Source organism: Gossypium raimondii, chromosome 10 (assembly GCF_025698545.1).
Source record: "Gossypium raimondii isolate GPD5lz chromosome 10, ASM2569854v1, whole genome shotgun sequence".
NCBI classification, from domain to species: domain Eukaryota; kingdom Viridiplantae; phylum Streptophyta; class Magnoliopsida; order Malvales; family Malvaceae; genus Gossypium; species Gossypium raimondii.
In genome coordinates, this window is record NC_068574.1 from 7,549,330 (window position 1) to 7,657,076 (window position 107,747).

Below are 107,747 nucleotides of genomic sequence, written 5' to 3' on the forward strand. Positions count from 1 at the left end.
TCTCGGTCTTCCACCCATTGCAAGTTGACAAAAGCGTGGCGAATTGATCATACTTGACTCGGATCAAACACTCACGGGCAACATCATTAGGGAGATTCGGGATCAGCTCCATGGTCATGGAGGAATATGCAGAAATGAAGTTTAGTGTCAAGAAAGAGAAGAAAGAATAGAAAATGGGAAGTGAAAAACAGGCAGGGAAGAGAAAGTCCCTTTTATAGGGAGGGAATCAAGTGAGCTAAATTTTCTAGAAAGGGTGGTCATGGTTTCTTACAACATAAAAAGACCATTGGGAAACCATGGAATAGCTGAACGGCCTGACGCTTATTTTCATTTGTTCTCATTTGACTTTTTTAAGTTTTATTATTATTTAAGATTGGGTTGAGGCACTCAGTCATCGTGTCTGCAAAATTATTTTTACTTGGATTTTTGAAAAGTTAGCGGCCGACCGGTTTGCCTTTATTCAAATACTGTGAACGCTTTTTTCTTCCTTTTCCCGAGGGCGGGGGATAAGAGCCAGGGGTCTCTACTCTCTACCTTCTATTTTAAGGGTCCCTTTGAATTTCATCACAGTAGTATGACGGAATATAAAAATTGGGAAAATAAGGAGGGAATTAGGTTGGATTTCACTTGCATGTCTCTGTTCTTCACTTCTTTTTTAATATATTTATTATTGTTATTTATATGCCATAAATAAGTAAATATCTGAATAATGAAAAATAAATTTAAATTTAATTAATAAAATTTTATTTTTTATTATTTAACATAAATAAAATATACCATCTTCTTTTATCATTTAATATGAAATATAATTTTCAAGTGTTTATTTTACATACATAATTTATTATCTTTAATAGTCATTTTTATTCTCACATCACAATTATAATTATATTTGGATTTAAATACATATTTCAAAATCGAGTTTAATCTCACAATTATAACACTTAATTTCATCACTACAATAATTAATCTCATTGAAAATATCTTACAACCAAATTGAGGAATGAATTTGGTATAAATCTCCTTTTATTTTTATTCTTTTGAAAAGGATGAACGTGCATGATGCAGCACAACAATTGTGATAAATTGCTTCATTCTACTTTGTTCATTTTCGAAATTTACTGTTTTACCTAGGATAATATTCTATGCATCTTCTTTGTATATTTCAAATATATTAATATATAAATCATAACTATGTGAATATATTTTATACTTATACTAAAAACTTATATATATCTAATTTAAGTTTATGAATAAACTATAAATATGTAATATTATAATATTAAAACGAAAAATAAATAATAAAGGGTGTTCTAGTTAATTTGAAAGTTTCTCTAAATTTATGTTTATATATTAAGCTTCACAATAAATTTAGTCTTATTCACCACAATGATAAATTTAGTTTTCAACGTTTACATTTTTTGTCAATTTGACCATTACTTTTTAAGTTAAATTTAATCATTAACCTTTCAAAAGATTTAAATCATTTTTAATGAAAATGCTAACTAAAAACATTCATGTGACATGACACTATTTGTCTTAATGCCTCAACAAGTCTTTTAAAATTTATAAAAAATCAAAATTAATAAAAATTTAACGTTTTAATCAAGATTTTCGTTAAAAAATAATACTATGATTTTTTTAAAAGGTTGATGGTCAAATTTAACTCTTTTCGAAGACCATCAAATTGATAAAAGATATAACGTTGAGAGCTAAATTTATTATTATGTCTATATATTATTATAAGAATTTTTTAATCATAAAAAATAGAAAGATGAAATTTAATTAAAAGAAATGTGATACAAAGGTGAACCGACCAAGTGAAGTAGTACAAAAGATCACATAAAGTTAGAGATATCAAAATATAGTAGAGAAAAATCATCACCATTCCAAGCATTAGACCAAATGTTATCAATTCTAGCTAAAGTGTCAACACATCAATCGCCCTCCCCAAAAAGGTACAAGAGCTCACTACATGGGAAGCTCGTCAACATAGTCCTGCAATCATGATTGAGAGAATCATTCTCACGTCCACGTGGTCTTGATTCAAGAATAATATAAGGAATGATTATGCTTTGAGGAAGCAGATATAAGAATAATTTAGATGAACAATGGCTATTTGGTGGATACATGAAGGAATTAGTATTGCATATATGGATCCTATTATTAATGATTTCTATTAAAATGAAAGTATTAAGTTTTTAATGTAATTTTAAGAAAACGATAACCATCGATAGTTGTCTATAATTCTAACCCGTATAGAATGCATACACCGGTTCTAATTTCAGTTTTCTTTATTTTGGTAATTATTACCTTCTCATTAATCATTTTAGTATGGTTATTCTGAGTTAATTGTTTATTTTATATTAAATTTTAAGCCTACAATATACTTAAAGTTCTTGTACTCTTCATATATTTAGAATTTAATCCATTTACTTTCCAAATTTTAAAATTTAAGTCCATTTGTTAACACCGTTAAATCCCTATGTTAAATTTTCTAGTGTGACATTTTGAAATAAATAAAAACACTCCATTGGTATCCATGTAACAAAAATAGCATTATAATGGACTTGAATTTAATAGAGAATTTTAATGGTGTTAACAATTCTTAAAAATTCACCATAACGTTTTAATCGAATAAAATATTTAGGCTAAATAATGACACTATAAAAGTTGAGGCACCAACTTATGTCAAAATTAAAGTATAAAGATTAAATCTCAATTTGAGCAAAATATAGGAATCAAAATTGAAATTAAACCATTTTAATACAATCCTAAAAATGTAGAGGATTGAATTGAAAGTTAACCATTATTTTTCATACCAAAAGAAAAGAAAAAATAATGATAAATAAAATAAATATAGGAATTAAAATTAAAATTTAATCATTCTTATACCATCATAAAAATGTAGAAAGATTAAAACTAAAATTTAACCATAATTTTTTATGTAAAAATAAATAAACAAATATCTTTTAAGGAAGGGCTTAAGACGTTCTTTTTATATATAATAGTATGGATATCATAAAAAAAAAGCAATAAAAATATGAGTATCCATTCATTTCTTTGATTATCAGAAAATAAAAAGGATAGTAATATATTTAATTAGATAAAAGAATATCTTTAATTTAATTATGAAAATTAATTGTTAATAACATATAACTTAGGTTAATAATATATAATTGTTAATTAAAAATAATTAGGAGAATTCGTATCTTTTTATAGATAGGCATAATGACTTATTTGACCATTCAAATTTATAAAAAATCATTTTAACTCTTTATTTAATTTTATTTAATAATACAAGGTCGGGATGGTTGAGATCAAGGTTATTTTCTAATATTAAAAACCATAGTTGTAATGGAATTTATAGGCCAAAGTAGGATGCCGAGCTCATTTAGTTATAATCTCAACTGAGTTGATTCTTCATGTAATACCCCCTACCCGTTTCCGTCGCCGGAATAGGATACGAGGCATTACTAGATTTTACTAAATTAATGTTTCTGTTATTACGAGTTTAATTACTATTCATTTATCGAATCATGTCATGACATCCCTTGGATGGGCCTCCGAAGCCCAAAAAATACATCGGGATTAAACTGATATTAAATCAAAGTCATAAGAAATTTTTCGCAAAATCTCAAAGTTATACTTACTCTAGCCATACCAACAGCTAAGTTACAAACATTCATTTCTATGTAAGATTGGCATTTAGTCTATACATGCCATTCTTTCAAAATAAGTTATTTTCAAATACCAAAAGATATGGGTTGATAGTGTGATAAAGCTTCGACTAATCTCCAACCTTCGAGCTCTCGAGCACTACAAAATAGGGAAAAAGAGAACGGGGTAAGCACATTGTGCTTAGTAAGTTCATGCAACAAGAATTATACTTACCATATTATACACCTATCATTTAATAACACAAGCACACATCCAATTCACATAAACATATACCTATCACACACAAACTCAACTTTTGCATTAGTTAAGTAAACATCATATAAATTCATTACAAAGACAAATGATTGATGAGCTCATCAATTTCATATTTTTCATTCCCTTATTATTTTATTTTTCATATTTATCTCGTTGAATTTCCCGAAATTTCGATGGATTTTCAGAGGTACACTTTAGTGTACAAATCCGGGTCCGTCAATTCATATTCATGTGCGCACATTTCCATTTCAGAGAGCACACTCCATGAACCTCATCCTTACAATGGGATTACCAATCGAGCTAAATCCTCAGTAATATAAACTCATAGAGTATTGTCGGGATTACCAGTCAAAGCTAAATCACAACGACAATTACTCTAATGAGCTTGGATCCAATTACCACCAAAGCTAAATTCAGACCCTAATTCGGATTACCCGTCCGGATAAATCCATTTTCCACATATTCTTCGGGAGGGCTATATCAGGATAGGATCACCCGTCCGGGCTAGATCCTTTTTACCGTCAATTCCTTTTCAGAAATCCATCAAATTTTCCTTCCATTCAACCGGGATTTATTTTCTCTTTTCATCAAGAATATCAATACTTCATCAATTATCATACAATAAACATCCAACTCATTTTCACATCAATAACAAACATTTCAAGCATTTAAGAATATAATTCAAGTTACACGAACTTACCTCGACACTTGTTCGTAACCAAAAATCTACTAATCCCGAACTTTTTCTTTTCCTCGATCTTGCTTCGTATTTGATTTTTCCGGATCTAAATAAATAAATTTAATCATTAACCTAATATTTTTCATGTTCGTATGTAACATTCTCTATATTTCCATTATTATTTACAGTGCATTCAAAGTTGTCTCACTGAGTCACAGTCGCTAAATTATTTATATCTTTAGCTACGGAGCTCCAAATTAAGATCCACTAATTTTCCCCAAAACTAAATTCACATATCTTCTTACCATAAAATTTTCATAATTTTTGGTTTAGCCAATAAGTACAAATTATTCTTTAAAGTTTCCCCTGTTTCACTGTTTGACAGTTCCGACCTCTCTTCACTAAAACTTAATTATCTCATTGTACAGAATTCGGATGATGTTTCCATTTGTTTCTTATGAAAATAGACTCATTAAGGATTCTAACCATATAAATTATAACTCATAATAATTTTTTTACAATTTTTAATGATTTTCCAAAGTCAGAAAAGGGGAACCTGAATTCATTCTAACCTTGTCTCACAAAACCTATTATATCTCATGATTTACAATTCCGTTGATTGCACCGTTTCTTCTATGAGAAACTAGACACAATAAGATTTAATTCCATATTTTATTCATCCTCTAATTCGATCTCTAAAATTTTTTGTGATTTTTTAAAGTTAACCTACTGCAACTGTCCAAACTGTTTTAATGCATAAGGTTAATTATCATTTTTCCCTAAGCTTTCAATAAATGATAATTTCACCCTTGCTCAATTAACCTCTCAATTGACCTGATTTTTCTCAATTAACTCATTATCTCATCACTTTAAACTACTTTATAACCTTTGGAAATCATAATTTTAGCATTAGACTTTAATTCCAAACTTTTTCACAATTAGGTCCTACAAATCAATTTCTATTGAAATTACCTAATAAAATCATCTCATAAACAAATTAAAGCTTCAATTTCATCCTATTTCATCATAAAATTCCAGCACATATTCATAGGAACTTTCGAATTCATTCATAAAATCAAAAGCTAATGAATTTAGTAATAAGACCTAGTTGTAAAAGTCTTAGAAACATAAAAATTACAAGAAAAAGGCAAGGATTAACTCACTTGGTGCAAAATTATAAAAAACCAGCTTGAAGAAACCCTTAGGACGTTTTTGGCTGATGGGAATGCAGAAAAATAAAGAGGAATCTAGATAATTCCACTTTAGTCCTAACTTTTAAATCAAATTTTGCAATATTCCAATTTTACCCTTAATTCTTCAATTCTCCTGATTTTTCTAAGCGTATGCCGCCCAAAATATCTCTTTTTGGGGTTATTTTCAATTTATGTCCCTCTTCATTTAACAATTGAGCTATTTAACCTTTCTAGTAACTTTTACACCTTTTTCAATTTAGTCCTTTTCACTTAATTGACTACCCAAACATTAAAATTTTCTAACGAAATTTTAATACCATATTACTAACACTTCATAAATATTTATAAAAATATTTTTTGACTCGGTTTTACGAGATTGAATTCTCGATACCTTATTTTTACCCAATTTCTTCAATAATTTCTTTTTCTAACTAACCACTAAATTTGTAAAATTTTTCTAGTGATATTTTCATACGATTTTCCTATCATACCAATATTCAAGCAAAAATATTAAAATAAATTTCTCTTTAAATCGGATTTGTGGTTACGAAACCACTATTCCGATAACCTTGAATTTGGGCCATTACACTTCCTTAAAAGTCTCATCTTTTTCTACATCTATAAACCAACCAAGAGCCGTAAATTAATATAACTAATTAAACCCACCCAAAAATCAACTAGACAATCCCATAAGCTATCTAGACCTTGACTCAAATCCAATTTCAACTTCGATTCCGACAGTTGTTGGCTCGACTCCTTTGATCAGATTTAAAGATGAGTTTTTGGGTTTTTAATTATTTTTATTTTGGTTAATAATAAGTATTGGATAAATTATATTTTAGTCCTTTAAAGTAGTATGCTACACTTATGACGTGGTAAATTATGTCACGTGGTATCTAATGATTGGTCCATGTGTCAAAAAATACAATGTCAGATTTTTGTTAGAGTTTTTAACAGGGGCGACCAAAATGAACAAACTATGTAAGTGAGTGTCTAAATTGTAAATTTTTTTGTTTTTGGTGCCTAAAATGAGAAATTTTTTGATAGTCGGGTGACTATATGTAGTTTACCCAAAACTTTATTCAAATCATGATAATGTTACAAAATATATCATACCCAATTGATTTACCCATGAAACCGACTCATAAAAAACTCAACCATCTCCAAAAAAAATTATGTATATTTCAATTATCATGTGGCTAAGAAATCATGTATTTTTTTTAACCACGTGATAGTTTAAAAGTACAGATAAAGGTCCTGCTAAATCTATTAAGAGTAATTCTCGAAAAATTTTATCATAATAAATTTTAATAATAATTAAAATAGTAATCATATAAAAATAAAGAAACATGTAAAGCGAATTTAATTTTATTTCGATGTAAGTGAATTTCTAATATACATTAAAATCATTAATAGAGTAAAAATTTGTTGATGTTATATCTTTCCCTCCTTTTTAGTACCAAAGGGAAATCTTGATGGGGCACTTGGCAAGTAATTGACAACTCTCTTGAGTAGTTGCCTTTATTTATAATCTTTAAATTATTGCTGTTCATTGACCTTAGCTGATGCCTCAACTCTTTTATTTATTTAAATTTTTAATGCTTTTTTGTGCAATTAAAATATTATTATTTAATTAATTTTTAGTAAATAATAAATTAAAAACTACGTAGACAAGACATTTGCATAAATTAAGCAGAATTTCGTGCCAACTGCCAACTGGTGTCTCATGAAGTGACTTGGGGAGCTTTTCTTCATAGAGAATCAAACTACACATTTTGACTCTTTGATAAAAATAGAACAAAAATAAGATACCACCACTATTAATTCATTATAATTTAACATTTATTATAATATTGTCCACCATCAATAAAATGAATAAATTTAAATTAATCAAACCAATTTTTTTTTAAAAAATTTACATAAACTTTTAATAACTATATTTTTACCATAATTTAGTTAATATTGAAGTTTGGTCCGCAATCAGCAGGATCTAATTTATAAAAGCTTTGGTTTCATGGAGTGAAAATAATAAAAGAAGAAAAGAAAGAAATCTAAATCTAAAATATAGAGTAGAAAACGAAGAAAGAATTAAAATTGGGAATTTTAATTATTGGAAATGGTCACTGTACAAAGCCCAATTTAGCTCGGGCCCAACAAACCTAATGACCCAAACCTCAGCCTAATAACCCACGGCCCAATGGTCTAATACCCTAAAGCTTTCAGAAAACCCTAATCCCCCCTAACCCTTGATGCGCCGCTCCCTAAGGCCTGTCACCATCGCTTGCGCCGTACACCAGCCTTCTGACCTCTGCTGGCCGCCGTTCATCACGTCCCATCCGCGTCTGCTCCACCTACAATGAGAATAAAACACGCAACAAAAAGGGAGACGATAGCAAAATAGAAGGGGGAATCGGCTATAAAGGCCGATTTTTATTTGTATTTCAAAGGGGGGATTTTTGTAAATAAAAAAAACATTAGTAGAAAGAAATAAAAGCAAAGAACAGATTCAAGGTGATTTTTTTTATATATCAGATTCACATTTCTTTTTTTTCTTTTTTATTTTGTATAGTAAATAGAAAATAAAAAAAGGGAAGGGAGACTCACCGGAAGTGGCCGTGGTTGCACCGTCGGAGGGTCTCTCCTCCATCGCCCGAATCGGATCCAAGGGGCCGAGAGCCTCCCTTTTGTTTCACTCCTCGCGGGTTAAGAGAGCCTGGCTCTCAAGGACGCCACAAAGGGGGTTAGATGGCCTTCATTTCTGGTGCCGACCGCCGGCTCCGAGGTGGCGCGACGGAGGCCTAAGAAGGCCGTCGGCCGGATATGAGGAATGGGGGTTGAGAGGGAGTTAGGGAGACTCTCAGTTTTTTGAAAAAATAAGGGGTAAAATTTTTTTTTCTTGTTGATTTTTCAATATTTTTAAGGCATAAAAACGGCGTCGTTTTGGGCCTTGGCTTCAATAGCCAAAACGGCATCGTTCAGCATAAAACCCAAGGGCCGACCCGAGTCCGACCTGAATCGCCTAGGATCCGCGTGTTTTCGTTGGAAGGACTAATTGCACCTTTAGCCCTTCCGCTTTTTAATGTTTTCTAATTAGGTATTTTTAATTTTTTTATTTTTACCCTGTTATTTTATTGCGATTTCAATTCGGTCCATCCTGGAACGACGTCGTTTTAGGGAAAAGGGATAATTCCCATTCTGGTCTCTCCATGTTGTGCACTCGTTCAGGAAGATCCTCATTTTATTTTATTTTCAGATTTGCCCCAAAGTTCTGTTTTTAATTCGAATCAGTCCTTATTTTGTTATTTTATTAATTGATTCAGCTTTTTTTTATATTCCTCATTATTATGCTATTATCTTTGTATTATTTTTTTATATTTTGTTTGTTTATCTAGTTTAAATATTATTATTATTATTATTATTTATTCATTTATACCTTTAATATTTTAGATAAATATATATATAGATACTTTTTTATATACATATATACATTTTCATAATATATATCAATATACACGTATATATTTTTACAACTTATTCATATATACATACATACTGTATATATATATTAATTTATATACATATATATCTTTTATACTTTATAATTTTGAAATACATATATATATATACTTTTAATTGTATATGTACATTTTATGCGTTTCATATATTTATATGTTTTACATATTTTATAACTTCAAAATACTTTTATATACATGCATACGTTTTCTAATATACATATATATGTACATATACACACTTGCACATTTTTGTATTTCGTAATTTTAAATACATATATACATATGTTCTTCGTATTTTATAACTTTATGTATATATACATACTTACATATATTTTTATGTTTTATAATTTTAAAATATATACACATACAAGTATGTCTTTTTACCTTTTCATTCTCTTCTTTTATTTATTTATTTATTTACATATCCACTATTATCATCATTATATTTTTTAATGCTTCAGCTTTTTATTTGTTTATTTACGATATTGTGTGTACATGATTGATTTGTTTTGTATCTTTTATTATTTTTCTTATTTATTACTTTTGCTCGTGTTATTTATATTTACATTATCATAATAGTTATTCCATTATATAACTTTTACTCAAATTCATAAAAGAGAAAATTTTGAAAATAAAGGCAATATTCAATATTTGGGATCTTCGAGAAGATTGGGCCCTAACGTATTTTGTTTTAATTTTCTTCGTTGAATTTAAAATAATCGAGAATGCTCTTTAATCAAAATACATAAATAAAAGCTCGTTATCGAAAATTTAATACGTTGTGTCCTAACGCATTAGATATGACACGTTGTTTTCTCGATATGAGGATTTTTCTAAAAAATAATGAAGGCAATATTCAATGTTTAGAATTTTGAGAAATTGTGCCCTAACGTATTGGGTTGCGATTTCTTCATCTGACTTATACAATTGAATATCCTTTTAAACTTTATTGCAGGAGTTTTTTGGACAAGCTCATTTTTGAGGAGGTGAAATATTATGCCCTAACTCATTGGGCGTGACATTTTCTCTCTCTGAAATGAGAAGGTCTTAACGGGTGATTTGATTTATACAAGTTTTAAAATAAAGGATCGTATTTTAACTCTTCAAAGTTTTCAATCTTTGACATTAAGACATTAAATAATCGACTAGGCATCAATTTTGGGCGTTACAAGGGTGCTAATCCTTCATCGTACGTAACCGACTCCCGAACATGTTTTTTCTGAATTTCGTGGACCAAAATCGTTGTTTTAATAAAATTGAATCGTTTATTAAAAATGACCATTTTTCGAGGTGATCCGATCACACCTTATCAAAAAGGATTGGTGGCGACTCCCGTTTTCATTTTCATCTTCAAAATCCAAGTCGATCCCGTTTTATCCAAAAAATGGTGTCAATAACTTGGCGACTCCGCTGGGGATGAGATTAAGAGAGTCAAGTCATGTGTTGATTACTTTTTATCTTTTTGTCGAAGATTGAAAACTTGACATGATCCTTTTGTGCATTTCATTTGTCCTTATTTCTGTCTTTATCATTTTGTTTCTAATTACTGCGTTATTTTGAGTTTAGATATTTATTTCAGCATATTGCATTGCATGACCGTTGGTCACACCCTTTTAAGTGGGAGTGAGAAACTACGCCTTCGTGAGGTTTTCACCTCCGCATGGGATAGTGAATCGCTTCCAGTATACATCTGTACCAATGTCTTCGTGAGATTTTCATCTCCGCATGGCCATAGGGAAATGTATTCCCCTGAACTGAACTCAGTCTGTATGAGCCTATAATGGGTGAGGATTGAGGAATCTGCTGGTTCAGGTACCCTCACTTTAGAACCGAACCGCATATAATGAGCCTTAAGAACCTACCCTACGTAGAACAACATCGAATGCCTAGAGGTCACCCAAACGATCATCATTCTTTTGTCTGTTTTGTTACGATTATCATTCTTTCAATTTTTAATTGCTCTATTGGTTTAAATTTTGATGTATTTCTGCATATTGCATTACATAACCGCTCAATTATACCTTCTTAAATGGGAGTGAGAAGCTATTTCCTTCATGAGGTCTTCACCCCCGTGCAGGATAGCGGATCGCTTTCGGGATACATTCGTACCTATGTCTTCATGAGATTTTCATCTCCGTGCAGCCATAGGGAAATGTATTCCCCTGAACTGAACTCAGTCCGTATGAGTCTATAATAGGTGAGGATAGAGGAATCTTTCGGTTCGAGTACCCTTGCTTTAGAGCCAAACTGCATATAGTGAGCCTTAATTGCCCACCTTAGGAATAATTACACCAAAGCCTAGTGATCTCCCGAGTAAGTGCTCTTTTTGTTTCTTTCTTGCTTACTTTTGCTTTATACTAACCTGTTTTGTTTTGTTTTGTTTTGTTTTGTTTATAATTGCTTTACATTTTCATCATAGAAAAGAGGTGTTGATTCAAATTTGATTGCTAAATAGAAAAGCTTGTCATGGAAAATGAGTTTCTTGATAAAGTGAAAAATAATACGGCTGCCCGAATATGTTCCGAAAAAACACAACAAGAGAAGGGTGATAGTTTAATGGTGGACTACACGACTATGCTTCGCTACCTAAGGATTCAAATCGACAAAGATCATTCGAGAGCTGCCACAAAACTAAAGACTATCGCGGGGGAGCAATGGGTCGTGGCTCAGATCGAACAAAAAGGAGATAGTAAAGACAAATTTTGAAAAATTCATAAGATTTGATCCTAGCATCCGTATATAAAGAAAAAGATTGATGTCTTCGCTTGGAATATGAGGGCAAAGCCGCATATGTAATCTGTTTTATGTAAAGAAATTTGTCTTCGAGAAAATTTATTCTAATGGAGTTGAATTCAGAATCAATGCCTCTCTTTCTTTTTGCATTCATTCCATGCATTTGCATTACATTGCATCATATGTATCAGATTTTCACAAAAGGACCCTAATTAGGTAAAATTATTTCAGTTAACCTGGAAACCAACAAGAGTCAACCAACCGAACATTGCTATGGTATCCGCCGCAAAACTAGAACAATAGAACAAAGATTAGAAAGGTTGGAACAATCGTAAAAAGATATGCAAGATCAGATGCAGAAAAAACTAGCTAAAATGCAGCAAGACATGCAAGAATCCCAAAGGAGCTTGATGAGCTAGTTAGCACAGCTATTGGCTAAAGATAAAAAGAAAAACCTTGTAGTCAATTCTAGGGATGAATATGAAGACCCTACCTACTCCCCAGGTTTCACCCTAATAAGCGTTTAGGCCCAACTCGACCCGCATCTACAAGGGGCTCCCACTACTAACAGACTCCAACGATATCAGGCCGGTACCTTGGCGCCAATGAACTACCCGATAGGCTCAGGTTCCAATCCAATGAATGATCCAACCAATCCTGCAGTTCCTGATTTAGATGAAATGGCAGAAATAGAAAAAGTAAGGTTAGAACTGCCAAAGCAAGTTGAAGATCGATATAGGTGGTTGGAAGAAAAACACAAAGCAATGGAGAATGTTGATTACCCTTGCGGGGTTGACACCAAGGATCTAAGTTTGGTCCCAGATCTAGTACTCCCGCCGAAATTCAAGGCTCCAGAATTCGAAAAATATAATGGAACGAGTTGTCTTGAAGCTCACATCATGATGTTCTGTCGAAGAATGATAGGATACATTGATAATGATCAACTGTTAATTCATTGCTTCCAAGATAGTCTGATCGGGTCGGCTGCCAAATGGTACAACCAGTTGAGCCGTGTCAATATCCGCTCATGAAAAAACTTAGAACAGGCTTTCATGAAGCAATTTGGCCACATAACAGACATGGCACCTGATAGAATTACACTGCAGAACATGGAAAAGAAGCAAAGTGAGAGCTTTAGGCAATATGCCCAAAGATAGAGAGAGATAGCGACACAAGTCCAGCCACCTCTTCTGGAGAAAGAAACTACGATGCTTTTCATCAACACTCTGAAAGTGCCATTCATTAACCACATGTTAGAAAGCTCTACCATGAGCTTCTCAGATATGGTAATGTCTGGCGAGATGATCGAAAACGCCATAAGAAGTGGGAAGATAGACACGGGAGAAAGCGTCAAAGGAACAACCCCAAAGAATAAAGAAAATGAAGTAAGCAACCTGAGCATGTATAATGAAGGATATCCCAAATCGGTCACTGTGGGCCAACCGAGGGTCATAATCGTCGGCTATCAAAACATTAACATCGTATCCAAAAAGGGGAGAGAACACACTTGGAAGTGTTTTGAATAGTGGGACTGCGAAAGAGATCCCTGTATTTTTTAGAGCTAATTTGGAGTAATGTCCAAAACACGCTTATTGCTCTAAGACTAGGGGCAATAAGAATCCTTTTGTGAGATAGGCTTATGTCCAACATCTTTATTTTAATAAAATACATCTTTTTTTTCTCACTTCGAGCAAATATTCTTTTATTGTTTCCATTTCATTCATAATCTATACAGATAAATATTCTTAGATTCTTTTATTCTTTAGATCTACTTTCGTCCTATAACAGGTCTCCAGATATCAATGATATGAGCGATACTGTTATTGACTCAGAACCTCCTTTTGAGTAGGATACGTGTCTAGATTAAACCTCAAGACTTTGGAGATAACTAAGACTGTAGCTTATCTCCTAATTTGTTAAAGACGGGAGAACAAGATTCTACCTTACACAGAATCAATGGAAGTCATGGCATTTCTCTCTATGGGGCACAGATGTCATAGGGTCGATCTCACCTAAGGTTTTTGACAGTTATCTTTATGGCCATCAATTACCTCACTAAGTAGGCAGAAGCTGGTTCATATGCCAATGTCACAAATTCAACAGTCTGCGAATTCTTGAAAAATCATATGTCAGTATGAAATGCCAAAAAGAAGCATATCTGACAATGCACTAAATTTGAACAACGGCACAATGTCAGAAGTTTGCAGTCTGTTCAAGGTTAACACATTTTGCCCCAAAATGCACGGTGCAGTGGGAGCAAAAATAAAACAAAAAAGAAAACTTCTATCAGGGCAATGCCTTGCCTTATCACGGTTTTGCTCATTGAGGTCAAGATTCCTTCTCTCCAAGTGTTGGATCAGATCTCGATTGAAGAGAAATGTTCAAAGTTATCTGTCTTGGTCAAATGCACAAAAAAATAAAAGACTTGAGCTCATCAAAGAAGGTCCGCTCTATAAAGTTCCATGAAGGGGACCTAACATCGAAGAAAATCCTCCCCTTACAAAAGACTTTAGAAGAAAGTGGATATCAAACTGGAAAGGACCTTAGGTAGAAGGCGTTATCTGAAAAAGCGTCGATATTGACCAAGATGGATGGCAAGAACTGCCTAATCTTGAGAATTCTGATTCAAGCAAAATACTTCACTTGAAAAAAGAAATGAAAAGAAAAAAGAAAAGAAAAGAAGAACGAAAAAAAGAAAAAGGAGAGCCCAAGGTGAAAACCCACAAAGGGCGCCTTGAGGCCAAAGGGGTTTTGAATTGAAAACCCAGGAATGGGCAATTCAAATTTTGATCAAAGGTGGGGCATGCGGTAGCCTTGTCCTCTCTGAATTAGCAAGAAGGTGAGACGCTACATATTGGGGCATCAACAAAGTCTTCTAGGACTTCTAAACATATATCAAGTTCAAAAGGGTCCTCAAGAAGCTTATGTAGAGAAGCTCATGTTGCGATATCTGGGGCACCTGTTTTCATCTTATTCATTTCGTATCTTAGCAAAATTTGCTATCTTAATTAATTTATTCATTTCGAGCTTTGCTCTCAACAAAATTTCATCTTATCCATTGTGATAATCTTATTCATTTTGTATCTTAGCAAAATTTGCTATCTTAATTAATTTTGAGCTTTGTTCTCAATAAAATTCCATCTTATCCATTGTGATAATCCTTTTCATCTTATTCATTTTGAATCTTAACAAAATTTGCTATCCTGATTAATTTATTTGTTTAGAGCTTTGCTCTTAATAAAATTTTATATTGTCCATTGTGATAATCTTTTTCAAGCATTTTTCCATTGAAATAAAGATTAAGGGGTCGTTAATATTCAAGCAAAAGGAGTTATGTATATTACTCTGAAAGTTTCTAAATAATATAGGAACCTGAAACATGACTATTGTTTAGAACACACCAAGTTTAAAGGGTGAAATGTCTAAGAAGGAAAAGTCTAAATTAAAACTATCCTTTTGACTTTTGGTTGTCCAAGCATGGATTGAACAAAACAACAAAATGTAGTGTTGGTGACAAAGCTTCAATGAACAAACGAACAATGATCACCGAGTGATAAAAAGAGGTTTCTTGGAAGAGAAAGTTCAACAATTGTGCATAAATATTTGGTACGACACCCTGGGAATGGTGTAGGAGACCAAAGAGATTCAAATCTTGTATCCCTGAATTGAAGTGGGAGAGGATTGAGAAAAAGCCTGATCTTATACTCAATAGGAGGAAGATGGTTCGAATTTTATGTCCCAAAATTACAGTAGACTTAACCTTGAAGATTACAGTGGATTGAACTTTGAAGATTACAGTGGGGGCAATCCGGTTAAGTAAGAGATGAGTGTTACCAACCGAGCAAGATAGCATTCTAACGTGTTGGCAATAAAGCCTTATTGAGCAATGAGCAATAACAACTCGAACATTGAGGGATCATGTCTCATGACATTTCACTTTTATCTTACATTCATTCATACACACCTAGTTAAAAGATTTAATTCATTCTGATCATGACATCCTAATCACTAGGCATAAATAGGTCTATGAAATGGATTCTACAGGTCATGTTCCCCAAAGAACAGATCAATGAAGTTATCCATACCCCTAAAGTTGCGGTGGGATAGATTGAAGTCATCATATCAAGTCTTATCTCCCTGAAATTGTAGCGGAGTAGACTAAAAATAGTAGATCTTGTTTTCCTGTACCGGCAGCGAAGTAGATCGAAAGCACCAGCCTTATCTCCCTAAGCAGTAGTGGAGTAGGTTGAAGATTACAGATCGTATCTCCCTAAGCAGTAGTGGAGCAGATCGAAGACGGCGAATCTTATCTTCCTAAGGTAGTAGGAAGTAGATTTAAGCTACCAATCCTATCTCCCTAAGCAGTAGTGGAGTAGGTTGAAGATTGCAGATCTTATCTCCCTAAGCAGTAGTAAAGCAGATCGAAGACGGCGAATCTTATCTTCCTGAGATAGTAGAAAGCAGATTTAAGCCACCAATCTTATCTCCCTGAAGTTGTAGTGGAGTGGATTAAAATCACAGATATTATCTCTCTGAAGTTTCAGTAGAGTAGATTGCATCCAGTCTTATCTCCCTAAGCAGTAGTGGAGCAGACAGAAGAAATCAATCCTATCTCCCTAAAGTTGCAATGGAGCGGATTAAAACGATGAATCATATACCTCTGAAGTTGCAGTAGGTCGAATTATATTTTATCATATCAAGTCTTATCTCCCTGAGGTTGCAGTGGAGCAGACTAAAACCACAAATCTCATCCCTCTAAAGTTGCACCAGAGTGGATTGAAGCTACAAGTCGTATCTCTCTGAAATGCAGTAGAATGGATCGAAGCATATGACACAGTAGGCTGGAATGAAGTTACTCGAAGAAGAGAAGCACTCAAAGAAGTCAAAATTCGGCAAGACCGGGCAAAATTGGTCTTTCTTAGTCTTTGCTCTGTTCTCGTTACACGACAACAAGCAAAGAGGGGCAGCTGTACAAAGCCCAATTTAGGCCGGAGCCCAACAAACCCAACCTAATGACCCAAACCTCAGCCCAAGAACCCACGGCCCAATGGCCCAATAACCTAAAGCTATCAAAAAACCCTAATCCCCCTAACCCTTGATGCGCCGCTCCCTAAGGTCTGTCACCATCGCTTACGCCGTACACCAGCCTTCTGACCTCTGCTGGCCGCCGTTCATCACGTCCCATCCACGTCTGCTCCACCTACAATGAGAAGAAAACACGCAACAAAAAGGGAGACGATAGCAAAATAGAAGGGGGAATCGGCTATAAAGGCCGATTTTTATTTTTATTTCAAAGGGGGATTTTTGTATAAAAAAAACATTAGTAGAAAGAAATAAAAGCAAAGAACAAATTCAAGGTGATTTTTTTTATATATCAGTTTCGCATTTCTTTTTTTTCCTTTTTCTTTTTTATTTTGTATAGTAAATAGAAAATAAAAAAAAGGAAGGGGGACTCACTGGAAGTGGCCGTGGTTGCGCCGTCGGAGGGTCTCTCTTCCGTCGCCCGAATTGGGTCCAAGGGGCCGAGAACCTCCCTTTTGTTTCACTCCTCGCAGTTTGAGAGAGCCTGGCTCTCAAGGACGCCACAAAGGGGGTTAGATGGCCTTCATTTTCGACGCCGACCGCTGGTTACGAGGTGGCGCGACGGAGGCCTAAGAGGGTCGTCAGCCGGATATGAGGAATGGGGGTTGAGAGAGAGTTAGGGAGACTCTTAGTTTTTTGAAAAAATAAGGGGTAAAATGTTTTTTTTCTTGTTGATTTTTCAATATTTTTAAGGCATAAAACGACGTCGTTTTGGGCCTTGGCTTCAGTAGCCAAAACGGCGCCGTTCAGCATAAAACCCGAGGGCCAACCCAAGTCTGACTTGAACCGCCTAGGATCCGCGTGTTTTCGTTGGAAGGGCTAATTGCACCTTTAGCCCTTCCGCTTTTTAATGTTTTCTAATTAGGTATTTCTAAATTTTTTATTTTTACCCCGTTATTTTATTGTGATTTCAATTCGGTCCATCCTGGAACGATGTCATTTTGGGGAAAAAGGATAATTCCCATTCTGGTCCCTCCATGCTGTGCACGCATTCAAGAAGATCCTCCTTTTATTTTATTTGCAGATTTGCCCCAAAGTTCTGTTTTTAATTCGAATCAGTCCTTATTTTGTTATTTTATTAATTGATTCAGTTTTTTTTTATATTCCTCATTATTATGCTATTATCTTTGTATTATTATTGTTTTTATATTTTGTTTATTATCTAGTTTAAATATTATTAATATTATTATTATTTATTCAGTTATACCTTTAATATTTTAGATAAATATATATAGATACTTTTTTATATACATATATACATTTTCATAATATATATCAATATACACGTATATTTTTTTACAACTTATTCATATATACATACATACTGTATATATATATTAATTTATATACATATATATCTTTTATACTTTATAATTTTGAAATACATATATATATACTTTTAATATACATACATGCATACATTTTATGTTTCATATATTTATATGTTTTACATATTTTATAACTTCAAAATACTTTTATATACATGCATACGTTTTTCTAATATACATATATATATGTACATATACACACTTGCACATTTTGTATTTCGTAATTTTAAATACATATATACATATGTTCTTCGTATTTAATAACTTTATGTATATATACATACTTACATATATTTTATGTTTTATAATTTTAAAATATATACACATACAAGTATGTCTTTTACCTTTTCATTCTCTTCTTATATTTATTTATTTATTTACATATCCACTATTATCATCATTATATTTTTTTAATGCTTCAGTCTTTATTTGTTTATTTACCCGATATTGTGTGTACATGATTGATTTGTTTTTGTATCTTTTATTATTTTTCTTATTTATTACTTTTGCTCGTGCTATTTATATTTACATTATCATAATAGTTATTCCATTATATAATTTTACTCAAATTCATAAAAGAGAAAATTTTGAAAATAAAGGCAATATTCAATATTTGGGATCTTCGAGAAGATTGGGCCCTGACGTATTGGGTTCTAATTTTCTTCGTTGAATCTAAATAATCGAGAATACTCTTTAATAAAAATACATAAATAAAAGCTCGTTATCGGAAATTCAATATGTTGTGTCCTAACGCATTGGATATGACACGTTGTTTTCTCGAGATGAGGATTTTTCTAAAAAATAATGAAGGTAATATTCAATGTTTAGAATTTTGAGAAATTGTGCCCTAACGTATTGGGTTGCGATTTCTTCGTCTGACTTAAACAATTGAATATCCTTTTAAACTTTATTGCACGAGTTTTTTGGACAAACTCATTTTTAAAGAGGTGAAATATTATGCCCTAACTCATTGGGCGTGACATTTTCTCTCTCCGAAATGAGAAGGTCTTAACGGGTGATTTGATTTATACAAGTTTTAAAATAAAGGATCGTATTTTAACTCTTCAAAGTTTTCAATCTTTGACATTAACAAATTAAATAATCGACTAGGTACCAATTTTGGGCGTTACGAGGGTGCTAATCCTTCCTCGTATGTAACCGACTCCCGAACTTGTTTTTTTGAATTTCGTGGATCAAAATTGTTGTTTTAATAAAATCGAATCGTTTATTAAAAATAACCATTTTTCAAGGTGATCCGTTCACACCTTATCAAAAAGGATTGGTGGCGACTCCCGTTTTCATTTTCATCTTCAAAATTCAAGTCAACCCCGTTTTATCCAAAAAATGGTGTCAACAGTCACCGACAGTTTTAAAATGGAAATGGATTTATTTGGATGTTTTAGGCAGTGTTCTGATGTGATCCCAATCACATCATGTTATGGCACCACTCGTTGCCATCGAGATTGGCCTAAACAGGAGGGCCTCAAGTGCAAGATGAAGTTCAATTTCAGCTTAACAAGCTCAATCTTAGTTTTCCCGGCTCAGTTTAGCTCACATGAGCTTAATTCAGCTTGTTTGAGCTCGGTTTAATTTCTTTCAGCTCATTTTAGTTTATATTTATTTTGCTGGAAGTTGAATTTTATTCAGCTAGCTAATTCGATTGCTGGAATTTTCGGTCTTTATATTTGCATTTATTTAGGCATTACTACAGCTCATAAGTGTGTCCTAAACTATTACAAGTATTTAATATGTTTTGTCTTAGCTGAAATAAATGTGTCCAGATTTAATTAAGTTTGCCTTAATACATGTTTTAATTTTGTCCAGCCGAATTAATGTGTCTTGTTTAGTTATAATTTAATTTGTTCCAATGTTAATTAGTATGTTCACATTATGTTTTAAATTGGTTCAGCTGAATTTGTTTAATTTAATTAAGTTCATGTGTGTTGTTTAGGTGCAGCCGAATTTGAAGATACATTTGGCAAATTCATGCATGGGGAGATGCATTTGCAGCTGGTACATTTCATGCATTGAAGATGAATTAATTTGGGATTATTCAAGACAACAATTCGGCCAAGAGTGTTCAATCTATTCATCCATTTAAGGCTTGGTCGATTCTATTCTCAAGGAAGCATAAAAGCTGTTCACACCATGGCTGTTCGGTTCAGCCATGTTCACTCCATGGGGACTCTTCAAAACCGTCCATTCACACCTGAAAAGGCTGCTCAAGTTCTTCTTTAATGTTGGTCACTTTTCAGCAAGAGTTGCCTAATGAATGAGTCCATTAAACTCATTAGCTGAATTTAACTGCTGCTTGAATCTCCAAAATTCATTTAGAAGCTGCCTATTAGTCACCATTCAGCCGAACCTACATTGGCCATCATTCATGAATTAAAGCTGGAATTTAGTTCAATGTTTGCTTAGAAATTAAGCCTAGAATTTGTCCATTTGGCTACTATATATTAAGCTATAAATAGTTGTTGTTTTTCATTGTAAAAGGAACTTTTTGCCAGTTTGATAATATATTGAATATTTGTGAGATTTTCTTCTCTCAATTTCATCCAAAGACTCCGTTGGCTTATCTACTAGTTAGTGGCGTCAACCTGCTCTTTGCAAAACCGAACTTATCACTTTCAACCAAAGTGTGGCGTTCAACTTATACCAAGGTTCCTATCTTTAATAGATAGTGGGTCGAGGTCCTTTATCTTCGTCCATTTTTCATCTTAAGAACATATAAGATTCGGGTCAACACTTACCCATTGTGCTGGTTCTTTCTTATTTTTAAGCCAATCCATCCATTTCCCATTAAACTGAAGTTCCATACCTTTCCATCGTATTACTTCTTTTCTTAGCTGAAACAAATTACATAAACCAATTCCCTTTAACCTTAATTGAACCATAAACAACTTCATCGAACGATTATATCTCTTTGACTCAAGACGAACGAAACTTCTTCGTTAGACGATCGGGCAACGAAAGCGACTCAACTCATTCAACCGAGGCTGGTTCGCATCATGTTCCTAATTAGATTTGAGAGTAAATGCATGTAATTATTGTAATTACTTTTTTTTTGATATTTGGCATTACCCTTATGAACTAGAGATAAATTTGTTGTTCTAAAGGATATTTCCCATATTAACAACATTACCTTAGTATAGCATAATAAACAAGGTTGGATCGTATTAGCATGTTGTATACTTCATAATTTCAATTACAAGTGGAATTGAATGATTCATATTTCGAAGAGTACATGGAATAAGAGATCTTGATAATCTTAATAATGCGGATTTAAATTTAAATTCAAATGTTGATAAGGAGCATATGTTAAATATTAAAAAGGGAATAGTCTAGCAAATATTCACTAAAATAATTAGATAAAATTGTATATGATGTTTATTTTTCTTACTATTTTTATTAGTAATCATATTATCAACCAGAGGCAGATACAGGGGGGCTGGCAGAGGCCTTGGCCCCCCTAACATGGAAAATTTCTATTTAGTCCCTTGATTTTTTTAAAATTTTAAATTAGTAAAGGTAAAATTGTACTTTGCCCCCCTAAAATTATAAAAATTCAATTTAATCCTTTAAAAATTATAAAGATATAGACTATAGAAAATTAAAATTTCATTTGGCCCCTCCTAAAAATTTGTTCTGGCTTCGCCCCTGATATCAACTATTTTTTACACTAACATAATACATGTAATAATTTGATTTTAATTTTTGTTACTTGCTTAGAAATTATTTTATCATACTAATAATTTTTATAGTATTTAATGTTTTAAAATATAAATTATGTAACGATAATTATAATTTATACTACCGAATATAATAAAAAGAATTACGATGTAATTATACCATGTCACCAAACATATCTAGAGATTTACAAATTTTTGTAATTATAAAAAGTGTAATTATTATTATAATAATTACACTTTTATTTAATTACTATGTAAACATACTTTATTAAATTTTAAAAGCTTTTACTTTATTGATTTTTTTTATATATTTTGTTCTAAAGGAAAGCAGACTTTGATTTAGTTTGTGAGTTAATTGAGTCAAGGGAATTCATGAGTTAGAGCTTCTTTTAGATTTAGGTTTAGGTTATAAAATTTAGAGTTTGGAATTTAGAGGATAGTGTTTTAGGATATAAGATGTAAGATTTTAATGTTGGATAAATTATAAGGGTAGATGATTTATTTAGCTTTCAAATTTTATAAAAAAATTATTTTAGTCGTTCATTTAAATTTTTATTTTATTTTTAACTCTTGAATTTGCTTTTTTATCAAATCACTCAAAATGGATTGAAAAATTAAAGTTTGCTAACTTTGCTAATGTGGACATACACATGGATGCTACATCAACAATTAAATAATTTTAATATTTTAAATTTTTTATTGTATATATTTTATTTTTACAAAAAATTTAATAAATTTAATAACTTTCTATTTTTGGAAATTTTAAAATTTTAATTAATTGTTGATGTGTCATTCACATATCAATCCGTGTATATCCACATTAACAAAGTTAAAGTTTATTAACTTTTGATCTATTTTAACATGATTTGACAAAAAAAAATAAAGGGCTAAAATGACTTTTTTATAAAGTTGGAGAGCTAAATAAGTCATAATGTCAACTACAAAAATAGTCACCCAACTATTAGCATGTTTCTATTCGAACACCCAAGCTTAAAATTTTCTACTTTAGTCATTAATGTTACTGAAATTTAAAATTTTGGTAACTCCTTCGTTAAATCACTAATGACAAACTTTTTTTATTGGCATGATAACAAATTTAGCCCTCCAATGTTTATAAATACTATTAATTTAGTCCTAAGTCTAAAATTTTAACAAATATAGCCATTAACTTTGCACATTTTGTCAATTTAGTTTTCTTTCTTAAAATTTAAAATTCAAAATTAAAACAAAAATACATTAATAGTTAAGTGACTATTTTTATAATTTACCATGGGTGACTAAAATAAAAAAAAATTAAACCTCAGCGACCAAAATAAAAATACATGAATAGTTGAGTGACTTTTTTTATAATTTACCCTTTAATATTTAGAGTTTATTATTGATTGTGTGTGGGCTTTTTTCTAGAAGTATCCAAATAAATTAATTATTTACGAAAATGACTCACTTGCAAAATCATGTACGAAAATGATCCGTTTTGAACAGTGAACCTCGGTGCTGCTATTGCCATTGGCGTCGCCACCTTTCATAATAGAGCAATCATTGGCTGGTTTTAAAAAAAAATAATTTTTTTGGTGCCGCCAGCATTTAATTACTTCATCAGGTCCCTGAATATTTTATATAATCACACTTCAGTCTGGTGCTGTCAATGACAATGACGGCATCTAAACTTTTTTTTCAAAACCAGCCAATGGTTAGCCCATTATGAAGGGTGGTGCCGCCAATGACAACAACGATACCGATGTTTACTGTATAAAATGGGACATTTTTGCACATAATTTTGTAAGTGGATTGTTTTCGTAAATAATTAATTTATTTGGATTATATCTATAAAAAGCCTTGTGTGTGATACTCATAGGACCGAAGGAAAAGAAAAAGAAAAGTCTCATCCATAAGAAGAAAAGAAGTGACTTCAAAGGAATAATATTTTTGTGGTTAATATTTGTCCGTGACTCCCTCAACGTTTCACGGATCCTCAGCTAAGCAAGGTCCTAATTATAACATGAAAACTTTTATATTACACAACTACTAACCAATAGTTTTTCTTAAAATAATTTATCACCTACTTTGAGGGCGAAGTCAGATATATTTTTAAGGCTATCCCTACTAAAAATAAAAAAATTATTTTAACCTATAAAAATAAATTATTAATATTAAAAAAATTTAAAGGTCTGGCTATAAAGATGAGTATTCGATCGAGTCAAAAAAATTTTGAGTTAGTCGAGTTGACGAATCCTATTTTAGCAACCGAATTCAATTTGAAATTTTTTCAAATCGAATCGAATCAAGTCAAAAAATTTTGCGTCAAGTCAAGTCGAGTTAACAAATCCTATTATTTATACTCAATGTTGTGTTTTCATGGACCAATTATTTAACTAGTAGACAAAGTACAAGATTATTTAACTACATAAACAATATAATAGTTTTACTTTTTTAACTTAATGGATAAACATTAATCAAAATAACGTAGTTTTGCATTTTAACTTAATAATTTTGACTTTTAACTTTAGAAAAGGTAAACATTTATCAAAATGACGTAATTTTGCCTTTTCTTTTTCTGATTTTCGAATAACTCGATTTGTGTAATTCATATTCGAGTTAAATCGAAAATTTTAATTTTTTATTCAAGTTGATCCAAATAACACGAACCATTTAATTCAAAATTTAAATTTTTTATCGAGTTTATCGAATCGAATCGAATCGAATCAGATTTTACTCATCCCTACCTAACTATTTGGGGGTGGAAAGTTAAAATATACAATTGATACAAAAAATATATATATTTCTTTTATTGTTATACAATAATTTTTATAACAACAAAATCATAAAAATGTTTAATTTTTATTTACTTTAGTTACTATTGAATTGATTTTTAATTTATATTCTAATTTAAATACATACTAAATATTTAAAACTTATTATTTCAAATTTAATTATATAGTTAATTTTGAGAAAAATATGTTAATTTTACTTAAAATAAATAGGGTAATATATTAATATTGTTTAAAAATAGATACAATTATTTGTTTGTTAATAATAAATATCATTGAAAAAGCTAAAATTAATCATTTTTATTTCATTTGATGAAGATAATTTTAAATATTATTATATTGTTTTAGCAAAGTATTTAGTGAACCAAATATATTAATATAATTTCTTAAGATTTTAATAATTACTAAACATTGTAATATTAGTTTCCTAACAACTATATTCCTAAAAACATTCCTTTAAAATCTTAATATAAGAATATAAGGGAAAATTATTGAAGATTAAAAATATTAATTTTAATTTACATTATTTTAATTTTAAAACATATATGCAATTTTAATTAATTTATAATATCAAATTCAATACACTCCTTTTTAAAACACCATGGATTCTCTTAAATTTGGGGTTTCTGTTTAGCCCTTGCCCTTTTTATAGAACCTCATACCTTTTTTTATAACTCACACGTTGATGCGAGCAAATCAGTACCAACACATACACTACAACAAACAATTCTTTTATACTCGAATCTTAATATTAAGCATAGTAAAACTCGAATGGTTGGATAAATTTTAAATCAATGTATTTCGTTTAGAGCGGCTTAAAAAGAAAAAAGGTGGATGTGGGATGGGACGGGATGGATTTTTTTTTTGAAAAGCGAGTATAGAGTGATTAAGGTAATTGTTAGTCCCACCCATGCCCGCTCCACCTTATCAAATTACCTTTTATCCTTGTACATATAACTATTAAAAGGGTAAAAATGTAATAATGAAAAAATCATATATTTTATATTTAATTTTATGAATAATTATGTTTAAATATTTACTTAAGTTTAAAAGTTTAAAAAAAATAAAAATCAAGGTGAGGTGAAACGAGGATGAATGCATCAGACATTGACATTCGCGGGATGAATGTGGGATTCCTTACATTGCACCGACAAATTTAAATAATTAATTATTGATGCCAACAGAAACAATGGTATGAACTTGTGTGGTGGGTCCCTAATCAAAGTTTAAACTAGATTTATGATATTGAGATTTTAGGTTTTAGTTTGGTAATGCGGAAATATTATTTGAAGGCTGTGATTGTAGAGCATGTCTAAATATATTTTGATTTATAATTGATTGTGTTTTGTATTAATTTTATTTTAGTATTATTCATGATTTCTGGTTGTATTTGTCTTTTAAGTTAGGTACCATAAGAAAATAATTAAAATACAATGTGAAAAGAGCATGGACAGGATATATAATGAAATTTAATATATTATGTCCCTAATAAAATAATATTATTCGGAATGAGTTCATACTCAAATTACTCTCTTTTTTGGATTATATAAAATCATCATATCTCTATATTATAATCAAATTTGAGATTTAATATTTATACCTCAAGTTTTTACATAATTTGGTCCCACTTAGTCTAAATATTTCTTCCGATTAAAATATTGGCTATACTTAAAGAATTGTCGTCATCCTTAAATTTAAATCCATTACAATATCTTTTTCACATGATTATCAAGTGAGTAAATTTTAAAATTTTAGAATGTCACACCAAGAAATGTAATGAAGAATTTTAACCAAATTAACAAATGGACTTGGATTTTAAATTCAAAAATGTGAGTTTAAATTTCAAACCTACAAAAGATACATAAACTTGAAGCATATTATAACCTTTAGATTTTAACTATTTAATCTAAAAATAATTAACTCAACACGAAGTGTAGGTAAAAAACAATACTAGTCAATCTAAAAACTATGACAATGCTGATGTGAGGCATTAGTAATTTGTGCATTTATATTGTATTTGTTATTAATACCTCGCTAGAGTCTGGGTTGTTACATTCATCTTGTCCAACCAAAATTTTGTTCAATAGAATTTTGCTTGTAGGTAACACTTCATCGGTTATAAATCTTGTAAACATGTGCATTAATCACACATGAAGTTTTGTCCAGTTCATTTCAATCCCATCTTCAATTATTTAGACGGCAAACCGAGATTTGATCTGCGTTAAGCATATATCAAGGCTTAATAGTAGAGATGGTCAACCTCATCTATAAATAACCTTTGATCTCAGGAGGGCTTCTTCAATTTCTTGGACTCCTATACTTCATACTCTCTTTCCTTTTTTTTTTTTTTCTAAACAACTCTTTACACCTCACCTTGCCTATAAATACCCATCATTGGCCTCAAGAGAGCTTCTTCAATGTTTTGGACTCCCGTAGTTCATACTCATTTCTTTTTCTAAGCGACTTTGTACATCTCACCACTGTGTGAACCATCATCATTTACCTTATACCTCTTTTAATCTCGACAGTTTTCATAGTATTTTATGTATAAAATATTAGATATTTATATAAATTTCTGTGTTAATATTTTATAATATATAATTCTTGATATATCTAAATCATATTCATATTTTTTATATGTATTATTTTTATTGTTATTTTTGTACGATGTCTTCTTTTATGGTAAAAAAAAAGTATCGATACAAAGGAAAGCGATAAAGATGGGCTTAAATAAGAGATTTCAAAACATCCCAGCATTCAAAGTAGACAACATAATCATCACATAAGTTCCTAGCATTTAGATTGCGGGTATTATTAATATTGCTGCTCATTTTAGCAAGTACATTGGCATTGTGGTTCCCCTCTTAGAAGCTATGATAAACTCTTCTAGAACTAAAACTGCGAAGGATAGTCCTACAATCACAAATGATCCATCACGGTTAAGCTTAAACCATCCTAAATGAGGAGCAAGAGTAAGAGAAGGCAGAGGAATACTTCTAGTTTTTGCTACAAATAGAAAAGCAAAGAGACAAAGATCTATTAAAAACATGTTTTCTATCAAATGAATTCTCAAAGACGATGGAATTCCGAGCAAGCCAAATGCTTCTAAGGAAACATGAAAAAACGATGAAGCAGGAGGATTCGATGGGCAATAAGTATGGCCTTGGAATTTAGATTTGTCTTAAGCCAATCAGTAAAAGGAAGGCTAAAAGGGGTGACCAAGTTGGTTGGGATAGTAAGTTCGTTCCATTGGTTCTTGACAAAAAGACATTCTCTAAGAATGTGTTGGCAAAAAAAGGATAGCAAGGACCATGTGTATTTTTGTACGGTGTCAAAAAATTGAATATATTAGTCATGTACGGGCCAAATTATTTTACTTTTTTTTTCCCTCTATTCTCGCACCGGGTTTTTCGGCTGGTTTGAACTCGCGATGTTTTACGGGATACCTTTCTCGTCTTTGGTTTCTTATTTCATGTCGTGTTGTGTTGAGAATAAGCTTTTAGAAATATGCTTGTGGATCACAAGTTTAGCAATAAAAAATAAAAAAGGAAGATCGAATTCAAAATAACGATCAAATAGAATAAGGTTTCTAGAAGATAGTATAACGTAAACAAATTTATCAATATTTATGCTCTTTATTTATTTTATTGTGCAATTATGTATCTGTCAGCTGTCGAATCTAAAATGGAGGAATATAAAGCATTTAATTGTTCTTAGAAGGTGACAAACGGGACTACAAAATAATGATTTAACTATATTATAGATCCTATACTATAACGTTAGTAGCTAACCAGTTCATGTAGAAGATAGTTTTATATATTTAATTTTGAAGAAAATAAGTAATTTTTCAAAATATTAATTTTATTATAAGATATTATCACATCTACTCTTTTTAATATAATGACTAAAAAATTTATAATCCCTCCTAAACCCTTAAATAAAAAATAATAATCTTAAACCCACGCCTTCTTGCAAACAATAATATCAACAAATAATTAATTTTTTTTAAAAATATAAAGTTTTGAATATTAATCTCAAGCTTTAAGAGTGGTTTTATCTTTATGGAGCTTTAAAATGTGAGTGATTTAATTTTTTTATTTATTTTATGATACAGGATTAATATTATAGTAAAACTTTTACAATAATGATAATTTCTATGTTTAAATTAGTGCAACCGTTAAAATTTAAAATGATATTCAAATAAGATAATTTAATAATAATTTTAAATTTTAAATTCAATGCAAATATTTTGAAAAAAATCTGCTTAACTTCCCTAATTATCTATTGATCACTTTGAAACATTACAAATTCGCATTTTTAAATGTTGAAGATGAATGCCATTTAAAATTTTATTTATTAGCTTCAAAATTAAGCGAATATGATTCTTTTGGTATAATGCTAAACTCTTTGATCTAAGGGCTAAAAGATCAAACCCCAACAACTTTATTATCATAAATAAATATATAAAGATTAAATTATTCACTTATGAACCCCATTAATTTAATTAATAATAAAAGCACTATATGAAATTATATTTGCATTGAAATGAAATGAATAAATGGGAAAAAGCCAAAATCGTAGATCACGTTGAATATGTGCTGTCTTCTTCACGTTCTCTTTCTTAGTAGTCGAATATTCCAAAATATCAAAGAAAAAGAAAGAACATGTCAGCATTGAGACAAGAAGCAAAATTATTTGAGTTTATCTCTTCAAAGATCTTTTTAATATTCGAGGCTTAAAGCTCGATAAAAGCTTCTAGAAGCTTTGACAACCATTTTCTTAATTAAACTAGATTTGTTTAGGAGTGAAGTTTCTGTCTAATCCGATAAGATTGAAATAAGTTCTAATAAGTAAAACTATGTCCTTTGGAAGCAAATGCCTCAGTTTATTTACCTCAGTGCTGAGATTAGAGTACTTAATGATAATCATAAAAATTCACAACAGATATCCCTACTGCTAGTTCACAAGCAATACACAACATACATAAATGGAATAGTGAGTTCATTAAAGGATATGCGAGAACTCACTTGGCAATACAGAGAATTGTATCAAAACCTGGCAGCCAGTTCAATCAGCTCTTTGTACTCATCGCTTACAAATGACTTCACTTTGAGAGTAGGGTTTCCACCATCACCCTTCTCTGGGGACTCGTACTTTATCCCAATTACTGTTGCCAAACCTGTACAATCACAACGTCTCTCATTTATTCTACATCTATTTCGAAAGCAGCCATGTTTTGCTATGTGTTCCAGCCCAGAAACTAGCATTTAAGGTCTGCACTAACCTAAATTGGGTCTAAGGCAGCACCAAAAACAATAATGATAACTTAGAAGGCACGATATATTTGGCTTTCAAACATCTTCAAGGCGGCACAAAGCATTAATGCAAATGAAGGAATTTTAGAATCTGCAAAACCTATTTACTTACAGAGTCATTATTATTATTGCAATAAACTCTCAAATTAGGCATAAGGTGTGCTACAAAGTGATAGAACTCTGAAAATAAATATGATGAAATGACTTCAGGGTTAAGGGATACCCAAAATCAGATTGCCTCAAGCTGTACAAAAAGCTTCTATCTGCATAACTTTCATAAACTATGGTGCCAGACTTCGGGCTAATATAATTTAGGCACTGATCTAAAATAATTTTGAGATTAAGGGTTGATACAACCAAGTCCAGTACAAATTATAAGAATGAACTTAAATTAATAATATTTATCATGAATAAATTATAATTTATAATACACTAATGACTCATTTGGTTACTAATGTAATAACATGAGGAAAAACTTGATTATTACATATATATTGCAATAGTTAGACATAAAATAAAGAATATTAGCCCAAGTTTAAACTTCAAATTAGAAAGATGAATAAAAACTCTTGTAAAAAATAAGACCTCTTCAAAATAAGCAAATAATTTTCCTTCTCTTTGCTTGGAATAAGTGATGAAAATGGCTAAATATTACCAATTGAATTAGTTTATCGCTAACTCATACTAAAACATGTGTAAAAAATAACACTTCAAACGTAGCATAAATGAAAGAAAGCTCATTTAGTACATATCAGCTTTTAAAGAATGGTTTCAGTTAAATTTTAAAAGTTCTTCAGAAAGCAAAGCAGTTAATATTTTAATTTATAATGGCACACTAAACTCCTTGCATGGTAAAAAAACCAGAAATGAAGGTACTCACTTGAATGTACACGTCCATATAAGAATCTTTCACCTTTCCAGAATTCCAAAGGTCTTGACCTGATCCTTGTGCTTCGTCTCCTCCCTTCAGGATCAAATGTTGTACCAGAACCTAGAAAGATAGAAGTCAGCTTGTCATTCCAACAGAATTACTAAAGAGTTTTAGAGATGCAAGTTGAACTCTTGGTATTAGTAACACCTGCAAGGCTTTGTCTTCGAGAATGTTTTTTCCCCTTATGTTTATTGCATGGCTGACGTTTTATTTTGCCCTTCATATTCTGTTGCTCAATATAAAAAGTAGAAAAGAAAAAACATAACTTGAGAAATTTTCAAAAAATGAAATAAACCATAAACAGGCAACGTTTTACTTTTTTCTCAGTGAATAGAAGAAATGATTCCATTCATAGGTCTATAGGCATAGGCATAGGCTAATAAAATATGAAGGGATTCCAGACGGTGAACTGAAGCATGCTAAGTAAATACAAACATCTAACAGAAACTGCCACTGACCCACAACCTTGTAACATTCTTTTATTCAAAATGACAATCAGCCATTGCCAGGTAAGGTAATACCCGAAAATGCGTTCTAAATTTTCACCAAAACCCCAGATGCCCTTGGACTCCAAAAGAATACACATGCATCATGTTCGGTACATAAAGCTTCCTACCAAGACTTCTAAATCAAGTTTCTGGCTTTACCTTTTTAATTAAAAGTAAAAGCAAAGCCATTTCCTCCATGGTGGTTTTAAATCAATCAAAACCTTAGCGAGTTAAGCACCAAACCTAAGTTAGATTCACCATGATTTGATAATGATTATTCTTAGAAACTATAATAGAACAAGCTGCTTCTTATCCCATAGAACAACATTGTCTTTGTTAAGTGTCAATTGTAATTATCATCATGAACTAATAACAGCCAACAGAACACAATGTTTCCGAAATATGTGGTAAAGTTGCAGTGGAAAAAAAGGCAACAAACAATAATCCTACAATAGTTGAGGAGGAAATGCATCCGATTTCATTGCCATAAAATCAAATTTTGAGGTGCAAATTTTTAAAGGTTGGTAAATTATAGAAAACATTTTGAGTTGACATCAATATGTTATATAGCTCTTGCAGCACTGAAAGAGAGAGAGAAAGTCGACCAGAGAATGCAAGACTGATAAAATTAAGCAAAATCAGAGAAAAAAATCAACATTTCAAAGATATAAAGGTAATAGTATAGAAGCCCAAAAAAGCAGTATAGAACTCCCTACTCATGGAAATTGACTGCTATATGAAATGGAAAAATAAGTAAGATCAATAATCTCGTGAGAGTACAAACCTCAAGCAGCTGCTCACCACTTTCTGCAGCTTTCAAAGATCCATCCATAGAGCGGTCCTCATCAATAGCAGGACTAGATTCATCTGTTAGGGGAATGGAATTAGCACAAAGGAAACTAATAAATGGAAAACCATTAAATGCAATTCAATGACTAAGATAAATCTGATTCAATATGTACCAAGTCCAAGACAACTAAAAGAAGAAAAATAATATTTACTGTGTAGGAATGACACAGTTCAAATCCAATAATATTAAATTTAGGAAAGATATTTCAATGATAATTTACTCAAAGCAAAACACCCGGTAAAATTTACTGATATTTTGGTTCTACTTCAAAAGTAGAAAATTGCTGCCTGAATTTGTCTTAGGACTCTATAAGATCACATTTCTTTTCAAATTTATAATAGAACCAACAATGTGATGCATATGTTGAACTGATTGGTTAAATGGGTATATCAAATATGATTTATATCTTCAATGCAATTCGAGTATTCAACGGTACAAGGAAATTAGTTTTCACTAGCTATACAAGCCCAAGCATGAAAGTAAGAGAGCCCATTGACAAGAATGTGCAAGGCTTCCAGGGAGCTGCCAAAAGGTCAGCATGAGAAGTATGGAAGGCATTGACCTGAAGATCTCTTTGGAAGAAACCCTCCATGACAATAACAGGTAAGACCAACCAAAAGCACTAGACCATTAATGCATTAGCAATAAGCATAAGCTGCACACCTTTCTGTGGACTGTCAACTGAAATTCAGTTTTATTTCCCTTCCTCATAATCAGGTGCTAAGATAAGCATCATCAATTCATCATAATTATGCAGGAAGAAGTCTCAAGACTATTCTAAAGGATCATAAGCTAATAGGCATTTGAATAAGTAGAGACTTAGTATGCCTTCAATTATCTGTGGTGTATTTTGGCATTGCATCTAGCCTAAAACTCACTGACAAGAAAAGCAGAGTGACAACCTAAAAGTAAAGCAAATGAAAACCGTGATATAGGTTACAACACCACTTAGCATCTCCCTCAGGTGTAGCCAAACAGAACATCTAGGACATATCAGCTCATCTTGTCTAGTACAAATCCCCATGTTCAATTGAGATGGAATATGACCCTTCTGAACATATGCTAAAGACATGGAAACCAAGAAAAATGAATATTTGACTTCTTTCAGAGGATATGAAAGATCCCAAAGTACTCGTGAAAATTCTGGAAGCTACTCTAGTCGCAATTAACTAAGAAAATCCAGATGAATTTCTTTCTTTTATGTAATTTTTGTGGTTTTGTTCCTCTATTCCAGTAGACATAAGTGATAAAAGGAAAAGACTAATAAGCAAGAAACTTTCTTTCTAGTTTGGAAAAATCATAATAAAACAACTTTAAAAGACAATAAGTATTCTATTATTCAACCGATAAATGGGAAAAAATAAAAATAAATGAAGTTATAACTCAGGCATTTTAGCATCAGTCCTTTGCATGCCTGACTCTTTCTGAATGGCACCTGAATTATCAATGGTTAAGCCTTCCACATTAACTTGGGTCTGGGTAGAAACAACTGCTTCCGGTGGTATATCTTCCACCTGTTTTTTGTCACAACAATAGCTCATAGCAAAAATCAGTATGACAATTAGAAACAAAGATTTCCACTAAGCCGCAAATGACTCTCTCTTGAAAACCCAGTAAAAAAACTCACCCTTCCACCAAATTCGTTTGGTTTGATTGTATGGCTATCTGATGCAACTTCGGGCCTTCTTAAACTGTTATTCTCTAAGTTGGCCTGAGATCCACTAGAGACAACATTAATACCAGAATCAAAACTTCTTGCATTATCATTTACAAATTTGTCAAAGAGGCCAGCAAAATCTCTCCCATCTAACTCAGAACTTGCATTAGCAGTTGCAGTTTGATTTGCTTCTAATAATGGAGACCTTAGCAAGTGAGAGTTGTTCTGTTCCTTTTTATGAACCTGACTAGATTGTTTATTGACACTTTCAATAGGAGATGCATTTCTCTTAGGTGGTTGATCGATACTATCAGTTGAAAAAGGTTCACTTTCTGGATCTGACAGCATCATCTGTTTATGTAGCAATGATATTGAAGCCAATGGGTCTCTTGGAGGAGTAGGAGAAGCTAAATGATGAGCTGAACTTTTGGGCTGCTGTTGTGGTGTTCGTCTATCGTTGTTGTGAGACACACTTAGTTCCTTTTCAGTATCAACCTGAACAGATTCTCTATTGTTACTTTCAGTACCAGATGCATTTCTCACCGGTGATCGTCTAACATCATCAGCGGAAAACGGATCACTTAGTACATCAGACTGCAATTTTTGTTTCTTCAGCAATGATATCGAAGCCAATGGACTTCTCGGTGGAGTGGGAGAAGCTAAAAGATGAACTGAACTTTCAGCCTTTCGCTTTGGTGTCCTTTTACTGATCCCTTTGAACAAATTTTCTATGTCCGATAGTGAATTTCTAGGCTTGGCTAAGTTTTCTCTAGAAGCCTTCAAATCAATCCTTCGAATATCCTGCAAGTCAGGAAGGCATATTTTCTCCAGATCAATAGGTTTGATCTGCAACTGCTCTTGAAGAAGACTGATTGCCTCATCCCCATCACAAGTACTGGTAAGCAAATGATCCAGAAGTTCATTAACCTTGTTCTCTGCGTTAGTCACTAAGACAGAAAGCAGCAAGCAGATAGCATTATATTATCGCATACACATAACATGGGAACTTTGCAACATCATGGAAACAAACCCAACTGAAAACCAAGTTATATGGCAGGTTAGTTTTAGTCTTTTAAAGAAAACATCGAGAACGGGAGAGCAAGGACAGAAGAACATAACACCTTGGGACAAATCAACCTTCGTGACTTACCACTCAACTCCTCTTGTAATTCAACATTCTGGTCTGATTTTTCTGGTTGCGAATTGCAAACTGGACTGGGAATTTCCTCTTCGAAGCTTTCTACTGGGGAGATAGGAGTAGAATAGCGATGTTTATATTTAACCGACCTCCTGAACATAAAAGGCTATGTTGTATACATATACGTGTAGAACAATTTTATATAACAGAAAACCAGTAACAGGAAACATTGATCGAACCGCAATATTCCAGGGCGACGAGGCCGTGCAGCCATGGACTGAATATTCTGATCCAAATCCATTAGAACACCACCTGTCTGCTTCTCTATTTCTCTTTTGGCATCTATATAACAATGCATACGTACATCAAAAAGCTAAGTTCATAGAAATTTTAGCAGATTAAATTTCCCAACAAAAAATTAAAACGAAATGGAGCAGAAAACTTACTTTCAGCCTTTTCAAAAGCAACAAAGAATTCTTCTGGATCCTTGAATTTGTCAATGTCTATACTCGGTTCCAAACTCACAGTAGGCAGACTATCAAAATTTGAAGAAGTACAATCAAATTCAACTAACATTACCACAAAAAAGAAGAGGGGGGGGGAAGAAGGATTAAGTAAAATAAGCAATTTAAAACAATCATAACCTAGAGTTAGGTTTCAAAGAAAAACGAGGTCGTTTACGGCCTAAAGCCGGTCTTCGTTCTCGAGGATTTTCCAAAACTTCAGCATCGGAGCCTGACATATCCAAGTTAAAGAGCTCAGAACTATTATCTACTATTGCTTTGGCTTGCTCCATAAGCTTATCAGGACATTGCAATGGCTGAAAATATTGAAAAAAGGAAATCAAAACAAAATTAGTACATTTATAACAGTGCAGAATAGCAGTAAGGTAATGTTAGGGCGGAGGAAACAGATAGAAACCATGGATTTGAGAAAATGGTGAAGGTGTTGAAGATCGTGGGGGTCGTAAGGTGGAGGAGGGTTTGGAAAGGAAGCGAAGGTTCGAGGAAAGAGGGAGAGGCCGGAATAAGCCTCTAGCGGATCCGAAGGGAGAGGCATTTCTTTGTTTTATTATGGATTGATTGTTGCCTCTGTCGAATGGATCTGAGTTCTGAGACGGAGACTGCAACTTTCCAAAGGGGAGTTTTGAGTTTGTAATTCGAAAAATAAAACTGAGCGGGAATGGATTTGGTTCAGCCATAAAACAACTTTCGGTATTTGTATGTTGGGGTTTTTTTTTTTTTTATATATAAAAGGTAATTGAATGGAATAGATAAGGTAATAGTATAAGTAAAAATTAAAATAACTAAAGTATTCTTAGCAAAAATTTTGTAAATTATATTTTGAAATTAAATATTTTATATTAAATTATATAAAAGTATTTCAAATATTTTATTTTTATTTTAAAGGATTAATCTGAAAATTAATTTTGTCTTGTTATTCAATGTTGCATGTAATAGCCATTCTTTAATGATACTAAAGAATAGTTATTACGGAAAATAAGTAATAAAAAATAACATCATTCCATTAAATGAGTATTACATTCAACTAAACAAAAAATGATTTATCATTCAATGAATAAGAGGAAATGCTATTCCACTCCCTTAACCAAATATGGTGTAATGGAATAGATTATTATAGAATTGAATAGGTATAACAATTATTTGATTGGATGGAATGGAATAAGGACCAATTTTCATTGCTTAAAAAATATTTTGACTCTTTTTATATTCTTAATAAAATATAATAATATTAACTAATTTAAATATTATTTAAATATATATTTGCTACTTGATAATAATATGTCTAAAATGGATATTTTATTTCTCAAAAGTATTTTTTGACAGCAATGTTAAACACTCAAATTTTAAACCAAATTTTTCAAAAGCACTTCTCAAAATCACTTCTCAAAAGTACTTTTCCACAACACTTTTCAAAAACAATTAAGAATTGCCATAAGTATTGTAATAATATTCATGCGTTTTGTTGATAGAATAGATATGCAATAGCAAAAAATAAAAATTCAAATGTCGAATATGCCCTCTAATAAATTAAATTATATTTTTATTTTGTAAAAATATTAAAAACCAAAAGTGTTAAATGCTTAAATGACAATTATGCCTCTAACTTTTTTTATAAAATGTAAAATCATAAAAAATTCAAATGACTAATATACTGTTAAAATTTTTTATTAAAATGTAAAAAAAGTGAAACCAATGTCATTTTTATATTTACACATAACCTTATATTTTATAAATTAAAGATCCAATTATATCATTTAAATATATTTACCAAATATCCAACATTATATTCCATTATATTTCATTTGTGCTCGAAAAGATTAAAATTTGTTTTCTTTTATCATGCTTTTTGAAGGGTAATAGAGGTAAAACAAACTCCCCTATTTGGTGAGGAGTTTGAATAAGTCATTCGGACCTCCCACCACTGAATTGCTATTACGTTGAACCAAACTACTTGTTAGTATCTTCAAAATGTCGAGTATGAGGTTTTTAAAAGTTGAATATATTTATCAATTGAGTTTTAGTTCGATTGGTATTGGTATTGTTGTTAGTGCAAAATAATGTAAATTCGAGTGCGTTAAAATGTATTATCCTTCTATTTGATTATTGAAAATGAGCTATAGTTAATTCTAAACATTGTATCAAAAGAAAAATACAATACAAGTCCAATACACTTACATTTATTAATAAAAGAAAATTTCATATTACTACTAAAAAATTTTTTAGCTCGTTCCACTCTTGGAGTAGTGACTAATTCCTTTAACATATTACATTACCAAATTTTTCAAGCTCAATACTACTAAAATAGAAAATCAAATTTGACTTGAACATCTATAAGCGTCGAGCATTATGAAAATTAAATATGTGTACCTATATTTTATTTTGATCTATGAATATTTTCATCCTAATTAATATAAGTTGAACTTAACACCTATAAGTTTTTCATTAATTCAATTTTCACCATTTGAAAATCTAGGTTAATTTCTCGAGCCTTAAACTTTCCCAAATTCATATTTTTAAACTATAATAAGGCTCTATTTAAGGAACCCGATCACCTTGCTTTACATGTCACGAATAGGATAATTTCTTTTAACTTGTAATTAATTTTAGTACTTATTTATTGTTATTATTAAATTTTAAGTATTAATATTTTTATAATGTAATACATCATTATTGCTTTTTTTATGTTTCCATTTATTTACTAGCACATGGAAAGAACTTTTATGATTCAACAAAACCTATGTATTATTATATAGCAAAGATTATTATTAAGGACTTGTTTAGTATTGCTTGAAAATATTTTTTTATTTGAAAAATATTTTAAATGAAAATTTGTGCTAAATAAATTATTTTAGCTTTTCAAAAGCACTTTAGAGAAAGAGAAACTAAAATTTGTAACTTTTTCTTTACCAAAAGTACTTTTGTGCTTAATTATTTTTTATCCCTTCAACAACATGATACTTTCATTTTTTTCTTGGTGATTAATTACAAATGTGTTAAAACTATTAATTAAAAATAAAAAGTATTTTTAAAATAATATAAATGTGTTAATATCTAATTACAAATATTTAAAATATAGTTTATATATTATAATTAAATTTAATAAATAATTAATATCTATTGCTTAAAATATTTAAAATTTATATTTCATATTGTTAGAGTTGTGTGGCCCAAAGTAAGTCAAGTTAAACAAAATATATATTCTTTCTAGAAGATTTAGCATTTACGAGTACAATATTTTTAGCATTTATTAGCATAATATATTTGACTTTGATTAGAATTAGGTTTTTTCAATCTATAAATAGATGTAATCGAAACTCCTCTTGTAATAATTTGAATTCGACATAGTGAATTTTCTTCTCCTCTACCCGTGACTCGAAAGGGTTTCCACGTAAAAATCGGTGTGTTCTTTATTTTTATTTCTCTTTTCTTTGCGATATATTGTCATTATCGATGTTTCTATTTTCACAAATTGGTATCAGAGCTTCCGGGTTATTCATTTCGATCATGGTAATGGTGTCTTTAAAGTATGAAATTCAACTGTTGGATCGCAACACCAAATTTACGTTGTGGTAGATTAAGATGCAAGCAATTGTTACGCAGATGGATCTGGAGGATGCCCTGCTTGGGATAGATAATATGCCTTCGACATTAACAGATGAAGATAAGAAGCGTAAGGATCAAAAGGTGTTAACATAATTACATCTGCATTTTTCTAACGAAATTTTACAGGATGTGATGAAGGAGAAGACCGCCGCTGCATTATGGAAGAGGCTGAAACAAATATGCATGTCAAAAACTCTAACCAGCAAGTTGCATATGAAGCAACGCCTTTATGCTCATCGTTTGGAGGAATGTGCATCTGTGCACGAACACTTAATAATGTTTAAAGAAATTATCTCAAACTTGGAGGCCATGGAGGTTCAGTATGATAAATAAGATCTAGGGTTGATTCTACTTTGTTCGTTGCCCCCTTCTTATTCAACCTTTAGAGACATGATTTTATATAGTCGCGAGTCTCTCACAATTGATGAGGTTGATGATGATCATGGAAGGACACATGAACAGAATCCTCGCGGTAAATCTAAAGGTAGATCGAAGTCTTAAAACAAATGTAAAACTTGTAACTTCTACAAGAAGAAAGAGCACAATAAATCTGAGTGCTATAAGTTACAGAACAAGATCAAAAGAGAGGCTGCGAATCAAAAGAGAAAACAACCAGAAAATTCTGATGAAGCTGATACAGCGATTGTGAACTTCTAGTCGCTTTTGTTAATAATTCTAAAGTGAGCAATGAGTGGATTATTGATTCAGGTTGCACATTCCATAAGAGTCTCAATCAGGATTGGTTTACAACTTACGAAACAATGTCTGAAGGTGTTGTTTTGATGGGAAATAATGCTTCGTGTAAAATTACAGGTGTTGGAATGATTAAAGTTAATATGATTGACGGAGTTGTCAGAACACTTAGTGACGTGCGACAAGTTCCAAAATTAAAGAGAATTTTAATTTTGTTGAGTACTCTTCATTCAAAATGGTACAGATACACAGCTGAAAGTGGGATTTTGAATACTTTCAAAAGTTCCCTCGTTGTGATGAAAGGGCAGAGAAAGACTGCCAAGTTATATGTTTTACAAGGTTCTACTGTTACTGGTAATGCAACTGTCGCTTCCTCTTCATTCTCAGATGATGATATTACTAAACTTCGGCATACGCGCTTAGGCATATGAGTGAGAATGGTATGACAGAATTGAGAAAAAAAGGACTTCTTAATGGGCAAGGAATTTGCAAACTAAAATTCTATGAGCACTGCGTTTTTAGGAAGCAAAAGAGAGTTCGATTCACTAGAGGAATCCATAACACGAAGGAAACATTGGAGTACATTCATTCTGACCTGTGGGGGCCATCCAGAGTGTCTTCGAGAGGTGGAGCTAATTATATACTAACTTTTATTGATGATTTTTCTAGAAAATTTTGGACGTTATTCCTAAAGCAAAAAAGCGATGTGTTTTCCACATTTAAGTCTTGAAAAACTATGATTGAAAAACAGACGAGAAAACAAATAAAATACCTCCGCACAGACAATGGCTTAGAGTTTTGTTCTGATGAGTTTAATAAACTGTGCAAGTCAGAATGGATTGTGAGACACTTGACAGTTCATCATACTCCACAGCAAAATGGCTTTGTAGAATGAATAAACAGAACGATCATGGAGAAGGCTTAATGTATGTTGTCAAATGCCAACTTACCAATGTCATTTTGGGCTGAAACAGCCTCTACTGCATGTTTTTTGATCAACTGATCTTCATCCGTTGCCATTGAGAAAAAGACACTGCAAGAGGTATGGTCTGGTAATCCTGCTAACTATTCCGATTTAAAGATCTTTGGGTGTCCTGCGTATGCTCATGTTGATAATGGAAAATTGGAACCGAGATCCATTAAATGTGTTTTTCTTGGTTATAAAGCTGGTGTAAAAGGGTATAAGTTATGGGGTCCTAAAAATAGAAAAGTTGTGATTAGCAGAGACATTGTTTTTTTTATGGAACTGCTATGCTACCTAAATTATCTCTTAAAGACTCATCCAACAAAGAAAATTAAAAGTAGGTGGAGCATCAAATTCCACCGGTTTCTATTAAAGAGAGTTTTGTTCTCCCACTAAAAGTAAAGAAAAAAATTAGCTATGTTTGATTCAAATCTGTTCGAGCCCATACTCGAAACAGTTCGTGGTACAAGAATAGCACAGAAGGTCATTTATTTGAAAGCCGAAAATGACAAGGATCCATCTAACAAAAAACACATGTGCGATTTCAGTAAAGGGTTTATTGCTATAAATATCACAAACCGACTCAGTTTTTAAAATTTTAATTTTTCGTTGTGCAAGAAAACCGTTTTCAAACCGTATTTTTTCCAATAGAAAACGTCTCACTAGTTTAAATACCCTATGGGTAATAGCGTATTTTGGTGTGGTTGGTGGGTCGATGCATTTATGCCCGATTAGCACTTTGGTGCATATTGGTGTGCTATTGGATGGATCTGTGTATTTGTTCTCAAATCCTAGTCAGTTAATAGGGGTTATATGAATAAAAAAATACAAGTTATAATTGTTAATTGATTATGTTAAAAGGTATTGATATGAAGATTGATTCATATTATATGAAATGAGGCGCTAATACCCTGAGGGTGCATTGATATTATTGATATCCGATTGTGTAAAACGAATACCCTAAGGGTGATTTAATATATGTATAATATGGAATGTTATAAGAATTGTGATATTGATATAAAACTTGTTAACATGTGATATAATGATTTTCAGGTTTGCTATTTAATTTGATTTCATGTTATTTATATACTAATTTCTAAGTATGTTAGCAACGCTAAGTATTCAATACTCAACGTATGATTGTGTTTGTTTTCGTGTGCAGGTTTCTAGCAGGTTTTTAGTGGATGGAAGTTGTAAAGCATCCCAGGTTAATAACTCAGCTCAGCTCGAGTCAAATTTGTATTATTTTGTCTAACAATAGTTAACAACATGTACCTAGGTTGTTTTTTGTGGTTAAATATTGCTTTGGTTAGCTATTGACTTATAAGATTTATTTTTTTGAGTTTTAATGCTTGGGCAATGAATGGGTATGCATGGTTATAATTAATAAGCCATTTATTTAACTATGTTAGTTTGAGATGACTTGATTGCTAAGTTGTTCGTATATTTGGTCATATATATTTGTTTGTTAGGTTGTTGTATATGAAATTGGTTTAAAGTTTAATTAAGTTAGGCAGAAATTGGTTGATATTTGAGTGCATTTAAATGTTCATTTTAGGCCATATTAGATTAGTGTTTCGAGATATAATGACCATGTGTCAAGACCCCAAGAACAAAAATGACGAAATCGTACATTTCTGGATATAGGTATTGAGACTTACCAAGCAAGTCTCGAGACATCATGATCCATGTCTCGAGACATGGTGACTGAGCTGCCACAAATTGATGTGTCAAATTAGGCTTTTCCGACGCACTTAATGAGCTTTTTCTCTAGCAAAGTAACATCTTTAACGTAGTTTTTCATTATTTTCATATTTTTGATTAATAAGTGGAAATGTTTCATTTTTGCCCATTTTGTGGGCCAAATTGGCTGATAACGCCATTAGGAGGTCTAGTGTATGTTTGAGTGATGTAGGGACGTGTTAGAGGTTAAAAACGAGCAAGAACGACACCAAGGCATAAGGTATCGCGATGTCCATTCTTTGGGATCACGATACCTCCAACAACATACGAGAGTGAAGACTCTCTTCATTGGTATCACGATATCCTCTTCGAGGTATCGCGATACCATATTCGTCAAGAGGACAAAATTGGACAAAAAGGGTAGTGTTTGTCTACCCGATCCACTAATCACACAAGGCCCGTGTATGGACATTTTTTGCAACGAAAAGTCACCATAATACACTTCAAAACAACCAAAAATTGTCGAGGATGTGAGGCACACATTAGCTTAGTTTTAGGTTTAGTTTCTCTAGGTTTTCTCTAGTTTTTCTTTATACTTTTCTAGAGTTTTTATTTTTCTCTTCTTCTACCTTAGTTTATGTTTTATTTTTCTACTTTTACTTATTGTTCTTATTGTTCTTATTGTTCTTAGTGTTAGCTAAGTTAGTTATTATTGTAGCTAAGGCTTATTTACATTTCCAGTCTATGTACCTTGCTTTCAAGACTCTTTAAGCTTTAGTTTAATGTATTTCAGTTTATTTTACTTTAGATCTGTTAAAGCTTATTCCTTTTATATTTTTTGCTTTTCTTGTTGAATGCTTTTTTTTTTGCTCTTTAAGTTTTCTTGCATAAAAATCTCAACTTTTATATTTTTCTTAAGCTTTACTTTCATGGCTGCTTTGTTTTCCACTTTCATGTTTATTTTCTTCACTTTGAGCATGAGTAGCTAAACCTTGAAGGAGGTTGGTTGATGGAGATGTGGGTAAACTAAAATCTTTGGATGAATGACTAAATCGTAATAAATTGGACTAAATCGAATTGAAATAAGAACTTAGGTAGTGACGCCCCTAGGAATATCAAGATAAAGTGAGTTTGGAAGGTAATCTTGCCGCACACCCGTTCATTAGTCTTGGATTAATCGGTGAGATCGGATAATAAATCAAACCTAATTCGTCTAAGTCGGTAAAATTGAGATCGGAAGATAAAATGGAGCCACTTGGTAATTTACGCGATTTAAGTCCCTTGTCCAAGGTTCGACAATCCACATCAGAGTCAACCAATCCCATTAGTTATTTATTGGACAACCCTTAGTTTTGTATTTCTTGCAATTTAGTCCTTAGAATAAAATATTTATTTTTTTGTGAATTCTTCTTGTTATGGATTGTCGTACTATATAATCGTGTTAGTAGCCACTTAGACTTTATTGTGTATGCTAGTTATTGCTCAATCACCTATTCCTTTGGGTTCTACCCCTTAGAATACTTCGTGTTCCATCAAAATTAAAGATTTTCATTATGTTAGCTAGTCTCAGAAACTTTATATAATTGAGAGACTTGTATAGGTTGATGCACTTTTTATTTGAAAGAAATTAATTTGTTCAAGTGAGGAACATTATTCGTGTAGGTGCATTTGATTGTAAAACCTTTGTGTTGCGATTTTACAAGCTAATTTCTCAAGGAAATAATTTAGTGGTAAAAGTTCTAATATTCAAAGATACAATAGTAATGAAATTGTCACTGGGGAGTGATGGATTTACATTCACTAGTTGTAAGTGTTTAAAAATAGCGAGTACTTTTCATTAAGCCAGGCTTTGCAAATATAGGGAAATTGAGTTGCATAAACAAACTTGGTTGTCCCCTGGTGTCTTTGCGCTTTTGTAGTGCTTAAAGAAGTGCTAAGAGGTATGTGTTACTCAACTTAAAGGGTTTGAGGATCTTGCTAATCCAAATTATGTATACAAACTTAACAAATCACTACATGGATTGAAAGAAGTTTCTCGAGCTTGGTACGAGAGGTTGTCATAGTACTTGATTTGTCAATATTTTCAAAGAGGAATTATGGACAAGACATAATTTATTTGAAGGTAAAGAGGAACAACAACCATGACACAAATTTATGTTTATGACATAATATTTGGTGCCACATCAATTGTTGCTAAAGAATCTTTTGTAAATATGATCCAAAGTGAGTTCGACATGAGCATGGTAGGCGAGCTGTCTTATTTCCTTGTATTTCAAATCAAGCAATTGGAGGATGGAACATTCTTATCACAAGAAAAATATGTTGGGAAATGTGCTTATATTATAGTAAACATGTAATTATTTTCTATTTATTTGAATGATGAATAAATAAATAAAGTTAATTTCACATTTCACTGTTATGCCTTTTTATTTTGCATGCATAGCGAAATTGTGACAAGAAAATATTAGTTCATTGATTGTCTAAAATTCAAACTGAAGATAAGTGGCATTGTAAATAATGTTTACATTGCGAGAAAGACAACTTACTTCAGTAGATAATCTAAATGAGTCCGTAATTCTGTAAAAGAATCAAAGTGAACATTTGATTCAAATATTAATAATGATTATTATGTCATCTACAATTCCAATTGAGGAGATGACTAGTCTTGGCTATCAGAGCAGTTGACTCCATGAGTAGAGACATAGATGTATTCATTGTTAGAATGATACATTGGACTGGACCCAAGATGAATTAATTCTAAATCCGTTTGTGAATTAATTCACTTGTGACGTTCATGGTGTTATTTACCTAAATCCTGAGTTAGACACTGACCATGCATATGCAACTCATGTGCTTCAATATAAGTGGAAGCTTATGCTCTAAAAATGATCGAGCCCATGTTAGGTATATGACTTGTGTATGGCATGACTTTACTAGAAACACTGGAATTCATAACTTAATTAAGAGTTAATGATATCCTCTCATTGGCATTGTGTGGATTGATAAATATGAAACGTGACCACGGGTTGCTGGTTCTCGAACGAGCAATTTATCACAGTCATTTCTTGACAGTGATCATATTAATCATTAAGAAGACACAATGATGACAATGAGATAAAATAGGATTATATTGAGTGAACGGATTTAACTCAAATGAATCAATGATATCATATGAGGGTAACACATACATGACAATGTCATTGGACAAATCAGTTGGATGAAATGATTTCGTAAAGAGTATACAATAAGGAGTTTTCAATCATGGTACTTCTTATGGACTGACTCCATGATTAAGTAATTGCAAATTATCGGAACTATGCTTCTGGACATAATTGCCATCAGTAAGTCCTAATTGTGTATGTCCGATTGGTCCATCCGCGAGCTCAATAAAAGCTCAATCGAATTGCATTTGAATTAGAAGAAAATTCTACGACTTTGGGAATCATTTAATTGAGTTGATTTATTTGATGTGGAATTAAATTAGGTGGTCGTAAGAATTATTCAACTAGAGAATTTGATTAAAAAATTTTCTTGAAAAATTAATTTGGAAAATCTAATTGATTTTTGCAAAATTTGATTTTGATAAAGTAAAATTAAATTAATTAAATCAATTAAAATTAATATGATATTTTTTGAAGTTAATTTTCAAGTCTGACAATGACCCAATGGGTATTTGAACTTGAAAATTAGACCTGAGATTGTAAATTGGGCCTGGGAGCCGAATAGCAAGACCAAGACTCAAAAATTGGTTGAACCAGGCTTGGTATGTGAAACCAGGCTGACAGTCCAACCGGTGGCTAGACCGGACCGGTCAGGTCATCATTGACCCGGACTAAATTGGCAGCAGCTGAACTGGCTCGGGGTGTCGTAAGGGTGTCGCACTTGCATCACCGGACACGGCGGTGTCGGTGGTTCCGACAGCAACGTCTCAGTGGCCGACGGTGGTTGGTCTTCGGTGGTTGAGCAGTGGAAGAGTTACACTTTTACTAGAATTCTACTAGAGAATTTGATTTCAGATTAATTATTCAAAAAATAATATTTTTAATAGTTTTAATATTAAATGAAATTTAATACTTATCTTAATAGTATTTTATTAATTTAATATAAAATGATTATCTTAATATTAAATTAAATTTAATGTTTATCTTGTAGATAAATATTCTATCATTTTAATAAGATTTAATATTAAATTAATTTAATATTAAAGTGATTAAGTTTAATCGTAGTTGAACTCTCTAAACTCTCCCTATATAAATAGAGTATTGGGTCATTATTTACACACACTTGAATTCAAGATAAAGTTGTAAAGAGAAAATTCTTTGAAGAGATTATTTCGAAAATTTCTAGAGATATTTTTCTTATTTAAGACTTGACCTAAAAGTTTAGAGAATTGCAAAATTACCTCATTGGTAATTTTTGTGAAAAACTTTCTAATTTGAAGTGAGCACACACTCGATAGACGTGAGTTTGAGGATAGCAGAGAAAACTATTCAGTCGAAGTGCTCATCCTAAACGAATCGAAAATGTATAATTTTGATTAAGTATTTATTGCATTAGATATCACAACCAATATATTGTTTTGGAAAAAAAATTAAAATTTTAGTTTTTTTCTTAATTTTATTTTTCACTGCATTTTTCAAACCCATTTTTTCCAACAAAATATGCAAAAAATCTAGTGAATAAACTCAAGCTTTAGAACCCTAAGCCAACTAGGACACCCATGTTTGTCAATGAGAATTTGTGCGCTGATGTTGAGGGAGTGCCCACTTCCCCAACCACATATAGAAGTATGATTGATAGTCTTCTTTATCTCACAACCAACTGTCTTGATTTGTGCTTTAATGTTGGAGTGTGTGCAAGATACTAGACCAATCTAAGGGAATCTCATGTCAGGGCAATCAAATGAATCATTAGGTGGTACGTTCATGGTACATTTGATCTTGACATTTAGTTTACTAATGATAGTGCAATATGATTACTAGGGTACAATAATTCTGATTGGGATGATAATATGGATTACCGTAAAAGCACATTAGGAGGAAGCTTTTACTTGGGAAGCAACCTAGTCTCACGCTATAGCAAGAAACAAGGTTCAATCTCTTTCTCAACAACAAAAGCAAAATACATTGCTACTAGTAGCTATTGTGCTTAGTTCCTATGAACGAGGTAGATGATAGAGGACTTTGGATATGCATTACCTATTGCCACGACCTACAGTGTCATCAATAATGCCATAAACATTTCAAACTAACTAGTTTCTTTCCCAATCTCTGGATCTTGAATTTTGAAACTTCAATACAATAAATAATGTTAGAAGAAGATTCATAAAAGAGAAATCAAGATTGAAAAATATTAGCTAGTGATGGAAAAAAAATAGACATAAAGATGAATGAAATACGATGTTCGATGGAACCCTTTGAAGAAAGACCTCAACAAACTCCACCAAAGGCTCTAACCGACCCTTTGATAAAGGTTTCTTGGCAAACCGGAGTGTGAAGAACAACCACCACGATTCTTGAAAAGAAATTAAGTTGAAAGCACTTGTAAGAAATTACAAGAAAATAATATTGAAAAGAGAGAAAACTCTAAGAGTTTTTATTCATAAAAGAATAAATGATGTACATAGGAGGGGTGTGTATTGCCTTTTATTGGTTGGTCAAATTTTTGATTTAGTCACTAATATTTTAGATAATTTCTATTCCAATCACTCACGTTTTAGATTGTTTCTATTTTGGTCACTCTCCTTTAAATGGTTAACGAAAGTGATGATACGACCTTTTTCTAACGGTATATAAACAATATTATATTTTGTACTTTTCATAATATATGATTATGTTTAACTATATTTGTTTGAGGATCAAATTGATAGAATTTGTAAATATGGAAGGTTAACTTTATTAGATTATTTAGAATTAGGATCAAATTGATAAAATATGTAAGTATTGAGGACTAAATGTGTTATTATACAAATTAGAAAAAGGTCACATCATCACTTTCTTTAATCATTTAATGAAGAGTGACCAAAATAGAAACAATATAAAACATGAGTGACCAAAATATAAGCGATCTAAATTATTAGCAACTAAATTGAAAATTTTCATAGTTAAGTGACCAAATCAGAAACATACCAATAGTTGGATGACTAATTCTAGAGTTTACCCATAATTTAATCATAGCGCTTAAAAATATTTTTATTTAGACAAATTATAATCAAGTAATTATGCACCACTAGTATTAACAGTTTTACTTTTCTTTTTCTTCTTTTGTATTTTCTAAGTCGCAAGCTGAAATATATATATATATATATATAGATATATATATATTGCAAAATTACAGAAAGGGCATCTAAAAAAAAATTGAAAAGGACAAAAATGATTCCTGGCTTTTTTTTTTTTTGTGTGTGTGTGTGTAATTTTTTTATTCAACAGTAGTTTTTTTATTTTTTAATTTTAATTCTATCTTCCTTATTTTTAAGCTTGTTGTTCACAGTAGGGTTGAAGAAGCAGATAAACGCCACCACTCTCTTCTCTCTCTTACAAACCCCTAACTCTCCTTTTATCTATCAATCCTTTCTTTTATCTAAAACCCCTTTTTGTCCGTCGTAAGAATCTTCTTTTTTCTTCCTTAGAGAAAACAATGGGAGCTTCGTTGCCTCCGAAAGAAGCTAACCTCTTCAAACTCATCGTCGTAAGGCTTCGATTCTCTTTTCTCTCTCATATTTCAATTCCTAATTCTAATTGGTATTGATTATCGTATTGCTTTTTTCTATTTTGTGTTTAGTCGATCGCTCTTCCTTTTATCGTTTTGTTCTTTGCTTGTAAAACCCTAGCTGGATGCTACTGGTCTGTTTGGTTGCTGAGGTAACCGATGAATATCGAACGAGAAATTGAAATTTGCACTAGATATGCTTGGTTGCCAATTATTATATATTTTATCGTTTAAATTAAGTTAAATTTCTTTTTTCCGTTTAGCCATTGAAGCTTAATTAAGTTGACCAGCTTTGCTTAAATTAGGTCAATAAGTTCGATTTTTCAAAAAGACTGTTAAAATTAAATTTTTGAACTTTTTCTAAAGGATGCCCTTTGTGCTTTCCTTTTGTTATAATTCCTTCAATCAATCATTGAGAAAATTAGATAAATGAAAATAAACGAGTTTCTTGATTCTTGCTGAGTTAATAATTTCTCTTGCACGAATTTTGTTGGTTCCTATTAGGAAGCTTGGTAGCCTTTTGGCTTTAGACACATAACCATTCAAGACTTTATGTGACTTTTATGAAGCAATCCATTTAAGGAGTTGATAAATTGACCAAGCTGATAGTTGATGAAATCTTCAGCTTCACAGATCAAGATGTGAATATTTATATGTTTCAAGAACTTGTTTGTATTAGATATAATATAGCAACATCTGAAAGTTCTCCTCATACCACTGCTGGTCTCTCTCTCCCTGTCTTGTATAATCAGTGGAATCTAGAATTTTGTCTTGTGAATTCTCCCTTTTTAACTTCTATGGTAAATAAGCTCGATGCAGTTTTTTCTTCTTATCAAGATTTTGATGCAATTAACTTTTATATGTTACTACTGTAGCTGATTCTCATTATTGATTTTATATTATGGACTCGGAGGTTCATGTGCTATTGCTAAAGCTCTTATATAAAATTTTGTCTTTGTAGAAATCATATGAAACTAAGCAATACAAGAAAGGACTGAAGGCTGCAGATGCGATACTGAAAAAGTTTCCTGAGCATGGAGGTATTTTAGTTGATGCACTTTTTCTTGCCAGATGCAATTGTTTAGTGTTTATATTGGCGTGGTGTTTGTTTTTTCTCTCTTTAAGCGTACCTGCATAAAGATGCAAGAACTCTGAAACTGAAAAAGTACTTTAATACTTACAAGGAAAAGGGGTTATACACTAGATAGTTAAAGTTGGTACCCATGTTATCCGTTAGGATTGTATTTACAAAGATGCCCCTGAGCTTGACTTGATTGTCACTTTGGGTTTGTTTCTTATGTCTTATGAATGCTGTCTTTTGCATTTTTGAAAGCACTAGCTCTATAGTGACTATTCCGAGATGTACGATGCTTCATCTTGGTTTGTTTTTAATTGATATTGATTAATGTGTTATTGCTATAATATAAGTTGTCCTCCCTCTCTGCATTTTATTTGACAATTCCATAGATTTAAATAAGCAGCTTCAAATTACTACCTGCTTGTTTATTGTGTTTGTATATTTTTTTTACGGGTTTTTATTCCTTGTCAGAAACATTGTCGATGAAGGGGTTGACTTTAAATTGCATGGATCGTAAATCTGAAGCATATGAACTTGTCCGGCTAGGTTTGAAGGTTGTCTTGTTTCTTTTCTTTTAACCAATGTAATGTCAAAGCATTTTCAGTTCTTCCTAACATTGTTTTACGTTTGCCTTACTGCAGAATGATTTAAAGAGTCATGTTTGCTGGCATGTTTATGGTCTTCTCTATCGCTCAGATAGAGAATACAGGGAGGCTATCAAATGCTATAGAAATGCTCTGAGAATAGATCCGGACAACATTGAAATACTAAGGGACTTGTCACTCTTGCAGGTATACCTTATTTACCTTGCTTGATATTGAAGAATACCTGCCTGCTCAAGCTTCTAAAATAAATGCTTGACATGGAATTTTCTTGAACTGTTAAAGGAGTTTCTATTGTAAGCTGTGTGGTTTGCCTAAAAGGTTTTTTGAACTCCATTGTGAAATTTAATGATCTTAAGTATTGGGGGTTCTTATAGGCAAGTCAATATTGCAACTAAAATAGTTTGGTACCAACCTTTTTACAGCTATAATGTTAATGGTAAAGGCAGGTTCTTCGTGGCAACTTAGTATAATTGAATGAAAACCCCAATATCAGGCTAAAGTTACTGTTGAAAATAAGTTCTAAGAAATTTAAGCTGTTTAAGTTGCTTGAAGGAGTTTGCTTGTAGATAGAAAGGACCAAGTTATATTGAAATAGTAACAAAAAATGAAGATACATGTGAATTAACAGGAAAAGCTCTATTAGACTGTAAAGGTTTTCTTAAGCACTTATAAAGTAGATAAGTCGTCTCTTTTTAATAATTTTTCAAATTTGGATAATAGTTTTTATAGAAATGTTTATCGCTTTAATCGACAGAAAAGGATCTAATGGACATCATTTGATATTTGGCTGCATATTTTCGTAAGTGATGCTTCAGATTTAGCATCTTAACAGAAGGTTTTGTTTTGATGTACTCACAAAATAAAAAAGTAGTTCACCGAAGCAATCAGTTTGCTTTTGTACTTTCATTCTTGTTATACTGCAATTGTCTTTGTACTAAGATATGATATTTGAGAGAGTTTTATTATTATTATTATTATTATTATTATTGGGATTTGGTCATGGTTTTGTATTTGATCATATTTCTCATTTCAGATTGTTTTAGAATTATTATATTCTTATTTCATCTTTTTATTGCAGGCACAAATGCGAGATTTGACAGGATTTGTTGAGACAAGACAACAACTTTTGACTTTGAAACCTAATCATCGGATGAACTGGATTGGCTTTGCTGTAGCCCACCATTTAAACTCTAAGTATTTCTCATTCTCCCTCCCCCTTCCAGAAAAGAGTATTCCTTACTTATGCTTACCTTTTATTTTCTGTGACTTGCAATTTGTGAAACATGTTCAAGAATATTATTGTTATGCTATATTTGGAGGTTGGAATTGAAGGGCCTCATATTATTGAAGACATTTGTTCATATAACTAATACCTCTCTAAAATTAAATGCCTAGAGATAAGAACTTTTTGTTTCTAGTTACATGATCAAATGGGTGCTAACATGGGCGGATTTACTGTTGACTTTTACAATGTGGTTCATGTGGATTATATGATTTTAGCTAAGCATCCGATAAGATTTCATAAAAGCTTTAAAAATACAAGGTTCTGTTGGAGGTATCAGAATCATTTTCTGACAATATATGGTGAGCGTATATTATGTTGAAGGTGTTATTAACATGTACAGGTAGTTGGTCATATAGAGTTTATTTCCTACTACTCTACTAGGAAGCTAAGGACAGAGTCCATTTACAAATTTTTTTTGCAAATTAGCATTTTACAAACAATGCTTGAATGATACCTTGAAATGTCTAGTTTACAGCAGAGTTCTGTTGTTTTTGCAATGGTGTTATCTGAAACAATGATTATGCTATCTTTTCTTTTGGCTTTTACAAGTTGATATCAAATGATTCTTTGTTGGATATTTGATTGAATTATTGCTTTGGAAGATTGGTTATCAAGGTTTCTCCTCAACTTTTCTGTCCTTGCATCAGCCAAGTTCTAAGTGAATGCAGCTTTACTTATAAATTTCTTATCCTCCAGATGTATATGCTAAACACCTTTTTGTTGGTCAATATCAGTGGTGCAAAAGCAGTTGAAATTCTGGAAGCATATGAAGGGACATTAGAAGATGATTATCCACCAGATAATGAACGTTGTGAGCATGGTGAAATGCTTTTATATAAGGTATTGCTCATTACTGCTTGTATGTTTGTGCGTGCAGATGCACGTGTCTGCCTGACACATCCATTATTTAGGCATTCCAAATTTAGAATTTATACTAATATATAATTGGAGTGACTGACATGGCGACACTAGTAAACCCGACTAAGCTTAGTTTCAATTATCCATAATCCATTAAGTAATAGATATATTAATGTCATTTTACCTTCTTTACAAATGAAATTCTATTTTGAATTAATTTTATTTTTTACCTGCAATTATAAATATTACCCATTTCTTCTTGAGTTCTCTTTCCTTTCTGTTTCTGCCAAAATCTAATATTAGCTAGCCTAACCTTTCTACTTATAGTGTGTCTTTTCATGATTCTGTTTGTATAGTAGATAAATTAAATATATCCAAGTTTACTTTAATCTGTGATGGAGGAGTAACCGGTTGCCCACTGTGGTATTTGGCATCTATAAGATATTAATTCTTTGCTTTCTAGACATATGATACATGTTAGAGAGAAGTATGGCTTGTTGACAGAAGTGTTTGCCTTTTATGAGGAATCACATCTGTGGTGCTTGTGGATGTCTATCCTTGTTGATCTTCAATTAAACATTCTATGTTGACCCCCCCTAAAATTAAATACTCAGTCATTTGTGGAACTTTTGTTGCTGACATTTTAATAATCTGGTTCTCTTTTATACTCTTTCTTGGTTTAACACCAGTAACAAGAATTTGAAATAGCTTAATAAATTTGACAATTCACAAGTACCTACAAGCGCTTTCAATAGATGCATATATTTGCGTAGATCCATACATATATCTTGCATAATAGATATATTAATAGACTAGATGTGGATTTTTTTCTTATGTGTATATGGATTGTATCTTTCTCCAGATCTCTTTGCTAGAGGAATGTGGGTTTCTTGAGAGAGCACTTGAGGAATTGCATAAAAAGGAGCCAAAAATAGTAAGTACCAACATGTTTAATGTTAAAACCAAGGTAGTTAGTACCGTACCGGTGGATTTACCGTTTTTATTTTGGTACCAGTTCATACCAGTATCAGTGTGTTTCGGTGTACCGTTTCAGGTTTACCGATATTTTTGAAATGCTTTCAAATATATGTACACACACTATATACATGCAAATATACTTCAATTACATATATATAAATTATTTATATGTGACTATAAAATTTAAAATTATTAATTGAGTTTAGTAATTAAATTAAGTGATTTGTGTTTTATTTTTAAATGTAATTATAAAAATAAAAATAGTTAAGATAAAAATATTAAAATCTTGTACTAAGCTGTACAGGCTCGGTATTGGCTGATACAGGTTGAAATGCACTGAAACAACCGAAACACACTGAAATTTTGACCGGAACGGAACTTAAACTACTTGATATTGGTTTAAGACTGGGACGGTATGGACTGATTGGTATCAGAACGGTACCAACTACCATTGTTAAAACACTTTGAAGTTAAAAGGATTTGTAAGTTCTGAATCCTGTTAATTAAAAATCCAACCAATTATACTCATCTAGGTTGATAAATTGACTTACAAAGAACAAGAGGTTTCTCTCCTGGTGAAGCTTGGACGCCTAGAAGAAGGTGCCAATCTTTACAAGGCTTTGCTCACTATGAATCCTGACAATTACAGGTGAACCTTACGTGCTTGGTATCTCTTTGATAGACCTAGTTAAACTCTTTAATGAATCTTCCATGGCAAATGGTATCAGATTCTTTTTTGTTTAATCTAGTGCTTCTTGAGGATATAAATTTCTTTTCTTACTGCCATGGTTCTAAGGAAGAATATTAACTTTTATGAATAACGGATGTGATTAAAAATTTATATTATGAACCATAGTTTGTGGAATCCAACTTGTAGGATTGCTCTCAATTCTAATGTTATTTTTGATAATCTATAATTAGTGTCACCATAAGCTTGAACTTAATTAGTGTATACCATAAGCTTGAACTTAATTAGTGTATCTCCTATGTTTCAGCTCTCATGTTCAATCTTTTTGCATCTTTAAACTTTGTTTCATCAACCTGTGCCAGCAGTCTCTTAGTTGCTTTCTCAGATTGGGAAATGAGGAAATTCATAAGACAGAAATGTTAAATTTTGTCTTCTCAATATAACCTGTATATTGGTGTAATTTATTGCTTTTAGGGCTAATTAGTGGGAGCCAACTGACTTACAACTTTATATTGTATGTTTATATTTCCAGATATTATGAAGGGTTGCAGAAATGTTTTGTCCTGTATTCTGAAAATGGCAAATATTCCTCAGATGAAATTGATCAATTGGATGCATTATACAAATCGCTTGCAGAACAGTACACTTGGTCATCTGCAGTTAAGGTGGTGCACTTATGTCATGTTCCTATTTTCATTGATATGGATGGTTATGATATACTTGTATTGCAAAATCTTTCCAGTGGCGAATATGCTAAAATCAGATGCTATATTGTGTCCTAGCTGTTAATCATATTCATTCAATTAAATTTTTACACCTTTTTATTTTACAGTTCCAAATTGTACCTTTGGATTTTCTGTTCCTGATATAGTGCTCTAGGTTGTTTCTCTCTCTCTCTCTCTCTCGTGCTTTCTCTTTGCACATATATAGAATGACACTATGAATTTGAACAAAATCCTTGCTTTTCTGAGGAGCTTTTCACCTCTTTCTTAGAGAGGAGCGGCAGCTATATTTACTTGTATGTATTTTTTTCCCTTGAAGGCTTGAATAAGAACTGATATGATGAGAAGAATCTAATTCATAAATGACCCGTAATATTCTTAAATTATCTGAAAAAAGATGGTTGTGGTGTAATACTGAAATATTTAATTGATGTTTTGATGTGACAAACAGTAAGAACTTTAGGTGGTTAAAGTTCTACTTTCATATGCTCCAACTTTTACTAACGACTATCTTTGCCTCATTCTTTCTGTTAAGCTGCAATATATTATCCTAAATCAACCTTTTGGGGTGGGTACTTGACCATGAGTTGAAAAGAGACCAGGTTACTGCATAGTTGAAATAAAGTTTCTAGCTGTAGGGATTTTAGAATTTTGATTCTTGCAGTGAGGACAATTAAATTGTTTTCATCCCATACCCCTTTTTGTTATATACTCACGCATGAGAATTGTACTTATTGCTGTTACTGTATGCATCATTGTCAATGAATGCCTACTTTCTTTATGATGTATGACGAATTTTCCAGGACTTATATTGGAATTTTGTTTTCTCAAAATATAGAGGATACCACTTGATTTTCTGCAAGGAGACAAGTTCCGTGAAGCTGCAATTAGTTATATTAAGCCTCTTCTAACGAAGGTATATATGCAAATGATGTATAAATTTTTATGGTGCTAGTTTTACTGGTGTTATATTTTCTTGGGTGAAATAATGATATATTTTCTCTGTGCTCTCAGGGGGTTCCATCTTTATTCTCAGATCTTTCTCCTTTGTATGATCACCCTGGCAAGGTATGTTTGCTTGCATGCATTTATTCTGAACATAGAATCAAGTTTCTAAACATGAATTCTCCTTAACTGCTTGCAACTGGTTCAGAGCTTGATTTAATTAGGACTGATTTCCTGCCCTGTTTGCACTTATACAGGCAGACATGTTGGAGCAACTTATTCTTGAGTTGGAGCATTCAATTAGGATTAATGGGAAATATCCTGATAGGTACTATATGCTTTCAACCCTTGATATGGTATATCAAGTCCTAAATCAAATAAATATTTAGATTTGTCTACCCCTAGAGGTAATGTATACTTCCGGCCCTTGCGTGATATTGTAGTAAGCCTTGACAGCGTCAAAATATTTAGATATTTGGTGGATTTGAGTGCATATTCATCTATTACTGCTTATTGTCTATTCAAGTAGCATTTGTGTGTTATCTCTTAAATGAGTACATAATGATTATTCCTTATGGTTGTCTGTAAAGTTTCTGTATGTTCTTGTTTTGTCTGCTAATACACAAGCATGCATTTATGCTGAGTTATTTGTTTGCTTCTGTTTTATACTGAGTGCAGGACAGAGAAGGAGCCCCCTTCAACACTTTTGTGGATTTTGTTCTTTTTGGCTCAGGTAGGCAATAAACTGTTTTCTGTCACCCAATTGCCTATGGTCTTTTCTTCTTCCTTGCATTAAATAGTTGGTATTTTCTTTGCATCTACTTTGAGTAACTTTGGACTTGTTGCCAATTGCTGCAGCATTATGACAGAAGAGGACAGTATGATGTTGCTCTTTCAAAGATTGATGAGGCTATACAGCACACACCAACCGTAATTGATTTGTACTCTGTCAAGGTTTCTTCTGGTCCTCAATCTTGAAGTTTTTGCATTGGCTTCTTCTGCTGGGTTTTATATTTGTGTCAGCTGGATGTTCTTTTTTTTTTTTTAAAAAAAAAAGATCCTTATATCTTTCAATTTGTTTTTTCTCACATATCACAAGACTTAGCAATGCCTGAAAGCTCTTCAAGATATATATATATATCCTTGGATTTATTACTTGTAAAATCCCTTGCTATGATACTGTCTTTGATTGAATATTGTGTTTTGTTCAATAAATTGTGCAAACTTAATATTCATATAAAATGGATACAAGTTTTTCTTTGCGGAACATAAGTTTTGATGGTAATTGGACAAGTATATGACCTCCTTTCAAAGGTTTCAGTGTGTTGATGCATGGCTATTGCTTCTTTTGTGAACATTGTACCTTTAAATGTCTTTTGGAAAAATTCTTGGAATTTTCTTGAGGCTGGATTAGGTGTATATTAGTTGCTTCATTGTTGGTGACAGAGCCGGATATTGAAACATGCTGGTGATTTGGTAGCTGCGGCTTCATTGGCAGATGAAGCTAGGTGTATGGACCTTGCAGACCGTTATATTAACAGTGAATGTGTCAAGCGTATGTTGCAGGCTGATCAGGTGCTAAAAGCTGTTCTCTCCTATCTTTTGTCATATTTGATATTTGTCACTGTCGAAATTTCTTTCATTAGTTCTGTAATCTTTTCCACTCTTGAAGGTGGCTTTGGCAGAAAAAACTGCTGTGTTGTTTACAAAAGATGGGGACCAGCACAACAACCTTCATGACATGCAGTGCATGTGGTATCTCTCTCTCTCTCCTCCCTCCCTCCCTCCCTTCCTCTCTCTCTCTCGTTGTAATTTGGATACTCCTACTGAGTGGTTTTTATCTTTGGAAGGTATGAACTTGCTTCGGGTGAAAGTTACTTTCGACAAGGTGATCTTGGACGAGCCTTGAAGAAATTTCTAGCTGTGGAGAAGCACTATGCTGATATTACTGAAGATCAATTTGATTTCCATTCATATTGTTTACGGAAAATGACACTGCGTGCATATGTTGAAATGCTAAAATTTCAAGATCGGTTGCATTCACATGCTTATTTTCACAAAGCAGCAGCTGGTGCTATCAGGTGAAGCATTTTTCTTAGGATCTGCAAGCTTTTTTAAATGATTCAAAATGTACTTATTCTGTTTGTTTGTGGTTGGTGTAAAATGCTATGTAATCTCTGTTGTCTCCTAATCAGGGTGCTTTTAGTGTCTCATCATGTATTGTTGATCTGTACATGCATGTGGTGCTTCATTTTGGGTTGGGGTTATCTTTGCCTCCCTTTTTTTACTTCTTTTTTTTGGGATGGGAGATGATTGCATAGATGTGAGGTGTGCTAATTATTGGATTTTGAAGTGCAGATGCTATCTAAAGTTTTATGATTCTCCTGTAAACTCACCAGCCGAAGAGGAGGATAACACATCAAAAACTCCTTCTCAGAAAAAGAAAATGAAGAAGCAGAGAAAGGCAGAACGAGCTAAGAAAGTATATAAGCTTGTTTCAATGGTTCGTGGATAACACTCTCATTGATGATATTATCTCATGCTCTGCTTTCTTTCAGGAGGCAGAGGAGAAAAATGAAGAATCAAGTGCCAGTGGCAACTCCAAGTTTGGGAAACGACACATTAAACCTGTAGATCCAGATCCTTACGGAGAAAAGTTATTGAAGGTTTCCTATTATCTTTCATTATGATTTAGATACCTTATTTAAGATCCTTTGTGCTGTAAAGATGTGTTTCTTGATGCCCTATTAAGCTATGGCTCTGTTTAATGTTGTATTTTTAGACGGAGGATCCCTTGTCAGAAGCAACAAAGTACTTGAAATTGCTTCAGAAGAACTCACCTGATTCTTTGGAAACACACTTGCTCTCTTTTGAAGTAAATATGAGAAAGCAGAAGATTTTGCTTGCCTTTCAGGTATTTTATTTCCCAAGAATTAAAATGAGTCTGCTTCTCTTCGTTGTGTCGACCAACTAGAGAACTAATATTTAAATGTGACCAAGTGAACTTAGAGCAGTGTAATTTGTGAGGCAGCCTCATCCCTTTTCTTTTTTCTGTTGTTGCCTTGATATCTGGCTTGGAGCAATGGCATTGTTCTGTTGAACCAAACATCTTTGGTGTACTACTGAATTACTCTGGTTGTGTTGGGTAACTTGAATTTGGAAGAAGGGATTTTGATTTCAAATTTACCATCTATTGTGTTATAAAACTCATGTAAGTATGACTGCCTGATCAGTTTCGAAGTTATGGATTGTTGGATACCTATTTAATGGTTAATTAGAAATACCAAGGTATGCAAATTTTAAGTTCATCTTTTTAACTTGAATTTTAACTAATTCAGTAATTTGCATGCGTGTTCATTTGTTATGATTTGTTTAGTAAACTAAATACAATTGCACTCTCCTTCATCTTCCCAAACAGTGTCAATGAATTTTGTGTGAATTAGATAGTTTGTGTGACAAATCTTTTAGTTGTAGAACAATGGTTTTGCTCTGTTGTATTGAGATTAAACAGTTCATTTAATTTATGAGTTGAAGAACAATGGTTTTCCTTAGTTGTACTTCTATTAGTTCATGGTCTCATATTAATGTGTTTTTGTTATTTTTATTTTCTTTCTCCTGAAGGCTGTAAAGCAACTGCTAAGGTTGGATGCTGAGAATCCGGATTCACATCGCTGCTTGGTATTTAACATTTGCTATTTTGCATTACTATATTGTGCACCACCGTGCACAAATACATTATTTATTTATTTTACTTAGATACAAAGATCATCCAGTCTTTACACTGCTAATTTGAATTTAATGGAATGCAGATTAAATTTTTCCATAAAGTGGGCTCAATGCCTGTTCCAGTTACTGATGCAGAAAAACTTGTTTGGAGTGTCTTAGAAGCTGAGCGCCCATCAATCAGGTTCTCTTTGAAATGGCTTTATGATAGTTATTCACCCGACTGGAACTTCATCTTATTATTAGTATTACTGCTTTGAATTTTTTATTCCTGATGCATTAATTTCCTTTATTTTTCCATTTTCGCAGTCAATTGCAGGAGAAAACTCTTAGTGAGGCAAACAAAGTTTTCCTTGGTAAACATGAAGGTAATTGAGCTTTCTTATTATGATACATTTTAGGCTCCATGAGGTAGGTTGTATGGTCATTCAATGCCCTTCTCTGTTCTGCAGATTCTTTGATGCATAGAGTGGCAGTTGCAGAAATGTTATTTACCTTGGATCCCACTGAGAAACCTGAGGCTGTTAAGTTAATTGAAGATTCATCCAATAAAGTTGTGCCAACGTAATGCTTTTAGTGTATCATTTTTTAAAACAATTTTTATACTGATTCGGTGCAATGCTACTTGCTCTTGATGTTGTTTCTCTGTCTTGCGTATCCAGGAATGGAGCACTTGGACCAGTAATGGACTGGAAACTCAAGGACTGTATTGTAGTCCATAAACTCTTAGACAAGGCTCTTATTGATCAAGATGCTGCCTTGAGTAAGTATATTTCTCCACATAAATCGAGGCTTACTAAATTTTTGACTTTGACTCCATTAACAACTTAGAAATTAATTACTGTTAGTTTCCCAAGTGTTCTAGTGAGAAACTTAAATGAGATTGGAATTTTTACATTCTGTTATTAAATATTGTAGATTAGCTGCCTAAATTAATGCATTAAATTATGTTTAAGATATACATGGTTTCAACATTATTCAATGCTTTGGTATGGGATTTATCTCATGAGGTCCGACAGCTTTTACTTTTAGTTATTATGATGTTTTAATCTTTAAAGGTGGATGCTGTGATTATCTTTGGCATTTTAAAGAAAGCAGACGTTCATGATAAAATTCCCACTTATTAGTGTTTATTCAACTCTTGTTGCAAGTTATGTGACAATTATTTCCTTAATTAAACCCTATTCATAGGCGTCTTATGAGACAAATTGCTGTAAACTTCTACAGACAATTGGCAGTAGTAATCTGCCTTAATTTTTTCTATATTTGTTTATGGTCTCACACTTTGACTCATGATTTGCTCGGCATCCTTTAGCACATAATCATTACAAGAGTTGTCCGACCTCGACTATATGGGAAAATGTCCTACAAGTAGTGGAAATTTGCATATCTAGTGCTATCGTATAATGTAAAGATTGGGCAGGCTGAAAGAAGTAACGATTTTGATATGAAAACTTTGGTTACATTGCAGGATGGAAAGTGAGATGTGCAGAGTACTTCCCCTACTCCACCTACTTTGAAGGTGGTTGCAGCTCTGCTGTGCACAACTCACTGAACGTGAACGGAGGTGCAAGCCATCCCGAAATCAGTCAAAGTGAAAATGCATTGGTATCAAACGGAAAGCTGGAAGCATTTAAAAACCTTACCATTTGAAGATGCTGCATTCACTGACATCAGTGCACAATGTGTTTGGAATGGATGTCATTAATTTTACACTGCAAAGAGTGCGTTGCAGCTGCTGCTGGGAAAAGAGAATGTTTTGAAGTTGGGCTTGGAAAACCAGGCAAATCCCTTTTACTTGGAGATCTCAGTCAAAATTTTCTTTGCCTTTGTTGGCGGTCAAATGCATTCCTTTGCAAATGTGTATAATTTATTCGCAGTTATGATTTAGGGTCGAATTTTTTTATATTACTTATATATTATATATATGCTTTTAATTTGCTCAATCCATTTTGGTTGAGATGTCTGTGGCTCCATGGCTGTACCCCAAAATTTGGGGGGGGCCATATAGAAAATTTTTGGGTAATGGTTTCTGAAATCTTGTGGTTAGCCTAGAAAAGATTTTTACTGTTTTTAGAGCGCTAATATTTGGAGCAGCATGTTGTTTCATTAGTTGTCTGGTCATGTATAAACACCCTTTGGAAATTTTTGCTATCAAGTTGATAACAGTGATATCATAAGTTCTTAGTTGTGTTTGTTTTTAATGTTACTTTTTCACTTACTGCTTGCTCTGTCATTCTTCTTTCTACTTGTATAGTCAATTTCTGATTCAACGAACATGGCAGCCTTAAAGGTATCAATTTCTGTTTTCTGGAATGAAATGCGACTGGTGGGTGGGTAGTGAGTCTAATGCATGAGTGCGTATAAAGACCCGGATTGAGACTGATCGGAGTAGCTATTAGCAGATAGGTTTTTATTTATGCTTAATATATGCTGTTAGTCGCTGTATGTTGACAAAATTGAAGATTTAGTATTTGTATTATAAAAGTTACATATTCTATTCTCACTTTCTTTTATTTGAAGTCTCAATTTAATGATTAAAATCATAAATGACCAAAATTGATCAAATTAAATTTTTTAAAAGATGACATGACACTGGAATTTTTAAATTAAAAAAAAGCGAGAAAGGATTGAAATCTCAAATTGTCAAAGTACAAGGACCAGCAGCATATTTTAACCTTTTTTTATGTATTTTTATTATCATATACGGACGAGAGAAGGCAACTTAATTTTAAAGAACATAGCGAGGTCCCAAATATTCCAAATAAATTAAAGACATTCATGTTTTACTTACAAGATGGTAAATGGTTTATGGCGTAAAGCAATTAACGCAATTTCGAAGGAAAAAAGAAAATGTGAACAAGGGACTACAAACCCTGTTTGATGATATATACTCACCGCGTCTGACGCATGGGAGAGACTCACTCTGCCGACGTATGAAGCTCGAATTGAGCTAAAAAATGCAAGAATTTGTAGAAAAAAGTAAAGCTCTTCAAGGATTTTGCATGTAATGTAATGTTAACAATCGCATAAACTGCAGCAGGAGCCAAGCACCAAAATCATTAAACACATTGTCCCATCTCCAACCGGTTTTCCTTGCCCATCCTCTTCCCATGCTTTTGTTAATTTGAATCTCTAGCTAATGGTGAAGCAGCGCTGCTCTCACCAATCTCGCTTTTACACAGCGGACAAGAGGCATTGATTTTCAACCACTTATCTACACACTCCACATGGAAGACATGGTCACATGGCAGCTCTCTCAGCTCATCGTTGTCCACATAGTTAGCCAAGCAAATGCAACAAGCCTGCAATACCCCAACTTAGACTATCCACCTGATGACCAGTACATCTTATGCATACAACAAATATTGTCAATTCCCTAAGTTGTAGGATCCTAGAACTTCACTAAGACTTGTATTATGTAATTACCTTGTTCAGTTCCGTCCAGTTTAAGTACTATGAATGCAGGTTTATGTGGCTGCAGTTTACATGCAAAGAGCGGTAAGCTATCAACAAGTTCTTAGCATTAGAACTTACCGCATCTTCTCCTGATATCAAACGCTCCTTTTCTGTCCCTGCAGCTAGGACTCCGCCTTCACCAGCTGAATCTTCCCGATCATCATTATTTGCAGTTTTCTTGGACTTAAACTTGTAGGTTGGCAATGCATTTATAGATTCCGTAGTGGCTCCTCTTGTTTGTGAAAGATCCTCCCGAGTGCCAAGGATAGAAATTATGCAAGGCAAGCAGCAACAAATGGTTGCACATAGTATGAATGGCATCGCATATCCAATACAGCTAAAAGTAAGGAACACTATACATAGCCTGCAATGAAACCAACAAAAAGGTTCACAAACCGTTGGGAAATGCGAATCTCAGTCAAAGCAGAACAACCGACATTTTAGTCCCCATCGTACCTGTACAATTTAGGAGCATCAGAAGGAGATGCATGACCTCCAAATATCCAAACACTGCCAACAACGAACCACACAGCAAAAAAGCAATCTAAGGCCATCTTGAAATGGTCGACTAATCCATTGAGCCTGCATATTTGATGTCAATACTTCAACCAGTGACAACATCTAAATGGTAATATATAGTCTACAGAAACTTCTGAAATACTATAACAACAGCTAATATCATAATTTATTGCATACTGATATTTTTTAACTAGATTACCATTTTCTTTTTGTCCATGAGAGCTCCTAAATTTTATTCTGCTATAGTTGTGAAAAGTTTTGGCTTCACTCTTATTTATAACTGATAGGTTCCAAATTTTGCAGCAGAAAATTGGGACCTGTTTCACTCCCATCTCATCAGATCTTTCAAAAATCCAAAAACAAGAATGTTGGTTCTAGAAATAATACTAAACGAGCTGTTGTAAGACTACTAACGTCTTAATTTTGTTTTCATTTGTTGACAACATAACCAGGCTAGTTTTGCCAACTCCAACTTACTTTTTGAAGATCACATTATTCAAAAACCTATCATCACACAAGAAGAACAATTTGGAGGGTATATTGCAATCTGTTGCTAACCAAAAAAAAATTCTTTTCAAGTTAACTATGCCCAGTTGCAATTCTTGCTACCTATTTTTTTTTCTATTTTCAATTGATCCCGTACAAAATGCAAAATTTAAGTTCATATGTAAAAGGAAAAAAATTAAACTAAAAAAAAAAAAAAAAAGCATAGTTCTCTTTTTTGCAACTAAGATGAAACCCCAGATAAGTCTAAATTATTGTGCTGCAGATATATATATATACCATTACCGATGCTACTACAGTAGTAATTGCCTCTAATGTCTCCAATTCCAGTGTTACTTCTCACGGACATAATCAGCAGTAATAACATTTTACTTCACAGAATTGGTATAAACATGTAACTGAATCATCACTATCTAACACTATTTTCCACCACCATCATTGCTACCGAGTGCATTGTCATTTGTCATGCTTTCATCACCATCAGAACACTTTTGCTCTTAGATTCCCCCATAGCAGAACATATGCAAGAAGGATGAAAAACTTGAAGACCTTTCATATAAAGCCTCGTAATGCTCACAATTCCTTTCAAGACATTTATAATCTGTTTTGAATACTTAAACTGAAATAAATATTAGGACACATCGATGAAAACTCTCACTAGGGAAAAAAATGAATGCTTCCTTCTGCTTTCGCAGTCATCAAGTCAAAGTCTAACATAATGGAACTCAAAATAACTTCAAATTCTACAAAAGGGTTACTATGTTTTTTAAGCCATATTATAGGAGGTTAACAATAGTCCAACAAAGAGTTTTAAAAGGAAATGAACTAAAATTATCTGGAGCAAGCACTTTATTGTATATAAAGTTAGAAAAATGTCGAGTTTTCGTAACCTAAAAGTAGATATAAAGGAGCAACTGAATAATAAATGGAAACACACCTTGTGCTTAAGGTTCCTGCAGTCTGAGTGTTCCCTGTTGCTGATTCAGTGTTCCCGTTATTCTCCTCATCTGAAGCTTGAGTAACTGAGATAGCTGTATAGGGTGTAGACTCATTGGGATTGCCAAGAGAAGAACCTTCATGTGAGTGTGATAAGTCGTGCTCAATACCCCAGTTGCGGTTTCGAAAGCGCCAGTAAAGAATAGGAAGTGTTGCAACACAACCGGAAGCATAACCAACAATCCAAGCAAACAATGGAGCTTGTGGCTTTTCATCTCTTGACAATGATAGAACTACAACAGAAGCTATAATCTGACTGACAGTGACAACTAACTCAACAGAAATCCATAATCCCGAGTTTAAAGGGCTCCTGCGGCGTCGACCATACCCATCACTATTCCTTGCGAATGATGAATTCCTAGAGTTTAATCTGTTTGAGGAAAAAGAAGTCCGATTTGTGGGAGTTTGCGTGCTGCTTGACGGTCTATCTTCACTCTGTGTCAAGTCCACTCCTGAAGGTCGCTCATCCTGGGACGTGCTTGATGAAGCATCATCACGCCGCATGATGTCAATTATGTGTTCTTCACCATTATGGCTTTCCACCCGTTCCATTAGCAATGGATAATGATCAGTTTGCTCACTGCCTTCTTCTGGAGAGGAACTGTCCATCTAACTCTGGCAACTGAATTAGAACGTAGAAAAGCATAGGTCGCTCATAGACTTTCTGGATCTATACAATCCCCCGCCAGAGTTAATAAGCTGTGCCAAGCAACTTAAAACAACTTGGCACTGAAAATCTACAAATCCACTAACTTTTATCCCCCTTTATACACAAACGCTGCCACGGAGTCAAGTGCAGAATCAATAATACTAATCATGTCAAAATAGCCATGTCATGAAATTTTAAGGAGAAAATAATAGTGCATAGAACTACTATGACCTTATAACATGGCTACAACATTGCATAACTGGCAAGAAAAATTAAGAAGTGACAGCAGACCAAAACAAATCACCAACATCATGAGTAGACGACAAATCAACCATAGCATATACAAGACTGTATTTACAACAAATATGTCAATACGATCACTTTGAATCACTTGGTGAGGTCACCACAACATAAACAAAAGAAACAAGATCTTTAAAGAGTAAAGTACAAGATTTTATAGCAACATTAAACATCAACAAGACTTTCTATAGAAAAAGTAAAAAATTTCCACACTAAATTCATATAAAAGTAAACTAAAATTACCCAGAAAAAATCCAAGCAAAAAAAGTTGAACTTTTTGAACGATCATGATTTAGGTAACCAGAAATTACATTTCCAGTTACAATTTTGATACTGAAGACGTTATTAGCATAATAATTTCATCATAACTTAACCTCAACTGAAAAACAAATAAAATTCAATATTTCAGATATTTAAGCTATTATTCAGGCAAATTCAATCCATCCATCGATCAGCTATAACCAAGAAAAAGAAACATTCTTAATTCTGCAGAATCACGATAAATGAATAGGAAAGTAAAACCCTAAATAAAAATCATAATTACAGAAAGACATAGGAACGTTGCCTAAGATTTCGAATGATAAATACCCGATAATGAATGCTAGTAAACCCAAAATTCAAGATTTTCAAAGGATCGCCAAGTATTACATTTCCAGTTATAAATTTGATAACCCGAGACATTATTACCACAATATTTTCACAATAACTTGACGTCAACCGGAAAAAAATAAAATTCAATATTTTTTATATTTAAGCAATGGTTTAAGAAAATTAAATCAAGCCATTGATTAACAGCAAGAAAACAGACAAAACCCATTCTTAATTTTGCAGGATCAAGATAAATTAATAGGGAAGTAAATCCCTAAATGAGAAAAAAAAAAGAAAAAGGAAACAAAGGAACCTTACCTAAGATTTTGAATATTAAAAATCCGATAGTATATGCAAGAAAACGAAAAGAGAAGTTCCGATAAACTGCTACAAAGCTTTACAATTCAAAGCCCAATTCCTTTTCTTCTCTTTTCTTTCATTGTCTTGAGAAAATATAGCGTCAGCTTTTCTGCTCCATTGCTTACGCCAAAACAGAGAGAAAGAAGCGTTTTCTTTTTTTAATTTATATTTTCATTTTTTAGAAAGAAGAGAGAAGGGGGAGAAACATTCGTAGACCGTTGGATTAGTTGATTTTTTGACCTCATGGATCTGACAGTTTGGATCTATTTATGGTTGCCAAAAGGGAAAATTCAATCTGTTCTGATTTTCCTTATTATTTTTGTGGGCGAAGACTACAATAATCTTTTACATTTATGACACCAAGTAATTTACTTGAAACTTGCTATAACCACTTTTCTTTTGGTCCCAACTAAAACCTACAATCAATCAACATAGAAGAAGATGAGATGGAGAAGAAATTTCAACGTCTTTTTCTTTATGTTCTTTAATCTTCGGATCTTCTCAACCCCGCCCCACTACTGTCATTTTCTCGTCCATAGATTACTGTATGTATTGTCTTTTTTCAATCAACATATTGTCTTTGCTTTCTTAAACTTGATGGGTTTTTACATTTCTCTTTGTTCTTCAATGGGGGTGTCGGGTGTTAGACTGTTTCTCCCATAAGTTTATCCCAATAGAAAGTGAATCCTTTGAGCAAATTGTTGGTGGGGTATGAGGAAAAATAGAAAACCCAAGAATATTTCACCTTACAGAAATCTGAAGAATTTTTCAAAAGATGATCAAATATTTAGTTGATAACTTTTGAGAGAAATCAAAAAGAGAATCTGCCGTTGAGTTTCAAATATAAAAAATTCAGATGAAACATGAAAGGTTTTCCTTAATTAAACTCTTGACTGAATTGGTGTCACGAGTCAACTAAACATCAACTTGATTAAGGAATTACAAAAATATCTTTTCACGTCAATCACGCACCAACTTAATTAGAGAATTACAAAAATGTCCCTCCATATTTAAAATAAGTTATATTATTCTAGTACACTTTAATTTTTTTATTTTTCTTAAAAAATTAATAAATAATTTGTATATGGTGGAAATTAAACCCATGACATTTTGGGTTGACAAAACTTTAATTTTATCTTTAGAATACTTTATTACCTCCATTATGATGCGGAACCTCGGATCTAGACACAAGAGAAACACAAATTAGAAATAAAAACGAGAATAAATAAAATTAGTTAAATAATAATAATAATAATAATAATAATAATAATAATAATAATAATAGGATAGATTTGCCCTATGCAACCCTTAGTTAACTTGCAACCAAAACGCCAATGATTGAGCGGCTTCTTACGAAACCCCTAGAAGAAGAACCTCTAGAAACACCGATGAACGAGAAAGAAATTTGAATATTTGTAACTCCGAAATACCCTCGAAAGTAACAAACTCCAAACTAAATAGCAAGAGAAGAATCACTCTACTCTCAAAAATTTGCCTCACACAAATTTGGAAGAAAACGAATACTCTCTTTTTTATATCCCGTCCAATGTGTAGAAAGCAAACCTATTTAAAGGCAAATTACAAGAGTAATTGAATCCTAATAAAACTCTTTCAAGAGTAATTGAATCCTAATAAAACTCTTTAAAATTATCTAAGAAAATAAAATAAATAATAACCTAACCAATAAATTTACTTAACTCATAAGTGATGTGTCCCAACCAATGAGAATTAAGTAAATAATAATAAGATACATAAAAGATTAATCCACCAATTTATGGGCTTTCACTATTCCAAGATTGGTCCAGTGAATTGCATTCCCGTATTTGTCAACGTCACGAACATGATGACTTAAATTTGTAGCAACAAAGTCTTGGACAAAAGCATTCATCTTTGATTTTAATTGTCGTGCCTTGCTTCGAGTGATTGGACCACAAGGAAAAACAACCCCTTGAGTGTCACCTCTTTGGCTCGTATCATTCTCCCCTCTTCAAGAAGATTCGTCCTCGAATCAACCTACATCAAATTCAAAAGGAGAAAGATCGAAACATTGAAAGTAGCACTAACACTATACTCACCAGAAGATCGATGCGATAAGCATTGTCATTTATTTTCTCGAGTACTTGGAATGGTCCATCTCCTCGTGCATCAAGTTTATTCTTTCTCTTAGAAGGAAATCGTTCCTTCCTTTTATGCACCCATACCCAATCTCCAGGTTCAAACAAGACTTGCTTTCGCCTTTATTAGCTCGATGTGCATTGGACTCATTCTTTTCTCAATGGCTTTACGAGCCTTCTCATGGATCTCTTTCACTAAATCACTTTCCTTTCACCATCTAAATTAGCAATCTCATTCAAAGGTAAATGAAGCAAATCTAAAACAAGAAGTGGATTAAAGCCATATACAATCTCAAAAGGAGTAAAACACGTGGAAGAATGAATGAACGATTATAAGCAAACTCAACATAGGGTATCCATTCTTCCCAAGATTTAACATTCTTACCTATTATGGCTCTAAGCAAAGATCCCAAAACTCAATTTACCACCTCGGTTTGACCATCAGTTTGAGGGTGGCATGTAGTAGAGTAAAGTAGTTTAGTACCTAACTTACCCCATAACACCTTCCAAAAGTGACTAAGAAATTTTGCATCTCTATCGGAAACGATAGTCCTTGGGATTCCATGTAATCTCACAACTTCACGGAAAAATAGATCGGCAACATGGGTTGCATCATCAGTCTTATGGCATGGAATGAAATGAGCCATTTTAGAAAATCGATCACAACCACAAAGATGCTATCTCGTCCATGCTTTGTCCTTGGTAAACTTATTACAAAATCCATTGAAATGTCAGTCCAAGGTGAACTAGGAACAGGAAGAGGAGTATATAGACCATGAGGCATCACAGTGGATTTAGCTTGTTTACAAGTAATGCAAGTAGAGCAAATTTTCTCAACAAGTTTTCGCATGTTAGGCCAATAAAAATGCTCATGTAAAACATCATAAGTCTTAGTGACTCCAAAATGACCCATAAGACCACCACTATGAGCCTCTCGAACCAACAATTCTCGCATTAAACACTTTGGTAAGCATAGTCTATTATTTCGAAAAAGATAGCCATCATGCTTATAAAATTTGTAAAATGCACAATGTTCACATGCGTCATAAATGCTTGCAAAATCAGAATCAGTGGCATATAAATCTTTGAGATACTCAAAACCTAATAACTTAGTATGTAAAGTACTAAGTAAAGTGTACCTCCTTAATAGAGCATCAGCCACAATATTATCTTTACCTTTCTTATACCTTATAACATAAGGAAAAGATTCAATGAATTCAACCCACCTCGCATGTCGCTTGTTCAACTTACCTTGTCCTTTTAAGTGCTTCAGTGATTCATGGTCAGTGTGAATCACAAACTCCTTTGGTAAAAGGTAATGTTGCCAAACTTCTAGTGCCCTTACCAAGGCATACAACTCTTTATCATAGGTCGACTAGTTCAAATGTGTTCCACCAAGTTTCTCACTAAAGTAGGCTAGTGGTTTACTATCTTGCATGAGGACGACACCTATACCTACACCAGAAGCATCACATTCAATCTCAAAGGTCTTTTCAAAATTAGGTAAAACAAGAATATGAGCATTACACAATTTATCTTTAAGTTTATTAAATGCTAATTCTTGCTTATCTGTCCAATGAAAAGATACATCCTTTTTAATAAGTGCAGTCAAAGGCGAAGCAATTGTGGAAAAGTTACGAACAAACTTGCGGTAGAAACCGGCTAACCCAAGAAAAGACCTTACCTCAGAAACAGTTTTAGGGATAGGCCATTCTTTAATTGCCTTTACCTTCTCCTCATCCACATGGATTCCTGTAGAACTTATCACAAAACCCAAAAAAACAAGCTTATTCATACAAAAGGTGCATTTTTCAAGATTAGCAAAGAGTCGTTCATGCCTTAACACATCCAATACTAATTTAACATGCCCAACATGATCATTCAAAGTTTTGCTATAAATCAGTATGTCATCAAAATACACAACGACAAATTTTCCTAAAAAAGGTCTAAGTATGTGGTTCATTAATCTCATGAATGTGCTAGGAGCATTAGTTAAGCCAAATGGCATGACTAACCACTCATACAGGCCATACTTAGTCTTAAAAGCAGTTTTCTATTCATCACATTGTTTCATTCTTATTTGATGGTAACCACTTTTTAACTCAATTTTAGAGAAAATGCATGCACCATTAAGCTCATCCAACATATCATCTAATCGAGGAATTGGATGATACTTTACCGTAATCTTGTTGACAGCACGACAATCAACACATATTCTCCAAGAACCATCTTTTTTTGGGACGAGAAGTACAGGGACCGCACAAGGGCTTAGACTCTCACGAATCAACCCTTTCTCTAAGAGATCTTCAACTTGCCTTTGCAACTCCTTAGTTTCTTCAGGATTGCTTCGATAGACTGGTCTATTCGGAATACTTGAACCAGGCACAAAGTCAATTTGATGTTCAATCCTCGTAAAGGAGGTAATCCTTAGGCATTTCGAAGGAAATACATCCTCAAAATCTGCAAAAGATCAACAAAACAACTAGGCAAATGTGTATTAGGGTTAGTCAAAACAAAGTTTTCTCTAAACCTAATAATTACAAATGTTTGTTTTGTACAAAGAGCAAATTTGATATCTCGAAACCTAGCGAATAAACTCACTCTCTCATCTCGTGACTTGTGTGTGCAATCACTTACCAATGTTGGGCCTTTAAGTTGGCTTTTAACACTAAGGGCCTCTTTACTCTCAGCATTTTTTAATGATTTTACCTCACTTCCCTTACCCATCTCACTAGCAAGTTTGAATTGATCATTGTAGATTTCTTGAAGAGGAAGTGGAGCCAAAGTAAACTTCTTTCCGAGGAACACAAAGGTATATTGGTTAAGGAAACCATCATGATTTACTCGTCGATCAAACTGCCATGGCCGTCCAAGTAATATGTGCCCAGCTTGCATTGGAACAACATCACACAAAACTTTATCAGAGTATCTACCAATGGAAAATGAAACTAAGCATTGTTTAGATACTTTTACCTCCCCACTATCATTCAGCCATTGCAAGCGGTATGGCCTTGGATGCTTCACACAAGGTAGGCCAAGTTTCTCAACAAGGGAAGAACTCACCACATTGGTGCAACTTCCACTATCAATGATCAATGAACTAGGTTGTCCACCAATCAAACATCTCGTGTGGAAAATGTTATCTCTTTGTTCGCTCCCTTCCTCTTTAAACTGGACATTTAAAGCCCTTCGAGCAACAAGTGCTTTCTCACCATACTCCAAGTATTCTTCATACTCATCATGAGTATGCACATCATCAGCATATTCCAAATGAGGCATCTCATCTTCGTTATCAGACTCAAAATCAACCTCGCCATCTTCTCGAATCACCAATGACTTTTTATTAGGGCATTCTCGAGCATAGTGACCCTTTCCTTGGCATTTGAAACAAGTAATATCTTTTGGCTGCTTAATAGCACTAGGAGAAGTAGAAGAAGAAGATGGAGCTCGATTAGTAGAAGTAGAACCTTTAAATGAATTGGGCATACCTCTATCTTTGGAGTAAGTTCTAGGCTCATTTGGCTTGAACCGTGCATCTCTCCCATTCCATAATCTATCATCTTGTTTTTGCCAATTTCCTCTCCAAGCAGGATTAGAAACTGAACTAGCACCCCTCGTTGTCCCTTTATTTCGTAATTGCTTTTCAATGGTGAGTGTGGTTTGAAGCATCTCTTCAACATCCATGTAGTGTTGTAACTCAACTCGATTTGCAATCTCAGGCTTTAGGCCGGCAAGGAATCTAGCTATAGTCACCTCAGTCTCTTCAACAAGGTTGGCTCTAATCTGAATAGTCTCCATCTCTTTGTAGTAGTTATCCACAGATCTATCTCCTTGAACAAGATGTTGGAGTCTTTGATGGAGTTCTCGATAATAGTATGGTGGAACAAACCGTTTTCGCAAGATGCGCTTCATTTCAACCCAAGTAGTAACAGTTTGCTCTCTATAAAGAATCTTACTTTTACATAATTGATTCCACCATGTTAGTGCATAATCAATGAACTCAGCGACAGCGTATGTTACCTTTTTCTCATCAGAGTAGTTGTAACAAGCAAAGACTGCTTCCATCTTTTCCTCCCAATCAAGGTAAGCATCAAGATCATTCTTCCCTGAGAAAGAATGAAATTTTGGTTTGGGGGTGTCATTGTTTCGTTCCAACCTTTCTCTAGGTACATACTCGGACTCAAAGTGATCATCAAAAACATGGTCCTCCCTTCGTTTAAAAGTTCGATCGCGCAAATTTGATCGGCTTATAAAAGCTTCGTTCAACTTCTTGTAATTATCGGCAATGTATCTCTCTTGAGTTGTAAGTTTTGCATCAAGATACTCCCTTTGCTCTTGTAACATCTGGGTTATGCGATGTTCGAATTGAGTTTGCATCTTTTTCATCTCTTTTTGTAACAACTCGACCAAATGATCGTTCTCTCTTTTTTGCTCATCCTCCTCATTTTTACTAGTTTGGGATCTAGTGAGCGGCATGGTATCTGTGAAAGATCAAACAAACAGGAACAAGAAAGAAAAAATAATAATAACCTCACTTGTTAGCTCTCAAAAGAATAACTCTCTGAATGATTCAAAACTTGTAAATATGTTTGGAGAGGGTTACTAATCAAGATCAAATAACGGAGGTGCAAACTTCAAAGAAACAATGAAGACCCTAATTGCTCTAAGAGGCCAATAAACTTGACGAGGCAATTTGTAATGGAGGCTACACGGATGAAGGAATTGTGCGTGCCTTTAATATCTGCTAACACAAGAAGAACCAAAGTGTTAGAAAGCGTAAGAGAAGCAAAAAAACGTAGACCTGCAACGATCCCTAACTCTAGAGTCAAAGAAAAGCTTTAATAAGAAGAAAACTTAAGAAAACTCTACCCAAATTAAAAAAAAAACAAAAATCGGAAATGTTTGGTGTCTTAAGATTGTCAAAAATTGAAGCTTTAATTATACTTGAGTCAAGAAAAGAAGGAAAAAAAATCAATTTTGGAAAAAATAAAAATAAAAATAATAACAATAATAGGAAAAGAAGAAACCTACGTATGAAAGGTAGAAAACTTTTTTTTTTGCACTTTTTACTTTTTTTTTTCTGTTTTTTTAAAGAATAAGAGGAGAATAAACACAAACTTCAAAAAAAAGAGAATCGACGAAACCGATGAAAAGTATTTTTGGTATTTTAACTCGTTTTGGATTTGATTTTAGCTTTAAAAATAACACCGAATGGCCTAAAACTGATACCAACCGATGCGGAACCCCGGATCTAGACACAAGAGAAACACAAATTAGAAATAAAAACGAGAATAAATAAAATTAGTTAAATAATAATAATAATAATAATAATAATAATAATAATAATAATAATAATAATAGGATAGATTTGCCCTATGGAACCCTTAGTTAACTTGCAACCAAAAACGCCAATGATTGAGCGGCTCCTTACGAAACCCCTAGAAGAAGAACCTCTAGAAACACCGATGAACTGGAAAGAAATTTGAATATTTGTAACTCCGAAATACCCTCGAAAGTAACAAACTCCAAACTAAATAGCAAGAGAAGAATCACTCTACTCTCAAAAATTTGCCTCACACAAATTTGGAAGAAAACAAATACTCTCTTTTTTATATCCCGTCCAATGTGTAGAAAGTAAGCCTATTTAAAGGCAAATTACAAGAGTAATTGAATCCTAATAAAACTCTTTTAAGAGTAATTGAATCCTAATAAAATTCTTTAAAATTATCTAAGAAAATAAAATAAATAATAACCTAACCAATAAATTTACTTAACTCATAAGTGATGTGTCCCAACCAATGAGAATTAAGGAAATAATAATAATAATAAGATACATAAAAGATTAATCCACCAATTTATGGGCTTTCACTATTCCAAGATTGGTCCAGTGAATTGCATTCCCGTATTTGTCAACGTCACGAACATGATGACTTAAATTTGTAGCAACAAAGTCTTGGACAAAAGCATTCATCTTTGATTTTAATTGTCGTGCCTTGCTTCGAGTGACTGGACCACAAGGAAAAACAACCCCTTGAGTGTCACCTCTTTGGCTCGTATCACATTACTTGTATATATTGACACCATCACGATAAACAATTGTAATACATTTAATATTCTTAATCTAATGTATTTAGGTGTTCAAATTTTGTTTTACTCACAATTTAATATATATATTATTTTAATATCGTACATATTGTATGTGTTATTAAGGTTAATTAGTTTCAAACAATATACTTTCTTATTTATTGTATGTTATTTTTAAATACATCTTTTAAATACGTAATTTTCATTTATGTAGCATGAAATTTCTAATAATAATAACGTTGGAATAGAAACCTAATGGGAGCTTCAGATTAAAAGGGTTAGGGTTAAAAATAAAGAGTTTAATATTAAATTTTATTTTCGTTTAATTACTTTATTGCAATTTTCGTCATAATTTTTTTTGGTAATTTTATCACCACATTATTAAATCCCTAATTAACGTTAATTGTACACATCACTTGGTAATCCATTTTCCACAAAATTGAAACATGAAATTTGAATTTTGGGTAAATTTAGAATAAAATAACGATCTTTTACATGAAAAAACATATGTAATAGTAAAATATTAATTCAAAATATTTTAACAATTCTAGATTATTTGAAAATGTGAAGTTACTCTTTTATCTCTACAATTAATTTTAAATTAAATTTAAATAATGTATTTTTAATTATTGCTATTAATTTTTAATTCGTTATTTGATTTTTTAATATAATTAAAATATATTAATTTGTTTAACAGTTCAAATATAATAAACAGATTTTCAAATACCATATTAAAATATTTATATTTTGTAGATCAATAAATCTTTTAATAATATTAAAAATTCAAATAATATTTAAAATATTTTTCTATTTTCAATGTACAATATAATTTTATTGTACACAATCCTTTTAAAAAAATAACTAATTAACGTTATTAAAATATATTAATTATTTTGATAATTCAAATATAGTACTAATAAAAAAATTTCTATTATTAAAGCATTTATACAAACCTTGAAAATTGTTATATGGTAAAATAAACTCTTCATTATTCAATTTTATTTTTAATAGTAATAATATTTAAATAATATATATTTAATATGCATAAAAATAATATCAAGTAAAAGATAAAATAAAAATATTTTTTAAATGATTATAATTATAAATTAAATTATAATTATTTTAAATATGTAATTATTATAACTTCTATTAAAACATAATTATTAAAATTTTATTTTACTTTAAAATTTTTAATTAATAATTCTAAATTAAATATTACATTTATTTTTAAATGTGAAATTAGTAATAGGATGAAAAATAAATGATATTTTAGTCATTCGAAAGTTTCTTCAAATTTGTGTTTTTATATATAAATGAAAAGTAAAAATAGTCACGGGTCATTTGTCTTTGTGATAAATGACTTGATTACTATTTGATAGTAATCAACTTTTATTATGTAAGATGTAATGGTTACCATAAGATAAAATACGATCATATTGGGAGAACGAATTTATCCCAAAGAGATTAAAGATATCCTATGAGGGTAATACACTTATGAGAAAGTCATTGGATGAACACTTATTAAGTAGCTTTAATAATGATATGTAATTAGGGAGATGTCATTACGATACTATAGTAGAATAATTTCATGATTAAATAAGTTTATAATTAATAGGTAAAAGTTAGAATTTAATTATAAATTATTTAAGCACTAATTATATATGTTCAATTAATCCTCCATTATCTTGTTGAAACTAAAATGAATTACATGTAAAACCATATGAACGTAAATGAATGAAAATGATAAAGATAGAGAAATGAATCGCATTTACAAATGATTGTGTTTTCTTACTAAGTATAAAAATGACTTGAGAATTAATTTAAGATTTTCAAATTATTATTTAAATAATTATAATTAAATAATTAAAGTTCTAAAATGGAATTAAATTAATTTGTCATTATGAATCCATTGAATAAGAAAATTAAATATATTTCATTATAGATTCTTTTACGGTAAAGTTGCCATGACTTTAATGGAATTAGAATTGGGTTGATAAAATAATTTAATTATGAAATTAATTTAGTTAATTTAATTAATTAAATGGACAATATTTATTTAGGGAAATAGAAAACAAATATTGGATTGAATTAAATTATAAAGTGTTGGGTTAAAAGTTCAGGAAACACATATAATTAAACCCAATACATTAGAGGTTCAATCTACCTCATATAACATGTGAAAGGCAGCAACCTTAAGGGAATTTAAGAGGGTATGCGGCCCCTTCTCTCCTAGTTAGGCTAGGAGAGTGTTTTCTATTAAATAAATATTATTTTTTAAACCTTATTCAACCATGATTCTTCTATCTCTCCTTATATATAAATGACACTGGTTGATCTAAAATACACATTTCTTGATTATTGAGTTATCATTATTCTGCTAGAAAATATGCTAATTTATTTACTCAGAATAAATTCTATTTTCTAGGAATTACGATTTTTACCGGTTTCTATAATAATATCGTTTCTTGTTCTATGTTTGGTTTGTGTTGCTCAAGTCCACACTCGATTCAATTCAAGGTATGAGGAAAGCGAAGAAGACTGTTAGGTTGAAAGTCAGGATTTACATGAATCCGTCTCGCACAAAGAACATGTACTTTTGTTGCGAATTTTCTTATGATGTGTAAGTGTACACAATCACAATATTAGAGTTATCGTCTCCACAGAGATTGATTTTAAAGCAATAATTTGTAAAATTAACAATCGGCAACTTAGGAAGTAAATCTAAAAAAATCTGATTGAATGGAAAGAAATGTATGAAACAAGTTAAAAACAGTAACACAAATTAATAGCAGTGAGATGAAGAGTTAGAATAATTATTCCCCCCTAATATGCAACCATTGGGAGCGATGCAGTAGCAATACTGCGACAATATGATATTTAATTAATCCGGAATCAACAAGTTATAGGCTTCTCTCGAAGTCACTACATTCAATCTTTTAATCAATTTAACATATGTCTATGCCAAGTTAATATTAAGATTACAATTGCAAGCACTGTTCCTACAAGATTATGCATGGTAACAATATATGTTTATACTGTTTCAAATTTAACATCAAAGAAATTAAACATGTACCCATTCAAGTTTTACGTCCATTAATCACAACCCTTTCAAATTTAGTAATTAACTCAATTACCCACTAATATTGGCCAGGAAATAGCAAGCATTGAACATTAAAGTCACTTGAATGAAAAAACATTAAATTGCACCAAACATCCGTAGAAAAGTATGAATAATCCCACATTAGGGTTCCAAAATGATTCTAGCTAACAAATGTTTAGCCCATAATCATCAAACTAAAAACAATCAAACAAATCTCAGTCATGGTTTCAACCAACAGAATAATGAAATAACAAATAAAGAGAAAGGCGAAGAGATGTTGAGTCGAATGTTGGTGGTTCTTCACAAGTTATTCGTGTCTCATTCTTCCTCCTCTTCTTTGCTTCTTTTCTAGTGCTCTTGCTCTGAAAGTTTCTGTTTTATTTTGTGAACCCGACGGCTCCTCAAAATCTGAAAAATAGGATCTTTATATCCCTTTCAAAAATAAGATTTCCTAGGTCAACCACTTTCCTATTCTGTTTTTGTCCTATTGGAAGTGATTTTGAGTTTTCACACTCTTGCCTAGCCTATTTTTTTCCTAGTTCTTGATTGTTATTAGCACTTGATTAAGAAATGGGTTAAGCCCAAAAGCTTATGTGTCTCTGTTTAAGTACGATGTTTCCAACTTCCCGCCAAGTTTGTTACTGTGGCATTGTTGCATCATTGAGGCTTCAGTTGGTGAAATTAAGCATATTCTTTCATTCACATTTCCAATATTCTACTAACAACCTTTAAAGATAAAAATTCACATTTTTAGTATCTAAATTGGCAGAAATTTATTATTAAAATAAAAGGTCCTTGAATTTCAACATTTCTTTGAATTTTCTCTTTGTTTTGGGTTATCGAGGGCTCATCTTCAGCTTCAGAATCCTTAATCTCTAATGTCCTCCAATTTCTCAAGGTGATGGCTTTGCAGTGTTCTTTACCCACATTCCTCGGATTTTCTGCATCACTTGGTAAAACGCCTTGAGGTCTACTTCTAAGCTCATTAGTTAACTGCCCAACTTGATTCTCTAAATTTCTCAAAGTCACATAATTCTTTACCATGTAAGCATGTAACAACTTTTCAAGATTATTAAATGACTCGACTAGTGGGGATCTTTGAACTTGTTGAGAATATCTCAGAGGATAATTTGGTCAAGACGACATAGAAGAGTTGATATGACCAGCCCCTTGTTTACTCTATGAAAAATTTGGATAATGCCTCCACAAAGGATTGTAAAAATTTGATTGTAGAGCATTCTTATTCTACTTTCCCTTGTAATAAAACGATGTCGGATTAGACAGACAATTGTTAAAACCATGACCATCACCACTATATACACAAGAACCATTTTTAAACTAATCCAAAGGTTGGCCCTTCGAGTTACCCTTGGGTAGATTCATGTTCATGTTTTTAAGCATAGCCAAAATAGAAGTTACTTGGGATGCCAAAGATGTAAGTGCGTCAACTTCATGAACTCCAACCACTCTTTTTTCGGTAGATACTTTAGTAGTCGACCATTGATAGTTGTTGCTAAATATCTTTTCGAGAATTTTGTATGCTTCATTATAGAACTTAGCAAGAAGAGTTTCATTTGCTGAAGCATCTACAATCATTCTAGTATGAGCCTTAAGACCATTGTAGAAAGTCTCCAATTGAATGCAGTGAGGAATGCCATGATGAGGACACTTCCGCAATAACTCCTTGAATCGCTCCCACGCCTCATATAGAGATTCTTCATCAAGTTGTTGAAATAAGGTAATTTCATTGCAAAGCTTGGCATTCTTACTAGAAGGAAAATACTTCATCAAGAATCGTTCAACCAATTCTTGCCATGTATTTATGGAATCGGGCGATAGGGAATTCAATCGTACTCATGCTCTATCCCATAAGGAGTATAGAAATAATTTTAGTCACAAGGCATCCTCTGTAACTCCAACCAATTTAAACTAGTCACTAACTTTCATGAATAAGCGAAGGTGAATGTGCGAATCTTTAGTAGGCATCCCACTAAATTGACCCATCGTTTGCAACATTTGGAACATGATCGACTTCAGTTCGAATTGAGGTGCCTCAATTTTGGGTCCCACAACACCTGGATTGAGGTCGTTGAAGAGAGAAACAACATATTCTCGAATGGCGCGGTCTTTGTCATCAACAATAGTGACTGTGTTTTGAGCATTATTTGTAACTACTCCCTTATGAACTTGTTGTGGAGGATCCATTACTACTACTTGTCTCTAAGTTACTTGTTCTCTTCTCCTTATTCGAAAAGTATGCTCAATTTTAGGATCACACGAAAGTAATTCAAGATCGTGGTCTTTGTTCATAAACAGTTATCACCTAAATAATCACGAAAATTAATAAAGTAAGAATAAAAGAAAATTAAACCAAATTGCAAGATAATTAATTTCACAAATAACAACTAAATCAATCCCCAGTAACGACAAAAAAAACTTGTCGCGAATTTTCTTATGATGTGGAAGTGTACACAATCGCTAGCAAGTAATATAGTAGTAATACTATAGTTATCGTCTCTACATGAATTGATTTTAAAATAATAATTTGCAAAATTAACAATTGGCAACTTAGGAAGTAAATCTAAAAAAAATTTGATTGAAAGCAAAGAAATATCTGAAACAAGTTAAAAATAGTAACACAAATTAATAGCAATAAGATGAAGATCTAGAATAATTATTTTGCCCTAATATAGAATTATTGGTAGCGATGCTATTGTTGAAAAATATGGACATCACATATATAATAAAGGTAATTACATGTTATTAGCCCAAATTAAAAGTGATCTAATTTGGTTAGAGTTTTGTTGGGTTTTAATTATTAAATAAAGTATCGGTCAAATATGTGTAGATACTCTAGTAATTGAGTTCTAATCAAATTCTAATTAATGATGGGCTAATTAGAATTAGAACTAATATGCCAAGGTTATAAATATTAGGGTTATGGTCCCCAAATTATACATAATATATCTTTTCTAATATCTCATCGTTAGGAAAGAAAGAGTAAATATTCTTTGAATTTCTTGTGTGCTAATTTAGAAAATCAAATCCTCAATATCCGAAAAAAACTTCAAGGAAATCATGGATTCAGGTATGCTCCCGCATTTAGTTTTATTCTTGTTTTGTTCTCGATGATTTGACATAACAGATCCTGATTTATGATTTATTAAGTTTTATATCATATCTTAATTAATAATTCTAATAAGTGGTATCAGAGCTTCGTCATATCGAATAATTGAGAATTGATTAAGGTTCTTCATTTGAATGATTGATTCATGAAATTTCATGGGTTTTATCTTTTGGATATACATGTTGATCTTTGAAGATTTATATTAAAGTATTTTTTTAGATCTTGATTATCTTGAATTCATATTAAAATTTTTAGGGTTTTGTTTTAATTTTTAATTTGGTTGATTTCGGTGATTGTGTGATCTGTATTTTAATTCGTCGATCGCATGAAGGTTAAAGTTGGTGCTTTTGCTATATGTATCAATCATGTTATGTTTTGTTTTGTTTTTAATTTATGCTTCGCTTTGCTGTATGTATATATGCATATATATATTTGCAAAACATGTGGTTATTATTAATATTTTTAAATCATATAAGGCATTTAATAAAAAATAACATTTAATTAAAAAAGAAAAAATTCAAAGTATAGAAATTGATTCATATATATGTTTCGTTTATATATATAAATATATAATATATATGCATGTTTTGATTGGTTTAATATATGTTGTTTTGGAAAATTATATAAATATATATGTTTATCTTTTAATATGATTTAAAGATAAGATTAAGGTGAATATTTTGAAACAAATAAATTCAGATTTTAGCTTTTAATTAAGGATGTCTAATATTTAAAATAGATTAGTTGAAACAAAATGCCGCTAAAGTGATCTCTTTTGTGTAGATTAGTTTATTTGAAATATCAAGATAATTATATGTTTTTATGATTCATGCGTTTATTGATTGACTCAAAGGTAAGTTAATATTTGGCAGAACTTCAACGATATTTGTGGTAATAAATGTGTGACAATTATAATGTATTTTGTGTAAGCAATAAGTTAATCCAAAGATTAATTAATTGTTTGACATTATTTATTGTCAATGTTTGATTGCTACAACAAGGGTGTCGCTTACTGTTAATATTACTATCCAAAGACTTGATATTAATGTTGTGCTTGGTGTCTTGAGAAGGGATTAGCCATTATCTTGAATTTATTGTTTACTTATGAATATTTATGTGAGCTTGTTTTTATTTGTTCTATATTCAGCTAATTCATCTTCTGTTGTCACAATATCTGCTAATATAAATTCTATACCCATGCTTAATGGGACTAATTTTAACGAATGGAAAATGCACTTACTTATAGTGCTTGGCTATATGGACATAGACCTTGCATTAAGGGAAGAACAACCTGCACCTCTCACTCACCCCTAATGTTAAGAGGGATTTTGAGAGGTGGGATTTTTCAAATCGCATGAGTCTAATGATTATGAAACACAGCATTCCAAAAGCCTTTAGGGGCACATAATTTGAAGAGATTACTCAGGCCAAGGGTTTTCTTGATGAAATTGAGAAACGTTTTGCTAAAAACGATAAGGTTGAGATGACAACACTTCTGACTTCTTTGATGTCTATGAAGTATAAGGGTCAAGGAAATGTAAGGGAGTCAATTATGGAGATGTTCCATACTGCTTCAAGACTTAAGGTACTTAAGATCAAGCTTTCTGAGGAATTCCTTGTTCTTATGGTTTTAGCATCGCTTCCTGTACAGTTTAATCAATTTAAAATTAGTTATAATTGTCAAAAGGGGAAATGGACTCTAAACAAGCTCATTGCTCATTGTGTGCAAGAGGAAGAAAGGTTGAAGCGTGATAAGTCTAAAAGTGCTCATTTGACCAATGCCCCTAAAGACAAGGGCAAGAAAAAAAAATAGCAGAATGAAGCTATTAAGGGTCCAGCTCAAAAGAAACAACAACAAGATACAAAGAGTTGTTTCTTTTGTAACAAGTCTGGACATGTAAAGAAATATTGTACCAAATATCATGCTTGGCATGCAAAGAAAAGTATAATTCTTAATTTAATCTGTTCTGAGATTAATTTAGCTTCAATACCTAGAAACACTTGGTGGATAGATTCTGGTGCTACTACTAACATAAGTGTTTCTATGCAGGGTTGCCTGAGTTATCAAAAGCCAAGTGATGGTGAAAGATACATCTTCGTGGGCGATGGAAAATCGGTAGAAGTGGAAGCAATTTGGCATTTTAAGTTGTTATTAGGAACTGGTTTTTATTTAGATTTAAAAGACACTTTTATTGTACCGTCATTTAGACGGAATTTAGTTTCTGTTGGACAAATTTGGATATTATTGTTCATTCAAAAACAATCAATTTAGTTTGTCTTTAAATTCAAATGTTATTGGAACTGGTTATTTAAATACTTATGACAACCTTTATTTGCTAGAAACAGTTACATCCTATAATGAAACATTGCATGTGGAATCACGTGGTATTAAACGTAAATTAAGTAAGAAAAAGTTAGCATCATTATGGCATAAGCGCTTAGGTCACATCTCAAAAGGTAGAGTTGAATGCCTTGTGTCTGATGGTATTTTAGAGTCCCTTGACTTCACAGACTTTGATGTCTGTGTCGATTGCAATAAGGGAAAATAGACCAAAACCAATAGATTGGGTGCCAACAGATCTTTAGACATCTTAGAATTAATTCATACAGATATTTGTGGGCCATTCCCTACGGCATCCTAGAATGGTCAACAATATTTCATAACATTCATAGACGATTGCTCGCGTTATGGTTAGGGGTGTGCAAAATTCGGGTAAAACCGAAAAAATTCGGTTAACCGATCGAATTCGGTTAATCGGTCGGTTAACCGAATTTTTTCGGTCGGGGGTCGGTTAATTATTTTTTGATTTTTCGGTTAACGGTTAATTCGGTTCGAAACAGGTCGGTTAACCGAATTATTTGGGTTAATCGAAAAAATTAATAAATAAAATTATAATATATAAATAGACCCACTATTCACCTAAACCCAAGTATTCAACCCAACCCAATTACCCAACCCAACCCAATCATAAAATTAAATTACAAATAATTTAATAAATAAAAATAAAATTTTAAAACTAAGACTAAAACTAAAGTCTAAAAGTCTAAAAATAATTTAATTATGTAGTGATTCAATTTGGGTAATTCGGTTAATTCGGGTAATTCGGTTAATTCGGATAATTCGTTTATTCGGGTAATTCGGTTAATTCGGGTAATTCGGGTAATTCGGTTAATTCGATTAATTCGGTTAATTTAGTTAATTTTTAACCAAAAATAAAAAAAACATATAATTTTCGGTTAATTCGGTTAACCGACCGAATTAACCGAAAAAATTTCGGTTCGGTTAATTTTTTTGAAAAAATTTCGGTTCGGTTAACGGTTAAAGATTTTGAAAGGTCGGTTAATTCGGTTAATATTATTTCGGGTCGGTTAACCGGTCGGTTAACCGAATGAACACCCCTAGTTATGGTTACCTATATCTCATTCATGAGAAATCTCAATATTTGGATGTGTTCAAAACTTATAAAGCTGAAGTTGAAAATCAAGTTAACAAAAGGATTAAAAACGTCAGATCTGATTGTGATAATGAGTACTATAGTAGATATGATGGCTCAGGTGAATAATGTTCAAGACCATTTGCAAAATTCCTAGAGGAATGCAATATTGTTCCATAGTACACCATGTTAGGATCACCTAGTATGACTGGTGTAGCTGAAAGACGAAACAGAACTCTTAGGGGTATGGTAAGGAGCATGATTGCTCATTCTACCTTACCTGAGTCCCTTTGGGGAGAAGCATTAAAGACAGCAGCTTACATTCTGAATAGAGTACCCAATAAAACAGTTGTAAAAACACCTTATTAGCTTTGGACAGGTCAAAAGCCTATTCTAAAGAACTTTCACATTTGGGGATGTCTAGCTGAGGCAAGGCCTTATAGGCCACATAAAAAGAAATTAGACTCCAAAATAGTAAGCAGCTACTTTATTGGATATTCTGAGCGATCTAGGGGCTATAAGTTTTTTGATCCCATAATAAGAAATATTTTTGAGACGGAAACTGTAACATTTTTTGAGGATGTTGAGTTTGGGGGGAGAAATAAGGTTAGAGGCATTGCTTTTGAGGAGGAATTGGATTCTAACTCAGTTCCTACTATCACTTTTGACGATTTTTAGGTTCTCATACCTATCATTGATCAGGAAGTGAATCCAGAACCTCAACAAGACTATGTTGAACAATTCCCCATTCAAGATGAGGTAATTGTTCCAAAAGAACAAACTCAACAACCTCAAGAACAAGTGTCATTAAGGAGGTCCACAAGAGAAAGGAGAATGTTATTCCAAATGATTATGTTGTATTTCTCCAAGAACATGATGATGATAATGGAATGATGGAAGATGATCCAATCAACTTTCACCAGACCATGAAAATTTCTAATTCTCAAAAGTGGATTGATGCCATGAAAGATGACTATATGTCTATGCAAGACAACAAAGTTTGGGAACTTGTCCCATTACCTGAAGGTGTAAAGCCAATTGATTGTAAATGGATATTTAAAATCAAGAGGGATGCAAATGGTAATGTGGAGAGGTATAACGCGCGTCTTGTAGCTAAAGGATATACTCAGTAAGAAGGTATTGATTTTACAGAGACTTTCTCTCCAGTTTCATTGAAAGACTCTTTCAGGACAATTATGGCATTTGTTGCTCATTTTGATCTTGAGTTACATCAGATGGATGTTAAGACTGCGTTTCTTAATGGAGACATTGAAGAAACAATTTGTATGGTGCAACTAGAAAATTGAGTCGGAAGACTCAAAGAATATGGTTTGCAAATTGACAAAATCCATTTATGGACTCAAACAAGCTTCCCGTCAATGGTACCACAAGTTTCATCAAATAATTGTTTCGTTCGATTTTGAGATGAGTATTGTTGATGATTGTGTGTATCACAAATTCAGTGGGAGTAAGTACATATTTCTAATTCTATATGTTGATGACATTTTGCTTGTTGTTAATGATATAGGCCTAATACACGAAACCAAGAGGTTTTTATCTAAGCATTTTGAGATGAAAGATCTTGGGGATGCCTATTTTGTTTTAGGTATTCAGATACCTCGAGATTGATCTCGAGGTATTCTTATATTATCACAAAAGATCTATGTTGATAAAGTACTCAAAAGGTTTGGCATGTAGAGTTGTAGACCAGGTGACACCCCTGTCACTAAAAGAGACAAATTTAGTCTTACTCAAGGCCCTAAAAGTAACCTTGAAATTCAGGAAATGCAAAAGATTCTCTATACATAAGCTATTGGGAGTTTAATGTATGCTCAAGTATGTACGCGTCCGGATATTGCGTATATTGTTGGGATGTTAGACAGATATTTAAGCAACCCTGGTATAGACCATTGGATAGCAGCTAAAAGGGTTATGAGATATCTTCAGAGAACAAAAGATTACATGCTTACTTATAAGAGATTAGATCTTTTGGAGGTCGTAGTGTATTCTGATTCTAATTTCGCTGGGTGCCAAGACAGTAGGAAGTCTACATCAGGCTATATTTACCTGTTAGCTGGAGGAACTATATTTTGGAAAAGTGTCAAACATACACTTGTAGCTTCGTCCACTATGACAGAAGAGTTTGTAGCATGCTATGAGGCATCAAATCATGGAATATGGTTGCGGAACTTTGTCACAGGGCTACGCATTTTAGAGAATGTAGAAAGACCACTCAAATTATTTTGTGACAATAAGTCAACACTGCCATATTCCAATAACAATAGGAGTTCATCTAAGTCAAAGCATATTGACATAAAGTTTCTAGTTGTGAAAGAAAGAGACAAAATGGTCAAATATCCATAGAGCAAATTGGGACAAACTCCATGATAGCAGATCCGCTCACAAAAGGTTTACCACCCAATGTCTTTCATGAGCACACTGCTCACATGGGTGTTACATTGTTTGAGGATATCATGATTTAATGGGAGTTTATATTTTATTTGTTTTATGTCTGTTTTCCGACATTTATGTATTTGGTTATTTTCTGATCAGAAATAAAGTATTCAGTTTATTCACTCTATTTATTATTTTGATACTGACCCCACTTAAGTTTAAAATAGACCAGTTGGAAATAAACATGTTTAGATTGCATGTAATTTTCATGCTACACATCCATACTTAATCTATGTCATTTTTTTGTGTTAATATACGTGATCAGGGATGGATTTAGTTACGATATATGTAACGAAAGTTGCCTTGGTTCTATGTTAGCATAATTAATGGACGAGATTGTTCGGAATACCTTTTAGATATGATAGTAAAATTTTGAGCTCATAAGGTTATATAATGACTTGTAATTATAAAAGAATTAGTACATATATGTGTGGTCCAAGTGGGAGATTGTTGGAAAATATGGACATCACATATATAATAAAGGTAATTACATGTTATTAGCCCAAATTAAAAGTGATCTAATTTGGTTAGAGTTTTATTGGGCTTTAATTATTACATAAAGTATGGGTCAAATATGTGTATATACTATAGTAATTGAGTTCTAATCAAATTCTAATTAATAATAGGCTAATTAGGAATTAGAACTAATATGCAAAGGTTATAAATATTAGGATTATGGTCCCCAAATTATACACAAGATATCTTTTCTAATATCTCATCCTTAGGAAAGAAATAGCAAATATTCTTTGAATTTCTTGTATGATAATTTGGAAGATCAAATCCTAAGATCCCGAAAAACTTCAAGGAATTCATGGATTTAGGTACGCTTCGCATTTAATTTTATTCTTATTTTATTCTTGATGATTTGACATGATAGATCCTGATTTATGATTTATTAAGTTTTATATCACATCTTAATTAATAATCCTAACAGCTATAACAATGTTGTGGCAATATGACATTTTATTAATTCTGAATCAACAAGTTATAAGTTTCTCTCGAAGTCACTACATTCAATCGTTTGATCAATTTAACATATGTCTATGCCAAGTTAATATCAAGATTACAATTGCAAGCACCATTCCTACAAGATTACGCATAGTAACAATATATGTCTATACCGTTACAAATTTAACATCAAAGATTAAACATGCTCATAATCATCAAACTAAAAACAATCAAACAAATCTCAACCATGGTTTCAACCAACAGAAAAACGGAATAACAGATAAAGAGAAAGGTAGAGAGATGTTTAGCTGAATGTTGGTGATTCTTCGTAAGTTGTTCGTGTCTCATTCTTCTTCCTCTTCTCTGCTTCTTTTCTGGCGCTCTTGTTCTGAAAGTTTCTGTTCTATTTTGTGAACCCGACGGCTCCTTCTCGAAATTTGAAAAATACGATCTTTATTTCCCTTCCAAAAACAAGATTTCTTAGGTTAGCCAATTTCCCTTTCTGTTCTTGTCCTCTTGGAATTGATTTTGGGCTTTAACATTCTTACCTAGCTTATTTTTTTCCTGGTCCTTGATTGTTATCAACACTTGATTAAGAAATGGGTTAAATCTAAAAGTTGATGTGGTGCTCTTTAAGTATGACGTTTCCAACTTGTTCCTGTCAGGTTCGTTGTTGCGGCATTGTGGTTTTAGTTGGTGAAATTCAACATATTCTTTCCTTCACATTTCCAATGTTCTACTAGCCACCTTTAAAGATAAAATTTCACATTTTCAGTATCTAAATTGGCAGGAATTCATTATTAAAAGAAAAGCTCCAAGATTTAATTACTTAACAAAACATAATTAAAATACTACTAAAAGACTCTCAACCACTCTTAACTTAAATGAAATATAAGCTTAAAAGTAATAAAATAAATATATCCTAGAGTTACCAATTTTTCGGTAAAATTTTATTATTATAAATATAACAAACCGACTCGATTTTAAAGATTTTCAAACATTCTCTATAACTGTGAACCTTTTTCTTAATCAAAATTTTCCAGAAGTCTTGAAGATGTTCATTATCTCAGTCTTTGATGATGATGAACTTTTCCATCCAGTTCTTTTGTGATTTGTAGCAACTGCAAACACAAGCTTCTTTCCTTTACCAGCTTTCTTCTTTGCAGCATAGGTGGCTTCAATTTCTTTTGTAATAGATGCCCTTGTTCTTCCTTTGGCTCCCAGGCTAAATACGGGATTAGTTGCAACTGAGGTTATCACAACCATGGGCTACTCAATTTAGACATTTTCCGGAACTTGCTCAGAAATTCTCTCATTCACATTATCAACAAGATCAATGGTAGGCTCAACAACATTATTATTAGTAGTATCAATGGGATCATCAACAATAATAGAAGGATTGATATTGTCAGCAACATTATCAACAAGTTGGGAATTTATTTAAATTTTATATTTCATATATCAAAATATAAATGATAAGTTACAATGAATAATATTTAATATTTATATTATAATTTAGGGTGAAGTCAAAAAATTTTTGGGTGAAATTAAATTGTATATTTTACGATAGTAAAAGTGTAATTTCACCATTTTAATAGTCTATATCTTTATAACTTTTAAAGGATTTTTATCATTTTGGAGGTTAAAGTGCAATTTTATCATATTACTAATTTAAAATTTTATAAACTATAAAGGGACCTAAATAGAAAATTTTCCATTTTAGGGGGTGCCGAGGCCCTTGCGAGCCCCCTGATTTCACCACGGTTATAATTTGAATATTATTTAAATGCATATATTTTTCTTTACAATATTATGTCTAAAATAAATATTTAATTTTTTCTAAAAACATTTTTTATAACAATACTAAACTCTTAAATCTTAAACCGAAAATTTCAAAAACATTTTGAAAAAACATACTAAACTAACCCTTAATCTATTTCTACAACTACCATTAATTTCACAAGCAGTATTTCATTTATACATATTAGATATCCACAAATTAATTAATTTATCAATGAACCGATGATACACATTACAAAAGATTTCTAAAACAAATTATAATTTTCTTATTTTTAATGACATATCATCAGAGTTACTATTATCATATCAATTACAAATCCTACTATAAACTTCATGAATCGTATAATTTTTAATCGAAGCTAAATTTTATGAAATATAGAATATATTTAAAAAGAAATCATTACAAAAATAGTTTACCCAAACACCAAACTCTTGGAAAGCCTTCCATTCTCCTCCAAGCTCATCAGAACCACCGTTAGTAGTTCTTTTAAATTACCTCCAACCATCAATACCACATCTTGTATCAACAAATTAATTTTCTTTTATATATTAAATAAAACCAGCCTCAAATTAATCACTCTTTAGTGTTAAATTTAACTTTGTAATATAAAAAAAAGTAACTTTGTTAAATTAATCACTCTTTTCCATTACTACAAGTAAGCAATCTAAAGGAAGAACATAGTGGCACAACTTCAAAACAAGTTAGAAAGAAACAGCAGCTCTTTCCATTCAGAGGCTTCGTCTGCCAACATTACATTTAGCCGGTTACAGTTTTTCTCCTCTCTTACAAACAAACATTACAAACTAATCAAAGTCACCATAAAGTTATGCTAGTTCTAAATTTAAGAAACTAAGAATATCAACAGTTATTGGATATTTAAAACCTGAACTTGGTTCTAACCTTACAAAGATACAGTTTTGGAAGACCCAAAACCTGAGAGTATGTAAGTATCTATGGACAGAATTTTGAGGAATACTAAGCACTAGTAATAAACATAAATGAAGAGATTAGAATATGAACATTAGGTATTAGGTAAACCTCATCAGAAATGGCAAAGTTCCTCCTGAAAACTATGTTTATTTGCTAACCGCTCGTGGAAGTCATCTGGAAGTAGCCATTTGTATTTAGAATAGTGTTTCGAGCAGTTTCGGAGAGGAAAAGCTTGCCACAGATTTGAACTGGTATGAAAACAAGATCATTAGAGATCATCTAGGAAACCCTTAAATCAATAGTACTAAAGTTCCTATAAAAGTTTTGGAAGATGCAAATTGAGCTTAAAATGTTTTAATCAAGTATAACTCAAGTTCAAAGAGACTATTACCCTTTGTTGTCTATATTTCACACGGATAGCAGATAGAGAGCAATCGTTGGTGTTCAACTGTAAATCTTGCAATAAGAGAACTGTGGTTTTTAGATCCAATACGCTGTACGTGGTATAGTGTTCAAGAGTTGGATTCTGCCAATAAGGGAAATAGAGTTAAGGCCTATATGTACAGGTCATAGAACTAAATTAAGGACCAATGAAAAGAATGCAGACCCATGGATGACATGATTGATCCAAAGTCCATCTCGCAAGAAATACAGCAGATGCAGCCACCATAGAAGGAGAGAAATTTAAGAAACCATAGTCAATCAAAGTCAGTTCTGCTAGATAATTTGCCAAGTATTCCAGTTCTAAACTAGGAGTCTGCAATTGGCAATTAGTTGTAGAAAATTCAGTCATATGCTACATAATATGAGATCAGTAGTGTCTCAATTAAGGCCAGCTCTATCTGTTACCGTGTAAGAAGCTTGTGCTGCTCTCAGAAATCTCCTGAAAAACAGAAATTTGTGCAGGAAAGAGAATTAGGATAACGATGGAGTATTCTAAGAATGTCAGTATTTCATATGCATGCATTGCATACGTGGAATTGGGCTAAAATACCTGAGAAAAGTTTTTGCAGTAGGTGCAAATAGTTGAAATCCAATATACTTCAATACTTGACTCTCCATTTTTAGCACCTGTCAAATTTTCAAGTAAGAAATTTAAATATCTGGACAAGGGAATAAAGGAAGAAGAAATAGAAATGTAATCCAGATTTTTAACTTCAGCGGGCTCTTTAACCATGTCAATTTCATTTGCACAATACTTAACGTGCAAAGTGTACTACATAGCTACATGCATGGATACAGCATATATAGACACAAATATATACTTATACATGCATTATAGACGTTTATGTGGACCCTTAAGAACCCCATTTTGTTTATCTCAAGATCAGAACTAGTACCTAAATGACGAAGCAAAAAATGTGGGTCAAAAACTTTTAAAAGTCGTTTAATTACCATCAGAGAAAAGAAATGAACGAAAACCACTAGAAATATAACCATCCTGTCCTCCTTTCTCACCAGCCTTTTCCTTTTTTTTTTTTTTTTTTTCTCTTTTTGAAGTCAGAAAAAATTCCAGCTTCAAACATATTCTTCTTTTTCCTTATATTGGTGCAAACCAAACCCTATGTTCTCACCTATTCACTGAATTGGCAACAAAAAGCTCCTATAGAACTAAGTAAAAACTATGTGCAAATAAAGACCAAAAAAGTAGTGTCAGCCTATACCAAAATTTTGACAAATGTTGAAGTAGATGTCTGTTAGTGAGATAACAATGGAATACCTCCTCTCTAACATAAGTGTTGTCAGTGATGAAGCAAAATTCCTCTACACGTGGTGCACATATTTCCTCATACTTGCTTCATGTTTATAAAGAGAAACTAATGTTAGACGCAACGAAAAGCAAATGCACAGGTTATTTCATGATGAATGCTCCATAATTGTAATCATCGTGATTAAGTACTATTCACAGGAGAATAATTTAAGGCTCAGGTATGACAACAGCATGAGAATCACTTTCCCTTACTTGCAAGATCATCTGTTTGTCAAACTTGACAGGAAACTTTAGTAATATTACAATTTTGGACTGTCTCTCAGGCAATGTGATTATATTTCTAAAGTTTTCAATGTTGTCTTTATTCAGCCATTTCCTTCTTCAAAACATCACTGTCAACATCCAGCAATGCTCTGACATTAAGTGCTTAGCACAAATGATAGTCATTTAGATTCATTGCTGTTCGTCTTCAATTTCTAATTTCAGCATCTGTTCTGTTTTCAGTGCTAAACACAAACTAAAAATTTGAATGACTGAAAGAAATCATGCAACAAACTCTGTAATGGATGCAAAATCTTACGAGGCTATCAGCATGCAGGTGATCCCAAGAAGTTGAAGTCTCTGCCTTTCTATGTAGTTTTGAGAGAGAAACCAATCAATTAAATACACTGTTAGGTATAGTGTGTCAGGGACCAACTTATATTCTTCAGATACCTGAAACCAAGATGGAACTTCCTTTGAACAGTTGTGCAGGAAACAAAGAATAGAATTATTTCATCAAGAAGACATTAGATACAGCGAAAAACATATCATTAGTTTTCAACGAGAGATTAAGAGCATTTATCAGCATTGAAATGCTAATACCTTCAATGTTGATATGCATCAGGATCAAGAATAAACTGGCAAAACATTTTTCATAACAACATCAACACTGGTACCGAAGGATATAACAATGTGTATATGATCACCAGGAATGTTTCTCGTCAGAAATAACATTGGCGATACTTGCTTGTAGTTGATAGTTCAAAAATCTAAAGCCCAACTTTCATGGCTGTACATTTTATGCAATTAAATGATATTTAAATAGCACAACTAGACTAACCTCCACAAGCCAATCAACCAAAATTGCCCGCATGCTTTGAGTGATATCTTGCTGTATTGTCTGCATAAAATTAGGACAAGGCCGGCGAACAAGCTGAAGAAATAAAAGACAATCAAATGCAAAGATTTGATGTTCTTGCTAAGTAGAAGACAAGTAGAAATACATAAAAGTTCCCTTGTTCACTCCCTGACTGAAGTAGGAATTCAGAATTTAAACCAAAAATGTTAGGTGCAGGAAATAAGTAAATGCACTCACAACACATTAGAATTAAGAACATAAAAGTAGAATCTTTGACTTGTACCCTAAAAAGAGAATGAACAAAATTACATAATGATAAAGTCAATTACTGCATAGTATTAGCAAGAACCCAAACTTCTTTGAAAAGAATCAAGTCCTCAACTCTAAAAGTTTCCTCCATTCAGTTTTCATAAGTTAAAAAAGGGTTTTGACATTTTGTGGATGATGATGCAAATTTCCTCACTAGGAAGTGCCTCTCTTGGGGAGTTCTATTTGATTCAAACTAAAGTTCGGCTCAAACTATGGCTGATTCATATAATTTCTATGTTAAATACAAGGAAAATAAGCCCTGGAGAATACAGTTCCAAATGCAAGTTGTAACTTGTCCCTTTTCATGTGTATCAGATCACAAGTCAGCTCTCAATCAATTTTAATTTTTGCTAACCTTTGTTTCTTCCATCAAAAGTCAATCTATTAACTTCATAGACAGTTTGTTAAGCTCATGAGTTATGGATCAAGTCACTGGGCGATTCACTTTGAAAGTTTGGTGAGAAGACTCCATGATTAATAGTATATGGAACTCGTCGAAAAGGGCTGTTAACCTTAGACTTTATAAACCTCTATAAATTAGAATAATTTTTGTCTTATTTTATTATTAAGAATTGTCCTCTTAAAGAGGTTACCTAGGGTTTTATTCTTGTAGACTAAGAAACTAAACTTAACTTGAAGGATAAGACAATATAATTAAGGAAACTAAAATTATGTACTTTTAATTGCAATAAAGTACATCCTAAATAAATGATTCTAATTAAAAATATTACTAAAATAAAGTTATTTATCTTCTTTCCATCTTGGGAGCTTTCGACTTCTTGTCTTACCCATAGAGGCATCCATAACATTGTTCTTTTTTGGGGTTTCTAGCCCAAAGGAAAACGCCTGCTCTTGTTCCTTCCAGTTGACTGGGCACAGAAGCAAACAGGTCTGAAATACTGACAGTCAGGTGACAATAGAATACGGGTAGGCAATACATTTCTGAGTAATTTTTTAAATGAATAAAGTCACAGGGGAGCCAAGAACTGCAAAACATACAGTGAGACAGAATGCATACATTATGTGCACTTCAGGACACAGTAAGGTTTCACTTGAGACAGAGGCAGTTACTCATGTTACCAATTTTGCAAGTTTAGGAAATGAAATTCATTATCTCCTTAGTCAATATAAAAGGAATAATAATGTATTCCGGAAACATTAAAAGAACACAGATAAGAATGACATCTATAGCACATACCTCTGCAACACGCAAGTTGTTGTAGATTTCGGGGGCATAGAGACTGCACAACTGAAGGTCCTTCTTATCTGAATCAATGTCCTTAAAGTCTGGTTCACTAGATGTTGTAGAGGTCCCAGAAAAGCTAACCTTCTTGGCTGTAACCATTCCACAACGAAGAACACAAGTATATGTCAACCTTTATGGATATATCTCCAGCTTATAACTATTACCAATACAAGTAACCTAGGCAACGTACATTTAATTTTGCAATCTGGAAAGAAACACAATGCTTTGCACATAAGATTCCAAGACATTCAGTTCTATGAATGTGTTACTAGAAGTCATCTTTAGCAGACTTAATATTTTACTGGATATGGATAATACAGGAAACTATATATCAAGCATTTCTGGGTAGTGCTTGGCTTTATAGAATTAAGCAAAGATCCTTGGCGTGCTGTTTATGATGTTCAAAATATTGTCAATTATGCCACTTGGAATCCCACTTTATACAAAGGAGGCACCTACTATTTGGTTTTAAAAGGAACCTAAAATTAAGTCTCAGAAAAATCAATTTAGCCTTTTCATTGTGTCGATGTCTCTCCTAATATCACTGAATAGATGTATAAGCATGTCTCCAGTGGTTTCTTTTTTGTCTTTTATTTTATGAATATCATGTCTCAGATCTTTATCATTAATATGAAATTTCATATTTCATGTGCCACTCATATGACATGTAAGCAATATATTTAAGTTGTATCACCTATCAAAGTAAGTCTGCCAACAGTTGGACTCAAATGCCTAAGATTGTTAAGCACACAATTCTCTCTCCAAGATGTACTTTAGCCCATCTAACCAAACCTAATATATCTGCATTCTTTCAAAAGTATTTTATAACAACTTTGAAGGTGAATAAGGGCAAAGGAGAAGGCAAACCGTTTCTTGGAGGACTTTGGGATCGTAAAGGCATTGTGGAATTTTGATTTGCAAACCAGTGGTAATGTATGCTCTCCTCCTTTATGCTATTTAACGGAAAAGTATGATCTCCTCTGACACTAACTAAACATGTAACTTCTAATTTAGGATCTATTTTTTCAGTCTCTTGAATGCCTTCTTTCAGTAACTTAGCTTCAGTTTGCAGGACTTGATGTGCTACATCTGGGGCCACTTTGGATGCAGTGGCCTGTACCTTTCTAGTCTTCTTGCTGCTCTTAGACTGGAATTGTCAAAATCAGAAATAAGCAATAGGTGTTATTGTGCTTCTTATAATTTTACTATAAAAAACCTAGAAACATGTGAAATTAAAACATATGATCAGTAAAAAAACATTTTCCATGAAACAGATTTAATATTCATACCATAACACATTACATATATACATGTAGTCGATATCATAATTGACTAAGGATAGCAAGTTGACCTGGATTTTGGTCGCATTAATGCACATTCTATACGAATTATTACAGCAAACATTCGTGACATCCTGAAGCACTGCTCTCTTCTTACAATGATGACCTGCATTCTCTGCTGCATTGGTGTTGTTTCCATCTGAGGCTGTTCTTTTTGTATTTGCTCGCAAAACCCGTTTCTGATCTGGTTGAGTAGGTGCCTTCAGAGGCAACTGTCGAGAAGCACACAATGCAGCTGCTCGAGCACGTGTGAGTCGACGATTAAATTCTCCACTATTAGCAGAAACTACATTTTCTTTCCTCATAATTGCAAGTCTTGGAAATTACAACACAGAGCACTAAAATGAAGCTAGAAAGGCAAAACCTGCATCAATGGAAAAAAAAAATCATCAAAATAAGGAGATCAAGCAACAAGGTTCATTAAAAACTTTAGATTGGGTAAAAAGATGTGGCAATGTCTGATAACAAATCCCACAGGCAGATAATGTTACATGATAACATGGGGGGAATTGATGATGCCAAAACAAGAACTTATTTATACTTAAGTATTACTTATTTGCCAAACTATGTCTCTTTACACTTATGATTTGATCTATCAGATTTGAACATGAAATTGCTATTAACTTCACCAAACCATACACCACACAGTAAATAAGGGTATTTATTTAGGGACCTTTAGCTCCTTTCAAGTTGTTTGTAAGAAAAAGAAAATTCCAGGTTTCAATGTCTTGTTCTATGACATTGCAGAAATAATTTAAAAACTAGAAATACGAACAAATTAAAAAAGCTTGTCCCCTCAAAAGAGAATGAAATCCAAAGCTATGGCAGTGCTAAGAACTAAAACGAAATCACCTTAAATTTTGATAAAAGGAAAGAAATCGAATATTGAATCAGAAATCTTTAATAACCTAGAGGTAGAAAACAAAGCATAGATTTGAATCTTATAAGAAAGCATTCTTTCAAATTTCCTGGGTCATTATGTTCAAATTAGCAATTTAAACAACAATTTAAATCAACCAGAAATCAAGGGTTACACTTACAAAGTTCAAAAACATTTGACAAAATTAACAAGCAACAACAATGTACATTGAATTTTGACAACAAGAAGAAACTAAACAACATATGGAAACAAATTTTTCTGTCTACAAAATGTTTCCAAATGTAAAGTAGCTTGAAAAAAGATTTCAACTTAGAAATCATTTCATTTAAAAAAAAAGAGAGTAAGTTAACATCCTTAAACCCCATTTTCTTAAATACCCATTTCGCTCAAAGCTTTAAAATTTTCAAAAATTGAAGTAAACCAAGAAGACCCAAATCGATCTGGTGGACTCTGAACCATTATAAATTGATATTCAACAGCAAAAAATGAAAAAAAAAAAAAAGAAGAAGAAAGGGAAACTTTTGCAAATGAGTGTCTTATAGAATTAAATGAATGTTCATAAAGTTCGAAAATTTGACCTGATCTATTATCCTATCCTAAGCTCCAAGAACATGGCTTAGAGCTCGGAAGGAAGAAAAGAAGGAATTCTTTTTTTATCTAGAAGAAAAGGCAGAGAGAGTGAAGTGAGCGGGACAGCGTGTAGGTTTAAATTTAGGAATTAAAATTGAAATGGTTTAAACATTATTTAAATTTATGAAGACAGACAGACAGTTCATTGTCTGAGAGGTTGTTAAATTGGTTCTGATTTTCTGGTTACGAGGAGTTGGATTGCTTTGATTTTTTTTTAATTGTTAATGAGTACGTGTTTGACCTAGATTCGTTCGCTCTTTGACTAGCTCCTACAATTTGAAGGGTATGATGGTGAATGTCCTCCCCCATTGCTTTGAGGTGGAAAGCTTAAGGCACGATGATTTACTTTAATCTTTAAATTTATATATTTATCATAAAAAATTAATTTTATTCACTTTTTTGACGCAGCATAGATGTCGCATTAATTAGTTTTTAAAATTATAAAAAATTAGTAAAAAATAATTAATTACTAACGTGGCATATACGTGAACTGTAACGTGAATATCATATCAACAAAGTTAAAAAATATTAACTTTTTCGTCTATTTTAGAGTGATTTGAGAATTAAAAAAACGAAAAATTAAATAAGAGATAAAATTATTATTTTTAAAAGTTAAATATCTATAGCCACTTTCGAATGTGAAGTATTTGGATAAGGAGTTTTCTTATTTAAATAAACTACATGCTTTTCAAAAATAAAGAAAGAAAGAAAGAAAGATTGAAGATTATTTTATTCAAACAGCTGTTCACGATGGGGTATCCCAGGCCATCTTAGGTGGAGTTTAGAGAACGAGTTATTGATTTAAATATTTATTATTTTTAAATAATGATATGGGTTTTTTTAAGGGGTCAACTCAAATATGGGCAGGAGACTATATCTTAAAATATTCAACTCAATCATTATAAAATAATATTAAAGAAAACAAGAAATAAGCCAAGGGAAGTCACATAGCATAGTGGAGAGATGGTTATTTATAAGACTGAGAATGAACTATGGTTAATGAATTGCAATCCAAATTGGTGAGTATTAATGATGCTCAATATGTTTGTCATTTTGTCGAATATCAAGGTAGTATATATTGGTTTGTCAATAGGTATAATATATTTTATTCCTGTATCTAACAATATTAACACTAATAAATTTAAACAAACAAAAAGAAATGTGAAAGGTAAGAAAATTGGTTATGTACTACGAGTGCTTTGGAGTGATAGATGAAACTTTTATTGACTTGAAGTATTTTAGATGAATTCTCTGTTTGACATGAGAATGAATTAAAAGTAAATTGTAAAGGTGAAGTAGTCTAATTACTTGCATAACAAAATAATTTTAACCTTGTACTAGATAAATGAGAATTAATGACTATTAGATTTGACAAATGGTAATAATGATTAAAACCATGGGATAAAATAGATTTAGTAATTAATGACTAATTTGAATGATAATGTCCAATTAAAATTTATTTGTAGCTAATTAGAGTAGTCAATTGGTTAATGGGTATATTTGTATATGCATAAATATGGTTAATAAACTTAGAATTTTCTTCAGCATTATTAAGCATGTATTTGCTTAGCACGCTAGCTGTGTTTGTCACCATGCTCAAGTTATATATTGAGATTAACTAGCGGCAAAACTTTGGGCATCTTCGGATCTGAGTGTTGGAGCCTTTACTTTTGTGTACCTATATTTTGTACGCATGACAGCATGTATTTTAGGTGGTGTTTGCTACTCTTTAAAGTCTATATGCATAATTAAGGTTAATTAGATTCAAAATGCGATATTTGATAATGCATGAAATAAGATTTAATATGTTGTTGAATGGCATAAGAGTTTATTTAATTAGAAGTGGCTAGCGTTAAGGTAAATTGTCAGTTCACTACACCAAAACAGGTTTTTAGCGGCGCTTTTAGCGGCGTTTGGACAAAAAATGCCGCTAAAAATCGAGCATTAGCGGCGCATCACATAAAACGCCGCAAAAAACCTAAGCCAAACGACGTCGTTTTCTACCTTTCGGGGCTTTAGCGGCGTTTTTGGAAAAGCGCCGCTAATGCTCAGATCTTTAGCGGCGTTTTCCAAGAAACGCCGCTAATGCTCGAGGCTTTAGCGGCGTTTTTTGAAAAGCGCCGCAAAAACAATTTATCTGTCTATTTACTATTTAATTTGTTTATTTATATTAATTAAAATTCAATTTATTTTTAATTGAATATTTGTTAAAAATGGATAAATTTGAAATAATGACACGTAGAAATAATTTGAAATAAAAAAACATAGAAAAATATTTGTTAAAAATGAAGAAATTAAAATACTATTATTTAAAATTATTTTAAAATTTTTTAGGTACATAATTGATTGATTTTTAATTTATATATTAAATAATTTCAAATATAATTGTGAAAGATACGATAGTATTAATTTTAAAATATTTAATTTAATTATCCTTATAGTTTAGGGTTTATTAATATAAATGGTTTAGAGTATATATATGGTTAATTTAGGATTTAGGGCCGGTTTAAGAGTTACAATTTTAAGGTTTATAGATTATGGAATTAGGGATTATGGATTAGGGATTCTGATTTAAAGGTTGTGATTTAAGGTTTATGGGTTAGGGGTTAGGGGTTAGAGGTTAAGAGTTAGGGATTTAGGGTTTATTGATTCGGTGTCAAGTTAAGGTTTAGGGTTTAAATTAATTAGTGTGTTTTAATTTATATATTAAATAATGTTTAGGGGTTAGGGATTTGGGGTCGGGTTAGGGTTTAGGATTTAGGATTTAGATTAATTAGAGTTTTTAAATTTATATATTAAATAATGTTTGGGGGTTAGGGGTTAGGGATTTGGGGTCGGGTTAGAGTTTGGGATTTAGATTAATTAGTGTTTTTAAATTTGTATATTAATAAGGTTTAGGGGTTTGGGGTTTGGGGTTAATAGTTGGTGATTTAGGGTTTAGAGATTCAGGGTTTGGTTAGGGTTTAAGGTTTAGATTAATTAGTATTTTTTAATTTATATATTAAATAAGTTCTTATATAATTGTAAAAGAGATAATAGTAAATTGTAAAGATTATTAATTTAAAATTGATATGCAATATACAATAATTGAATGTAAAAAATTATAAAATATGTGAGCTTTGGCGGTGTTTATATCAAAAACGCCACTAATATGTATTAATTAGAATTTTTCAAAACGGTGTCGTTTCATTACAAGAATTTAATTTATTAGTGGAGTTTCTTCTGTAAACGCCGGAAAAGGTAACATTAGCGGTGTTTATGACTAAAAAATATTTAATTTAATCCATTTGATATATTTAAATATTAGATTTAAAAAATTAAAAAAAATGTAACAAATTGATACGGATATGTAACTATCTATTTTGGATATATAGGACCAAATTATAACAAATACAAAAACTAAAATCATTCCACATCGAGCATCTAACAAAATAATTATATTTTAGTTAGGAAGAAATATTTAATTGACAAAAATATTTAATGATATTTATTTTGAGAGTACTTGATTTTTTATAAAAATTCAATTTATAAAAAATAATAATAAATGTTTTATAAAACCACTTAACTAATAATTTTTAACAGACAAAATAAAAGATTTTTAGTATAGCAAAACAATGTCATTTTATTCCAAATAAAATAATTTTTTGCGGCGTTTTTATGAAAAACGACGCAAAAGGTAAGCAATAGCGGCGTTTTTATAAAAAACGTCACAAATAATAATTTTACTTTAAAAAAATAGCACCCTTTTAGCATAGCAAAACAATGTCGTTTTATTCCAAATGAAATAATTTTTTGCGGCGTTTTTTTGAAAAACGCCGCAAAAGGAAAGCAATAGCGGCGTTTTTATAAAAAACGCCACAAATAATAATTTTACTTTAAAAAAATAGCACCCTTTTAGCATATCAAAACATTATCGTTTTATTCCAAATAAAATAATTTTTTGTGACGGTTTTTAAAAAAACGCCGCAAAAGGTAAGCAATAGCGGCGTTTTCAACCTGTTTTTTTTCACCTTCTAATACTATAATTTCAGCTTATTTTCACAAAATTTAAAACATAAAACATCGTTACTTTCCCCCTTCCCATCATTAACCCTAATTTGTTTGTGAAAATGCCTGAATAAGAACCTGCTTTCATTTGAGAATTAAGATCCTAAAGCTATAACTTCTTTGTCTCAGTCTTTATTATTGGCGTCATGTTTCTTCGTCGATTTGCTATGATAGTTCCTCGCTCTAGAAGGTTCTTCAGCAGTAAAGATAGCCTTGAGCTTGCAAGCACCATAGCTGAACTCAATAAGGTATTGCTATTATGTGTTTATAAGAACTAAGAGATATCCATTGTTTTCTTATTCTTTGTTTGTTCGTTAGTTAACACTTGCGGTAATATGACAATTATTGAACCGAAACCATAAGGATTTGTTTGTTTTTTCTTTGATTTGATGTATCTAATTGAAGCCGCGGTTCAATGCCTCTTATTTTGTCTCACCATGATAAGTGTTATGCCTATTATCAAAATCTACTACAAATACTTTACTCTCAACAGAAACTAGAATGCATGGAATCTGTTATAAATTAGAATGCCTATTATAAACTAGAATGCCTATTATAAATTTTGGTTTCAGGAAATGGAATCTATCTTTGGTGAACCTCCTCCAGACGGACTAGCCAATTCTGGAAATAAAAGCTGCATGGCTCAAGATGCCCACCATAACTCTCATGTTATTTTGGTACTTTGCTTAAAGAATTTATTGTTTGAAGGTAGAATTGGAAGTTTCTTCTTATGAATCTCTGTTTTTAGGTACTTCAAATTGTGTAGATGTTTACGTTTTTTTTTCAATGTGCTATTTTCTTCATGTTGATTCCTACAATACTTGCATATTAGGCTCTCGGCCCTTATTTTTTGTGTATAATTTAATCGGTGTGGAAAGGTTTGCCTTTGCTGAATGATGATGAATCTCTTGTTTATATAGTGTGCTCTTTTATCATTTATGTTCATATGGCTTCGTGTGCTTTCCACAGTATATCCCCTTGGTTAAATGGTTAAATGGTTAAATTTTTTTTCCCTCTGTAAGGTTAAATGGTGGCATGCTTATTTTTGTTTAAATATTAAATGTGACGTTCTCTTACTACACAGAAACTTAGTTTGGAACAATCTAATTCTAGCCAGCAAGGAATGGAAGCCTCCATTAAGAGTTTGCTTGCAGAAAAAGAAGAATTGGCAATGGTAGTCTAATATATCATTGGTTATGAAGAAAGCTTTGTGTCTTTGGTAATCCAATTGCGTTTGTTGGACCGTGCCTTTGATATTGCAGCAACTTACTAATTCACTATTGGAAATAGAGGAAGAAAAGGCAATACAGTGTGCTAGAGAGAAGGCTTCAATTGAAGCTATTGAAGAGAAAAGAAAGTTATACAATTCTCAGATAACATCATTATCAGAAAAATTGTCTGAGGTAAGAGTCTTATGTTTATCATTGGAGATTTTAGAACTTTAATTGAATTATTGAAAGTGGCTTAATTTTTAATTTTGCAAGTTTTTGTTGATCAGCAATTTATTTATTTTCTATGTGTAGTATTTTTCTATATTTTTTTATCTTTCATCATGCTATCCCTTGCACCGCAGTTAACAAATTGCTTGTGGAATTTGTGATTTGCCATATCTTTTTCGATCTCATTTTGTGTCTTTCATAACTGGAATTGTTATAATACTTCTTATCTTGTGTGGAAGACTGCAAAGGTCTCAGTCTCTTTAATTCGTTATCTTATTTGATCAGGTGCTCTCACTTTGCCGATCCAATTTCTTTTTATGGTAATGTTTAATTATAAGTTGTTTTGCTGCTGGAGATACATCTCAGTGGAAGTTGAGCTCCAGCATTTAGACCTGCATGACATGCATATACTAACTCTACTAGTTTGACTATTTATCCGTCTATTTAGTTTCGAATTTCCGGTAAGTCGGTTCTTGCTTTTTCTGTAAAAATTAAATCTTTGTCCGTTTTCCTTTTACCTTTGTGGAAGCTAAGGGTAGAATTTTTTTTTGGGGGGGTCTAAAATCAGTTCTCATTGCTATTATTTTCGAATAAATTATTTTTTTTCTAAACATGTTTATATATTTCCTGTTCTTTGTATTCTTTATTTTGCCTATTTTAGTCGTTTCATTTATTCCGATTGGTCCTTCAGACTTCTAACTTAGACAGTTCTATTTCTTGCTTTGTTTGTTTGAACTTTTATTTATTTTCTGTGCCTTTATGTTGTTATTTTTGTCTTTAGTAACATATTTGTGCCTACCTCAAGGTTAGCTGACACTTAAATTATAATTTGTCTTAGGCTTATGTTGTAATGTTGTTGAAGTTCTTTTGGTATGTTATGTTGTATGCAATAGTTCGAAATTGTGATCAAATTGTGTAACACTTCCTAGGTAATGCTATTCTTTAATCTTAACTCAAAACTAAGCTATGGTTTCTCATGTTCTTTTTCCTTAGGTGCCCCAATGAAAATGATCTCGGGATGAGGTGTCCATTGATATCCGTTTTATTTCTTGCCTGTTTAGTTTTATTCTGTTCTAATTTCCATTGTCCCTTCAAGTATAAAGAGCTTCTTTTTTTTTTAAATTCTCATGCTAACAAGCACATTAAGCCGTACAAGGATATGCAATTTTCAGTTATAACATTGGACTAATATTTTCTGTTTTTCTTCATCTTGAGTTGATGTGTACATGATTTATTGAAAAAAACCTTTTCGTTTCCGGTAAATAATTCAAGAGGTGCCGAACATAGGTAAGTTGCTTCTTAAGTTTAAGCCTCTTCATTTAACCTTCAGCCTGGATGTTTCTTAACATGTAGAAATTGTATTATTAATTTTGTTGATGTCAAAGAATCATTGAACCTAAAAGTTTAAGTTATTATATTAGTGCCTTTATTTTGTTGTTTTTGGTTCTAACACTCATACCTAAGTCCGAGTAACATGGTTCTTTTCTTTTTCAAGTTCTAAATTGTTTAACAATAGGTTCTTTGTTTTCTTAAGCGGGGATGATGAAGATGATTCATTGCCAAGATGAAGGCAGCTGAGGAAGCCTTTGAAGCAAAACAAAAGTAACAAATAGCTTGTCTGCTACTGTTCTTTTTCTTTTTTATCATGTTTTATAATTTTGTGACAAATTGTTCTTGGTACTCAAGATATTTATGCAAAATTACCCTATGATTCTATTGTATTTATCTTGCATGGCTGCATCATGTATTTCTTAACTAGTTTGATAAATTTTATGTGTGGTGTTTAATTTTTCGTTACTATCTGTAACTTGCAAAGAAAACCTACATTTGAGATATCTTTCCATTATTTATTTTAGTTTTGATTTTAAATTTTATTTTACTTTAATATTTACGACAACGTGAGTTCTAACTTTTGGATTTTAATTGTTATTAATTTATTATTTTAAATTTTAAAACTAGATTCATTAATTTTATATTTAGTTTTAAAGTTAAAATTTTCATAGAAAATTTAATTTAAATAATATTTTTTATTTATCCTTAAAAAGTATATTTAAAGTTCAAATTTCAAAAATAAAACATAATATAATTTTATCATAAAAATAAATATTATTTGATTAAAATAATTTTTTTTAAGATTATATTTTTAGCGGCGTTTGTGAAAAAAACGTCACTAAAGATCATGGTCTATAGCGGCGTTTCTGGGAAAAGCGACGCTAAAGGTCATGGTCTTTAGCGGCGTTTGCGGGAAAAGCGCCGCTAAAGGTCATGGTCTTTAGCGGCGTTTGTGGGAAAAGCGCCGCTAAAGATCATGACCTTTAGCGGCGTTTTTGGCGGCGCTTCTCAAGGCGCCGCTAAAGGCCTAAAAAAGCGCCGCTAAAAGCCTGTTTTGGTGTAATGGTTAAACACGATTGTGGTGATTCTATGGTACAATTAATAGTTGCTTATTGGTAAGCATAATTGTTGAAAATACCTTCAAAGTTTGTGGACTTTTGGATTTGAGTCATTAACTTATTATTATTATTATTGACACATTCAACGTTATGATTTTTTTAGAAATTGGTCAAATTTTAATAGTAAACGTGAATTGACCATTAATCGAACAGCAGATCAACGAAGTAGACAATGTGACATGCTACATAAGCACATGACGTCATCTATGATGTCATCTATTTCATCTTCTTTTTTCTTCTCCTCTTTCCCTCTTCCGCTTTAGTTGTTCTCTCCGTTGTGTCCAACTCTGACCGTTGTCGTCTTCCCTCTCACTCCTCACCGTCCCAACCCCCACCACCACTCCCTTCCCTCTTCTTGTATGGCTGACTAAGGCTTAGGGTGGGTTTGGATGGCCGGTGCGTTTACCTGCGGTTAGTGTAAAAACAGCGGTGGCGGTGAGATTAGATACTGTAGCTTGAGACAAAAAGTAAGCTAAACGCACCGCACCCAATCGCCCATCCAAACCCACCCTTAGTTTGGATGGACGGTGTGTTTACCTCCGGTGAGGTTAAAAACAGCGGTGGTGGTGAGATTAGTTACTGTAGCGGTGAGATTGGATACTATAGCAATGAGATTAGAAACAATGGTGGAGTGTGTGTTTGGATTCAAAGTAGCTGTAGCGATGAGGTGAGAATAAAAAATGATTATTAAGGACATCATATTAGAATTGATTATAATAGAAGTTTTTTAAATTATTTTGCTTTTTTAAAATTATTAAAATATGTGAATTTATAAATTCATTTAATAAAATATTAAAATGTATCTTCCAATATTTTAATTTAATTATATAATTAATTTAAATTATTTAT

General features: G+C 32.2%; 6 protein-coding genes and 1 non-coding gene across 17 annotated transcripts in view; 3 read left to right on the forward strand and 4 right to left on the reverse strand.

Annotated features, from left to right (window-relative positions):
- LOC105775044 (F-box/kelch-repeat protein At1g80440) overlaps nt 1-300 on the reverse strand; it is a 1,378-nt gene extending 1,078 nt beyond the window's left edge. Inside the window, exon 1 of the mRNA XM_012597587.2 lies at nt 1-300. This exon is cut by the window's left edge and continues 1,078 nt beyond it. Coding sequence (XP_012453041.1) covers nt 1-118 — 118 coding nt within the window. The 5' untranslated portion in view covers nt 119-300.
- A 27,331-nt stretch (nt 301-27,631) lies between these two features.
- On the reverse strand, nt 27,632-36,500 carry LOC105777793 (centromere protein C). Of its 8 annotated transcripts, none has more exons than XM_052622917.1 (12): nt 36,224-36,500; nt 35,947-36,122; nt 35,749-35,837; nt 35,542-35,644; nt 35,315-35,454; nt 34,135-35,111; nt 33,922-34,021; nt 32,442-32,524; nt 31,317-31,395; nt 31,119-31,229; nt 29,951-30,102; nt 27,632-27,836 (listed from the first exon to the last, which is right to left on the reverse strand). In XM_052622917.1, the coding sequence occupies exons 1-11, from the start codon at nt 36,359-36,361 to the stop codon at nt 29,972-29,974; spliced, it is 2,127 nt and encodes a 708-aa protein (XP_052478877.1). In that variant the 5' UTR covers nt 36,362-36,500; the 3' UTR covers nt 27,632-27,836; nt 29,951-29,971. The 8 variants fall into 8 exon arrangements, 7 of the variants coding, with proteins under 7 accessions (XP_052478877.1, XP_052478878.1, XP_052478876.1 ...); XM_052622918.1 differs by lacking the exon at nt 27,632-27,836 and adding an exon at nt 29,399-29,539; XM_052622916.1 differs by lacking the exon at nt 27,632-27,836 and adding an exon at nt 29,399-29,543.
- Nucleotides 36,501-49,241: 12,741 nt separating this feature from the next.
- On the forward strand, nt 49,242-62,563 carry LOC105776458 (N-terminal acetyltransferase A complex auxiliary subunit NAA15). The gene is made up of 26 exons (XM_012599112.2): nt 49,242-49,456; nt 50,439-50,517; nt 51,027-51,109; nt 51,197-51,346; nt 52,239-52,354; nt 53,180-53,285; nt 54,166-54,237; nt 54,815-54,930; nt 55,502-55,634; nt 56,530-56,607; nt 56,706-56,759; nt 56,894-56,964; nt 57,315-57,369; nt 57,495-57,590; nt 58,083-58,211; nt 58,309-58,391; nt 58,487-58,717; nt 58,995-59,118; nt 59,195-59,302; nt 59,419-59,550; nt 60,258-60,314; nt 60,446-60,543; nt 60,669-60,727; nt 60,812-60,923; nt 61,022-61,122; nt 61,831-62,563. Exons 1-26 carry the CDS (start codon nt 49,406-49,408, stop codon nt 62,010-62,012), a joined length of 2,676 nt encoding a protein of 891 aa, XP_012454566.1. The 5' UTR covers nt 49,242-49,405; the 3' UTR covers nt 62,013-62,563.
- Nucleotides 62,564-63,108: 545 nt separating this feature from the next.
- Nucleotides 63,109-67,938, reverse strand: LOC105776459 (E3 ubiquitin-protein ligase At1g63170). Its single transcript, XM_012599113.2, has 5 exons — nt 67,693-67,938; nt 65,779-66,615; nt 64,275-64,400; nt 63,897-64,182; nt 63,109-63,664 (listed from the first exon to the last, which is right to left on the reverse strand). Exons 2-5 carry the CDS (start codon nt 66,444-66,446, stop codon nt 63,482-63,484), a joined length of 1,263 nt encoding a protein of 420 aa, XP_012454567.1. The 5' UTR covers nt 66,447-66,615; nt 67,693-67,938; the 3' UTR covers nt 63,109-63,481.
- A 12,745-nt stretch (nt 67,939-80,683) lies between these two features.
- Nucleotides 80,684-80,790, forward strand: LOC128034417 (small nucleolar RNA R71). The gene has a single exon (XR_008190542.1). It is a non-coding gene; the product is annotated as a small nucleolar RNA R71 (small nucleolar RNA).
- A 10,707-nt stretch (nt 80,791-91,497) lies between these two features.
- Nucleotides 91,498-99,071, reverse strand: LOC105777859 (cyclin-A2-4). Its single transcript, XM_012601352.2, has 12 exons — nt 98,911-99,071; nt 97,464-97,816; nt 96,980-97,259; nt 96,065-96,201; nt 94,540-94,632; nt 94,018-94,151; nt 93,447-93,522; nt 92,721-92,797; nt 92,576-92,609; nt 92,334-92,483; nt 92,118-92,252; nt 91,498-91,974 (listed from the first exon to the last, which is right to left on the reverse strand). Exons 2-12 carry the CDS (start codon nt 97,755-97,757, stop codon nt 91,921-91,923), a joined length of 1,464 nt encoding a protein of 487 aa, XP_012456806.1. The 5' UTR covers nt 97,758-97,816; nt 98,911-99,071; the 3' UTR covers nt 91,498-91,920.
- Nucleotides 99,072-102,959: 3,888 nt separating this feature from the next.
- LOC105781544 (kinesin-like protein KIN-7O) lies at nt 102,960-105,984 on the forward strand. 4 transcript variants are annotated; one of them, XR_008189746.1, is made up of 4 exons: nt 102,960-103,257; nt 103,582-103,717; nt 104,094-104,183; nt 104,272-105,984. XR_008189746.1 is itself a non-coding variant. In XM_052621719.1 (4 exons), exons 1-4 carry the CDS (start codon nt 103,156-103,158, stop codon nt 104,452-104,454), a joined length of 480 nt encoding a protein of 159 aa, XP_052477679.1. In that variant the 5' UTR covers nt 102,960-103,155; the 3' UTR covers nt 104,455-105,984. The 4 variants fall into 4 exon arrangements, 2 of the variants coding, with proteins under 2 accessions (XP_052477679.1, XP_052477680.1); XM_052621719.1 differs by having other exon boundaries at nt 103,582-103,686; XR_008189745.1 differs by having other exon boundaries at nt 104,094-105,984.
- Nucleotides 105,985-107,747: the final 1,763 nt, after the last annotated feature.

Coding starts and splice junctions, on each gene's coding strand:
- LOC105781544 (XM_052621719.1), top strand. CDS start 103,156: ATGTTTCTTCGTCGATTTGCTATGATAGTTCCTCGCTCTAGAAGGTTC. Junction 103,258..103,581: donor CCATAGCTGAACTCAATAAG/GTATTGCTATTA, acceptor TTTTGGTTTCAG/GAAATGGAATCTATCTTTGG. Junction 103,687..104,093: donor ATAACTCTCATGTTATTTTG/GTACTTTGCTTA, acceptor CTTACTACACAG/AAACTTAGTTTGGAACAATC.
- LOC105777859 (XM_012601352.2), bottom strand. CDS start 97,757: ATGAGGAAAGAAAATGTAGTTTCTGCTAATAGTGGAGAATTTAATCGT. Junction 92,610..92,720: donor ACTGCAAAAACTTTTCTCAG/GTATTTTAGCCC, acceptor TCTGTTTTTCAG/GAGATTTCTGAGAGCAGCAC. Junction 92,253..92,333: donor ATCAATCATGTCATCCATGG/GTCTGCATTCTT, acceptor CCTTATTGGCAG/AATCCAACTCTTGAACACTA.
- LOC105776458 (XM_012599112.2), top strand. CDS start 49,406: ATGGGAGCTTCGTTGCCTCCGAAAGAAGCTAACCTCTTCAAACTCATC. Junction 55,635..56,529: donor CTTGGTCATCTGCAGTTAAG/GTGGTGCACTTA, acceptor CTCAAAATATAG/AGGATACCACTTGATTTTCT. Junction 59,551..60,257: donor AGATTTTGCTTGCCTTTCAG/GTATTTTATTTC, acceptor TTTCTCCTGAAG/GCTGTAAAGCAACTGCTAAG.
- LOC105776459 (XM_012599113.2), bottom strand. CDS start 66,446: ATGGACAGTTCCTCTCCAGAAGAAGGCAGTGAGCAAACTGATCATTAT. Junction 64,183..64,274: donor GATGCTCCTAAATTGTACAG/GTACGATGGGGA, acceptor GTTTCATTGCAG/GCTATGTATAGTGTTCCTTA. Junction 63,665..63,896: donor TGATATCAGGAGAAGATGCG/GTAAGTTCTAAT, acceptor GGGGTATTGCAG/GCTTGTTGCATTTGCTTGGC.
- LOC105777793 (XM_052622917.1), bottom strand. CDS start 36,361: ATGCCTCTCCCTTCGGATCCGCTAGAGGCTTATTCCGGCCTCTCCCTC. Junction 36,123..36,223: donor ACCATTTTCTCAAATCCATG/GTTTCTATCTGT, acceptor CAATATTTTCAG/CCATTGCAATGTCCTGATAA. Junction 35,838..35,946: donor TCTTTGAAACCTAACTCTAG/GTTATGATTGTT, acceptor AAATTTTGATAG/TCTGCCTACTGTGAGTTTGG.